General features: G+C 40.5%; 3 protein-coding genes and 1 long non-coding RNA gene across 5 annotated transcripts; 3 read left to right on the top strand and 1 right to left on the bottom strand.

The window, feature by feature from the left end:
• Nucleotides 1-29,223: 29,223 nt before the first annotated feature.
• Nucleotides 29,224-49,915, top strand: LOC124283661 (centrosomal protein kizuna-like). Its single transcript, XM_046719652.1, is given in 16 exon segments — nt 29,224-29,301; nt 30,093-30,155; nt 30,398-30,560; nt 30,862-30,939; nt 31,540-31,990; nt 31,992-32,204; nt 32,352-32,544; nt 33,043-33,192; nt 33,908-34,075; nt 34,664-34,814; nt 35,703-35,847; nt 37,186-37,287; nt 37,862-38,003; nt 45,566-45,697; nt 47,979-48,025; nt 48,370-49,915. Coding segments are annotated over 16 exon segments (2,376 nt in total). The 5' UTR covers nt 29,224-29,239; the 3' UTR covers nt 48,486-49,915.
• Nucleotides 49,916-55,702: 5,787 nt separating this feature from the next.
• On the bottom strand, nt 55,703-79,942 carry LOC124283734 (two pore calcium channel protein 1-like). The gene is given in 20 exon segments (XM_046719758.1): nt 55,703-56,493; nt 58,291-58,457; nt 59,500-59,616; nt 59,953-60,043; nt 60,726-60,951; nt 61,511-61,580; nt 62,089-62,111; nt 65,185-65,305; nt 65,536-65,700; nt 66,269-66,413; nt 67,084-67,285; nt 69,393-69,519; nt 70,439-70,543; nt 71,943-72,061; nt 73,201-73,326; nt 74,308-74,430; nt 75,260-75,380; nt 76,149-76,163; nt 76,165-76,232; nt 79,745-79,942. Coding segments are annotated over 20 exon segments (2,457 nt in total). The 3' UTR covers nt 55,703-56,365.
• A 387-nt stretch (nt 79,943-80,329) lies between these two features.
• On the top strand, nt 80,330-112,067 carry LOC124283662 (gephyrin-like). 2 transcript variants are annotated; one of them, XM_046719653.1, is made up of 18 exons: nt 80,341-80,607; nt 88,162-88,240; nt 88,749-88,806; nt 90,583-90,675; nt 91,954-92,048; nt 92,869-92,935; nt 93,550-93,684; nt 104,049-104,280; nt 104,744-104,875; nt 106,220-106,312; nt 107,125-107,180; nt 107,579-107,757; nt 107,980-108,133; nt 109,017-109,138; nt 109,779-109,866; nt 110,114-110,187; nt 110,440-110,608; nt 111,297-112,067. In XM_046719653.1, the coding sequence occupies exons 1-18, from the start codon at nt 80,544-80,546 to the stop codon at nt 111,525-111,527; spliced, it is 2,121 nt and encodes a 706-aa protein (XP_046575609.1). In that variant the 5' UTR covers nt 80,341-80,543; the 3' UTR covers nt 111,528-112,067. The 2 variants fall into 2 exon arrangements, with proteins under 2 accessions (XP_046575610.1, XP_046575609.1); XM_046719654.1 differs by lacking the exons at nt 104,049-104,280; nt 104,744-104,875; nt 106,220-106,312; ... (6 more) ...; nt 110,440-110,608; nt 111,297-112,067 and adding exons at nt 96,083-97,148; nt 97,803-99,176 and having other exon boundaries at nt 80,330-80,607.
• Nucleotides 112,068-113,963: 1,896 nt separating this feature from the next.
• Nucleotides 113,964-114,998, top strand: LOC124283663. The gene is made up of 2 exons (XR_006900378.1): nt 113,964-114,179; nt 114,232-114,998. It is a non-coding gene; the product is annotated as an uncharacterized LOC124283663 (long non-coding RNA).
• The last annotated feature ends 29,181 nt before the right edge of the window (nt 114,999-144,179 follow it).

The following is a 144,179-nucleotide window of genomic DNA, read 5'->3' on the forward strand; positions in this document are numbered from 1 at the left end:
TTAAGAACATAAACAATATTAATCCCCGATCATCAACGCCACCTATCATAAATTTATGGATCTATCCTGATAAATATAACTAGGTCAAAAGCAATTGACTTAGATCTCGTAAATGTCCGGAGACAGTTATATGACATGTTAAAGAAAATCAGCTTTTCGAATCGATTAATTTTAAACGCTTAAGCCGAAAATACGAAACGTCACATCACAGTTCTCGTAAATATTACATTAAATTCCATTCACAGAGTGTTCTCTCTGTTTCATGCAACCGGGATATGTAAGAATGCTGCGAGATAAGCATTTGACACGGGGAACCAGTTTACATATCTGGGCTTAGATGTTTCATCACCGTCCTAACCGAGAGACGCGTGTTTTTCTGTCCACACATACCAGGGTACTGGGTGTTGGTGGCCATGTGTCTATCACACAGTGGGAATATAAACAAAGGTAGACAGTGCAGTAATAGGTGCCAGAACACTACATAGGTCAATAGTCCTTTACTGATGGGTTTGTGTGTGTGTGTGTGTGTGTGAGAGAGAGAGAGAGAGAGAGAGTGAGTGGGCGATTGTCTGTCTCTGTGTGTGTATATATGCGTGAATGTGTGCGTATTTGAGTGTGAGTTAGTGTATGTTTTGTGTATGTATCTGTGTCTGTTTGTGTGTCTGTCTGTGAGCGCGATTGCCACTATGTCTGTCTGTCTCTCTCTCTCCCTCTCTCTCTCTCTGTGTATATGTGTGAAGGTGTGCGTGTCTGTTTGAGTGCCTCTGTTTAAGTGTGTCTCTGTGTCTGTTTCTGTATTTATGTGCGTGTGTGCGAGCATAGATAGTAAAGGTGAGTGAGTTTAGTTTTACGCCGCACTCAGCAATATCCCGGCTATATGGCGGCGGTCTGTAAATAATCGAGTCTGGACCAGACAATTCAGTGATCAACAGCATGAGCATCGATCTGCGCAAATGGGAACCGATGACATGTGTCAACCAAGCCAGCAAGCCTGACCACCCGATCCCGTTAGTCAAATAGTAAAGGAATAGAATATATAGGAAAGACGTTGGAAACGCAGAAAAACTGGTATCGTCATCTAAACAGAGATCATTACTGACAGTTAACAAGTAGACTATATAGGTATCGAATTTAATGCAAGTGACGCCTGTTATAGCGATACGATGTTTTTTAAACAGGGCACAGGCCTTGAGTCAATGTTTGATATTTTATTTTAATTCAAGAATGCTATCGAAACAATCGTGATACACATTTAAATAATTACCCCATTGCCAGGAGACCATGTAACGACAGGAATTAAGGTGACAGATCTTGATAGCTACCTGTGTCAACCCGTTGACAGGTGCAATGCACATGTGTCAATATCATGTCAACTCACCTGGTCAAACTCCACGCGGGGACGGCAGAAACACCACACGTGGAGATCACACCATATCACACCTGTTGCAAACGTTCAGCAACGGTGACCATTTATTATCCAGTAAAATGTAGATTTACAGCAGTGTCGATAAGATTACCGCCCTCCACATTACACGATGTTAGCTACAAGCTCTACAGCTAGGAAGGTTAAGGGGTTGAATTAATACTCGTATGTCAATTGTTATTGGTCAACGGGAGATATTTCCTGCTTTCGGTAGGTCAATCTTAACAATATTATTACGGTCTGTCTGAAATTCAAGTTGATTATGTTATGGTAGTCATCGGCGGATCCAGGAATTTTGAAAAGGGTTATGTTGGGGGATTCAGGGGTTCGAACCGCCTGAACCACCCATTGGTGTCCTGATCCCAAAGCATGAGATCACTCTTGAGGGTGGTTCTCAATGTGTGGTGGAACCACGCGTTTAAGATCATTCCCACCCTACAAAGTGGAGACTCATCGACTGTCTGAGAAAAGACAACGGTCTTGCGCGTACAGCCATCTACAGGTCCAAAAGGTCCCCTAAGAAAGAACCAGAACAACCACCAAACGTCTCCACGGCCTTGATGGTAGTGCAGCGAAGGGGTCGAGGACTTTCTTCGCGTGTTTGCGTTGTTGGTGTGGCAAGATGTTTAGTCATAGATATGTCTTAATTGTTTCCCATATTTATATATGTATTGATGCACAGTCGCCTAAAGTGTGCAATTGTCCATATTTATATATGCAAAAAATGTATATTTTGGTTTTTCAGACCAGAAGACTGACATGTCATTAGTTTTTTTGTTATGTGGAAATTGATTAATTTTGTCCTAGGTTGAGTGAGTTGGGCGCGGAAAACGCAGAAGTTTAATTGTTTCCCACAATCGTCTATATTTCCCAGTGGGAAGATATGATACACAGGGAGTGAGTTAGTAAGTAGTGAGTTAGTTTAGTTTTACGCCGCATTCAGCAATATTTCAGCTATATGGCGGCGATCTGTAAATAATCGAGTCTGGATCAGACAATCCTGTGATCAATAACATGCGCATCGATCCACTCAACTGGAATACGATGACGTATGCAGGGGCGGATACAGCTTTTTTGAGAAAGGGGGGTGCACACTATTGAGAAAAGAAGGGATTAACACTTCATTTTCACCCGAGTTTCAATGGTCATTTAACAAACTTTCAGCACAAAATAGGGGGTGCGCACCCCTGCACCCCCCTCTGGATCCGCCTATGATGTCAACCAAGTCAGCGAACTTGACCACCCGATCCCGTTAGTCACCTCTGACGACAAGCATGGGTTACTAAAGACCAACTGGTAACCCGGATCTTCACGGGTGTACAGATGAAGTGGTGCAGGCCAACTATTTGAACTTCAAATGCATATCTGTGTCAGTGTAATGTAGCCCGCCTCATGGAGTCATCGCGTGATCACATACTTATGATAACGGGATCATGGAGAGAGGGGGTATGGCGGGGAACACGATGGCTGAGTGCATGTTTGTATGGAAAGAGCACGCGCTCTCGATGTAATCACTGGATTGTCTGGTCCAGATCCGATCAATAACAGGATGCCGCCATGTGACTGAAATAGTGCGCTCTGTCTGTCTGTCTGTTTGTCTGTCAGTCAGACTCTCTCTGATGGAACGGAGGGGCGTGGTGTGGTTTGCTGCTGCCGGTGTGGTGCGGTGTGAACTGGTGTGTTATGGTGTGAACTGGTGTTGTGTGGTGTGAACCGATGCGGTGTGCTACAGTGCGGTGTGGTGCTCTTAGGCGCAGTATGGTTTGGTGTGGTGTGGTTTGGTGTGGTGTGGTGTGGTGTGGATTATTGCTTAAGTGTACAGTAATACAGCGTATTTAGTGTGAATACACAATGCCATTTAGAAAGTGATCACATGTAACATATATTATATTTGGGATTACACTTTCTCAGTGAAGTACAGATTCTAGTACTTTTGTTGTGTTAAGTCAACACCCACACAGAGTCCTAAGCCGCTCAGCCACGCTATATAGTGTGGTTTAGTCATTTAGCTCTGTGGTGGATATCAGTGGGTCAACAACCAGCCGTACTTGCCCCTCATTCTCTTATATGACCCTGACCCCGACCACGGGACCTCGAACCCTCTTCCCATAGTGAAACTCTCCTTCTTAACTGCCACTACCAGAACCGTTATCCCGGGCCATCACAACCGGAGCGCGTGGCTATACAGGTACACACACAGTACCCCGTCATAATCTGGTCGTTACTCCGCTCCATTCTCCAAACCAACATACCAGAGATACCCATCTATACTGCCTAATATTTGTTAAAGAAACTGTCTGGGCGGATCTATATAAGTTCTGAAAGAACATAGCTAGGGATAAAACAGAATGGAGAATTTTGACACTTCCGACAAGTTTGTCGAGTTTTTTAGTTTTGACTCGAAATGAGTAGTTTAGATGAAACTTGAGTTTTGGATAACCCGCGTAATGTTTTCACTATAAATATCGTTGCGTTGTGTCCCTGACTATCCCGATTTCATTTCACCAATCACGTTATTCCTCAGTGAACATCCGGCTTAGAGCTGGTCTTCGGCAACCCTTGTCGGAATAGCTATCTGGCGGGAACTGGTGGGTGGACTTCGACGCATGTCATCGTATTCCAATTCTATAGATCGATGCTCACGAGGATGATCACTGAATTGTCTGGTCGAGATTCAATTTCCAACACACCATCTTCATATAGCTAGAATATTGCTGAGTGCGACGTTTAACAACAAACAAACCTACATCTGAAGTCTCACAGCCTTGATCAGCTTAATTGACTGATATCAATATGGTGAGGTGAGGAATGAAATTGGGTTTAACGTCCAACTGAGAATATTTCACTCATATGACGACGTGCATGCGTGTGTATGCGTATGTGCGGTTGCTTATTACTAGACCAGAAAGCTGGTTTTATAGTGCTAGCCCACTGAGATACCATGCCCGCAGTGAAGCATGAATACCCACTTAGACACATTATACTGAATCCGAGCCGACCAGTCCTTGTTGTACCCATTAATGCCGAGCGCCAGGCGGGGACCAACAAGTACCATATTTTAACGTCTTTTGGTATGACGCGGTCGGGGATCGAACCCGCGACCTTCCGCTCTCCGGGCGGACGCTCTAACCACTACACCACGGAGGTGGTCGATATCAATATGGAGTTGGCGGGGAACAATATAGTATTCTTCCAGTGTAGACAAACACACATTTATCTACGTTTCCATATAAACACACTACCCAAAAGAATAACTCTATGACGTTCCTAAAAATTTCTTTCCTTATTCTGGGGACACTGACCCTTCATTGACCGCTGAGCATCCGAGAAAATGAAAACCGTTTCAGCAACATGTTCCAGGACACTCTTGACATATAATATGTCCTCTATACTGGTCTTCAGTGGACACTTAAGTTCTTAACATACAACCAAGTACATATCTCGCCTTTGTACTCGATCGATTTTCATGTACACGGTTGTTACATTATCAGCAGAATCGATGTTTGGAAGTTGAGGGGCATCTTAATAGGAAGCAAACTTGAGAGTAACAGAAGATAAACAAGCCCCTCACTAAACGTAGTAATAAGTTCAACACTCACATAATGCTACAACAACGAATTGTAATGTCTACATCTTAATAGCTGGCAATGACAGAGATGTTCAGAGTATAGAATAGAGTGAGATATTACCCAAAAGGATATACCGTTCTTGATGGACCTAATAACTTTCAGATATTTATTCATGTGCAGTTTAGCAAATATCAGTGATGATGATGATGATGATGATGATGATGATGATGATGATGATGACGACGACGACGATGATGCTACAACAACGAATTGTAATGCCTACATCATTAATATCTGGCAATGACAGAGATGTTCAGAGTATAGAATAGAGTGAGATATTACCCAAAAGGATATACCGTTCTTGATGGACCTAATAACTTTCAGATATTTATTCATGTGCAGTTTAGCAAATATCAGTGCTGATTGGTCAATTGAAGCCATATGATCTCGCAGCTCTCCGTTTTTGAGGAAACAAAATGTTATGATGAATGAGATGATGATGATGATGATGATGATGATGATGATGATGATGATGATGATGGCGATGATGATGATGATGGCGATGATGATGATGATGATGATGATGATGATGATGATGATGATGATGATGATGATGATGATGATGATGATGATGATGTTAATGTTCATGCATTTGCCTACACTGTGTGTCGTTGTTTACGTACATTCAGGCTCATGCCAACACTCCCTAGTTCCCCGGTATTTCCTACTCTGCTAAAGCAGTGATGAAATACTTCAGCTAACACAAATAACTGGCGGTCCGCCATAGCTCCTATTGTGGTAGGGTAGCGCACTAACATACCCCAGCTGTTGTGACCGAATTTCCGATCACTTATCTGTCAGTGTTTAAATTGGGTTTCACGCCGTTTTGAAATCCTCTGTCATATATAACGGTTTGGTGTGGGAAGGTAGACAGAAGTAGTGAAGATCCTAGAATCCTGAAGATTTACCACTTTGCTGACGCCAACACACACAGATATGATGCAATCATACCCACCTTCAACGACCGGACCACCTATACCTGTATTAATTATCAAACTGTCAACCCCTATCAAACTTGACTCAGCATTGAACAAGATGCACCGTATTGGAAAGCAGTCAGATACGTAATAAACACTGTATAGGAGGTCTTGCCGACCGAAAACGACAGAAAATCAATGAATGCTATTTTAGCTGTAACACATCAGTCTGTAAGTATCGACTTTGGTCCATACATCCGTGTATTAGAAAGAATCAAAAGCGATCCATACCATCGGTATATCATACCACGAAGCTCCGGGTCACTGGGTCTGAACATTCAATCCTCACTTTAAGTCAAGCATGGGAGATTGGAAGGACTTATACAGGGAACTGGATGAAAAGTTTGATTTGTTTGTAAGGCTTTTTACAACTTTACGGCGGCTCTCAGCACTTGTCTAGATATGTGTCAACCGCCATTAATAAATCGGATGTAAACCAGACAAACCAATGATTGAAATACTGAACAACAAAACAAGAAGCAGTTCTGCTTTTGCGACAATGATGATAAAGTAAATATATATAATGACTCGTAATGTTTTTGCATACGACGAGAACTCATGCTAAAAGTTTTGGATAAATAAGAATTTAACTGATTCTCATTGTTTTCCCCGATTATAAGGGTATTATATCTTAGTATATCAAATTATTATGATGAAATTATATTCCCTGGACATATTTGCCACAACAGCTTCTTTGGACCTCTATAATCACTTTCACTAACTCGTAGATCGATGCTCATGCTGTTGATCACTGGATTGTCTCGTCCAGACTCGATAATTTACAGATAGCTGGACTATTGATGAGTGCGGCGTAAAACTAAACTCGCTCACTTTCACTAACTTAACGGATTGGTCAACGGAAGCCATATGATTTAGTAGCTCTTTGTTTTTGAAAAAAATGCTAATTTGACGTCACTGACTTTATGACGTCACCAATTGCGTAGATTGCCTAGGTTGACATTTCATTCCTATTCGAACCTATGGCACCAACAACTTGGCACACAACTGTGAATCGGTTAAACATATCAGTAACAACGACACATCGTCCTTGTGGAAATCCTTCATTCTTAATTTATTGTTGGCAACCAAACTCACTTTTTTTGCAATCTACCTCAAAATATTAATTTTTGGAACAACTGTTCTTACAGGGACATTCTAGTGGCTATATTTTGTAATGAAAACGAAGATTTGTAACAGCCATCCAATCAGACTGAAGCGAAAAGGTATGTAAATATGCGCATGTTATGCACGTGAGAAGGCACGTGTATTAGAGAGATGATTATCAAGTGTCAGTCAGCTGACGCATACACTTCAAGACGTGAAACTGAGCTCACCGCAAACGTCAGGGGATTATACAAATGTAAAACTGACCCCGAAATAAACTTTACTGTCAACAAATCTACCCAACCGAGGATCATGGCCGCCGAAGATGCCGTCAGGAGATAGGGGAGTTACGACAGGAGACACAGGCAGTTTACCTTGAGAGATTACAAACGGCCTTGGTACAGTTACAGATGGTTGGGTTGAGGGTGCTGTGCTGTCTTTAGTTCCACAAGCATTTGCCATCGTCGCGAGGTTCGCCAGAGGTCAGAGGCCCACTTTACTCATGTTTAATAGACATATTGCTGACTTTGGACCTGTGTAATAGATAAAAGGCAGAAACCCCTCTACTTCGTGAGATGATATCTGCCCCACATATTTAACATTCAACAGAGTCCATTATGGGGTTCGGGTACTTGTCAGAATAATGTAACATCAGAACCTGTTAAACCCCAAAAAGGATGCACCTCACATTATACGAGGGGCGTTCAAAAGGTAGTCAGCCTAACTATATTCTTAATGTCCAATCTTTGAAAAGCTTCCATTTTATTTTGAAGGAATCATTAGCAAAGCCATATCCAAAATTTCACATATGTGGGTAATTAGGTTAACGGGATATCCATCACAACACATTGACGTATAATATTTCTTAACAATTGCAGAAAATGAAAAACGATCTGTCATTTGGTACCTCTTGGAAAATGGTATGCCCTCTGTTCAGGCTCATAACGCCGACCTTTCGACCAAACTGCACGGTTGAGTGGAAACAAAATATCGACGTCCTGAGACTAGTTTCATTTTCCAATTAATAAAGGATTACGAGGACAATGAAGGATCAACGAGTTGTTAGAAGAGATTAATCCGGATTATGCGGATGAGAGCACACCTAATGAGAAGACGACAACAGTTTATATTTTTATCAGTTTATTTCCATACTTGAAGCACTCATCAACAAACTCAGTTGACAGATTTTAACGGTTTTTTACAATGATTCACACAAGTAAATACGTGAAATTTTTAACAAATACATCGCATATCAGCAAACTGTCTCACGGACAGTGTCCCTTGTCTGAGCTGGTGACGGATGTCATCCAGTCGTGGCTCCAAGTCCCTGTATTTCTTCTTCTTGGACGGACGCTTCTGGCCAGCAGCGTACTGGACCAGCTTGTTGTTGTTGGTTCTTGGCCCATCTGAGTTGTGGTGGTTCCACTGCGTTCCACTGCGATATGTTCACCTAGTGCGACGAGTTCACCTTATTAAAACATCTAGAGTAGATTATCCGCAACCCTAATTACGCCTAATCAGAACCCTAACCTTCAAAGGAAACCGCAGGTCGGCGTCCTGAGACTAGTGGAAAATCGAAAGGTCGGCGTCCTGAGACGACACCATGCCCTCAGATAAGATTATATAAGATATTTTCAGTATGGTATTGGATGACTTCCCGTCATAATGAACATTCAAAGATTTGGATTGCCTGATTTATATTTAGAATTGGTCTGGGTTTTAAGGACACCTCCATTTTAATCTTTCAAAAACATTGTGTCCACGCATTCAATCTGGCACTGTTTACAATATATTGAGAGCTGACACGTGTGTGACCATTCAGTGTTTAGTTTGAACCCTTGGCATCATGTATGAATAAGTGAAACATTAGAATAAGTTATGTCCCTATGATCACGTCATCTGGGACGTGGGTAGTGTCTCCAAAACAAGCTCTATCAATAGCGATTGTAGATTCAAATTGATTTTATAAGTTTGATTCCAGCGGACTTCTGTCTATTTCAAACACACAAAATGTTTCTTGCATTTTGTTTCCTTAAGATTGTGATGCATGTATTACAGATTTATTTTGGTTTTGGTTTTGTTTACCGCCAGTAAGACCTACTTTATGGCTAGCAAAATCTACTGTACCGCCTGAGAGTCCAAACGTTACCGGTTGTACGGCCTACAACGTGACCAGAAAGAGCTATTCTACCGACACTATATAAGTCTGTATCCTCAATATGCCCAGTGTAATCACAGCACGTATATTAACCGGACTCACATTTATATCCATCAGTTTTTTCGTCTCTTTTTTCAAATACAACGTACGCTTATTTTATTATGCAAATGTTTATGATATAAAATCCTAAAGGTTTGAAAGGCGCCCAGTGTTTCATCACATCACAAGGAAATAAAGGGTCAAGCTTGACGTATAACCAGCTAGTATGTGTGTCGGTGATAGGCTTGTCATATCCTCATAGAGGCACTCTGTGCTCATGTTGTCGGCGTGATGATGGTATCACGTGGGATATACCGCTGTTTAGTTCCAGACCGAATGCTCATCACGATTTAGGGTGTTTCTCGGTGTTTTTAAATCATATTTAGATGGTCTTCTTTATGGGGACATTTTTATCATTAATGCATGTTTTATTCATCTCACGATGTATTTTGATTTATTTATTTTTCTGTAAGGCATTTGAGCGGTGTTTAGTAGTATATATAATGGGAAGTGTTGGACTTTTAAAAGAATGAAAAAGACGTTGATTTGAATGAGGCAGTCCTCAAGCTCCCTTTATATGCATGTTTTGTTAATTGTTTAACCCCGTATTCAGCAGTTTTAAAGCTATCTCACAACGGCCTGTAAATAATTCTGGGCTGGACTGGACAATCCAGTGATCTGTAACATATGTTATCTTTGGAATTTACCTTTCTCAGTAAATAAATGAAACAAATGTGTGAAAAAATAATTCAGAGCCAATTATTTCAGGGATGAAAAGTAATCAGAGTAGTTTAACCCATTTTTAGTTAAGTATACTAGATTGGTATGTCGGAGTCGGAATGCGAGAATGTCGGATTAATTTAGTTAACGAGAGCTAAGTATATCTGGAAAAACAGATCCAAGACTATTTATATGACTATAGACAGGTCCCACTACGGTACTGATCAGTTGAACGTTACAGACACTTAGTACATGTACACCCAAGACCCACAAACGCCGATTTCACTCAGAAATGTATGATTATATATTTATCACTATCTTAAAATAAGGAAGAGAGTTTTTATGGATGCCAACGTCTTTATTATGAGGAACTCAAAGTATATCCATACACATTCATCACGTGAGGAATGCTATACATCCCATAGAAATTCTCTCCCACGTGTGTATCACTTATAAATGTCATTCAAAAACCTATCCTGAAATAGTTTAGTTATAAGTTATTCAAAATAGTTTAGTCATTAGTGAATCAAATTAGTTTAGTTATCAGTACCCCAAACTAGAGTAATTATCAGTGGCCTAAAAGACTTAACCCATGTTCGTGCGACGGCTAATCAGTTGCCTCGCTTTCTACTATTGCTGCATCAACAAGAAAATGTTGACAACCACATGTTCCTTTCTCACCCAAAGAGTCGATACATGGCATACATACCCTATCGATTTGGTCTCAATCTGATTGACAGAAATAGGCAATGTTTATCTTCACTCTGTCGTGTAAATGCCATCGTACAATTGGGAGGTAGTAATTGGTACGTTGAACAAATACTGGAAACTTAACTAATGTAATCGTAGTGATTGGCTGGGTAACGACCAGCACCAACACGGCATGGCAATGTGCTGCTGCTGCTGCTACTACTACTACTACTACTACTACTACTACTACTACTACTACTACTACTACTACTACTACTACTACTACTACTACTGCCACTACTACTGCTGCTTCTGCTGCTGCTACTACTACTACCACCACCATCGCTACTACTACTACCACCACCACCACTACTACTACTACTACTACTACTACTACTACTACTACTACTGCCACTACTATTACTACTATTGAACTGAAATGAAATGAACTGTTGTTGCTATTATTCACATGATTGGACGCTGCCACAGATTGCCTGTCTGAAGTTGGATTCCAACTTACAACATACCCCAGCAATCTAGGCTGCTGTTTACGTGGTGACCAAATGGATCGAGCAGCCAAACTCGGTGACTTGGTCGATTGTCGTCGTGGGAGGTCTCTTGCAATATCAATCACTGGTGGTGTGGTTGGGTAGCCTAAAGGTTAAAGCGTTCGCTCGTCACGCGGAAGACCCGGGTTCCATTCCCCGCATGGGTACAATGTGTGAAGCCCATTTCTGGTGTCCCCCGCCGTAATATTGCTGGAATATTGCTAAAAGCGGCGTAAAACCATACTCACTCACTCAATCACTGGATTGTTGCCCATACTTGAGTATCAGTAGTAGTAATGGTAGTGGTAGGGGTAGCTGTTGTAGAAACACATAGCCATGTTGTATACACAACCGTAATAACTGTTAATTCCGTGGAGGGGATCATGTGGAAGAACGCAAATGTCTATCCCCCGTGCTCATGCATTTATGGACTTGACAACAACAACGAAATAGTTTGCTTTGTTTTCTGTCTTTTCTTAAAGTAGATTATATGTACAGACGTATGAGGTTCTAATGAACTACAAAAACATCTAGCTGAGTGTAACAAACTGTCCCTACATTTACAATACTGTAGTGTTATATGTTATCATGTTTCAAGTGATGAACATTTCGTCCTTAGGCACGGATGTATACGAATTATGTAACGAATCATTTTCCCCAGCTGTAAGAATGTTCGATAACAATGGTAGTTATCAAGGGAAGGGGTTCAACCGTTGCTTATGTAAGAAATCCACTCAGAATGTTTCATCAGACACGCCCTAATTCAAAGCGGGTCCGAGAAAGATGGAAACTAGCGACGCCATGCGAAGATCTTAGGGCATCCATGATCCATATTAATATTCAAGACGGTGTGTAAGTGACATTAAACAACCTCCTTGCGTTGTTGTAGACGCGGGATTAATGTTGTCATGTGCCTAGGGGGAGATGAACCCTGACACTCCATGATCTGTCTCGCCCAGCGTTCCTCTGACCTCTGACCCATCACTGGGCATCGCCTCTGGTCATCCTGCGGATGGAACAATGTCCACTGTTTGTTTGCTGACACATTAAGTCAATAAACATCCTCTTAAATTCATTGCATTACCACGTAAATCTCCCATGACACAAATGCTTTGTTTTGAAGATGTAAAAATGATTTTTTTACTGTCTCAGATCCATGATGAAAATATTAAGCATGTTTACATGTCAGGAATGAAACAATGGAGTAGGTGGTGCATTGTCTGGCAACCTCTGTCGTCTTCATACATATCACACATTTACAACAGCAAAGTGCCCGATGGTACAACATCCCACACTCCGATAAAATAATGAAACTTAGCGATCACTGGACGTATATTTGGAATATTAATGAATAAACAAAGGTCTCCACTGATTTTTTTCGCAATATAGGGTGTGTGTTTTTCTCAAGCAGCTGATTGGCTTCGGTCAGTTAAGACGAGTAAGGAGTATATCGTTTCACAACTTTGTAGTCAAAGGCGTGGTGCCCATACCTTTTTAGTGGATGCAGGGGTATTTGACTAAATTTGGATGCAGTAGAAACTACGTTAGGATGCAATAGCATTAGACCACGTTAGGATGCAGTAATATTAGACCACGTTAGGATGCAGGAGTATTAAACTATATTAGGATGCAGTAATATTAGACCACGTTAGGATGCAGTAATATTAGACCACGTTAGGATGCAGTAATATTAGACCACGTTTGGATGCAGTAATATTAGACCACGTTAGGATGCAGTAATATTAGACCACGTTAGGATGCAGAAGCATTAGACCACGTTAGGATGCAGTAATATTAGACCACGTTAGGATGCAGGAGTATTAAACTATATTAGGATGCAGTTGCATTAGACTTGGTAACGGCAGTAGTTGGAAGAGGAACATGACACAATCATCGAACTACTGGTGATATAAGGAATTCTGTTGTATTTATAACACAAACTGATGACAATGGTATCCTATGCGATTCCCTATTCAGACCTGTATCAAATGTTCTCGTGGTTTCCGGGAGCAAAGCTGACACGCCTTTGCATGTGTTTGTGTCTGGGGTAACCGGGTACACTCAGCTTTTAGCGAACACCAAGAATTATCACTCATTAATACATATTCAGAAACACATGCTTGTATACTAAACTCTGCTTGAATCAGCAGTAGCAGCAATTGCAGCTGTAGCTGCAACGTTGGTTGGGGATTCCAAGGAATAATTAGCATATCATCGATACATTTTTAAAATCACATGTAAGTCAGATGCATCAGCGTCAGCAACAGTAACTCTGGCGTCAAGTATCAAACCCATATACACATATCCCTTACGTCCAGAAATGTTACTAGAAGGACCGCAAATCTTATAAAGAGATACGTGTATTTTATTCACTGTATCATGAATGTTCAATATGACATCTTTGTTAATATTTTCAACCTAGGTCAAATCAATTGAACTACTGGTGGTGATAGATTGTTATAAGATTTAAGGTAAATTGTTCATAAATCTACAGGAAGAAATAGTTTTGCCTCAGGATTTAAACGAGATTATACCGTTCTCTGGACACGCTGGTGGAGCTACAAAGACTTTTCAGACTGTAGCCGAACAAATATTCAGTCTGTAACAACAAGCAATCTTTATGCTAAAATCGGCGAGAATGGAAACATCGAAAATTAAGTGCTTTACCATACGTGTGTACTGACTTTACCTATACAGGTCCTGGGAGATTCCGCTCAGGTCAACGACTTCACACAAAAAAGGCAACCTGAAAACCTCTTAAATCATTTCAGCCTCATAGTGTGAAATTATTATCCATATGACCACATCTGCCAAATTTTATAACGATTTCTAAAAGTTATGCTGATTACCTATATTATACAAGCCTTTTCCAGTCCTATATGTACATAGTATAATACAGGTATATAATTCAAGACGTGAATTATTCAACACTCTGTAACACATATCACTTCTTTACATTTTACAACCTTGAATTTATATTAAATAGTTATACCTGCGCACAGATGACTATGAAGAGGCATGGAGCTTAGCCGATATATCAGTTTCAGTAGTACATATCTATATACAGAAATCCACGAAACAATGACACAGTACGAATTTCCCTGTTTGTCTTCAAGGAGACAGTACAATTACCTGGTAGTCGTAGTACTAGTATTTATTACACCTGAAAAGCCGTTGAGCAGCGAAAGATCTTGTCTACATAAATGAATTTTACCAGCACAAATATCTAGATTTAACCAGGTTAAAATGAATGTATGTGCTTATGTATGTATGCAGGCACGCACACGCATGATGTCTGTATGTCTGTCTGTCTGTCTGTCTTGTATGTCTGTCTGTCTGTCTGTCTGTCTGTCTGTCTGTATGTATGTGTCTGTCTGTCTGTCTGTCTGTATGTATGTCTGTCTGTATGTATGTATGTATGTATGTATGTATGTATGTATGTATGTATGTATGTATGTATGTATGTATGTATGTGTATGTATGTATGTATGTATGTATGTATGTATGTATGTATGTATGTATGTATGTATGTATGTATGTATGTATGTATGTCTGTATGTATGTATGTATGTATGTATGTATGTATGTATGTATGTATGTATGTGTATGTATGTATGTATGTATGTATGTATGTATGTATGTATGTATGTATGTATGTATGTATGTATGTATGTATGTATCCATCCATCTTTATGTTCTGTCTGAAGCTACCTGTGTCTTCATGATTATGTTTTTGCAGGTGTAACATTTTCCAAAATTAACGGCATCAATATATCACATGTTAACGTTGCAGATGGGGCAGATTAATTGGGGGATAAACAATGCTGTACACAGTTATGGTAGTTTATACAGGACAAATATATCTGCTTTAAGCAATCCCCAGTCGGTGGTCATGTCAAGCACGCATTGTTCGGATGTAGGGTGACAAATGTGGGTGACCACATCTGGACATTTACTGGACACATGGACGTTATATATGATGACACTATGGGAACCATGTTGGGTTTTATGTGGCAAGATTGAAACAGCCGTTAAACATAGAACTAGGTTACTTGTATGTTTAACCTGTTTTAATTGAATTTGGCATCGGGTGCCGTTGTACAAAGCGATCTTAGCGCTAGGATGACCGTAACTCCCATACCTTAACATAGACTTAAGGTAGTGTTAGCGCCTAAGGTTGTATTGTACAACAGCAGACAGGTACATCTCTGTTTCCATGGATATGTCACACAGTATATGACTTTAATCCCAAACTTTATAGGTCAGTTCAAAGGTGATTATTTTCAAAGGACTATTTTCGATTTAAGATACAGGATGTAACCGGTTATGTCACCAAGGGTATCAAATTGGCATAACAGTATATATTTATTGGGCCTAGTAGCTCAGTCATTTTGATATATAAGAGCAATATTTATGAGCAGTCTGTTTTAATTTTTATTTTTAAAAACTTTTACGCAAACAAACCTATTTTAAAGGGGGTGGGGGTGGGAAGAGGGGCATGTGTGACTAAAAAATTCAAGGTACAACAACTTGCATTTCCCACGCGCGGCAGGATCCGCTGAATGCCTGGTTCGAATCTCATTCTCAACCCATTTCACTACAACTTTAATCTGACATATCTTGATATGGCTGAATCGTGTTCAATGGGCATGAAATCCAACTCACTCTTAAATCAACACATGATTTATGTGAATGTTCTTTTTTTTAATAATTATTTAGAAAAACAAACAACAAAGGCACCATTCAGCCTAGAACGCTGATAAGATCCCTCCGCCTGCCGGGGGAGTCAATGAGACCAGTACAACGTGTTATTTACTGCCGATTCCGGAAACCATTATATTCAAACGGGCCTCATCTGAGGTGGATTTTTATTAGATCGCCAGCGAGGAGCGTTATACTGTAAAGGTTATGCAATTTACACGCAGCAGTATTGCACTCTAGACGATCTACAGAGTGCAGCATCGTCACACGAGCCGTTGGTGCTGCCGAGAGACCTACTTAACGCAACGCAACCCGGAGTCTGGAACTAAGGCATAAACAAGCACCACCTTTCATCCTCGTCACATTAGCTGTATTTCTCCACAGAGTTTTTTCGTAATATGTTGCCTGGTAATCCAACGCTGCTCTGTAATGCTTGCGACAAGATTAATGGATATGAGGCTTAGCAATATTTTGAAAGTGGAAATGAGATGTAAGCCTCTTTGACAGGAATCTTAGGAGGGACAGTAAGTGGTTCTGTAGGTGTATGTGAATGGCGACGTGTATTTTAGAGTCTGCGGATCATCTTTTATTTTATCAGGGTTAGAAATCTTTATGGTAGGGGAATACCTGTGACTGATAGTGTGAGGACAATGAAATACCATTGTATGACGTCAGAGACGTCTAAAAGATGTTTTTCAGTAGACGCTTTTGAAATGTTCAGCCATTTTAACCACCCGATTCATATTCTTGCTGCAAACCCATGCAAAGGAAGGGAAATTGAGAGTGGCTGATTTAGTACGCGGCTTTGATCAGTTCGACCATGATGTGTTCGGTAAGCTTTAGTTTGATGCTGATCGAAACCAAGGGGCGCGAGTATGGTGCTCACAGAAGGCAACAATGTTACCGGTTTTGATAATCGGCATGGCAACCCCTCTAGAACACTAACGTTTTTCGTTTACCATTTGGAATCCTTTTTCAAGTCCTATGGAATACACTGCATTTAAAGTTAATTGGTTAAAGATGAGACTGCCATATAGATTTTCTTAACATTATATTAGCTATAGCCACTCGGATCGATGCCGTAGTGACATCTAGAGAAACCGATGTTAAACGAGAAATGTACGAGGGGGTGTGATGACCTCACTAGGCGCTGACAGACCAATTTTAAGACCACAATCGGGGCTCTGAGATTCGAATCCGTGTTGCTATAACTAAGGGACGTATTTGGGTAAGGTGGCCACCATGTCAGAAAGTATCGGGGAGTGATGAGATGGGTGCGTGGGTGCGTGGGTCCGTGGGTTCGTGGGTGCGTGGGTGCGTGGGTGCGTGGGTGCGTGGGTGCGTGGGTGGGTGCGTGGTGCGTGGGTGCGTGGGTGCGTGGTTTCGTGGGTGTGCACGTGCGTGGGTGCATGGGTTGGTGGGTTGGTGGGTTCGTGGGTGCGCGCCTGCGAGGGTTCGTGGGTTCGTGAGTGCGCGCGTGCGTGGGTTCGTGGGTGCGTGGGTTCATGGGTGCGTGGGTTCGTGGGTTCATGGGTTCGTGGGTGCGTGCGTGGGTACGTATGTGGGTGCATTTTATGTGTGTCCCCCGAGTGAATTGGATGAGTCCTTCACAACTGGTGGTGTCATTTTAGGATTGGATCGTGTGCTCTAGGAACAGGGTAACAAAATCGAATCAAGCGTCCTGTACAAATAACATACATTGTTATACCATGAGACATACCATATACAAGAGACATCCTTTATCCCCATCCTCGCTCATTCAGTTTGTACACATTCGTACATTCACTTACTTTGATTACAAGGGTTAAAATTTGAAATCATGACTTACGATGCCCTTAGTGCTAATTATGTAATGGATGCAATGTTGGCATGTGTTAGGATGTAGTTGCCTATTTTGAATTACGTCCCCGTGCGTTTCGAGGTAATGATTGACTTGCCTTGGCATGTGTTTGTGACAAGTATCATTGATGAGAAAAGATAGTCTCGCCTATTCGTGAACACCTTTTATCATCATCATCACCACCACCACCACCATCATCATCATCATCATCATCATCATCATCACCATCACCATAATCATCATCATCATAATGATTCTTAAACACGTGCTTATGATATAATTAGTATTATGAAAAAGGGACCGTGGCCCTCGAAGCCACAACTCATTGATGTCCATTACCGTAAAAATATGTTTACAAGCCCATAACCAACTTTACCGACCTACTGATAGATTGTAAATTCCCCGGAAGGAGAGGACTACGACTAGATGGCCATGCTTTATGTGTTTCTGTCAAACTCGAGTGGCAGATACGCATTTATGTGCTCCAGGCCTCTACGTGGACTTTAAACTGACATCGATTGTTTGTATAAAGACTGTATAGCGTGATCAGACGCTTGTTCGATTGACTCAGTACTGCCATACTGTTTGTGTTGTACGACAGCTTATATCTATCTCCGTGTAGATATTTTGATGCCTGGTAAACAACATTACTGTGAAATATAGCATGTAACGCATGAGGGTAAGATTTACGTTTTACACTGAGTGTAGTGAGTATGAGGCGGAGGACACCATTCACCGCTTTGAAAACTGTTTCAGTTAAATCACGACGTGTCAGCTTCTAGTGGAAGGAACCCTTAGTTAAGTTTCGCACGTGTGGTGGGGTAGCCTTGTGGTTAAAGCGTTCGCTCCTCACGCCGAAGACCCGGGTTCGATTCCCCACATGAGTACAATGTGTGAAGCCCATTTCTGGTGTCCCCCACTGTGATATTGCTGGAATATTGCTAAAACCGGCGTAAAACTAAACTCACTCACTCACTCTTACGCGTAAAGCGCTCTTAATTTACAATGATTGTAACTCTCATGCTGTAAGATAGACAGAAGATGGTCGTAGAGCGAAGATCGCTTTGTGCAAATGGCCCCCGTACAGTATCCCTTGCTATAAGGAAGCACATGTATATCGCGTTCTAAATAGTTTTTAATATGAACACAAAATATTATTTTTAATATGACACCTATATTGTATCTTTGATAATACAGTTTCAATGCACTCGGATCGATGCCGTAGTGACATCTAGAGAAACCGAAGTTAAACGAGAAATGTACGAGGGGATGTGATGACCTCACTAGGCGCTGACAGACCAATTTTAAGACCACAATCTGGACTCTGAGATTCGAATCCGTGTTACTATAACTAAGGGACGTACATGTATTTGGGTATGAAGGTGGCCACCATGTCAGAAAGTGTCGGGGAGTGATGAGATGGGTGTGCGTGGTGCGTGGGTGCGTGCGTGGGTGCACGTGCGTGGGTGCATGGGTTGGTTGGTGGGTTCGTGGGTGCGCGCGTGCGTGGGTTCGTGAGTGCGTGGGTTCGTGGGTGCGTGGGTTCATGGGTGCGTGGGGTGGGTTCGTGGGTGGGTACGCATGTGGGTGCATTTTATGTGTGTCCCCGAGTGAATTGGATGAGTCCTTCACAATTGGTGGTGTCATTTTAGGATTGGATATAGTGCTCTAGGAACAGGGTAACAAAATCGAATCAAGCGTCCTGTACAAATAACATACATTGTTATACCATGAGACATACCATATACAAGAGACATCCTTTATCCCCATCCTCGCTCATTCAGTTTGTACACATTCGTACATTCACTTACTTTGATTACAAGGGTTAAAATTTGAAATCATGACTTACGATGCCCTTAGTGCTAATTATGTAATGGATGCAATGTTGGCATGTGTTAGGATGTAGTTGCCTATTTTGAATTACGCCCCCGTGCGTTTCGAGGTAATGATTGACTTGCCTTGGCATGTGTTTGTGACAAGTATCATTGATGAGAAAAGATAGTCTCGCCTATTCGTGAACACCTTTTATCATCATCATCACCACCACCACCACCACCACCACCATCATCATCATCATCTTCATCATCATCATCATCACCATCACCATAATCATCATCATCATAATGATTCTTAAACACGTGCTTATGATATAATTGGTATTATGAAAAGGGACCGTGGCCCTCGAAGCCACAACTCATTGATGTCCATTACCGTAAAAATATGTTTACAAACCCTAACCAACTTTACCGACCTACTGATAGATTGTAAATTCCCTGGAAGGAGAGGACTACGACTAGATGGCCATGCTTTATGTGTTTCTGTCAAACTCGAGTGGCAGATACGCATTTATGTGCTCCAGGCCTCTACGTGGACTTTAAACTGACATCGATTGTTTGTATAAAGACTGTATAGCGTGATCAGACGCTTGTTCGATTGACTCAGTACTGCCATACTGTTTGTGTTGTACGACAGCTTATATCTATCTCCGTGTAGATATTTTGATGCCTGGTAAACAACATTAATACTGTGAAATATAGCATGTAACGCATGGGGGTAAGATTTACGTTTTACACTGAGTGTAGTGAGTATGAGGCGGAGGACACCATTCGTCACTTTGAAAACTGTTTCAGTTAAATCACGACGTGTCAGCTTCTAGTGGAAGGAACCCTTAGTTAAGTTTCGCACGTGTGGTGGGGTAGCCTTGTGGTTAAAGCGTTCGCTCCTCACGCCGAAGACCCGGGTTCGATTCCCCACATGAGTACAATGTGTGAAGCCCATTTCTGGTGTCCCCCACTGTGATATTGCTGGAATATTGCTAAAACCGGCGTAAAACTAAACTCACTCACTCACTCTTACGCGTAAAGCGCTCTTAATTTACAATGATTGTAACTCTCATGCTGTAAGATAGACAGAAGATGGTCGTAGAGCGAAGATCGCTTTGTGCAAGTGGCCCCCGTACAGTATCCCTTGCTATAAGGAAGCACATGTATATCGCGTTCTAAATAGTTTTTAATATGAACACAAAATATTATTTTTAATATGACACCTATATTGTATCTTTGATAATACAGTTTCAATGGTAAATAATGAAAATAATAACACTCTATTATACTGCTCAGGTTCAGTGTATCCTCGTACGGTCATAAACATTTACATTTGCTGTGGTTGTGTGAAGCGCAGAGTCTTTGGATGGGTGACCGTGTTGGCTCCTGACTCCTGAGAGTTTCTAGACCTTCGGTCCTGATCCCAAACGAAGCATATGTACCATATGTGGTATATCAGCTTAGGCAAATGACATTGTTCAAATCGCCTCGGTTCACCCAGCAGTGAATGGGTACCCGGTAGGATGAGATGACTGTTAACCTTCAAACTTCTCACAGGCAGCTTGTTCAAAATCGCCTCGGTTCACCCAGCAGTGAATGGGTACCCGGTAGGATGAGATGACTGTTAACCTTCAAACTTCTCACAGGCAGCACAAGGTCTTTATCATTAATCGTGTGTAGCAACAGGCGTACACACTGATCCATTGACAGGGGTCATAATGTTTGAGGATACATTTTGTGTAGCAAAGAAGCCCAAATGTAACACATTATTATTCCCAATTACCATGATACTACTCAGTGTCGATTACAAGTGGGTGAATATGGTTTTATGCCGCTTTTTGCAATATCAAAACTACATCAAAGATGCAGGTCCCCTACATCATTTACGCATGGATTTAATGTAGGCTGTAAAATGCGCCCAGGATTGGTTCCCCTTCTTGGCTACTAAACCTTATGTTTAGATATCTTAACGGTATTTGCCCTGATAAGTCTGCTAACAACAAAAATCTTGCGAATTAATTGATATTATATCTTAAAATACAATTATCTACATACAAACTGTATACACAGTGTAATTCTGGGGTGCAAGAAGAAAAGAGATGTTTTAAAAATCCGTTTCCGGAAATGACGGTACTCATCCAACTTTTTAAGCTGAAGGAAGCTCTGATCGATCTCCCCGTTATCTACGCCATCAAAATAGCCTGCAAACTAAAAACCATTCAGTGATTTGTCTTTGTATCGATTTGCTATAACCGGGCGTAGATTTGGTGGAGTGGGGTTTAATGAGTTCTTTCTACGGTGCCATTAACGATGTCTTTAGTAGGCTTTGAGTCCCAGGCAAACACCAATAATGGATGTACAACAACGTATCGTGATATACGAACGCACGCAGACTCCCAGCTCCCCTAACTACCGGCCATTACTACCGGTACATCGAGTTAGGTCTTCATTTAACAAGGTCTTTATCATTAATCGTGTGTAGCAAAAGGTAAATCGGTTTAGAAAACAATTTGGTTCCCGAAGAGGGAACAATTCAGATCTTCATTTATAACGTCTTTATCTAAATGATACGTGACCCTCTGGATATGAATATTTATCATAATTTGGGTCAAAGCTGGCATCTGTTATGAGTGAGTAAGTGAGTTTAGTTTCACGCCGCTTTTAGCAATATTCCAGCGATATCACGGCGGGGGACACCAGATATGTGCTTTATGTGGGGAATCGAACCCGGTTTTTCGACGTGACGAGCGAACGCTTTAGCCATTAGGTTACCTCGCCGCCCCTTGATCTGTTATAGTTCTAGGGGATTATAACTCGGGGATAGATGTGCAAATTGAGATAGACGGGGACACATAAGCTCTGACATGACATCTTATATTACATGCTGCATAAAAACCAAGAGCAAACTTCCTTCGCGGATCGGGGAATATACCGACTGTATATCAGTGACTGTAGCCTCAGTGATATATGTCTGTATGTGCCGTAAAACTACATCCTCTCACTATCTTTCTAAATCGACTCACTGGAACTAAATTGTTCAAACATTCTTCTGACTTCGAGATTAAGTGTTTAATGAATCACAGTACACAGTAAATATACATGAGTGTGTTTTAAATAAGCATGATGAAGTTTTTGAGACGCATCCAAGGATACCTGTGACTCTCGTCAGGGATACATATGACGACTCGTTAACTCGAAATCAATTAAGCCCTTCTAATAAATATACTCTTGAAAATGAATAAGGAAACACATGAAAGTAAAAGCGTTCCTTCATTCTTTTCGAGGTTTCTTCACAAGGTAGGTGTTGCACTGTGTGAAATTCCGGAAATAAATAAAGGAACACGTGTACTTTCATGTGTTCCCTTATTCGTTTCCATGAGTATATATCACCTGTCCCTTAGTTAGGGACACGTTTACCATAGTGATCGATCTTGAGAAAATGCCTTTACGACCTAAATCAGCTCTATACCTGCAAACTCTCATTTGGCTTAAGACTCAAGCTTCTATTAAAAATATCAAATCTCTAACAAATAGGTCTGAATACATCGTGTTCAGTTACTTTCCAGAGAAGGGAATTTCCAATTATGCGTTGGCTTCATGGGGGCTTCAGGACCCGGCCGGTGACTGTGGTCCTTGGACCTCGGCATCTCCGGCATTTGTCTGTCTTGGGGTTGGAAACTTGGCAGTTCTTTCATAAGAACTAGATCACTCAACTCGTGAGTGAGTGAATATTGTTTGCACCGTTTTAGCAACATTTCAAATATATCACGGCAGTGGAATTCACACATAAGTCCTTTGATGGGATTCGAACTCGGAGCTTTGGCGTCAGGAGCGAAAGCTATGACCACTAGACTACCCAACAGCCCCTGACCACCTTACTATGAAATATACAATCAGTCAGTCTTATACGTGTTAATAACAAAACATGAATATAGCTTCACTGAACAATGACCCATTGCACGAAGAGCCGCGTTTGGTGATGTGGGTATAGGTATGAGAGAACATATACGACATATACCCAGTTTTGGGTTTCTCAGCACTATGCTACGTGTGCAGCTTCGAGACCTTTTCCTAACGTCTCGCGTGACGTTGTGAAGTAACAGAAATGGCGTTGTTAAGCAGTCACGCGGTCTTTATAAAGGAAACAACAAACAATACATACTGAAGATTAATAATAGCACATGGAGACCATGGTCACAACAACCAGCCTCAAGACAACACATCGATGGACACGCTAGACGCTGTACGATATCATGGGAACGCTTCAATAATACAATCACTCATACCGCGTTTACAGTGTCTGGACAAAGGGTCAGCGATAACGAACATCATCATCATGGCCAGCATTGCATCACTGCTGCCCTACATCCACAGCCAAGACAATACAAACACGTTATCTACCTACCTAGACACTGTTCCCCAACTCCCTAGAACTGATAATTGATCATAATCAATAATCATCAAACGTTTCGAGTTATCTGAGTTCTCACCTGCCCTAACAATGTTCGGCATCATTGTATCTACTTCTGTAAGGTCACGGGTTGAGATTAAGGTCACGCAAGAGGATATAATTGGATCGTAGTCTGGTCAAAGTTCGTAGATGTCACAATCGTAGTAGCGTATTCATGATAACTGTGACTTGGCAAAATTTTACCTGTCATTTGTAAGTATTGTCATGTGTATGATAACGATGCTATGACGCCATGATGTGATCGTGAGTTTGCAGAATACAGTTGCTATCAGCTCGAGAACATGTGAGAGTTATGCAGATTGGGTGCTCACAGATTAGTTTTATAGATAAATCTGTGAGAATGATCAGCCTCTGTAACATGCACTGTCATTTAAATGATGAAATACGCGTGGTCACTGTCGACAGTGAACATGAAATTATTTCAGCAAAGTGGTAAGAATCAAGGGCCTGGATACTTCATGCTTTTCCCCCAACGAAACGCAACTAGCGTGACATCTCAAGAGTACTCTAAACCTTTGCTTAAAAGATAATACTCTCTATTCAAGTATCTCGCGTCCCTTCTCTTCGTAAGATTATGTACAATGCATGTTTGTATATACCTCAATACAGTCCCCATATGATGTCACTGGTGATAAACATCTCTCTCTCTCTCTCTCTCTCTCTGTCTCTCTGTCTCTCTGTGCCTCTGTGCCTCTCTCTCTCTATGTCCCTGTCTTTCTCTCTCTCTCTGTGCCTCTGTGTCCCTCTTTCACTCTCTGCTGTGCCTCTGTGGCCCCCTCTCCCTCTTTACCTCTCTCTGTCCCTATCTCTCTCTCTGTGTGTGCCTCACCTCTATCTCTCTCTCTCTCTTTCTCTCCCTCTATCTATGCCTGTCTCTCGCTCCCAACATTTGTATTTGACCAAGCATTATCCCACTCGAAGATGGCACACTAACCATGAAGCAATACTTCAGCAAATTATTACCCAGATTAACTGCTATTGATCGTAGCTGCTCCTAAGGACTCTCCAAACAAAGCCTGGGTATGAAGAAACTGATAACACAATGACAATCGATATCAAACTCGCGAAATGACAAAAACATAATTTCGACGTTGATTCATGTAATCCTCCCAACAGCTACAGGCAAACACCTTCCATCATGATACACATACGCAGGGCAAAGCGATTCATCTCACAAGCCCAGAACGAGTTTAATTGTATTAATTTTAATCGCAACCGGCTAATAATTGTAAGCATTTGTCAAACTCAGCAAAGTGTTTAGCCTTTTTTTATTAACAATTTAGAGCTCATAAAGCCGACAAAGTAGGGATTTATTTTTTAGATGATTGAGGCGTCAGATACTTCTTACAGATAACCCCTGGCCTCAAGAATTCGTACTTTAGCATTCAGGTAGAGTATCCCCGAGAGCTGATATAGCAAAACACGAGTGAAGACCGTGAGAGTGAAGCGAGCGATTCTGTCTATTCAGCGCATAACCAACTCGTCCTGAAACAAACAGAGCTTGCAGGCGGATTTACCTATGTGTACAATAAATAAGGCTAGCTGAGTGATTAACGACGGAACAATGTATCTAAACTATAGAACGACATATAAATATTCTCAGACTATAAGCAGTTCACATACAGCGTATTAGCCACTGTAGCAAATCAATCACATTGCCTAAAGTTTACGAGAATTCTGTAGATAATTTGGGTGCCTCTACTTAGGTAGGGTATGTTACGATTTGGTTGGTTGGGTTGTTGTTTATACCGGTTTACCGGTATTAACCGGTTCAGACATGAAAACGATACGTATTGCGATACGCTGATAGAAAACCGGTATTTTGACTTATATTCGGAAAACTTCGTAACACTCGGAAACCTTGATGATTGTGGCAATTGTGGTAATGGTGGTGGGAATGATCGTGGTGAAAATTACATTTAAATATTATCTATATTCTTATTTTGTCATGATTAAAAGTTTTTATTAAAGCTTAATGAAGCATAGTGATTTTGTTGTGTTTTTTGCTTTATAAATAAAGCGTTAACTTGATCATTAGTAGTTTATTGTTAAAAAAAAACCTTCTTGCAATATATTGCAATACATATCGCAATATAAGCTTTCGCATCGCAATATATCGCAATATGAAAATTCTCTGCAATACCCACCCATATTGTTTTACGCCGCACTCAGCAATATTCCAGCTATATGGCGGCGTTCTGTAAATAATCGAGTCTGGACCAGACAAACCAGTGATCAACAGCATGAACATCGATCTACGTACCTGGAATACGATGACATGTGTCAACCAGGTCAGCAAGCCTGACCACCCAATCCCCTTGGTCGCCTCTTACGACAAGCATGGGTTACTGAAGATTAATCCTAACCCGGATCTACACGGGTCGGTATGTTATGAGAACCGAATTAAAATAACAGAGTGTAACAGATATAGTAATTATTTCATGGAGTATTTTGGGGAATATTTATTCGGAGATGAATATTTGGATTATATCGCCATATACTTAACAGACATAAAATAATAAACCCAGACATGGCAGAGTCGATTTTGATAACATACATGTATACATTTCCCTTAAACACACAAGCACGTGTGCATCAGCGCCACCGCCGCCACCACCACGTACGACCACTACCACCCTCTCACTACCCTACCTCTTGAAACTAGAAGGAGTATCGCTTAGGGTGAATCATGTTTAGAGAGCATTCTTACATTGACTACTCTTACTAATTTAAGTAACAAATATGACATTTCCAGAACCTTGAAATAGTATTGATGCACGAGAGCATACTTTACACTTGACTTTTTAAACACACTACATCCTTCTACCTCACTTAACGTCGGAAAAACGACCCTGACGTACTGGTTACAGTAATCTTTCTGACACAGACCAGATAGTATAAGTTTGTTTTAACATGTTTAATATTTACATTGGCCACAAACGTCAAACTATCCGCAGTGTGATTACAAGCTGTAGACAAGGTAATGGAAGAGAACAAACACACTCCATGTTTATTTTCTGTGTAAAGTATAACGTTTTAACAGACAATGTTTGGTTTTCCTGTAATACATGCGGTAAGAAAAAAATCACTGTAGTACAAACATGGTGTGATGAACCAGTTTGTGTGAACCAGATTGAAAAACCCGTTTTCAACTAAAGGGAGGTAACTGTTGAAAGTGGATACAAATACATTTATAAGCCAGAGTGAGATATTTCAGGATCGAAGTGAGCAATGATTACTTGTGTTTTCGAAAATATTTTCATAAATGAGATTTTGATATATATTTTGATTTTTTATTAATTATAATTTACAAAGTAAAAACAAATGTAATCTGTTAATACAACATAGAATAGAACAAAACAGTTCTTGAACTGCATATATATGACGACGTATATGCATGGAAGTACGGTGTCCATATTCATGCCATTCTAAGACTCCTGATATAAAGGATGATTATGCATTGTACATTACCTAAGTTTAACCTGTTACACATTTGTAATTTTCCCTTTTGTTCCCCTGCCGTTATAACTTAGCGAACAATGACGGTGATAAATCAACGTTGCGACCATATGTATGGAAGAGTTGTCTCCCTTCGTTATTAACTTTTACATTTTGATCACTATTTTCGTTAGGATAAATCAAGTCCTTTTGCATATGATCTACATAAAACTCCACAAACCGATTTCTTACAAACCGATTTGAGGTGAATTCAACCGATTTAGCACTTTAATACTTATGCCCCTATCTCCATCTTTACCGACATGGTGAAGATGTTCCATTCTACATTCGTTTTGTTGACTGTTGATTTCAGTTGACTGAGGAAAAGTGTGTCAGCTTCAAAGCTGTCAGCATTGAAGCTTAACTTCAAACAGATCTAAATTATATGTAATGCTCTCGTCGTAACCTATCAACCCAACCCCACTACTGTCAGGTCCATGGTAGCGGGTTGCGTGATAAAGGCGTATTGGTCTTCAGCAACCCATGCTTGTCGTAAGAGGCAAATACCGGGGTCGGGTTCAATCACTTGATTGACACATGTCATCGTATCCGAACTTCGAAGATCGCTGCTCTTGATGTCCCGTGCGGAGTCGATTATTCGAGGACCGTTGACATACAAGAAGGATATTGCTGAGTGCGCTGTTAAAACCAAAGATAGCATAATCAAACATACAACTAAAATAGATTAAGCAAAAACGTATAAAAAACACGCCACCAAAAAAATCCCACGTAGAGACTTATAAACAAAAGTACACATACATTTTAGGAATATGTAATCCAAGCTTGATCGTATAAAACGTGCATCTACTTAACAGACATCGCTAAACTCGTATAAAACATATAAAACTACATCGTGAAAGGAGGTAAAACTTATAATTTTTATTTCTTGTTATTTCATTTTCTGTTACAATTTGTAATGAATTAATTAAAAATATCAGTGAACTTGGTACTAGAAAGCGGTTTGTATTGCAACTTTCTAATTTTCTGTATCATTTTCTTTATGAATTTACGGACAGTTTCGATCGGCTTCTTTTAGAAAACGAATCTACATTCCAGTTGTCCATGAAGACGGTATATATCACATGCATACTTTGACAAATCTGTGATTAAGTATATTTTCTGAAATTGAAACACGTTCCTTTTATCGTAATTAAATTATCACAATAATTAAATCACAATACCAGCTTCTAAATGCCAATTAAAGAATAAATAATTACTCAGTAAAGGTAAATACAGTGAGCGATGTACATGTATATGCGTGTGATATACACGCCTATATATTTTGGTTATTCATTGTGTCTTTATAGGCAGAATAATTTATCAATTGCATCTGTTAATGTTGAAATGGTATTTGTATCGAAAACGTAGATCTGGGTATGAATTAAGAGAGTTTGAAATACCTGTGTAACTATTTAGTGTCTTTAGTATAATATAGCATATTTCATCGTTATTGAAGAAGTAAAACCTTTAGTACACGCATGTATTTATATGTGATACAACTTTTAAATGTCTGTCAAAGACGTGATAATATTGCTTGTTCCTAATCCGTAAAAGAAAAAGTCCCAATAATCATATTAACCAAGGGCACTTAACTCCGTAGCAACAATTTTGTTTCAAAATGGCGTCTAATGTTGAATATTACGAAAAACAGAAAGAATTTCAAGATAAAATAAATAAGAGGTACACATTTCTTTATGAACTTTTCAGATTAAGAGTATTGACATATTCTGATCGTTATGCAAACATAATATAGCGTCGACATTCTTTAATGCATCTGGTGGGGAGTCGACAAGACCAGCGACATGCAGGTGCTTGCAAGTCCACGATCTGCCGACATTCGAATTGGGATGTCAAGGCAATAGATATCAGGATGTTTTCAGATCGGTTAATATTCAAGACCATTGTCACGCAAAATATCCTTAAGAAAAGTCCCAGATTTTGGTATAGAAGAATAAAAAATAGCAAATGAACGTTTTCTCAGCTCTGAACCCATGGGCATTTGTCTTCAGCGAATTCCTTGAGATGGGGAAATTGTTCTATACGACTTCCCGTCGATCAACTTGACAGCTTCAGTTTATAGGTTTATCGCATGTCCAAAATGATTATTTTGTCCTGAGTTTATCAGCCCTCAAAAAGTATTGGTGGACATTTGTGTCCCATGCAACACTTGCTTCAACATATTCAGTCAACATGCATGAAATGATAGATAGTAGATTATATCAGAGACCATATAATATATGGTCTCTGATTATATTGGTTGTTTTGTTTTTTCTGTAAGTGGTTGATTTTATGCATGTAACTGTGTGCCTTTCTGAGGGCACCATTAAGCAACAACAACCACATCTAAATAGATAATGACAGAAACATGATAGTCAACACAAAAGGTTCAACTGCAACAGCTCCTGCTGTACATGGCCCCTTGTGTTAACAGATTCCTAGCTGAATATTCTTAACTTCCATTTTCATTGCAGTGAGCAAGAGAGGCTTAGATTGGGCCAACAGTTGAAAGCATATTTTCAGTCAGACCAGAGATTGTGAGTACTGGCATGTATTAATATCTATAGCATAAGGATCATGACTTCAAGTTTCAGAATTTATTGGGTACCATGATATAGCTGGAATATTAATGAGCAAAGCAGCAATAAATGTATAAAAAGTAACAATGCTGCTGTCTTGAGGTTCTTTTGGTTCTACACATACTGACAATCGAACGCATATCTCAAAGAAAATGAGGTCAGCTTATGCCAGTAGTCATATCATGGTTGTGTTTCGATAGAGGCAAACTGAAGGCTGTACGTCTACATAACTATTGGAAGAAGATCTGTGAGGATGAACGTCGGAGCAAGCAGAGGAATGAACAGATCCGCCGAGAGTTTGAGAGGATTGATACACACATGGCCTCCCTTGGCTCCCGAACAGAGAAACTCAGAATATTAAAGGTTTGCTATTTTTTCAAGTCATATAGTGAATTCAGAAGGAATTGATAGCAATTATACATACTTCTGTAGGTTCAAATTTTGATTAAACCATTTTCATGTTATTGAACTTTACAATGTTTATCCATTTGTTTGATTTCTTGTTCTTCTTCTACCAGCCTTGTCTCTCTACCATTGTCTATGTGGGGGTTATTTAATATTTAATACTAAGAAATCAAAAGGGTAAAATATAAAATAATCTCCAATTCAGATTGAAGTATTGTTTACTACATCATTATTGTGAGATTCTGTGTTTCATTGACAGAAAGAATATGAGGAGTACATAGAGAGGACCTACCCCCAGTGGAGGGAGCTATGTCAGACCAAGATGGCTGGGTCTCAGGTACCAAGACAGAGAGCAGCTCTTGTGTGGTTGATTATTTTAGAAGAAAATATAACATCTGGTCTATTCTTTAGATATTCTTAACCATGTTAACTGTAGACCCCAAAATAAAGTGAAGAAATGCTATTATGTATGCCATTATCATGACTGGGTAGGCAATGTAACCAACTTAACAAATGTTTGGAGCTTATAACTTTTGAGAATGTTGATTATCATATTTTGCATGTTTTGAAACCTACAGTTTTGTTGGTTACATCATTTCAGCATCTGAGATCTAGAATGGAACTGCTACTGAAAATTATTTATGGCCACTGATGTAATTATTGTTTCAAAATAATGCTTGGAAAAGAAGAAAAAGAAACTTTCACAGAGAATTCAAATGGGTGTGTTGAACATAATTGATATTACAGTTAGTTGATTACCTTGATTTTAGACTCAGCATTTACATAAACAAAAGTTGAAAACTCTTGCATGAGCCCATTGGCCTAGTTTTACAAAGTGAAATTAGTGATGAGATGATTGTAACTCCAGTATGTAAACATTGTAGAACAGCATCATGTTTCTCGGTCTATAATTTACAGGTTTTTGTGTGTGTTTTAGCCTGCTGCCACAGATGCGTCTGATGGTCAAGCAGGCAGTCCTCGTGAGGAGACGGACCCAATAGCTGAGAAGGTGAAGCTACAGATGTCACAGATCATCAACAATAAATCCACAACTAAGCCATCCAACAATATCATGAACATTCGAGCCGTGGGAACACCTCAATCCGCTTCTACAAGTGCTGCTCCTGTGACAACCCACCAGACCTATACAGTCTCCCAACAGTCCTACATGGCTTCTGAGCAGCCTCCCCATGCCTCCCAGCAGACATACACAGGGTCACAAGTTGCATCATCAGTCCCTCAGCAGAGCTACCCAGGGACACAGCTTGCATCATTCACCCCCCAGCAGTCCTTACCATCAGCCCAGCCGGGCACAGATTCTCATCACACATATATGAACAGCTCAGCCATCTCAGAAGACACATATCCAGCCTCCAGAAGCTTTTGCTAATTCAAGTCGTGTTGCTGAAACATCTGTTGATCGGGACAGTGATTTGATGGGTAAAGTGCTTCAGTCTGAGACTCCCCGTGATGTTAGTAGGGTGTCCAATACTCTCTCAGACACACCTCGTGACAAGAGTGAAGATGGTGGACCATTGCCTGTACAGAACATTAGTATACAGAGAAAGGTGGCAAGCCCAGCACAGGCAACAGGTAACAAAGGTGATATGGAGATGGGAATTTTTGTTGAAAATAAGAATATTATGGTCCTGATGTTTGTTATTCCAAGCTCATTGAAGTAATTGATCTTTTTTGTAGGCTAAAAGAATTTTATGTTGTGTGTCATTTCTAAATTTTATTCCTTTTCAGTTTCAGCCATGCAGCCTGAAGTTGATGAAGAAGATGTTGACTTTGGCAGTGATGTTGACCTCCCACTGAGTGATGCACAGGGTCACGCTCCTGTACAACAAAGGGAGAGAACTGTGTCAGGTGGAGAAGATTCTGTCTCTGCATCAAAGCCTTTTGCTAGAGGATCCAGTTTTCACTCATCAAAACGATGGAGGTATTTAAGTATTTATGATTATGTCTGTGTTGTTTTGGAATCATGACTGATGTCTATCTGCTGTTTAATGAGTTTGGCTGTAAGTTATTTCATGATTTATATACACATATTGTATAAGTTGCGTGTGTGTATATTCATGATTGGTCTCCACCTGTTGTTTGGCAAGTATGGCTCTGTGTGTGTGTATTCATGATTGATCTCCACCTGCTGTTAGTGAGTATGGCTGTTTGTGTGTATTCATTATTGAACTCTCTCTGATGTTTAGCCAGCATGACTGTGAATGTACTTATTCTTGCTCTCTACCTGTTGTTAGCACGTATGGATGTGAATGTGGTTATGCTTTTTCCCTACCTGTTGTTAGTGAATTCTATCCATTGTAATGTGAGTACATGTATAGTGCTTTGTTTGTGTGTATTCATGATTGATCAATTGGTCTCTGTCTGTTCATTGTGAATGGCTCTGTATGTATATCATCATGATTTATGTGTATCTATTTAGCGAGTATGGCTGTGTGAAGCCGGAACTGACACTGGAGGGTTTGCTGTTCCTGCTTAAAGTTGTGCAGGAGGATTTCCCCCAAGCCTTTGCTTTAGATGGCTACTACAGATCCTACAGACCAGACTCATCTGCCAGACTGGAGATCATACAGTGAGTACACCAGCTCTCCTCTCTCCTTGTTCACATAGTACAGGATTGTCAGCTACACTTGATAGTAAAAGTATGCTTAATTACATCTGTGAAAGTTATTAAGGGTATATTGTTCAGAAGATTACTGTCACACTTGCACAATGATACTGCAATATCAGTCTGCGATTTAAGCCTGCTTCTAATCAAATTCTGTTCTGCCTACTTGTAGCTTCAGCTAATAGCATTCCATCAGTCTAAGTAAACTTAGGCTCAGTATTATTCATTACACTGCTTATACTGAGTCTTATACTTTCATTTGTTGAGAGATCAGTGACTGTGGGGAATTTTGTAAGTCCCACCGAACCCTAAATAGTAGCCGTTGTCAGATTGGTTAAATCCGTTCGGCCGTCTCGCATTTGATTGGACAGTCATAGGTCGCTCAAAGGTTAGCTGACGTGACCTTCTCAGACTCAGTATAGCAGTGCAATGAATAATACTGGGCCTAAGTTTACTTAGACTGAGCATTCCATATGATAACACGAAAATCTGATGAAAATGATGTAGAGTCATGTTGAAGACTGCTGCAGTAGTATCACAATAGTCATGATACTGTTTTTAGATATGGCAAACTATTGTTAAATGGGGTCACTATTAATATGATGCAGTCGTCTTTGTTCTAAAATATTGTGTTTACAAGAGATTCTGAAACCTCCTTAATGTTGTGTTTATGATTCAGAAAAGCCAACAGCAAGAGTGACCTGGAGACGTTTGACCTGAACCAAGTGAGCATGCTGGTGTTGGAGCAGATGATTCTGGTGGTGATGAGTCTGAAGGATGGCTACTTGTTGTCTGACAGTCTACTGGACCAGGCCGAGAACACCGCTCTCACACAGCATGCCATCAAGTTAGTACTAGTTCTATTTAGAGTGAGTGAGTGAGTTTAGTTTTATGACGCACTCAGCAGTATTCCAGCTATTTACGTGGCGGTCTGTAAATAATTGAGTTTGGACCAGACAATATAGTGATCAACAGGGTGAGCATCCATCTACACAATTGGGATATGATAACATTTGTCAACCAAGTCAGGGAGTCTGACCACCCGATCCTGTTAGTCGCCTCATATGACAAGCATGGGTTACTGAAGATCAGTTCTAACCTGGATCTTCACGGGTTGTTCTATTTAAACACACAACTTGTTACTGATCCTGTTACAGTCCTCAATGCTATGTATGTATTGTAAAAGATTCTAAATATGGTGATTAGGTTCATAGAATGCCCGCGGAATATGAGTAATACCTGGATGGCAACTGGATGAATGGTACCTCTGTCACCATGGTGACGATCGGGCAAAGTCTATGGCAGTGTCATAATACTCGCAATACCTTTAAACACCATTCACTTGCTCTCTGTACAGTTTTAATGTATGGGCAAATTATCTCAAGAGGTCTTGTCAGTCTATTTAGTTATTAAGTTGCCTTTGTACCCATTATAGGCAGCAGTTGTCTCCTGATGGGCAGACATTGTGGAACGGCTTGTTCAACCACTTCTCCCTGCTGCTGCAGTACAAGGTGATGGAGCCCAAGGAAATAGCCGCCATTTTTGTGCCCTGCATAGTAGAGGATGGATCACTCAAACAGAAAAAAGTGAGTGGCCTGTTGTACAAGATCGCCATTGATATATTGATATAATATATATAGTCCCTCATATTCACAAGCTATTTGTCACTTGGTCAAATCTCTGTTGCCCTTTGGTGGCAAATTGAATGCAAAATGATCTGTACTGAAATTGCATTCTGGGCACACTTTTCTAAAGATCAGATGTGAAGCATCATCATCACTACTACTGTTCAGTTAAGCGTGGGATTAATTTTGCTTTTAGCGCATAAAAGACAATAATCATATCAAATATTCATGTTGTCATGGCAAATACTTGGTAGGGACAAATTGCAATTTATAAACAACAAACACTACTTTATGATTTCTGTGTTTAATTATCATCAGTACTATAGTATACACTCTTTGCGTTCTGGCATATGGGACACTATGTCATGTTGACAAAGTATAATCACCTCTCTGTGATTGTTTTAGTAACACAATTCAATTGTCACTAGCTTTGATCATTGCATGTCTATCTGTTGTGATACCATCACTCAGGTGTTGCCTGGTAGCGCTAACAGTTTTTGTGAACTTTCCACGGAAATTGCACCCTTGAAAATATATACGATTACAGTATTTCATCTTTTGTCCTTGTTGCCTGGTCACAGCATATAGGTATTAGCTTCATCTGTGACAATGAAGTACAGCGTATAGGTATTAGATAGTGGGGCCACTTGGGTTCTGTTGCACAAAGCTATCTTAGCACTAAGGTGATTGTAACTCCCATACTTTAACATAGGCTTACAATAGTGGTAGTGCTAAGATTGATTTGTGCAACAGGGCTCTGGTCCACAGAATACAGTGTTATCAAATCAGTATGACCAAATGTTGGCTGGCAGAGCTGAATGGTAATGGATGAATATGTGTCTTCCACAGGCATACCAGTTGGTTACACGTCTACTGACAGTAATGAGTGGGGATGAGACTGATGATGCTTCTTCCCTGGCCTCCCCAGTGCGTCAACCCCCTCCACCGCACACACCCAAGGCTGAAGTCAACAGTGGCACATATGATGGAAAAGGTGAGTCACTTACTTAGTTAATGAGGGTTGTAGAGTCAGTCAGGGGGAGGATGGCTTTATGGTGCAGTTATCTGTGTTACTATGTTTACTGTGATTTCTTGTTTCAGGTAGACCTCGTGAGCTGGGCACAAACTTCAGTTCTGACTGTCTATTCATTATCGTTTCTATATGTAGTGGAGAAATCATGAGGATCTGTTGAATCTGGATAAAATCTGTATGAACCCTGGACGTGTTATGTGTAGTGTAGTCCACCCATTGTCACATAATGCTTTGTGATCCCCCGCCGCACGTTTAGCCCAAAAGCGGGGGATATAGTATTAAGCTCCGTCTGTCCGTCTGTAAGTACCGAACGTTTGTGTACATTAGGACATCACTTAAATCCCAGAGTAGACCACAAACACTTGGGAAATCTTTGTGTATTTGGTATCTTCCTTCTTTCAGTTTCCTTGACCTTCATTCTAAAGGTCACAAGGATTTAACATTTTACCTGCATGTTAATATATATATCTCACTTGGGAAATCTTTGTGTATTGGTATCTTCCTTCTTTCAGTTTCCTTTGACCTTCATTTCAAGGTCACAAGGGGATTTAACATTTTACCTGCATGTTAATATATATCTCAAGATCCGTTCACTGGATTTTCTTCATATTTGAAACCAAGCTTTATCTAGAGAAGGCGCGGGGCCCAGTCAAGTTTGGTGACCTTCACATAATTGTCAAGGTCACAGAGACACTTTGAAGATTGCAGCATATTAACCTACATGTTATGCTTGTCAGCGAGATACCTCAAGAACTATTCCCTGGAGTTTCTTCATATTTCACACCAAGCTTCATCTAGGGAAGGCCCAGGGCCCAGTGAATTTTTGTGACTTTCACATAATATTCAGGGTCACGATGACACTTTGAAGATTTCAGCATGTTAACCTGAATTGTCAGCAAGATATTTCAAGAACGGTTCACTGGATTTTCTTCATAGACTTTCAAGACTTCGCTTGAATGTTTTTCAATAAGCAATTTCTTTAGTACTATTTTTGCATAATTTCATACACTATGGCATTCATGTCAAGGTCAAAGTCAGTCTTGAAAATATGTGTGTGTTTGAATACCTAAAGAGCAAGATATCAAGAGAGGTTGACTGGTTATGTTTTTGTTGACATTTAACTTAAACTTTCATTACTTTATAAGTTTGATTTGATAATTTGCAGCGGGGGATTATGTCACCTTAGTGACAATGCTTGTTATTAATATGTATTGTCTGTGTACATTAGGACATCACGAAACCCAGAGTAGACACAAACACTTGTGAAATCTTTGTGTATTGGTATCTTCCTTCTTTCAGTTCCACCATTGAAGTTTGGCAGCCTGCTGGAAAAACCTCTCACCGATGATGAGTCAACCAGCTTTTTCAGTAGTGCTCCCAGGGATAAAATGCCACTAAACGGTAACTATGGAAGATTCCTTTGACAGATAACCACTGAAGTGTACTGGACATGTTGGAGAAAATATCAGATATAGAAAAACCCAATGCGGAGTCCCGTTTAGAATTGTTCCCCAGCAACCTGTGCTTGTCTTAATGGATAGACTTGTCCTAATGGGTTCAGGCCCAGTGACTTGGACAGTAGTGTATCATAGTAACCTGATGATGTGTGACATTGCTCATAATATCAATCATTGGCTTAGTCTGTGACATTAGCTGCTAGTCAGAAGTCTGAGTCTAGTAAGATTTTGTTGGTCTAGGAGACACAGAAATGTTAGCCAATACAACTCCAACATTTGACTGAAACTGATGTCAAGAACTAAGTTTAGGATAGTATCATTAAAATCTTTTGATGCTGATTGTCTGGTTGGATTGTTGGGTTCAGGCTGGCTTATTTACAGGCTGCAGTCATTCTAGAATAATTGCTGAGTGTATTGTTAGGATTTTGCATTAAACAGCAAACAAACAAAATGAGCATGTCCTCCTACTCAATGTGTGTGCATCTTTGAGCTGCTGATGGTTCATGTTGCTCTTCCAGAAACTGATGCCTACAAGAACATGCTGAGTGGAACAATGAACAGCCAGCCCAGCACACACATAGAGGAGGAAGAGGATACTGATGATGATGTTGAGAAACAGTTTGCCTCGGTGTTGTCTCCTCGTACCCCAGCAAGCAACAGGTACGAGGAGGATGGGGGAATAAAGAGGGGCAGAATAGTAGGGTGAAGGAGAGAGGGAAAGAGGGGGGGGGGAGAATGAGAGGAAGAGATTAGAGATTATGAAGAGGAGGCAGAGATGGGAGATTTGGAGTGTGAAGCAGAGAGGGAGGGGTTGAGGTGAGAGTGTACTACATGGTTGTCCATTGATGATGATTTTGATTAACACTATGCTTCTGTTTCCATGCTTTTGTTCCCCTGCACTTTAGATGGCAGAAGGTAGGAGGAGGAGGTTTGGTGATGATGATGGGAGGCATTGAGCCATGGCACTTGTGCTCACTGTTTCAAACAGTGTAATAAATGTCTGTTTCCTCATACTTGACTCGAGTTACATTGAAATTTGAGAGTAATTTGAAGAATGTCTTGCTTTGATTAACCAGGCAGATTTTGATACCATTGCAGATACTTGATGTTTCCAATAGTTCATCTGAAATCAACACCAATACACTTATGATACATTGTTGAGTTAGAAATTACACTTGTTTTGGTCTGTCTGAATTATCTACAGCTTGGTTTAACTCAGGTTAGTGTTTATTAATGTTGTTATAAAGTGAGTAGTGAAAGAAGTAGTATTTAGATCTCTTTTGTGGAAAACAGAAAATGTCTCATGAATGTACTGTAATGTGAGCTAATACTACAACTTGCTGTGCAGAGTTTATTCCCTTAATCATGCCAGGATCTGCTGATATTTTCCCCTGTATTTTGGACAGCAGAATACCTGTGGTTGTCAATTTGCATCCCTGCATCACTATGGGCTTCCACCCACATAAGCTGACAAGCTGTAATATATTTCCTCTAATGAGTGTTCTTTGAACAGATCACTTTCCAAATGGGAAATGACAGAAGCCTGGTGGTTAATAAAGACTTGGTGCTAATATTTCAACTATGGTGTTGCTACAGTTTCTAATCTCTTGACATACAAAAGAATGTAAAAGTTTGTGATACAGAATATCATTCAACATATTCAGGATAGAGAGTGAATAGACACATATTGAAATTGCAGCAAAAACACTTAGTACTGAGTGGTAACCAAAGAACATATATCATATGTGAAAAGAATCAAATATACACAGTGTTTTTAGATTGTTTTGTCCTTTGGTTTGCAAAAGTTGCCTACTTGAGCATGTATTAGAAGAAATATGACTTATACAAGTTGTTAGTCACTGATTCTTCTGTCTATGAATATGTCATGTTTAATTTTTTTAAACTTATCCTATCTCCGACTTGCACCTCTCTCTTGCTTCGACTTTTAGTGGAACGACTGTAAACTTTTTCCATAGGCCTCCTTGTCCATTCGCCTGTGCACTCCATGCTGCTCTCCTTAATTAGCTTCCTAGTTCCTAATAAAGCTTGCAGCATGCTCTACTAATTGCCCACGTGACTACCTTGAATGATCATTCTCTTTCTTGTCGCACGACTGTGTGGACGTGCTGTATATTAGGGACATTATTTCACCCTAACATCATGGGGAAAACTGATAATCAGTCAAGGAAAAGGAAAGTTTGTGCTCAATGCAAGACGAAATTATTCGTCCCTCGACCCTCACTCGTCTTGCAGTGACTGTATTGGACAATGTAACTGGAATAAACGATGTGGCAAGTGTAATTCACTAGAAGATGAGGGATTTTAAGGCCTACCTTCGTGTTTGCACCCAGAGAATCGCTGATAGGGACAGGAAATCAACAGAATCTGATCCCACTCCCGCCAAGTGTATCAAGTTACAGCGACAGAAAATCGTACCTTCACGCAAGAGAGCGACGCCTGTGGTTCAAGAGGATTCTATGGACGCTTCATCAGATCTGAGGATGTTCGGCACCTATTATGTAAGCATCAATCACCTTCTTCCATAGCGCCAGATCACACGCAGCGGGTGGTTGTGATCGATAATTCTTCGTTGCCTGTCCCATCTACACTATCAGGGGACCTTAGATCGACACTATCATCATCCAGATCATCGGTACATATCCCTCTACTGTCTCAGTTTGTTTGGAGCCTGGCCAACCTGCGTTCAACCAGCCAACTGTCTCCCCACAGTTCATTGAACTGGACTGAGCTGTCTACAACAGTGTCTCCAGGGGATGTTCATCATGAATCAACACTTCAGGTTTAGGTCACCTAATCGCCGATCAGAGCGCCACATCATTCTAGATCACCACAACGATCTAGATCACCTTCACGATCCAGATCACAATCACAAGCCCAGTCTAGATCACCCGTGCGATCAAGATCACCGGATCGATCCAGATCAGTCACGCGATCCAGAGCACAACACGATCCACATCACCTGATCAATCCAGATCACCTAACCGATCCAGATCACCAACGGGTCCAGATCACAACTTCAATCAGATCACCAGATAGATCCAGATCACCTAGTCGAACCAGATCACCGAACCGATCCAGATCACAACATCGAAGTAGATCATCGGACCGATCCAGATCACCTAATCGATCCAGATCACCGAATGGATCCAGATCACCGAATGGATCCAGATCACAACTTCGAATCAGATCACCGGACCGATCCAGATCACCGAATGGATCCAGATCACAACCTCAAATCAGATCACCGGACCGATCTAGGTACCTAACCGATCCAGATCACAACATCGGAAGTAGATCGCCAGACCGATCCAGATCACCGAACCGATCCAGATCACAACATCAAAGTAGATCACCTAACCGATCATGATCACCAAATCAAGCCAGAATGCAACTGCAAACCAGATCACCTTATAGATCCAGATCACCTTTTAGATCCAGATCACGCATCACAGTTTCCAGTTTGTGCATTGAATTGATCTAGATCACTTTACAAATCCAGATCATCTTACGAAACCCAGGTCACCTATACGATCTAGATCACCTTACAGAGCCATTGACCAATCGGGATCACAGTACAGATCCACATCTCATGGCCGATCCTATTCAGATGGTCGAACCAGAGCTCCAATCAGAACCAGATCACCAACTAGAACTACAGCGACCCAGACTAGTTCTTCATATCATACTGGATCACCTAGCCATACTAGAGAATCCAGATCACCGGCTTACCAACCTACTGCAGTACTTACCCGCGTCGAGAGATCTCGATACAGTTCCTCTGACCGACGTTCGGGTGATAATTGCTCTCGGATACCACTAATAGGCCTACAGTCTCTTATGATGTTCCGTCTACACGCTCTGAGAATCCTTCGACTCACTCTAGGATCATTGCTGAGTCATGGGAACCTGATAACAATCCCACTCCTACAGCGACTCCGGATCTAAATATGATGATCAGGGCCATAACCTCAGCCTGGAACCAAATACAGCCTTCTACTCCAGCCCATCCGGCCGGTAGCTCCTGGCTCTTCATCTGGTCCACCTCCTGAGATTGATCCAGTCCAAATAGCCATGCCTGCATCTCCCGCTCACTCTGAGTTATAAACCCCTGGGAGTAGCTTTGCAGCAGTTGAGACACCTCAGGTACTCCTTTGGATTGTTGAGAAGCTCCAACTTCCCTTGAGTACTTCAGCAGATGACCTGGATCACTCTTATACTCTTAGGAACCGGGATTGGTCTACCATCACCCTACCACCTCGACCTTGTATACTGAAATTATCCAGTACACTAAATGATGGTTTCAAGAGCCTGAAACGAATTAAGGATGGATTCTCTGCTCCCAGATATAATCCTTCTACCTCTCATGTCCAGGGCTCTAACAAAATCTCACGGCTCCAACAGTTGTTCAGTCAACATTTGATGAGGATACTGGAACCCTGTGTGGCCATCGAGCTGCTTAAGCCCTACCTTATTGAGGACCGAGAGTTGGCTCACATGGATTCAGCCATGAGAAAGACGTTGCCATCTATTAGTTGCATGATTGCAGCATTCGACGCTGTTAACACTGCTCTGGAGCATACTTACTCTGATCAAGACGCTTACATCCGAGGATGCATGACTTTAGCTCTGGACCAGTTCCAAATTATCCTGGATCAGTTGTCTAATTTTTCAGGGCTACACTCTTGATGTTAGCCGGCGTGGACCCCTTAACATCTCTTCATGGGAGGAGCGATTTAAAACAGAACTGTTTCACCAGCCTTGGTTTACTGACTCCGTCTTCAATGGTAGCATCCAAGAAGTATCTACTAAAGTTGATAAAGAAACCCACTTTCTCTTTGGAACTGTTAAAGAAACAGAAGTCACAGCTCCAGGACTCATTAAAACAGCGTCAAAACTGCACAGTTCACCCCTACCAACTGGATTTCATGCAATCTTTTCAGGTGGCACATCCACTCAAGGCCGTGGCAGAGGAAACAGATGTGGTGGTATCTCCCGTCAGGATGCTTATCTTCATGTTCCGATACATCCAGAACACCGAAGTACCTTGCTTCGTGTTCAACGGGAATCACTACCAATGGAAAGTCCTACCATTTGAATTTCCACCACCCCATGGCTTTTACCCGAATTACCAAGCCCATAATCGAGCTTCCTCCACTTTCAAGGGATCACCTTCGAAGCTTACATAGACGATTGCATCCAGGCTCAACAGGATCAGATCAGATTATTTCAGCGGGCTCAGCTACAGTTCACCACCATGCTGCTCAGACAGTTAGAGTGGCTGTTGAACATCGCTAAATCGGACCCGACTCAGAAACTTCAATTCATCGGAGAGCTGTTCGACACTCGTCAGGGATGATCTTCGTACCTCACGACAGGTGGATAAAGATTCAACAATGCATTCCTCCAGCACTGTCTCAGGCGAGAACCTTACGACAGTGGCAGGAGCTACTGGGCCTTCTGGACGCGTCAGCTCAAACCTTAACGTACAGAGGTCAGCTACAACCTCGGCTGATTTCTACACCCATACCTTCAGGCCGACAACACCAAGGAACTAATTTGCCTTCCAGAACCGCTTCGTCCAGTCCTTCAATGGTGGCTCGATGAACGGAATGTTTGCGCCGGAGTCTCTATGATGCCCTTTGCACCGACTCATCACCTATTAGGCCGATGCATCCCTCATGGGTTGGGAGCTCACTTCTCGACCACAAAGTGGCCGGGCTGTGGTCATCCATTTAACGGGTACTTCATATAAACGAGCTGGAATTCAAGGCGGTAATTCAAGCCGTCTCACATTGGGCAACAGAGCTTCAATCAACAAGTCTGTTGATCCAATCAGACAATTCAACAGTGGTTTGGAATATAAATCATCTAGGCTCAACAGGCTCGGCGAATCTGCTACAATGGGAGATCGGGTTCTTTGATCTCATCGACTCACTCAACATCGTGAGCCAGAGCCAGACACATTCCCGGGTAAAAATGTGATCGCTGATGCCTTGTCCTGATCCATCCGACCGTCCCCGACAGAGTGGAAGTTACTGCCCCAGATCTTTCAGTCGATGATCTACCCATTATCACGGCCTCAAATAGATCTGTTCGCCACAAGGTTCAACAACCAACTTCCAAAGTTCGTATCACCAATCCCAGACTCCTTGGCGTGGGACCTCGACGCGTTGGCAATATCATGGGAGGGTCTCAATGCCTACGCGTTCCCCCCTCCAGCTCTGCTACCAAAAGTAATACAGAAACTATTGGCCACCAGCAACATACTACTGCTTTTGGTCGCACCCTTCTGGCCAGCGAAGAAGTTGGTTCGGCCAACCTAAGAAGCCTGGCAGAGCCAAACCCAGTACCGCTTCCCAACCGGGACGACCTACTTCTTCACCCTCACTCGGAACTGCGCCACGGGTCACCTCAGACCCTCAATCTACACGTTTGGCGCATCTTCAGAGGTCTCTCATAGCTAAGGGCTACTCTCGCCGAGTAGCCACAGCTATCACTTCAGCGCATCGTACTTCGACCCGTTCCTTGTATGACAACAAGTGGAAGAAGTTTGAAGACTATTGCAAGCTTAGGGGAATTGCATCTCCCACTTCCACCTCGGCTCAGGTCGTTGCTGAGTTTCTCCAGCATCTCCGCACTACTAAGAAACTCAAGGGTACTACGTTAGCTACCTACTTAGCCGCCATTAACTCGGTTTTGGCTACCACCACGGGCACGAAGATTTCCACTGTTCCCGAGTTGCAGAGTCTACTCACGGCTCCTATAGACTTTCCTGGGTCTCCGCTGGGACTTCATTCGCGAAAAACCAACTGCCAGGGCAACCAGACCAGATGTTTACCATTCCCCGTTGTCCACCATTCTTGGGCCTGATGATAATGAAGATTTGACACTCTGCCCTGTTAGGGCTCTACACGTTACCTTGCTGCAGATTGCCCAACAAGCGCGCAGATGAGGGATGGTTCCGCATTCGTTACTACTTCCTTTGTATATACTGAATAAAAGTTGAAATGGATCTCAAAGAACTACTTCACTTGGCCTCCATACCAAGGCATCGGAATACGGCCACCTAGCGTGGCCCTACGGACCTGAGGCACAATCAGTATGACGATGCAGAGGTGTTCGACATTCACTCTTACTGACCTCTACTCCACGGAGCAATTACGTCAGTGAAGTGTGACACTCCCGAATTCCAGTGGATTTCGTTGCATTCTGCCTCCAAAGTTGCCGGGCACATCCTTTGACTAAGCTTAGGCAAAGGAGTGAGGGTCAATTTGATGCTGCCCGGAACTGAACGTTAAACCTTGGAGATGCCGAGTTGTGTTTCTCTTTCACCCGCCTCGGTCGGTGTCTGGGGGGCCTTCTTGAAGCAGGGGCTGGCCCGATTCTAGTCGCAAGACTTTAATTACAGGGGTACCTTGTAAATCGTGGCGAGGCGAGGCTTACTTGCCGAGTTGCGCCCCTTGTCGTGGTAATACAAGGTTGTGGCGAACACCACATAATTTCGGGAGCACCCACTACAAGCATAGGAGTTGCGTGCATGCGTAACAGGCCTCCCTTGTACATCGCTATCTACGGTTGTCATCAGTCCACACAGCTCCAAGACCAGCTGTTCACACTGTCCAGACAGAAGGGTAATCTGCGGCCCGCCGTCCAACCGTGGGATAAGTGCAAGTCGTGAGATAGGATAAGTTTAAAATTTGGAAATTTTAATATAAATTGTATATTTATATACTTATCCTATCTCACGCGATGGATGCCCGCCCGGCCTCCCCACTACTCAGATTACAACGTTGGCTCCAAGATGAGAATGATCATTCAAGGTAGTCACGTGGGCAATTAGTGGAGCATGCTGCAAGCTTTATTAGGAACTAGGAAGCTAATTAAGGAGAGCAGCATGGAGTGCACGGGCGAATGGACAAGGAGGCCTATGGAAAAAAGTTTACAGTCGTTCCACTAAAAGTTGAAGCAAGAGAGAGAGGTGCAAGTCCTGAGATAGGATAAGTATATAAATATACAATTTATATTAAAATTTCCAATTTTCCATGGCAGATGCTAGGTAAATATGAGTCTTTTTTCATCTTATTTCTACTGTCTGAGTAGAGAAGCTAGGCATTCTTTCATCTTTTGTCATACAAACTGTTGACACCAGGTAAGATATGCGATAGCGGTCAGATCGAGTCAAAACATCCTCAACCTTTCAGCATCCCAGAGGCAGTGGCTAACTTTGACACACAAAGTAAGCCACCCCAGATCGAAGATGACGAAGTGTCCGAGATGAGCAGCCCAACAGCGGCAAATAGTCCTGTGTATGTCCCAACAGCAATACAGATGAGGTACCCAACCGCTGTTGTCATGCTGCATGTCTGTACCGGTGTCGCAGAGCTGTTGTCTGTTTTGCTAATACTACCTACAGCTTTGGTCATAGCTGACAGTAATGCTCTGCTGTTGTTGACGATGCTGTTGTTTGTACTGATGAAACAAGTGACGTCAGTGCTGATCTATAGTTGCTGATGCTGTTGCTGTTGTTGTTGTTGACTACTACTATATGCATGCATATCCGACCTAACATGGCAGCATGTTTTATGTTGGCTTACTGCTAATGTTTTGTTGTTGTTGTTGACTACTACTATATGCATGCATATCCGACCTAACATGGCAGCATGTTTTATGTTGGCTTACTGCTAATGTTTTGTTGTTGACGACTACTACTATATGCCTGCATATCCGACCTAACATGGCAGCATGTTTTATGTTGGCTTACTGCTAATGTTTTGTTGTTGTTGTTGACTACTACTATATGCCTGCATATCCGACCTAACATGGCAGCATGTTTTATGTTGGCTTACTGCTAATGTTTTGTTGTTGTTGACTACTACTATATGCCTGCATATCCGACCTGACATGGCAGCATGTTTTATGTTGGCTTACTGCTAATGTTTTGTTGTTGTTGTTGACTACTACTATATGCCTGCATATCCGACCTAACATGGCAGCACATGGCACCTGCTAATGTTTTATGTTGGCTTACTGCTAATGTTTTGTTGGCTTACTGCTAATGTTTTGTTGTTGTTGACTACTACTATATGCCTGCATATCCGACCTAACATGGGCATGTTTTATGTTGGCTTACTGCTAATGTTTTTTGTTGTTGACTACTATACTATATGCCTGCGACTACTACTATATGCCTGCATATCCGACCTAACATGGCAGCATGTTTTATGTTGGCTTACTGCTAATGTTTTGTTGTTGACGACTACTACTATATGCCTGCATATCCGACCTAACATGGCAGCATGTTTTATGTTGGCTTACTGCTAATGTTTTGTTGTTGTTGTTGACTACTACTATATGCCTGCATATCAGACCTAACACCTAACATGGCAGCATGTTTTATGTTGGCTTACTGCTAATGTTTTGTTGTTGTTGACGACTACTACTATATGCCTGCATATCCGACCTAACATGGCAGCATGTTTTATGTTGGCTTACTGCTAATGTTTTGTTGTTGTTGTTGACTACTACTATATGCCTGCATATCCGACCTAACATGGCAGCATGTTTTATGTTGGCTTACTGCTAATGTTTTGTTGTTGTTGTTGACTACTACTATATGCCTGCATATCCGACCTAACATGGCAGCATGTTTTATGTTGGCTTACTGCTAATGTTTTGTTGTTGTTGTTGACTACTACTATATGCCTGCATATCCGACCTAACATGGCAGCATGTTTTATGTTGGCTTACTGCTAATGTTTTGTTTGTATTGTTTGTATTCTTAATCATATCAATCAGAATTTGCTCTATTCAAAGTTTACCTTGCATGTTTGTATGTGACTTAACATTTTACCTTATTGCACAATGTTTTTAAATGAAATAATCACCCAATACTTTCTTGTTCTGTTCATTTCTGTTGGTCATTATGCCAAGAGGTGGGAGGGCTAGCGAAAAAAAATGATTTAAGGATTGTGTTGAGGGTAATTTCCTGAGGAAGAATTTTATGTAATTTCAGCAAATTTCCTATACTATAACTTTTGCAAAATTTAAGTTAGACTCAGCAGTAAATATTGTAAATGAAGAATGAATTGGTCTGGTGATATTTGGAATGTTAAATGTACGCGTTTAAGACATCATAACCTGATATCATATTTATAGAAAACAAAATATATTTCATTATGTTTAATTTCTTATGCATGATACATAATATATTTGCTCTGCATGAAGCTTTGAGATATTTCTCTGCTTGAGTTTGTCAGCATACTAAATTATGTAAATACATCCCATTGTTTATAGAAGTAAAGGATTAAAACCAACTTGGAGAACTTCCCTGAGAACAATAGCCCAGGGAAGAAGGGAAATGGGATGAGTCAGGCCCTTTAAACAAAAGTAAACAAGTCAAGAAAAATATTTATAAACAATATTATGTTTCAGACATACTTTCCATGGACATTAAGAGAAAGATGTAGAAAGCTCTTGTTGTCGTACATGTATTTGATAAAAGAGATTTTTAAAAGTATTTTGGTTCACCTTTGCCCTTGTAGTCTTATGGTTCAGTACCTCCAGTATTTGGCATCATATATATTTGTCCCTTCATTATTGTTCCATCTGTTTCAGGTCAACAATGAACTCGACAGGTTCAAACCAGCCAGTCAAGAGAATAGGTACAGTAGCAAGTTTGGGGCGGACCCCAAGGGGATTCATGGTTAGAATAGAACAATAGCAACTGATGGCAAGTCTGGTGTAGATCCCAAGGGGATTCATGTTAAGATTGAGCTCATTAGCAGTTGATGGCAAGTCTGGGGTGAATCTCAAGGAAGTCTGGGTAGGACTTGGCACAGTAGCAACAGATGGGGAGTCTGGGGTAGATCCCAAGGGGATGCTCGCTTAGAATTGGGCCTCCAATGGATGTTTCAGTTTGTTAATGTATTTGTTTCCAGCCATGAGAAAGTGCTTGTATTTTAAACACTTATTACAAAAGCATGAACGTTTTGTAAATTTCTTTCAGCGGGAATAAAAATCAGCTCTGACCTTGACACAGATTCTGAGCTCGATGTTCTTGCAGCCAGCAAGAGGCGACAGGAATCGGAGGAACAGGAGGATGACTTCGACTTCTATGGCTGATCCTTGTAGATTTGCCAGGTCACCAGTGACCATATATATCAACATATCTCTGATCTAGTCTTCTTGATTAGTTGGTGCATTTAAGTCCATATGTATCCAGTACATTTATAAATATTTACTTCTCATCAACACTTATTGACCATGCTGACCTGAACATTCTGTAAGCACAGGATGCTTGGTGTAGTGGTTGACTCTCAGTCATTTCAGGATCTCCAGGCAGCCATTGAGCTTATTGCTAGTGATTTGTAGTTCCTAAACAATGGGTACATTTTCATGATATATATAGCACCAGTGCAAACAGTTAAAATCTTAACTGTCCAACTCTCTATGTGCTGATTTATAAACATGTTCCCAATGCTTTTCTCACCATCTGGGATTCCAGGTTAGAATAGGTCCCCAGCAACCTGGCTGCTGTCTTGGTGACTCAGTCAATTGTGCGGCATGGTATGCAAACTGTCCGTAGTTTCACACAGTTTCAGTAGTTTGTCTTTCTCGTCTTGATTATTGACAGGCTAGAATATGTATAAGTATGCTGCAGCCATGAGATAGTGGTGAAACATTCAGTCATTAACCACAGGCTACAGGTTGTGATACCTGTGTACTCCATACAGTAGTGGAAGAATACGCTCATGTGGGTGACAGGTGTGTGTCCACGCACCCAGCAGCTAACAGTCAACGCATGCATGAATCCTTTGACAAAACCCAAACTTCTATGCAGTCCTCATTTAGTGACAGTGTAGTGCAACTGATAAGTAACATGGTGGATGACATATATATTTGAAATCAGACCAATCAACTGATAAACTGGGCCTGGGCTATTGTTAAGATATCAAAGACAATTACCAATCCACATACCCTCAAACACAAAATGAACCAGACTTGTACAGTCAATGCAAAGACAAGAGGCAGCTGAACTGACAACTAAGTGCAACTTATACAGAACCGTAACCTAATTCGTGGATAACCTTGATTCGTGGATTGCGGTAATTATCATGCTATCTTGTAAATTAAGTCATGTATGACATCACAAAGCAGTACTTCGTGTACACACAGTGCCACGCCTTGCTGACAAAAATGTTCCGAATCTCTGCATTACATGTAAGTAAAGTAAATCTAATTGTCCAGCACTTTGATAAATGCCACCAATACCAGATTTTATTTTTTTACAAAATGTCAAGTAAAAAAGATACTGTTAGCACCAACCTTCTCACATCTCGTCGTCCTCTTTCCTATGTGTCAATAGTTACTGCAAAGGGCTGTCGTACATTGTGATATTTTGTAACCGACTATGTAATCCACAAAACTAGGTGATGTCATATCTTGTGTGTGCACGAAAGTGTGATGATTGCAAATGACTTCGGTAAACAAACGTTTCATTCACGAGTGGAAAATTAGGCATTTTCAATTTGCTGAATCAGTGAATAAAATAATCAGTGAGTATACAAAATGAAATTGTGTATTTAAAATATGATTGTCGCCGCACTTCCCTTATATCCATGAATCAAGGTTACGCAAGTGTACATAGCATATATATATATATATAAGAAGAAGTTTCTGAAATAATCACACGACACAGATTTATTTCAGTTATTTAAGAAACTTCTTCTTATATATGTACTACTGTACGCTAGGTATTCTCATCACTTTCTTTATATTTATATATGCTGTCATCATCTGCCGAATCACTAAAACCTGAAATAAGATTAAAATGATTAGTTATACATTTATGTACACAATATAAAATCCCTGATTTCATCCCTGTTACAAGTGCAGCTTTAAACAATCAATCAACCTCTTCACAGGCAGTTTTCTGTTTTGATGAGGATTAAAATCTATGACTAGGTGCACAGGATAACTGAGGGATTCTGCAGGGATGTTATTGGCAGAGTCATGCCAGTGATGCATTGTGTATGAGATAAAAATCTATGACTCGACACACAAGATAGGAGAACAGGGATTCTGCAGGGATGTTTTTTTGCCATGGTAGCATAGTCACACTGTGTAAAATTTGACTGGGAATAAAATGGCACAAATCTTTGCAGAAATTGTAACATAACCTGGCTGTTGTCTTCACATTCCAATGTTTACTAGCTTTTTCTGTGATATTCTTGGCACGGGTAGTGCTGGAAATGGCTCTTTTCTAGTAGAATCATGTTTTACATCTCAATGCGGAATTGTTTGAATGTATTTATATTGGTTTCCGTCCACTCCAGCAAGCAAAATGCTGGCACAATTCAATGTTTATCAAATCTGTGATGCATTGACTGTCATTCTGCATACTAAAATGGTTGAATAAAACTCTAAATTGTGTGGTTTTGTTTTTGTAAACTGGGACATTTAAAAGTTTACAAAGGACAGCCTTCTTCAGGAGAGAGAAAACACAGGACAACACAATTAGTGGAAGAAAATGGCAGGAAGACAGGAAATTTGGACATCAGGACACTTGATCAAGAGGCAAGATATAGTTGATAAATTGTCACAAACAGTTCTAACATTCTATCATGTGATATAGGGGTATACTTCGCTATACCTTGTCAACCCTTTTGGCTGCCATTGGTGTTGGGAATTGGTTAAAATGTCATAATTGATGATTGCTTCATTACAACTGATCAATCATCGAAAATAATTGTCATTTATGAAATTTTCCTGGTTATTTTTGTTAATGCACAAAAACATAAAGAAAAAACATGTAGTTCTTTGTTTTTTTGTGTGGCAAATTTCACATCTTAAAAGGATGACTAGTATGTTAGGACCATAAATTTCTTGGGGGTCTCTAAATTCAATCATCACTTGGAACGAGCTCATGAAATGTAACTGACAAAACCAACCTTGTGAAAAATATTGTTAATGCAAAAAGTGTTCCAGAATTGTTTGTGTTCGATTATGAGAAAACATGATCGATTGCTTTGTCGTTTAGTCACTGCAACCAATCTTCGATTATTTCAATTAATCGGACCACCACTAGCTGCCATTAGGGCATCATTACAAACAATTCAACTGTTATCCAAGTTTTGTGTCTTAATGTTCTTCCAGATTCTCAGAACCTCTCAAAGAATTGACAAGTCATAAAGCTAACTATGTGTTTATTCACATGTCAGCAGAAACAATAAAGCATGCTCTGATGAACAAATACTCTGAAAATATATATCCTTTGTTCACAAGAGTTGTCAACAAGCAATAACACAGGTCTATATATACTGATGCTTCACAATGAGTATTTTATTAATATACTGTGCATAAATGTCTTCACTCCTGGGAATATTTGAGCAATATAGTGATCCTGGCCAAAGGTATTATTCCCTTTGCTTATGGTGCAGAGCTACGAGGCAATACTGAAGCTGGTCTGTTCGCTCATGAACAGTCTCGCAAAAATGTTTCCAAAATGGCCGACTTGGTTTAAGTGGCCTTGTTATTGAAAGCACTGTGGATGAAACAGATTATCCGACAATGAATCATTATCATCTCATAAATACAGATAAAAAGCATGTCCTTTCAATCATTTCTTACATTTGTTGTTTCATCAACACAATGCATTATCACTGGTATGGTTATATAGTGAAGGCTTACCATGAAATGCATGGAGAAGAATGAAATATATGTAGGCTAGACTTTAGTTAGAACAATTACAGAATGTAGATAAACAACTACAGTGGTCTTCAGCAGCCTTCTCAATCTTTTGACGAAGTAGTTCCTTTGAAAGTTTGACAAAAGAAAGATAGGCACAGTCCCAAATGATCTCATTTGGCCTTGCAGTCTCACCTGCAAGGCGGTTCAGAGTATGAGACTGGTGTGTGAAGCCATGGTGTCCACAGATAATGACATAATGTCACAACAAAGCATCTGTTCCGTTGGACACTTTCGAAAGTAAGTAATGCAGGGCAGACGTATGTACAATAGGGGTGATACTGTGCTTTTAAAAAACTATGTATTCCAAAAATGAGTCTTGATGTAACGAAATCAATGGATTCATGGAACAATCTTATCCCTGAAGGTCTCACATGTTATATGAACTTAAGTACAGGAATACAATTTTCAATAATATTATAATACATGGTGGATGTGAATTTACAATGTAATTGATTATGGCATCTACAAAAAATGCATAAACTCCACTCTTTTTCATATCAAATGTTTTCACTATCTATAGTTCCTTGCACACAACTCTCTGGCAGCTGGTTGCACACAGCTCACTGACAGATGGCTGCACACACCAAACTTGCTGACAGCTGGTGGCCCACACTCTCTGGCAGCTGGTTGCACACAGCTCACTGACAGATGGTTGCATACACACAAAAAACTACTTGCTGGCAGAGGGTTGCACACAACTCAGACAGTTATACACAGCTCTGACAGATGGTTACACACAACTCTGACAGACCGTTATACACAGCTCTGACAGATGGTTGCTCACAACACTGGTAGATGATCATAGTCATAGAGTAATACATTATAAATACTGCATGTAGGTATTATAGGTAACATGTTGACATGATAGAATATATTTGTATATGGTGGGTTAGTTAGTTGGCATTAAATACCATTTTGAGTAATATTTCATGTCTAAAAACATCAGGTAAATATGAAGCAAAGTGACACAGGTTCTAGATGTTCACCAAGGAAGCTCACCATTGCTGACAAAGAATGGATTGTAATACTGGAGTGAAATATAGATTAGAACCCTTGAGCAGATACTGATAAACAAAGGGATGCAACTCTGTCCAGTACATTATAGTGCCTTGGGCTGCCTGCATTCTCATTGTAACATTCAAGATATGATTTAATTAAAAGCCAAAATGTATCTGCAAATTATTTAGCTCATTTCTTGAAACCATATCAGCTTTAACAGCCAAAATGGTGACACTAATTTCACACCACACAAAAAAGATCTTCACCATTTGTCCAAATGATCCATTTTTGAACAATAACAAACAAAAATAACAATATAGGTACTGCATCCATGCATTAAAAAAAATATAAACAGAATCATAAATCACACTGCACTTAATCCAAAATGAATAAATTATTAATTTAAAATCATCAACACTGAAACTGAAAGTTCAACAAAATCTCATACATATGAGCACATACAAACTCCCAACACTGATCTGGCCTTTAGAGACTTAGAGCATCACATATATGTATTCATGCATAACTGAATGAATGATAAAAATATATTGCACACTTCCTAAAGTGAAGCCTGAAGTATACATGGGTCCATTAAATACAGTGTCACTATCCCAATGGTGCATCGTGCTTGATTAAGCGATGTATTACATTTCTTCAATGATAAACCCCCTGCACACCACCATAGTTTTATTTTGGCAGTGGCATCAACTTGTTCATCTCCCCAACTTTGGGTTGAATTCAACTCGCTCATATGAGTTATTGGATTTGAAGAATCTTTGTTGCATTGTGTACACAAAATATGCTCAAAGCGAGGCTATTGTAGCAAATAGACCCAGGGTATTTATCATAATATTCTCTTAAAAAACAGTAGGGGAACCTGAACTTTCAATTTGGATAGGAAGTATAAGGGTTAATAAACTTTTCAAAGACAGACATCTCATGAACGCACCACCATTTTCTTTATCACCATCCCTAAACACAACGCATGTAATGCACGTACACAACGCAGTAGCCCCATACACGTGCATGGGGTGTCATTCTTGATTTTGACGGTTTTCAAGAAGGTCGATAAATCACTGAAGACCATTAATTTTAAACAATCATCTTGCACACACAGTTATTAGTGTTTGTTTCTAGCCGGGTTTTTTTTGGTTTGAAAATGAAAATCGTACACATGCAAATTTCACGTCATACACAAATCATCTTTCAATAGTGATTACTGTACAAACAACTATGGTCAAAACATTCATTATTATCAAATCAACATTGATTGACTCAAACATATCTCCAAATTTTTTCAACCGTAAATTATAAATATAGTTCCCCTACTTTTTTTTAAGAGTATAGAATAGACATACAATACCCTTGGTTATCAATGATGAGGCAGCATAATTACTTGAAATTCTGTTGCACACTATCAAGATTATCTTGTAACAATATATAATGTAGATCAATAATCAATTATTTTACTGTATTTTGAAATAGTGCAACAATCTGTACCAGCATGAACAGGTTTGCATCATGTCAACCTACATGACACAAACAACACATCAAAGGACATATTTAAACATCAAAGTACATCAGAGTAAGATGTTCGAAATACACATACAAAAGAAATGCCTTTCGCTAATAAATGGCTGTATCCCCAGACATGTGGACAACAGTGTTTTTGTTGTTGTTTTTATCCAACAGTGTGTGTAGACTAAGATAAGTCTTATACATGAAATATTTGTCAATACTTGGATCTTTATGCCAGACATATTATATTTCATGGCTTACCAAGATTGTTTCAATATAATTCTATAAAACAAAAAGACATCAGAAATATTTGCTATGTGTGCAAGTTTGGTTAGCATTCAACATATTGTAAGCAACACTGATGGAGGAATAATCAATTGGTCTAATGACAAAAAAGATACTTAATATTTGTTCCACTTTTCAAAATATGCCTCTATATTACATATTGGTTTCTCAAAATAACAATGATATGGTTCATCCTATATAACTAACAGAATTCACAGACAAGTGAAGACTGATAATGTAGAAAATTTCATCTCAGTCACAATCAAAACACGGAACTTACGACAGATGATGCCCATGTGTACTAAACATCTTTAAACACAATAAAATCATTCAAAATTATTAGTCTCCAATAATTCAAGACATATTTGACTGCCTAAACTGATAAGGAAGATCCAGATGATTGTAAGAGAGGACCAGGGACCAGTTGCACAAAGTGATCTTAGCGCTAAGACATCTTAGTCTATGTTAGGGTATGGGAATTATGATGATCTTTGTGCTAACAACACTTTGTGCATGTTGGTCCAGGGCTAACTAACCACACCACTACTATCTGATACTGTTTGCTTGTAATAAGTCATTTATTTGGCTAACCAACACTTTTTTCAGCATTTATGTCTATAAAGCAGAAAATAAGATAGACTGTCTACCTGCTTAACTATTTCCTGAATGGTTGACAACAGAGTAAGTGGGGTTTGTGTTGCATTATTGTGCTGAATGATTGAATATGATTAAATGTCAATCATTTCATATTGTGTCTACACTTTCACTGTTTATAATTAAATAAGTAGTATGTTCAGTTACTATTTATAATATATATCACAATGATTTGTTCATATCACAACAAAATACATACTGATGCCATTTCTTAAATAAGTGTTATTATAAGATATATACAATTCAACCCCATTAATCCAGATGGTAAATTGTCAGCTGAAATCATCAGGACTTAAACAAATTCCAAATTAACCAATTATGAATGCATGTATACATTTTGAAAAGTTGTTTCCTAAACTATGGAAAGGGCTGTTGGGTAACCCAGTGGTTAAAGCATTCTCTTGTCACACCGAAGGCCCGGGTTCGATTCCCTACATGGGTACAATGTGTGAAGCCCATTTCTGGTGTTCCCCGTCGTGATATTGCTGGAATATTGCTTAAAGCTGCATAAAACCCAACTCTATCACTCACTAACTTGATCAATGGGGTCTGACATGATCAACTTTATGATCAAAATATGTTAGGTGCCGTTATACATTTTAATAGTATTTAAATTATCAGAGTTTAATGCCACTTTGAATAATAGTTGATGGGCAGACCAATGAGGGTGTGTAGCTGAAGGGACTCAAAAAGCAAGATGTCTGACATGAAGTGACCACATGAAGGTCACTAGTGCATCCTGGGAATGCTGGAGTGTGAGATGGGTAAGGTATATTCGATGCGTGATGTCAGGCCTTTCATGTGATTGATTCTAGAGTTGGTCTGCGTGTAGCGTAGTACTCCTCATTGAGCTCTGGACCCTCGTCATCATCTTCAATCTCTCCTTCGAACATCTGCATCAGCAACACCTCCACCTTCTTGCGACCTGGCAATAACAGATTTGGATTACAAAGAATACCTTAAACAGACCTTCCTCAGTTACTATATCATCATATTCAGTGAAAGAATTACTCTGCTGTGTACAGTTTACTGTAAGATTTTACCTAAAGACATCCTGCTGGAGTGAAAGGAAGAAACCAAATCAGTTGAAGTTAACCCGTTGACTGCCTATCACGAGTATACTCGTAGTATCAGTGTCTGGCCCAATTTGCCACTACGAGTTATCTCGTAGCTATATCAGTGGTATTTTAAAACAAGTTTCACATGTTGGCAAAACAGGCACAAGAAGCAATAGTTTCCTGCCAGTAACAAAGAATGCCAGGAGACGTTTGTTTCTTGTCCCTATTTTGCCAAAATGTGAAACTTGTTTTAATACCACTGATGTAGCTACGAGATAACACGTAATGGCAAATTTGGCCAGACACTGGTACTACGAGTATACTCGTGATAGGCAGTCAACGTGTTAAGCAACGTTGGTCATGGAGAGTCCTCAGATTGGTGACTGCGTATGGCAGCATGACTCCTGAGAGTTTCTAGGACTAAAGTCCTTCTCCACAACAAAGCACACATGTGGTCTCACCCCGGGCAAGTTTGTTCAAACTTGCCTCTCAGTTCACCCAGCAGTGAAAGGGTACCCGATGGGATAAGTCATATGACTGTGTAAAAATGTCTTAGTGCTTTGAGCATGCACAAGTGCATGAATACAGGTGCTTTATAAATGTCCATTATCATTATTATGTTTTACAGATTAAGATGAAAATGCAGAAAAGAAGGTTTTTATTAGTGAGTGAGTGAGTTTAGTTTTACGCCGCACTCAGCAATATTCCAGCTATATGGCGGCGGTCTGTAAATAATCGAGTCTGGACCAGACAATCCAGTGATCAACAGCATGAGCATCGATCTGTGCAATTGGGAGGGTTATTATTACTGGTACTATCTTTTGGAAAGATAGCTTCAGTCAACTTCTCTGTATGCATGATCCCATTGTAATATAATGCATCTAAATAGTTTTGTCATGATTAAAATACAACAATTCCCTCTTGTACTTTTGTACATAATTTGTAACAGGATAATAATGGGCCTGGGTGCCATTGTACACAGCGATCATAGCACTAACATAGACCAGGGTATGAAACTCCCAAAAATTTCAGCCAGACCATAGGGCTGGTTAGATGTAAAACTTACCAGCCCTGACCAGAACTTACCTGCCCGCAAATAATTTAGGTTTGACAAGCCACGTAGTTTATCATCCAATTGGGATTCATCATTTATTTTTACGAGTGAATTAATAATGATTTATTATCCTGAAATAAGATGAATATCATCATATACATGTCTAAATTCTAACCCGACCATTGGGCAAGTGAATTTGAGAATCTGGCTGTCCGTGTTGAAAATAACCTGCCCCGGGCGGTCGTGCAGGCAGGTATTTCGAATGCTGCATAGACTTAAGGTAGTCTCAGTGCTAAGGTTGTTTTGTACAATGGCACCCAGGTATCCATGAATATGGATTATAATCTGGGCCAAGCCTCGGTTTGAATCTGTGAGCATTTCATCATGGAGGCCAAGGCTGCAATTCTGTTTAAACAAAAATTCTTAACAAGAACAAACATGGAAAATATAAAATTTCGTTGTATGTTATTCCCCATTCAATATCAGATGATAAAAAACAAATAAATCATTATCCACTTCCATATCATCATTTATATTATAGAACAAACAAAAGTAAAACAAAATATGGCAATACTAAGCTATTAACAACAAGACAATAGAATGTGCATACTTTTCTTCTTGAGATGAAACTTCAGTCCTATTTCCTGTGAGAGGTCTGGGATGCTGTCCGTGTCAGAGTCGTCTCCCTTGTCATCCTCTCTTCTGTCTGGGGGTACTTCATTATCCACAAGTTCTATGGAATCTGTTGATGACGAAATCTTAGGGTTTGGCTTCTTGCTGGAAAAGCATTTAGAACACATGTTAACACTGAATAAATAGAAATAACAGCAATCATGGCATCAAAGTACAGGAAGTGAGTGAGTGAGTGAGCTTAGTTTTACGCCTCAATCAACAATATTGCAGCTATATGGCGACGGTCTGTAAAAATCAGAAAATCCAGTGATCAACAGCATAAGCATTGATCTACACAATCCGGATACGGATGACATGTGTGAACCAAGTCAGAGAGCTTGACCACCCTATCCCTTTAGTCGCCTCTTACGACAAGCATGGGTTACTGAAGATCAATTCTAACCCCGATCTTCACGGGTAAGGTACAGAAAGCCTGACGAGACTACATCAGTATTGATACTTAGATGAAGCATTAGAAAACATATCAGGTTTTAATGTCTTTTTTATTCTTTATTGCTCACTTGAAATATTAAATAATGTTTACAAATTCAGTTAAATAATGATACTAATGAATGAAAACAAACAAATATCACCATGCAAGATACTGAAAGACAATTGATTGTTGTTCTTTCATACAATAAAGTGAGTGAGTGAGTTTAGTTTTATGCCACTTTTAGCAATATTCCCACAATATCACGGTGGGGGAAATGGGCCTCACACATTGTACCCATGTGGAGAATCGACACCGGGTCTTCAGCGTGATGAGGGAACACTCCAGCCACTAGGCTACCCCACCAGCCCTCTTACAGTAAAGTTTTGTAAACAAATTATTTACCACTTCTTAAGAAAAGCAGTGATAGTGGGTTATGTTTTCGTTTCACCTAACTGTGTAACATTCAGGCAAAGTATTATGGTTCAGGCCATTTAATTTTTTTTTCCTGATTTAATTTTTGTTGTTGGTCAGTCTCAGAAAACAACTAATTTTTTATAAAAACAACTAATTTCTATTTTAAAATCAACATAACAGTTATGGACCATTTCTTCATACAGATCATGATAAATTAATGATTTAATGCCACTGATTAGCAGATTGCAAATACCACAAGCTGCTAGTTATCGTCTCCAGGTAACACCTATACACACACACCTGCCAATGCCGAGGCCCATTTCCTTGATCTTGGCTTCAACTTGCGACTCTAGTTTGGGAACCTTCTGCAGAGAATACTCCAGGATGAACGCTTCTAGGATGAACGCTGTGAAAATACTGCAACACAGAACATGTCACGTGGAAGCTGAGGTTTTTCAACTGTCTACAACCACAACATAAGGCCCTCAAACTGTACAAGGAGCAAAGTTAGAAACTGCAATAAAATATTTTTTCTATATTGACTGGTTAATGGCTGTACTTGCACTGCAAACATTTCACGATAATGTTAGGATACATTCCATTTTCAAACAACAATGGATCTATTTTTAGCCAGTAACCCTGTTGAGAATCCCCTGGTGTACCTGTATTTGTGATATGTTTTCTAATTTTAACAAATGATGCACAAAAGAAATATTTGAATATGGCGACCTCGTACTTATAAAGTTAACTTACTTGAGCACCAGCACAACACATGTGAGATGGAAGAGAAAGAAATATATCCTGGCAGCCTTGTAGGTTACCAACACGAACCCTGAGGTGAGCAGTGAGAAAGAGTTAAGGTCATAAATGCAGGACTTATCCATCACTTTTTCATTACACATTACATTAATGTTTCTCAAAACCTAGGGTGGCGGGTGAAAATACCATACTTGGACCCTTCAGGTAGATTGGTGAATGAGTGAGTGAGAGGATGGGTTTGGTTTGGTTGGTTGGTTGGTTAAAGCCCACACTCAGCAATATTCCAGCTATATGATGGCGGTCTGTAAATCATCAAATCTGGACCAGACAATCCAGTGATCAACAGCATGAGCATCAATGGGGATATGATGATCTGTGTCAACCAAGTCAGCGAAGCCTGACCCCATCCCGTTTCTTGCCTCTGACGACAACTGACTGAGTTTGGTTTTACGCCGCTTTTAGCAATATTCCAGCAACATCACGGCGGGGGACACCAGAAATGGGCTTCACACATTGTACCCATGTGGGGATTCGAACCCGTGTCTTCGGTGTGACGAGCCAACGCTTTAACCACTAGGCTACCCCACCGCCCGCCTCTGACGACAAGCATGGGTTACTGAAGACCAATTCTAACCCAGATCTTCATGGGTTGGGTCAGGTCGGAGTGAGTGAGTGAGTAAATGAGTGAGAGGGTGTAACTTATGTAAATGATACACAATTATTATTGAGATGATGTCTGTTTGTCATTGATTGATCAAAAAGGATATCATGCCATTGATTGACTACTGTCAACTCAAACAGCAACACAATTGACTTGAGCAGATCATTGAAGTTGTTACTGCAGTAATGGGACTTGTAGAATGTGGAGTCCTTTATCGCTGGGTTGCCACAGTATCTCTGAGTTTCCAGTAACGTTGACTCATTGTAGCCGAAGTATTGTATCTTATTGTTGAAGATTTCCATCCCAATAATAGCATAGAAGTAGTAGAATACCTGAAAACAGTCGCCATTCTTGTTTATAAGGAAGTTTCTTCATCAACGACTTTGGAAGAAGTAAATCGACTGCACTCAAATAAACATTCAAACCATGTGCATTTGATTGTAAATTAATGTGATTAGTATGATTAAATCTCTTAACTTGATGTGGAAAACACTGTAATAATGTATATCTATTTATGGATTACTGGTATTAGAGTTCATGTCAGTTCCACCTGTAGCCAAAACCAATTTCACAGTTAGGCAGAGCAAACAGTCAGGTATAAGATTGTCCAGGGCTGTGTTCCTGAATGCGTTTGTAGCGCTAAGGTGATCGTAACTCCCATACTTTAACAAACAACTTATGACTGTTGTAGCGCTACGATCGCTTTGAGGAACAGGACCCAGTTCAGCAAGGGGCACATTAAATAGTCAAACAATAAAAAGACCAGACTAATTTTCAATTCAACATTATGATAACTAAAAAAGATGGCAAGAAATATTGCAATATATTTAAACACTATTATCTCTACCAATACTCAGCAGTTTAACACATTCTTCTTTTCCCAGTACTAACCATTATGACGCCGCCATAAGTCAGAATGGAAGGTCCAATGTTGACGATGGTCATAATGATGATTTTAAATCTGTGAATGAGATGTCAGAATTCCAGTACCATATGATAGAAGATAATACACACAAGAATCTTTATGGAACCGTGATGATATCCAGACAAGGTACATTTTTAACAGATTGAATAAAGCATGGTAGGGACATTATCAAGGAATTATCACCAATATTCCACCTATAACAGCAGCCTGTAGATAACTGGCTCTGGTCAGACAAACCAGTGGTTGATTGCATGAGCACAAATCCAAGCCAATAGGAAACACCAACCATTTCATTCCACACAGTGATCTTGGCACTATGACAATCAAGCAGCTGTGTTAAGGTATGGGAGTGATGATCATCTGAGCAGTGTCTGGATCAGATCACAGACTATAACCTGCCTAATGAGTCACCTCTAGAACAACGATGGGGTGTGTTCCAAGATTCCTATTGTTTGTCCACATATGCTTTGTTTCTCTATGTGGGTTATGGACTCTATAGCTATGCTGTTTGGCATGATAAGACTTGTTGACAAGCACCACCTACCTCTGTATGCTGCCAAACAGTTTGATTAATCAGTGTCATTACACTGGAGCACAGGAGAAGCATAGGCTTTGTTTCTCTATGTGGGTTATGGACTCTATAGCTAGCATGATAAGACTTGTTGGAACTCGTATGCTGATGCTGAAACAAACAAAGTGATAACAGTTTTATGATAAGATGGATAGAGAACCAAGCTCTTTGCCGACTGATTCCCCATAAAAAAACAGAACCAACTTCAAAAGGTTTTCAAGATCAGTACCACTGGGGTACTATACCATGTTACTATAATAATTCCTAAAGGAGGCAGGGTAAGATGGAGAAAATGTTTGTCACAAAAGTGATAATGGATCTAGAGACAAGATGGCTGAAACATCAGCCATCAAAAAAAGGCCAACTATCACATCCAACTCATTCTGTCTGTTGGTGTTCTTCTAACTAGGTGTCATCTGTAGTGAATGCTCTAGAAGGTGTGAAGACATGACAGGTGTCAAAGTTGGTGGCAAAGGCATCAAAGTCACCCTACCCATGAGGTGACATGACACAGATTGTGCCTGGTGAGGCCTATCTGAAGGTGCTTGTTCTGATGGGAACAACCCCAAAATATTGATGTACAAAGGACAGTGCACACAGTGTTTGGGGATTATTTTCGCTAAGTCAACATAAATATTTTGTTTTAAAGAGTGTTTTTATTGTAACTTACAGTCACAAACATTGCGTATCTGTGCCAAAGCACCACAGATAAACATACACTGTCATGTGTAGGATATCATGAAAATCATGATGTTGATGATTCGCACGTGCATGCTATATCAGCGTTTAAAATTCCCCGCCTGCCCGACCGTCCGGAACGGTCTATTTTCATCTTTCAAAATTCAAAAGTAGCCAGTCCGGGGGTCTGGTAGATATTTTACCCCTAACAGTAAATATTTCATAATATCAGACAGGTTCTCTTGTCGTCAGTTTGGGGTGTTTATGGTATTATGCATTCTCTTCCCACAGAGGTTACTTGTCATTTCTTCCTACGAACCTCTGTTCTAATACGGCCTTTTCATGGTGCGAGTGTTCAGGATTCGTGATTGGTTGCAATCAGATTTAGTTGTGCAATCAGCGACGTTTCAAAAGTGATTATTCGCAAGGCCTCGGTTACTTCCGTATGCTTCGGGAAAACTATAACCTCTTTCCCTACACGATGCGCAAACGTTTCTTATAGACAAAACTCAGTCATGTAAATGGCGGATCAATGGCGTCTCCATCGCCCTCGTTGACAACGGACAAGCTAGCCATTAAATCTCTTGTGTGTCACATCAACACACGTTCCTGGCAGAGGAGGGATATTGGTGGCCCAACATTTGCTTGTATTAGTCAAGTTGATGTAACACGTGTTCTGATTGGACAGAAAGAAGGGAGATAATTTGTGTTGCGATTTTATGCCGCTAGGGGATTTTACGAGTACCGGGAAATATGACCGTATTAGAACAGAGTTTCTATATGACAAGTAACCTCTGTGGGAAGAGAATGGGTATTATGATGATTATGTTAAACTACTTACGATTGGACAGTTACGAGAACCAATCACAACACGTGTACTTTCAGTTTACCTAAACTCGGGGCATTGCCTGTTAGTGCTATGTACTGTAGTTCATTGTGATGCCTACAAACAGTAACCTGACTAACCTGATTTTGTTTGATTTTTATTGTTGAAAAGTTACCAGTCTGGCTGTCTAGCTTGGAATTTTGGGAGTTTTAAACACTGGCTATATGCCAACAGTATAAAATACTGTCGTATCAACAGTGCTGGTTTACCATATTGGCAGAAACATCATAAGACCACTGCGTGCTGTGGGCATCTGGGCCTATCGACCATTTCAGGAAATGTATTGAACCCGTCAACATCAACAGAATTGTCTATGTTGGACAAGGAAAGTGAGACGCTGGTAATATTGACATGCAAGTGACACATCAGTTTAGTTACTGAGACAGTAAGGTGGTTACAGCAACATAGCTGTAGAAGGTGGGTGGTTACAGCAACATAGCTGTAGAAGGTGGGTGGTTACAGCAACATAGCTGTAGAAGGTGGGTGGTTACAGCAACATAGCTGTAGAAGGTGGGTGGTTACAGCAACATAGCTGTAGAAGGTGCTAAGGAGTTATAGGCAATGACTGCACTAGACATTCAAAAGGGGCCAAGAGTGTTTGTAGCGTTGACTCAGAGGCTCTAGAAGGGTTTGGACAAGCTGACAAGCTTTTAGGAATTCCATTCCCTATCTTGTCTTCAAGCAAATATCCACCTCATCATTAAAAATTCACATTCCTGATATTGCAGTTGTTGAGAAAAATGTTTTCTCTTATGACTGAGTTGCATGAGGATCTGATTTAGACTTCTTGTGGTGACACACAGTTAATGCAAGATGGCAGACACTACATGGGAAGGTCCTTATCTACTGCAGGTGCTCCAAGAGATGACCAGCTCAAAGATTCAGATGCTGTAGTATGCACACTACATATTCCAACATACAGCTTATACAAAACGCAACAAAATACAAAACAGAGTAAATAAAGTAAACACACAAAGATCTATGACAGAAACAAACCCTCTCTAAATGAATACAAATACATCCCAAGGAATAGAAAAAAAAGTACATAACACCACAAACAAAAACAGACTTTAAGTTCAGAATCACAGAATATAAACCTTTTCACAACTACTTGTGCCACCATAGTGTTGAGAAGGAAAGCACGGGATAAATAAATAAAATAAAATGAGGGATCAAAGGGAGGTAACTTTAATCAGTAGCCTGATGGAGAACATGACCCAGTATTGAGCCTTGGTTGGGATTCTGTCACATGAGGATAAGAACTGCAAAATAAAATGGTATCCAGAGGAGGTTTCTTATATGTTTTCAAAAGCATTCTCAAACATATTTGCATGAGATTAATAAAGAAGAGATAAAAGACTTAAACTTATCTACAATATTTTTAAATTAATTGTAAAAATAAGTACAACATAAAACATGTTCACAACAAAAAACATTACCTACTTTACCCACAAGAACAAATGGGGCCGGCTACACAAACTTCAAATCTGATTATTACACTATCAAATCACAAAGCAGCCGTTTCTTAAATTTAAAAATATATATTTTAAAGCCCACTTACAAGCTCCAATAATAAGCTCCACAGCAGAGGCTACCACGCAGGCAGCTATCACAAAAAAATCAAATCTGAAAAAATATTGAAATCAGTTACTCATTAATTGTATGTTCATACCATCATTACCTAACATTTTATTATATATAATACATTGAATTTGGACATATGTTTTTTGTTATCGTCTAAAAGCCCTTTATTTAATCATGACAAGTTGATACAGTTCTTTTAAAAGTACAAAATGGCATCAAAATGACAAATATTGAATCATTCAATGGACTGTGAAATTGTATTCTTTTCTTACATATTCCAGAATCTCATGAAAAACTCTTTGGCACCATATGTATAGAGTTTCAGAAATATTTCCAACATGAACATGGAGAGGAAGAACCAGTCTGCATCGTCAATATCAAAGGCGATGAAGAAGGCATTGATGAAGATGAGGAAGTCAAAGGAATAACGGAAAAATCTGAAAAGAAAAATAGAAATCAAACACTGACTCAAGAAGTTCTTAGTCTAAATGAATATCAGGTGTTAGCAATATAACATAAACAAATCAAGCCTTCACATCTCCAAGAATATTATCACAGATTGTTTTTTGAAACCTTATAAAAATAAACGATTTAATCAACATTACTAATATGGACAAATAGGTCTTCATTTTAATGGGCACGAACTTTTTATTAATGATTTATGGTTCTTTTCTTGATTAAGTTTTCAGAGGTCAGGTGTTTTTAGTGAGAGAAAAAATACTTTCTCTGTACTGCTCAGTGATAGGAAACAAACAAAATAAATTGATTCTTAAGATGACAATGTGAACATTTTTAAACTTGCTGGATTTTTCTAGGACCCCAGGATTAAGAAACTTTGATCGCTTGCGAAGTGTGTATGTTGAGGTGAAATATGGTAGTATGTAAAATATACATGTTTAACTTTTCAGTACTATTGAAATAGGCATGAAACCTAATGTAACATTAAAATTGTATTCAACAATGGTTTGGGGATAACCAGTTAGACAAAACTGCCATATACTGTACTTGTGTCGGACGACGATCTTCAGCAACACGCTGGCATAGGAGTTATATACTTTAGGGAAATATTTCTCTATCAAAGTCTGTCTATCCTTGACTTCGCTGAGCTCCACCTGAAGGAGATCGGCCAGTCCCATGAATTGCTTCTTACCTGAAAATAGGATGTAGCAATCAAACTAAATTTCAAACATTTTGAATTTCTTTTCTTTCATATATTATTTGGACCTTCATTCATTTTTATTGGTTAATTTGTGTTTCCACATTCAAATTCAAAATATTTGGTGCATTCACAAAATTTTCTTCTTAAACGAGTGCATTTTTATCGTAACACAATCAACAAAGGTGTTTCATTGTGAAATCTTTGTGATATAGAAATTGATCCCTTCCACAAGGTTTTCAGTTGCGTTTGCTTTGCATCACATTTACCCATGAAGATCCGGGTTAGAACAGATCTACAGTAACCCATGCTTGTCGTAAGAGGCGACTAACGGGATCGGGTGGTCAGACTCGCTGACTTGGTTGACACGTCATTGTATCCCAATGTGTAGATTGATGCTCATGCTGTTGATCAATGGATTGTCTGGCCCAGACTCGATTATTTCCATACTGCCGCCATATAGCTGGAATAGTGCTGAGTGCGGCATAAAACAAACTCACTCACTCATTACATCACATTTATGATGTGTCTAAACATACTCTTGTCACGATATCCTGAGATAATATATAGTTTGAGTTGACAAATATATTAGATTTCTCCATTAGATTTAAAAGGTACCTATCTAACTATCTATACAATCCAGAAACCCTGAGGAAGGACTCACGTATACATTCGTTGCCCCCGATATCAAGCACCTTCATCATGACCTCGAGGTGTGCATTGCTCTTGGTGGGAAGCACAATCCCCATCAACTTGATCCAGCTTGACTTGGTAATTGCATACTCTCCGCTCCGACGCACTTTGAGTAGCTCAAATGCTTTGGCTAACCGACGCCGCTTGCCGTACACTGACATGCGGACCTCGTTCTGAAATATGTTTTGTGATCACAGGAAAGAAATGTAATCTAAACTATATGTGTAGCATCTTGTATCTATCATACAATATTTGAAATATCCAAGTATAATTCAAGGGGCCTTGGGGTGTTGGACGGTGCTATTCAGACCTGTACCCAATATATAGAATCTGTGTATACATAATAATAATAATAGTAATTATTGGACACTTATATATCCACGACGCAGGGACATGGTCTCACCGCATATAACATGGCGGACATTATTACCCTGGATAACCCAAGCTGCCTTTGAAGTGCGAGAAGGTTAACAGTCATATAACTTATACCACCGGGTACCCATTTTCTGCCGGGTGAACAGAGGCAATTTTGAACAAACTCATTTGCCTAAGGACAGAAATACTAGAAACTCTCAATAGTCAAACTGCCAAACATGGTCACCCATCCAAGGACTTTCCGCGATCAACGTTGCTTAACTTCACCTGATTTGTGCTCCATGGACAAAACCACACACCACCACTGTGTACCTATCACCACTGTGTGCTACCATCCTTTTGTGTAAAACTCCAAGGCATATAGAATCCCAGTAACTTAAACTAGCATGAAAATGGACTTAGAGAATCAAGAGGCAGAAAGGTTCCCTTGACTTTTGCTTCATTGTTGTTAAAGGCACCTAAAATGGTACTGGATTGTTAAAGCGACCCTTTGCTGATTGCCTATCAATAGATCAAGAAGGCTTACATTAGAACATGAAGGCATACATTAGACCATGATGGCATACAGTAGACCATGATGGCATACATTAGACCATGATGGCTTACATTAGACCATGAAGGCTTACATTAGACCATAATGGCATACATTAGACCATGATGGCATACATTAGACCATGATGGATTATATTAGACCATGGTGGCTTACATTAGACCATGATGGCTTACATTAGACCATGAAGGCTTATATTAGACCATGATGGCATACATTAGACCATGATGGCATACATAGGACCATGATGGATAATATTAGACCATGATGGTTTACATTAGACCATGAAGGCTTACATTAGACCATAATGGCTTACATTAGACCATGATGGCTTACATTAGACCATGATGGATTATATTAGACCATGATGGCTTACATTAGACCATGATGGCTTACATTAGACCATGAAGGCTTATATTAGACCATGATGGATTATATTAGACCATGATGGCATATATAGGACCATAATGGCTTACATTAGATTATAAAGGCTTACATTAGACCATGAAGGCATACATTAGACCATGATGGCATACATAGGACCATAATGGCTTACATTAGACCATAAAGGCATACATTAGACCATGATGGCATACATTAGACCATGAAGGCATACATTAGACCATGAAGGCATACATTAGACCATGATGGCATACAGTAGACCATGATGGCATACAGTAGACCATAAAGGCTTACATTAGACCATGATGGCATACATTAGACCATGATGGCTTACATAGGACCATGATGGCATACATTAGACCATGAAGGCTTACATTAGACCATGATGGCATACATTAGATCATGATGGCATACATAGGACCATGATGGATTATATTAGACCATGGTGGCTTACATTAGACCATGATGGCTTACATTAGACCATGAAGGCTTACATTAGACCATGATGGCATACATTAGACCATGATGGATTATATTAGACCATGATGGCATACATAGGACCATAATGGCTTACATTAGATTATAAAGGCTTACATTAGACCATGAAGGCATACATTAGACCATGATGGCATACATAGGACCATAATGGCTTACATTAGACCATAAAGGCTTACATTAGACCATGATGGCTTACATTAGACCATGAAGGCATACATTAGACCATGAAGGCATACAGTAGACCATGAAGGCTTACATTAGACCATGATGTCATACATTAGATCATGAAGGCTTACATTAGATCATGATGGCATACATTAGACATGTTGCTTGTGCTATCAAAAACTGGTTAATGATTGCAAGACTTGATTATTTAAGGGAGTGAACATAAATGCGTATTTGTTATATTGTCAAATGATGCAACGTTGACTGCTTGGTGACTGAACAGTGCCCACCTTGAGGTTCTTCTTGTAGTTGTTGTAGATGGCGGCCAGGACGATGCTCATGAAGATGTACAGGCAGATGATGAGGTAGATGATGAAGAAGATGGCAAAAAAGTTGTTGAAGTCATAGGCTGGCATCCTGCACATACACAACAGACTAAATTGAGTGGAGTCCTTAAAGGTACAGTTTCACTTAAATTAGAGTAAGTGAAGGTCTTAGGCCATCTGTGGGCCAGCAGATATTCCAGCAACGTTGTACATCACATGTGTGAAATTGAATGCTGTGACAACAGCCCTACTTTAAACTCTAAGTTTGATACCCAGTTCTGCCACAATCTGACAAATCCTTAGTTGAAGGTCATGCTGGTGAACATTCTACTTGGCCAGACAGTTTGTAAATTCTCTAAACTTTACAAATGTAAACTAGCAGTTCTGAATGCTGAAAACTAATGACTGAAAGATATTGTGGATGTTGATTAAGTCTCTGAAATTTGTTTTTGTCCTCCATCGAAAATTAGTAATACTTCATATAAAGATATAAAAAGCTGCCCAAAGATGAAGCTGATTCATTTTAGAAAACGGATTGAGTTGAAACTAATTTATCTGATGTCACCATCTTTGGAAAGATATGGCCCGTCAATTCTGAATGGAGTATAAGATCTTGTTCAAGATCAAAGTTAATAGACTCCTAATTGTGATTAGACAGCAAGTAGAATTTGTCTTTCAGTCATGAAGATGTTGCTGCAGAAAGATAACCATCACTAAGGCTTCATTGTACATTGTTTTTGTAATGAGCTGAATTTACTAGTCTGGCTTTGTGTCTAATTCGTAGCCACATTTCTACCCTACTCAGATACAATATACTAAACTCTGAGCTGACCAATCTTTCTTGTATCTTCTTTCTTTCTAATACCAGGCATTATAACAACAAGAAAACCTCCAAAGGTTGTTTGGTATGACCCCGCATGACATGGTATGACGGGGCTGAACCACAGACCTTCCCCTCTCTGCGCAGGTCCCTGGGTAAGTGATTGAGAGTGCAACTAACAAGTACTCACATGACATCAGGGTTGTTGGCGGTTGTGACAAGCACATACAGATCCCACACACAGTCCAGGTAGTTCTTGAAGTAAGGGTCTCCATTAGGATAAACCAAGTTCTTTCTGAAAGTATTACATGCACGTCGTGTATATGGTGTATCTATATGGTCCAAGACAAGTGCTTCATAAATCCATACAAAGAGAACACTAGCGATGATGATGTACATGATGTCATTGATGACGTCACAGAGACACTGTTACTATATTTTATGTGTGCAGTTCACATTCGTCTTACAAAACCATAGCTCTGTAGTGTGGGGAGGGCATTATCCAGGCTTTAATGGATTTTGATATTTTTTCTGATTACTGTGTGCATGTCACACACGAAAACACCATGTGAACAAATGTATGGCTTTATCATGTAATTACACTGTCTGGTTATAAAAAGTGTTCATTGTATATCTGGACATACATTATATAACCTCTGTTATTTGATTCAAAATGTCATTCAATTTTGACTATTTATTGTTTGAAATTATCAATTTGTGTCAAAATTGCAAAATGTCAAACACATTTCCTTTAAAAGTACTTCAGAAATTCAAACAGCAACCAATTTCTTTATTATAATGATATACACATTAGATATGGAATATGGGGTATAATTTTCTGTTCAAGATTATTGCACTATGATTGCTGCTATGATTACCGCAATTTAACATGGATACCCCAACATACACCAAGTGTTCAGGCACTGAGACGAACAGACAGTATTTTATCCTTTTAATGCTGATCTCCAGACAAGGTAACAAAAAGTGCCATCTTTTATGTTGGCCAGGGATGGAACCACCAGACTTCTGCTCTCTACCCACTAGACTATGGAGCTATAGTCTAATGTCACACCGATGTGATTGGACTCTATTTTTCAGTGTTATTTTACATTTTTCCTTGTACAGACAAGTGAGTTTAGTTTATGCCGATTTTAGCAATATTTCAGCAATATCATGGCAGGGAATACCAGAAACGGCCATCACACATGGTACCCATGTGGGGAATCAAACCAGAGTTTTCGTCATGATGAGCGAACACTTTAACCACTAGGCTACCCTATTGCCCCGTACAAACAAGAGATATATAATTATCATTCACTGGAGAGGAGGAAAACATTAACTGATAAATAGCTTGGGGAGGAAATACAGGTTTTCCAAGCCCAAGTAAGACGATGGTTCTGAAGAATTTCATATGGTGTAATCAGGGTTACGCTGACCTTTACACCATCATGAAAGTGTCATGCTATTTTTGTTGCACTGTATTCTGTACCAGAAATTCAATGGCTATTCTGAATGGTCATTTGAAGAAGCAAAACGTATGCAACTCTTGGTCATGATGTCAAATTACATATAAGAAATTATATATCAACCATAACTAGGTTTAATTTATAGATATCCAACAAATGGCATCTTTACAGGTGTAGAATCAAGAGATTCTCATGACGTCTCTTTCAAAGAATCCATCCTGGTCTTACCTCTTGTAGAACAGCTTGAGAGCCAACAGGGCAAAGAGAAACACACTTAGGATGAACAGGATGAGCACATTGAGGATGTCTGGCACAGTTCGCCGGATGTTGCGAAAAGCTCGACGAATCTGTTGAAATTAGAGTGAGTGAGTTTGGTGCAACATACAACAATGAGTAAGTGAGTACATACACCTGTGAGTTTGGTGTTATGTGAGTGAGTGAATGAGTGAGTGAGTGAGTGAGTGAGTGAGTGAGTGAGTGAGTGAGTGAGTGAGTGAGTGAGTGAGTGAGTGAGTGAGTGAGTGAGTGAGTGAGTGAGTCAGAGTGATTTGGGTTTAATGTCTCTTTGCATATTATTCCAGTCACATCACATCATACCACCTGGAGGTAGGATGTAAGCCTAAAGTGATGTAAGTGTAGGGAATCAAACTCGGGTCTTTGGCACGATGAGCGAACACTTAACCACAGGGATACCCCACCAACCCAACTGAAAAGTGGGATGATAGGGTAACCTTGTGGTTAGAGTATTTGCCTGTCACACCAAAGGCCCTGGTTCGATACCCCACATGGTTACAATGTGTGAAGCCAATTTCTGGTGTCCATTGCTGTGATATTGCTGGAATATTGCTCAAGGTGGCATTAAAACCATACTCACTCACCCACTGAATTGAGAAGTTAATAAGTTTGATTAATATTGATCAGAACATGAATTAAATTATTTTCTTCTTAGCATTTTGCTCACAATAAGGTTCAGGTGCCACAGAACAACATGACGTCATCCATGACCTAATAACATTCCGTCCAAGTAAAGTCATGTCTGTCTCACAGCTGTGCGAGTTCAGACAGGAGACAATTACTGATATTTTTGTCTCTCATAGTGAGTAAGTTTAGTTTTTGCTGCTTTAAGCAATATTCCAGCGAGGGACACCAGAAATGGCTTCACACATTGTACCCATGTGGAGAATCGAACCCGGGTCTTTGGCATTGATGAGCGAACGCTTTAACAACTAATCTATCCCACCGACCCTTTCATAATATCAGTAGCATTATGCTTGTTTTTCATAAAATCAAAACCATTATGTTTGTCTTTAATAACATTAATAACAGTATGTGTCTTCAGATTTCAGGAGGTTATTCAGAATATAGTGATAGAATTCTAGGTACCAAATAATCCGTAAATTACCGAATTATTGCATGTTCTATCATATTATGAATTACATTGGCATCGTTTTAGTCCTGGATATGTGATTAGAAGATTCCATCTTACCTGTTTCCCATCTGAGAAGTTCACAATGAAGAATGGTCTAAGTGACCTTGACCATCGAATGGCACGGGTAGGTGGGGTGACCAGGTTTTGCCACACAATAAAACAGATGATATCTAGCATGGTTAGCTGGAAAAACAAAGAACATGTTCATAAAGTTAATATTTAGAACTTTTGGTTGTGGGTGATGATGATTTTTGTGGAGAAGCATGTATAATGTGAATGACCCCCCTAAAATTTATGTACAAAATAAGCGACCAAGCATAATTTTAAACAAAATTTTATGTACAAAATTGCTGACACCCCCTAGTACGTGTGTACAAAATTGATGACCCCCCTAGCTCCCCAGAACAAAATGGGTGGAGACCCCCATCCTCCCTCTTAAAATCATCATCACCCCCCTAGCCATAAATTATGAACGGTCCCTAAGCTGACAAAAACTTAGAGGCTACAAATATTGCAACACAAGTTAGAACACACAAGGAAAACTCACCACAATACAAGGGAAAGTCACCACAATGCTAGGCAAACTCACCACAATACAGGGGAAACTCATCACTTGACAAAAGGAAACCCATCACACACCACAAAGGAAACTCACCATGATGCAAAAAAACCATGACTCCATATGACAAATTCACTACTATTCAGGAGAAACTCACCATTGTACAGAAGATATTCACAATAACTCACCAATATGCAAAGGAAACTAATTACACAAGAGAACCTCACCACAATACAGGAGAAACTCACCATTGTACAGAAGATATTCACAGTAACTCACCAATATGCAAAGGAAACTAATTACACAAGAGAACCTCACCACAATACAGGAGAAACTCACCATTGTACAGAAGATATTCACAATAACTCACCAATATGCAAAGGAAACTAATAACACAAGAGAACCTCACCACAATACAGGAGAAACTCACAAATACACAAGTAAACCTCACCACAGTACAGGAGAAACTCACCAATACACAAGTAAAACTTACCACAATACAGGAGACAAGTCAAACTAACCACAATACAGGAGAAATTCACCAATACACAAGTAAACCTCACCACAATACAGGAGAATCTCACCAATACACAAGTCAAACTCACCACAATACAACCGATGACCATGATGTTCTTGGTGTCCTTCCAGAACTTGGTTGTGACATAGGCACAATGGCAGATACGAAAAGTGAAGTACGCCATACATATGCCCTCAACAATCATCGTAGCCTGCAAAAACAACAAGGTCAGTGCCATATTTGGACAATTTATTATGATCTGTTCGTTATGTATATAATACATAAAGTATACATCTGAAAAACACATTGGGTATCTTTTTTTGTAAAGTATGATTAAAATTAGGCCAGGCAAACTCTTTGTTTTAAATAGCATCAGCAATGCTCAATCAGGGCATGATAAGATACGGTCAACCAGGTCAGGAAAAGTAAACAGAATCCTCATTCTAGTCAGCTCTTTCAACAAGCGAGGTTCTGAAGACATGTGTTTGTTCCTTTAGACATAATATCCTCTATGTCACCTGAATTTGCAGTTAGGTAAACCTTGCCTAGCCCCTGAACTTTTCCAAAGGTTTTTGCGATTGCGATTCCTGACCTTGATTTTCGTTATCATGTCAACAAATGTCAACATAAAGGAAAAACTCCTACCACCTGCCAACCAAGCCATCGCCAGTTTAAATGGACATGATGACAGCCTTTCCATCATAAATAGTTTTGAGTGGTTTCTTTAGCATGTTAGTCCATTTTTCAATGTTGAATTTCTTACAAACTCCATCATAATCAATGGCCATGTTGGTGATATTGGTAACCCAACATTGAAGCTGGTTTGTAACTTGGATTCTGACTGGTACATTAGACTTAGTAATACAGACAATGATCAGAAACAAGAATAGTTCCAGGGATGTTTGCTGAAATTCTAGTCTCGTAGGATGTGGACATACTGGTACATGACCTTGTTAGCTTGTTTCAGTGATCCTGTAGGTTTCAACATGAGATGGACCTATTGGTCAGTTGATGACTTTATAAGGTCATGTAACTCTCACCCAGTATGGCGCCAGCCAGCCAGGAACGGCAGGGTGCTCCACCAGGGCAAGGGCAAGGTCAATGATGATGAAGAAGTACAACAGCCATCGCAAGTAGAACTTGTGGTATAATATATAGGCTCTGAAATGTAAAAGGGAAAATTTTATCATCAATCATTTTATATTTACACTTAAGTTAGAAAGGTTATGCATACATTATTATCCTTTATGAACAGCTTACTTGCTATTTGTAAACATAGAGAATTTTCTGAGTTTCATCTTCATTTTATTGTAACTATGTGTAACTTTAGCAAAATTTGTTTGTTTGTTGCTCATAATAACACCGCACTCAGCAATATTCCAACTAGATGACTGCAGCCTGTAAATAATCATGACTGGGCCAGACAATCCAGTGACTGACATCATGAGCATTCATCTACACATGCATCAACCAAGTCAGTGGCCTTTTACAACTTCAGCAAAATGTTGAATGGCATCTGAATACAGTCTAAGCTAAAAACTAAAATAAATACTTTCCAAAACTTATACACAATATTTCATAGACATTAAGTAAATGTCACTAGCGTCATGTATATGTGATATCATTGCCAGTCAGGCAACACTCATATACTTTCACTTATCCAATCTTGCGTATGCCTATTATTGGATCATGGGTGAGTGAGTTGGGCTTCAAGCCACTTTGACCAGTACTAAAATAATGTTAACTATAATTCATGAACTACAAGTTTCAAGGAGCTTGAAAACTGGATTAGCGTTTAAATGAGTGAGTTCATGCGATGATCTGATTGGTCAAATAAACAGCCTTGTTGATGTGATGCTATGATTGGTCAAATAAATGGCCCTTTGGAATTGTTCTCCAATCCTTCAGCGGCAATAACATATAGCTTACTTCACATGATCATGGTCCGTTTTTGAATTCCATGTTCCGACCCCGTTTTGCGTCTAACACCAGAGTTGCTGCAAGCAACAATTTCTGAAAACAAAATGACAAGTTGTTCACAATCGTATTTATATAAACCATGTCCTCTAAACATTTTCTAAAAACACTTTTACTATTTTCTAGAAAACACAATTACTATTCATGGGTGGATCCAGGAATTTGAAAGGGGGTGGGGGGTGTTTTGAACCCCCTGAACCCCCCAATTGGCTTCGCCAACGCAAATAAAATCTTCAATGTGGTCTTAATTTGTTTTCAAGGGGCGGGGGGTCGAACCCCCTGAACCCCCCTCTGTATCCGCCAATGCTATTCTTGAACATGAAAATAATGATTTCTTCATTGTTTATGTACCGGTAACTGTATTCTGGTGAAAAGAATATTGTTTGTTCAGTTTACGTTCAGATACGTAAGCCTGGTTGAGTTATGTGCCATCACAAGGATCTGTAATCCTGATATAGCCAAGTTTCTGTATTAACCTCCAACACCCTTCTTTATATACTGATATTATTGAAATGTACACCATTTTAACTTTCAAATCCATTACATATACTGAAAAGAACAATGAAATTGTATACCCTTTTCACTAACAAACACCCCTCTCCATTTTGGATTAATACAGTGAAATATTATTGCCTATTTCACTTAAAAGACAGTGTTCTCTACATATAGAATAAAATGATGAAATTGTATACCAGTGCCTTATTCTCTGTCAGACACCCCTGTCTTACACATACTGATTAAAACAATGAAATACGAGTAAGTAAATGAGTGAGTTGGGTTTTACACTGCTTTAGCAATTTTCAAGCAATATCATAGTGGAGGACACCAGAAATGGGCTTCACACAATGTACATGATGTACCCATGTGGGGAATAGAACCTGGTCTTTGGCGCGACGCACAAATACTTTAACCACTGGGCCACCCCACCGCCCCCAATGAAATATGAAGAGATTATTTTTTTAAGTCAGAAATTTTCATTCCTTTGGTACAAAATAACATACAAAGCATTAGACATTTGATGATCTCAAATTACTCATGTCTGCATGTAAAGAGCATTATGGCCAGGTGGAATTAGACCACATCCTATACACCTACTATCTCATTCATTGATCCTGTCTAGTGTCCATTTCAAGTCAAGACACTATGATGTATGAGAGGTGTGAATATATGTCACTACTTTTAAATATCCACATGATTGCATTACATCATAATATCAGAGCTATTAGACAATCGAAATGTGTATTGAATGACTATTAGACAATCGAAATGTGTATTGAATGACCTCCCTGAAACTTTCAGGGACATATGGCCAAAGATGAGTCCTATGTTATTACTAATGATATTCAAGGCGGATTATTGTAGTTACCTATGATTCTCCCACACACTAAATACTAACAATAATAATAAGTCATCTTCTATTATAAGCGTACAGTCTGCTTGCGGCGCTTAATCAGAATCTGATTATTATTATCCCGGATAACCCAAGCTGCCTGTTAGGTGCTAGAAGGTTATAGTCACATGACTTTATCCAACCGGGTAGCCATTTTCTGCTGGGTGAACAAACTCACTTGCCTAAGGTGAGACCACATGTATGATACATGTGCTTCGTTGTGGGGCAGGACTGAAGTCCCAGAATCTCTCAGGAATCAAGCTGCCAAACACGGTCACCCATCCAAGGACTGTCTGAGCTTGAGAATGCTTAACTTCAACTGATTTGTGACCTGAGCTCTATGCACAGGACCACACACCACTAAACTGAGCTATTATCGTTTCATATACTAAAATATACCTGCTGACTAGAATATATATTTCCGGTAAGCATATGTATCTGATCCTTACATTGAACCCTCACAAAAACAACTGAATATTATGAATATCTGACATGTGTCCCTTTTATGAAGCAAAGAGGTTTGTAATTTGTTCAGCTTTCCCTTTTGTTCAGTTTAAAGTTCCCACAGCAGAAATCTAGACCAGTTTCAATAATATGGATGGGGGTTGTGGTTAAAGTGTTCGCTCGTCACGCCGAAGACCCGGGTTCAATTCCCCACATGGGTACAATGTGTAAAGTCCATTTCTGGTGTCTCCTGCCGTGATATTGCTGGAATATTGCTAAAAGCAGCATAACATACTCACTCACTCAATAATACTGACATCAACAAAACCGACCTACTTGCATAAAATATTCATACGACTTTTAAAACTCACATAGTTGAGAAGTGATTGAGAGATTCATTAAAATTTTTGAAAAACTGTTTTTCAGGGAGCAGTTTCTTTTGCCAGTCAGTTAGATCATTCATAAAAGAATTATTTATATTTTCAACAATTATTCCAATAAAAAAATTGGGGGAATTTTTTTTACTGAAATATATTTTTATCTTAAATTTCACATCTGCATGTCCTATTGGTTCCTTAGGAACAATCCATAATAACTTCCCCAATGACCCATGGTGAAATCTTTATGGCAGGTGTAGAATAAGGGAGACAACTCATCTCTGCTGATATTAACTGTGGGTGTCAGAGGCATTCATAATCTTGACCTACAAGTTTCAATGACCTGGTGGTATATTAGTCATTCCAGTACATCAAATATGCAGCATCTTCACATAATTATTTCCACATTATTCATTGTACTTACAGATAATATATTCTAACATTATATAAGTTCTGAAACCTCAGATATCATGCAACTGTTTATTTGTAATATTGATAAGTAACTTCAATGAATGAGAGCCACAGTCCAGCTAAATCTTCAAGTTTTGGATAGAAAAACCAGTGGTTGACATAACAAGCGATAATTCATGTCATCAGGATACAACAAGTTGTAGATACAACACACATTGTGACGACTCCACATTATCTGCCAAGCATGAGACTCTGGGGTAAGGGTTGCTTTAAGGTATGAGGTGCTGTGGCAGGGGGCTTTAAGGCATTGGATCCTTGGGTATTGGGTGCTTGGGAAGAAAGGGTGCATTGGCCTGGGATGCTGGGGTGAATTCTCAGTGAAAATCGGAACAGAGCAGGACAGAGAAAGAACTACTGACACTATTGTTGCAGACACTAACAGTTCAGTAATGATTAAAAGATGCAGTTCTTGTAGGCTGAAATTAACTTTCCTTTCATAGAACTGGTCGAGCAATACTATATCCATCTGTGTGTTAATGTTAAATGTTTTTATAATGTAAATTGTTGTGACTGACATGCTTATTGAGACAAAAATATATATCATTGCACACATATTTCATAAAGGAAAATAAATACATTATTAGTCTCGTCAAGCAATATTATTTTCACAATTTTCATTACTGAGGTGTCTTTTATCAGTGATGTAAATTTAATGTTAGATCTGATTCAAACACAAAAAATGGAACTGATTATAATAGATTTATCTCTAATCTGCTGTCATGTGTAATTCTGAGCTGATAACATATACTGTGTGAATGATGCTGAGATCTTTAAAAATATATAAAACAATACAACTTACTTATCTGTGTACACATAAACATGAGTCAATGCAGAACATTAAATAGGATAAGCAGTTTGAGAGTTACCTCCTCGTTCACATTTGCATCGGATTCTTGTGTCGGTTTCTGTGCATATATATCACCATCAAAGTGAACTTTCTTGGATGGGCTATCAACAGTGTCCCCTTCGCTGCTGGTATCATTCTTTCCGTTTTCTATACCAGAATCTGCCTCTGTTGTACTTTCGCCGACGTTGACGTCTATCATCACATCGTGATCGGCCATTGTGTACTCCCCGAACGCGTATGTTAATCTAGATAAGACGATGGACCCGTGTCATTTACAGTCCACTTCCACAACATGACACCGGTGATGAGAGGTCTTGAAACAAGGTTCAGTTAGCCCTGGGCAGAAAAGGACACTTTTGTAAATAAAAGTCTCCGATAAAACAGCTGTGGGCAGATTGTTCGCTTACACGCGTCAGAAAAAAATCTGGACTTTACTGTGTTCTCTCTCAACAACCATCAGCTGTTATTTGACACTTTGCACTTCCATCAAGGGGGCGTGGCGCATGTCGCAACTCCCGCGTCGTTACGTCAGTAGGCTATACTCTCAAACCGGCATGTAGTCTTTTGACTGGGCTCCTGTCTACCTAAACTGGTAAAATATATGAGCGCTAACCTTGCATCTCGTACAACGGTAGAACCAGTGTATGCATTTGTATCCCATTGGAAACATTGATATTGTATCACATTAATCTTCTACAGAGAAATATGTCACATGAAGGAACGTAATAAGGAAACAAATCCCACGGTAAAATATCTATTGTCAATCTTTTCAATTACACACTGGATCCAGAGTAAAAGGAACACAGTTCGGCGGAAAGATGGCGGAGAGTTCGGGAGATTCGGAGCGGGAAGGAAAGGCGATTCGAGTTGGCATCTTAACAGGTACGTCGTCATTTGATGTTTTGGATATCGGTTAAGAAAATCTGTCACTGATATTGACTTTGTTTTTTCAATTAACAGAGACAGGATCTAGCGCATTGGCATAAATAGAGGCGTGACATGAACTGTTAATCGTTTTTTGTTGTTATGTATGTGGAACATGTAGGCCTACTGCAGAGAGTAGATATTTGAGCTAATGCCAATATAAGCATGACCAGAAAATAACACACGTCCACGGTTGCAGCAAGCCTGTGGCATTTGTTGGGAAACGTTACAATCGCTTGACATGAATCCTCAATCAACCAATATCGACGATAATCGGGACTCTATTTACCTTTTGCGTGTCTTGTAGTTGTACACGGCTCCAGGTGTCGTTTTAGATACTGAGTGTTTACTCACATGTGTTATCGATCGCTTACCTAGACATGTGTTATCGAAAATAGGATGTGACTCCTCTGTCCACAGTTTCATATTCATCTGCGAATGCACCACTGAATTCCTCATACATTTTAGAGTCTTTGTCACTTTGTCGAATGGTCTTTGTCACCAATACCAAGTGTCTAGATGAAATGAGACGAAAGATATTGTTTGTGAAAATTTATGCTGTGTTCAAAAGACAGCGCTTATTTCCAATGAAAAAAAAAGAAAAATTCAGACTGTGTAGCATTTTCTCAAGTTTTCAGACACCCATTAATTCGTCTATTTGCAGCATGCATAGGCTCAATACTTTAACATTTAGAATATGCATGGAAAGATTATGGTAGCAAGAAATATGAAATTAGAAATATATACAATACAGTAATGTGATATGTTTATTCCAAATTGTCAAAGTTTCTGTGCAGCGTGACACCATGACTGACACAAAATCACACAGAACAGCGTTAATTATTGGCATTTCTAGCTTCTTCGCTTACTTAATTACAATGAAAATGATAAAAACACAATAAAACACGATTTTCATCATGTTCATTTCCTGCGCAATAATCGCACACATGGAAATTTACCAATGAGAGCTGTTTTCTGTTTCCAAGTCATTCAGAGATTTACAGAAACTTTTGAGGTTTACCGAAGAGAGGCCAGATGTTTGTTCAAAGCAGAGGGTAGTGCTAACAGACATGGGTTCAATATATTAATACTGTGCTAATGTGAGGGTCAGTGGTCAAATATGAAATGCAGTTGGACAAATTGAATACGATGAGCAGAAAGGTAAAAGAATGACCTACAAACTCAACACAATGTTTTGTGAAAAACGTAAGGTTTGATTGAACCGCACATTGAAATAGTCGGGCTGTCCGGTTTTCGAGTTATTGTCCAAACAGTGATTTGAACCCCTGTGGATTGTAAGATTGTAATCTTGGGAACCAGTAAAAACAAATATATATAAAGGGAAGTGTCCTCGCAAAATCCTGTGTGCCCATGTCAGCAAAGCCGCCATTTTGTAATAAATCAGTCCTCGGTAGTGATGTCATATGTCAACATTGTTGTACATATTTGGCAATTTCTTTGAGGTGAAGGTCAGTTGAATAAGAGTGAATACATCATATCCCATTGATACACTTCAGTATTATAATGTATATTTTGCGTATCAGTCAGATACTTTTCTTGAAACTAATTTCATTACCTATATGATATTTTACGTGGATATAGGGTATACGTTTTTTTATTCTTTGAAAGTTTTTGTTTGTTTGAATAATATTTACATAAGAAAAGGACACATTTAGTGAAGTACACCTTATTTTAAACCTTTACACAAGTGAATATTAGTAGATTAAACGTAGGCGTAACTAACATGTACTTTAGTTCCTATGCTGTGCAATATTCGATACTGGGGACCAATATTACAGTTTCATATGAACAGGTTAATGAAGAGTGAATTAATTTAACATTATAAGTATTACTTGTTAATGAAACAGTGTTGATGAAAATGATTAATATATTTCATTAAATGTATTTGCTCACATATAAATAGGAATTATCTTGTTCATTGAATTTGTTTATTTTGTTTTTTTACTAAAGAGTGACGTATACTGATTCGCCAGGTGTGCGTTTGTCACAAACGTTTTATGATTCACTATCATTGCTTTCGATGATACATTATAATCAATTCCTATTCGGAAAAAAATATTGTGTTACTTTGTTGTGACAGGATACCAAATTGTAGCTATGTTTCTACGAAAAGTCACATTATCATAAACAAAGAAAAGTCTTATCCTTAAAAATATGTTTGTGTGCTTTGTAGTAATCATTTTCATTTACATTAAATTGATGTCAAACAGGTGCACTTGTTGTTCACATTAAGATACACAGTCAAACCATCTAATTGTTGATCTATTGAGGACGTTATTTAAATGGTAAAATCAGTCATTTTATGTTCTGTCGAAATTTTGACAGAGTAGCCAAGACCTTTTATACAATTAATGGGAATTAGGTGAGATATATACTAATTAACATACCATTTATCTTTCTCCGACATCACAAAATACATAAAACAAGCTTTAAGCCATGATATCAACTAAAGTGTTGTAACATTTTCAGTAATTTCATTACACTTAAAGTTAAACATATGGCAAATTTAGTCAAAACACATCATAATAAACACTAGAATGTAGGAATCTAAGTACTAATTTACATGTTGGATAGGGCCATCCAATTTGCTGTTAAATGCTTTCTAATGTAACATGGTCTAATCATTTCTTATAAATTGTGATATTACCAAAACGTATCTGGTTACAGTGTGGATCTTTGGATTGGAATAATTTGGTTCATCGTGAACTAAACATCATGAAAATATAGTGTCCATATCCACAGCAAATTCTCTCCAAGTAACCTCAGTTACAAGTACCTAGTAGTATTAAGCATAGCAGAGTTATGCCCCCTTATCTTTATACGTGTATGACATCTAGGACTGGGACAATTCACTGATATCGGGATGCATTTAAGTTTGATACAGCTATTGTACCGTGGACTGGTATATTGATACAAACGATACTTTTTTTCAAAACAGTATTATCTTAAACATGTTACAGTACTTGTTTAGAGAAAAATACGCAAGTATGATGGACGGAGTTACTTGTTTGTTTATTACAATAGTGTTTTTGTTAAAGTAAATAAGTTGAAGTAAATCATTTTAAATCTTGATACCATGTCATTCTTTCAAGTTGTATGTATCGTGATACGTATCGTATTGCAGGTAAAAAAACGCGATATGTAAAGTATCATGGCATAGTGTATCGTCCAAGCCCAAATGACGTCTCTGTTGTGGTTTGATGTCATACTCATAGAGGAAAGTCAATTTTGACATTTATTGCAAATCATTTTTTTAGATTGAGTGTATACATAAGCACACAAAGCAATTTCATATATACTTCGTTCAGATATTGGGCACTATTTTGTTTGCTCACACTTTCCGTAAAGATGCCAAATTATAAAAATTGTTGCCTATTGCTTTTATCGGTGCTTGATAAAAAGCAGAGAAATTTACTGTATTTTAATGCATTACAAAATTTATGACAATATTTGGCAGTGTCTAATTTTCAAACTGCTAAAGTATTTGCAATTAAGTTTACACCATCAGATAGGAAATTTGATATTCTACATTTGTGTGTGATTTCATAGCTGTAGGTAGACCCAGTGCCAGGCAAACGAAATTGTTCACGCAACATTCACTTTCCAGATCTTATCAAAATGTGCATCAGAAAAAGAACTCGGCATTCAGGGGGTTAAGCTAGATATGATTAGCATGATTATTGTTTTATTATTGTCCCCTGCCGCAACGCGGAACGGGGGACTATGTATTCAGCGGCGTACGTACATCCCGATTCTTGTTAACGCGATATCTGATGAACTTTTGTACCAAATGTCTTCAAATTTGGTGACAGCCTACATTTGGAAATTACGCAGACACCAGTGTATTTGGGTGACCTTGACCTTATTTTCAAGGTCACCTGGACACTTTGACCACTTTTCAAACTCTTGTTAACGCGATATCTCATGAAATGTTGTACCCAATGTCTTCAAATTTGGTGACAGCCTACATTGGGGGATTACGCAGACACCAGTTTATTTGGGTGACCTTGACCTTATTTTCAAGGTCACCACGACACTTTGACCACTTTTTAAACTCTTGTTAGTGTGATATCTCATGAACTTTGACCACGTTTTAAACTCTTGTTAACGCGATATCTCATGAAATGTTGTACGCAATGTCTTCAAATTTTGGTGACAGCCTACATTGGGGGATTATGCAGACACCGGTTTATTTTGGTGACCTTGGCCTTATTTTCAAGGTCACCACGACACTTTGACCACTTTTCAAACTCTTCTTAGCGTGATATCTCATGAACTGTTGTACCCAATGTCTTCAATTTCTATAGTATGCATCGCCATGACTTCAGGTAAAACTGACAGTCTACCAAACCACGAGGAGGAAAAACAGCCTACATTGGGGGATTATGCAGACACCAGTCGATTAGAGTGACCTTGAACTTATTTTCAAGGTCACCATGACACTTTGCACACTTTTAACTCTTGTTAACGCGATATTTCATGGACTGTTGTACCCAATGTCTTCAAATTTGGCGACTGCCTACATTGGGGGATTTCACAGACACCAGTTATTTAGGTGACCTTGGCCTTATTTTCAAGGTCACCATGACACTTTGAACACTTTTCCAACTCTTCTTAACACGGCATCTCATGGACTGTTGTACCCAATGTCTTCAAATTTGGTGACAGCATACATTGGGGGATTACGCAGACACCAGTTGATTTTGGGTGACCGTGACCTTATCTTCAAGGTCACGACTAACACGACACTTTGAACACTTTTCCAACTCTTCTTAACACGGCATCTCATGGACTGTTGTACCCAATGTCTCCAAATTTGGTGACAGTTTACATTGGGGTATTACAAAGACACCAGTTGATTTGGGTGACCTTGACCTTATCTTCAAGGTCACCATGATACTTTGACCGCTTTTTAAAGGAGATATCTCATAAAACATTCCACCCAATGTTTTCAAGTATGTTGACAGCCTACATTGGGTGATTATGCAGACACCAGTCATTTCAGGCATCTTGTATGTGACCCAAAAATAGAAAGTAGTAAATATAGATATTCCATTCTTTAGCGGCTGGGGACATTGCCATATCAGTGGCAAACACTTGTTTATTATTAGAGCTGACTGTAAGGTTGACCCTCACAAAGTATTACTGTAAGTGAAGGAGAAGACTTGTATCATGTTAGAATGACCTCAGAATGTTTAAGGGCCTACCACTTGATTCTGATGATGATGGAAATGATTTTTAATAAAATTGAAATTAGTTTTATCTAGAAAATGCTGGAAGAAAATATTTTGGCCTCTGAAAATCAGGTCACTTTGACCTGCTGGACAGGCTGGGTGTGTTACCTTCCTAACATATTTAATGCCTTGAAGCAATGGCTAATGAAATAAGTTGCCAAGAAAAATTCCATGGCACCTCCACAGTTGAACACAAAATTGATTTTATTTTTGCCTGCCAATGGATTATCAATTATTTCAGATTACTTACGATTTGTCAATGTAACTGAAACAACTGCTTCCACAATATTGGTGTAGAAATAACATTACCATGATGACAGTGTGACAGGAAGATTGTAACCATGGCTACCACTTGGTGCATTACTGTCATGGTAGTATGATCTGGCAGGGAGAGTATGCATCAGTGTTGTCATAGTTGATCAATGTGTACATACCTGAAGCATGGATGTTTAAATAGGAATCACACAAGTGTCATAAACAGGATACATATAGCACCAGATTGTGACATATTGTGCATGTGCTTTCCAAATGAAAAGGGATAATAAAAATAATATTTTATTGTGCGTTTATGTTTACTTTTTTGGTCAACTACACTGATAAATATTTACTGATGGTTGTCAAAAATCAGGTCGCTTATCATCTCAGGAATTTTCATGTATATCAACATCTATCCTAGGGAATGTGTACACGATCCAGCAATCATATGATAATTAGACATTCATCAACTACCTTTAACATGTTTCAAATGTACATTTGCAAAATTGTTAAAGGATGCATGGCAGAGATAGCACTGATGTTGTCATGTTTGTGTACATGCATTTTAATTTCCGAAATGACAATACTGGTTCAGTTTATGGTATATTATTTACACAAAAGAAATCACTTTAATATGTTAAAGAAACTGAAGCTTTATTAGTGAGAAAATATGTAACTGCCCCTTGTAGCTAACAGTAGTGTCTGCGTGTGTTCATTCTGGCTCAGAGGTGGTGGGGTATTCTTGTGGTTAAAGTGTTCGCTCATCACGCCAAAGACCCGGGTTCTATTCCCCACATGGAAACAATGTGTGAAGCCCATTTCTGGTGTCCCCCGACCCTGATCTTGCTGGAATATTGCTGAAAGTGGCGTAAAACCAAACTCACTCACTCATTCTGGCTCAAAGATGTCATTTCTCTTCGGGGGTAGAGGGCCATGAATATCAACAGATCGCATAGAGTTTAGTGTAAGATTTACCAAAGACTCTTTTATGTAATTGTCACATATATTTATTCATTGACATCTGATATATGAGAAGTATTTCGTGAAATCTGGGTTAGAATTGGTCTTCAGAAACTTGCTAAATGTGTTTATAATGAAAATTATATGGCATGTTATTGTCCCCTGCCGCAACGCGGAACGGGAGACTATGTATTCATCGGCGTCCGTCTGTACGTCCTAATTCTTGTTAACGTGATATCTCATGAACTGTTGTACCCAATGTCTTTAAATTTGGTGACAGCCTACATTGGGGGATTACACAGACAACAGTTGATTTGGGTGACCTTGACCTTATCTTCATAGTCACCAAGACACTTTGAACACTTTTCAAACTCGTTAACGTGATATTCACATGTACTGTTGTATCCAATCTCTTCAAATTTGGTGACAGCCTACATTGGGGGATTACGCAGACACCAGTTGATTTGGGTGACCTTGACATTATCTTCAAGGTCACCACGACACTTTGACTGCTTTTCAAACTTATTTAAATGCAATATCTCATAAAACATTGCCCCCAATGTTTTCAATTATGTTGACAGCCAACATTGGGAGATTATGCAGACACCAGTCATTTCAGGCATCTTGTATGTGACCAAAAAATAAAAAGTAGTAAATATAGTTATTCCATTCTTTAGTGGCGGGGGACATTGCCATATCAGTGGCAAACACTTGTTGACATTTCTTTCAGTGTTTTTTTTTTCAGTTCAGATTTTTAAGTTAGGAAGGATGTTTTTTTAACATTTAAAAAAAAAGTAAAGTACAAACTAATAACACATTTATCAATGTGTAATATTTTTTTTAATCAAGCTTGCCGCCATCATGTTGACTTTTGCTATCAGAATGACCGATGTCCGTCAGGGTAAAACAATAGTATTTGAACGCTTATTTTATTTATACTGCTTAAAAAAATAGGGTCGGCACCAGAATTCAAGGGTCGGTTGGGTAATCGGAACCACAACATTTTTTTTAGGCCTCATATATTTAGTTGGTCTTGTTTCAGTGAGTGACAGCTGTTTCTCAGGCCAGGTGGAGGATAAGAGTGGACAAAACTTGAAATCCCTGATAGAGGAGAAGAAATTGTAAGTGTAACTGGATTACCAGGGTTCAAGTTAACATATCCCAGCTGGGATTAAGGAGGGGATAAGATGACCCCAGCAACCTATGCTGGTCTGAAGAGGCGACTTACATTGCATAGATCAGTGCTCATCATATTATTCCCTACATTGCCTAATCCAGATTGATTATTTGCAATCTGCTGTAATAAAGCTAGAATATTCTGTGAGTTCTGCATGAAACAACAAACAACAAAATGAAATTGACATAAGTTGGTAAACCAGTAAATATAGTAAAATACAGAATATATGAACATGGTCAGAAAGAGCTCCTTTTTGTTATATTTTATTAATTTAATTTATGAACCGTTTATTTTTCTGTAAAATATCTCCATTTCAGTGACGAGGTGTGAGTCTTAACTAACTTCTACATTAACGGTTGTGTTTTGGGGCCAGTAAACAACATGTAGTAACAGTATGCTTGGGATCTGGAGTGGCTCTGTTCCCTCCTGTATGTTCCTCTGTCTTGTTTCAGAATTAATGGAGAAGTTTGTGTGAAGGAAATTGTACCAGATGAAGTTCAAAGGATAAAGGTAGGAAGGATTTATGCCATTATCATGCTGATGTTATATTTGATAACCAACCTTCTGAGAAATAATCAGATTTGTAATTCAGGGTTTTACATAGCTCTTCGAACCTAGGAGCCCTGGGGACTCAGGGCATATTTTTTTGAGAGTCCATTTCCAAAATTGGGAGTCAATCAATTTGCATGAAATCAATGATAATGGATGCTTCCCATTTGATAATGATTACGTTATGATATGTGTTACTTTCAATGTCATTAGAATAATGACTGTAAATAAAATGTTTACACATTAATATAGGATGTCTTTACAAACTCAGAAAGTTCTTTCCCAGAAAAAAATTATACTACGTCAACAAGGACTCACAGGATTTTAGTTTGGGGGTACTTCACCGAATTTCTGCGTCCAATACGCAGGAATCTTGCGTCCCCTAACCCTGGTAATTTGGATAGGAGACAAAGGAATCAACAGATCATAGTGAATTAGTAACAATCTGAGCTTGGTGACTGTTGCGGGCATGTTGCCTCACAGAACTAACCATGCTGAAAGCATTTAGTTAAAAACACTTTCACTATTGTAACCTTGTTACAATCAGATTTTGGTGTTTGGTACTGCTGCACAAAGCTCTGAGGACATAACGTTACTGAGATGAGATGGTGGTGTGGGGTCGTGTGTCTGGAGCCCAGGTCACAAATTAGTTAAGCAATTTTGGTCACAGAGAGTCCTTGGATGGCTGACCGTATTTGGCAGCTTGACTCATTAGAGTTTCTAGGATTTCTGTCCTGCCCCACAACAGAGCACATATGGTGTGGTTGGGTGAATGTTTATTCCGATATGATCTGAAATGGGATGTATTGCAAGCAAGAGGATCTAATCATAAGGAGGTTCATGACAATTGTTGCAATTTTTGTACCATATTTGTGCTTGTATGTTGAATGACTTTTAACCTATGTATGTGTTTCATTATGACATCCAATTATACTCTGTCTTCTAGTTCTTCGTGTTCATGATGAAACAGCATTTTTTATCCCCCGGGGGGTATTAAAATGGAATCTGTCCGTGCGTCCGTCCGTCCGTGCACATTTGTCTTTTCCGGAGCAGAACTCTAAAACCGTTCTCTATTTCTTCACCAAACTTGGCACATAGATAGATCTAGTGGTGTACTGGTGCCTTTTGGTAGTTTTGGAATTCTGAATAAAACATTTTTGGTGTTTCCATGGCAACAAGTTCGACTTAACCTGAAATTGGTGGTAGTGCTTTTTTCCGGAGCTGAACTCTAAAACCGTTCACTATTTCTTCACCAAACTTGGCACATAGATAGATCTGGTGGTGTACTGGTGCCTTTTTGGTAGTTTTGGATTTCTGAATAAAATATTTTTGGCATTTCCGTGGCAACAAGTTTGACATAGACTGAAATTGGTGATAGTGCTCCTTTCTGGAGCAGAACTTTAAAAACCTTTCAATACTCTCCTTCCACTTTTCTATATACACACCTAAATATTTGACATAATCATAACTCGTAGACATAATCATGAAGAGTATTTTGCCATTGCGGGGGATATTGATGACTTTGTCTTCTTGTTGTTTGTTCTGTTTATGTAATGTTCTTAATGGAAATACCTATCAACATATTGATAATAGTTTTGACTTTTGATTGATCAATTGATGATTTAATGTATTGCCTGCATGATACCAGGTTGCTGGCTGTTTCATGATGCTGATGCTCTGCATCAACCTGTTGTTGTACTTCAAGGAGTATAACTAGCTGTCTGTTTCTTGAATCAGGATCTCCTCATAGACTGGACAGACAACCTCAAGCTGGACCTGATCCTGTCCACAGGGGGAACTGGCTTCACTGCACGTGATGTCACGCCAGAGGTAATTTTCATTTGTCAGAAACACAAGTTAACATTCTGTGGAGTTTAGATTATTATCCCCACCACGAGTTCTAAAGCTTCAAACAGAGTTACAATTTGTTTCAGAGTTATGGCCCTTGTCATGCATTTCTTGACTTAGTTCATGGTATCCCCAATGGGGACAGATTTCCTAAGAAACCGTTCTAGTTTGGGAAATCAAATTTGATATGTGTTTTAAGGACATGAATGCCTTGATTGAGTTTGAAAATGGAAACTGTGTTACAATTTGTTACAGAGGTATGGCCCTTGTCATGCATTTCTTGACTTTGTGCACGGTATCCCCAATGGGGACAGATTTTCTCAGTAACCGTTACAGATAGGGAAACCAAAATGGTTATGTGTTTTCAGGACATGAATGCCTTGATGGATTTCGAAAACGGAAACCTTGTTATAATTTGTTACAGAGTTAAGGATCTTGTCATGTATTTCTTGCACGGTTTCCCCAGTGGGGACAGATTTTCTCAAAAACTGTATAGATAGGGAAACTAGATTTATGATGTGTTTTCAGGACATGAATGCTTTGATGGAGTTCGAAAATGGAAACTGTATTACAATTTGTTCCAGAGTTATGGCCCTTGTCATGCGTTTCTTGATGTAGTGCATGGTATCCCCACTGGTAACAGAATTTCTCAGTAACCATTCTAGATAGGGAAGCCAAATATGGTGTGTGTTTTCAGGACATGAATGTCGTGGTGGATTTTAAAAAAAGGAACCAAATAGGAACAGAACCCTGTGGCAGGGTATATTGATTACCATGTCTTCTTGGGATTGTGTTAACCGAATATATTCCTAGTACCTTTTTCCTCTTTAGAATTCTAGGACAGACCAGGTTCCCAGAACCCAATACTTTCCTCTCCCGTGTGAAAGCATACAGTGTACCAATGTAATCATGGTAATAGTTTGTGAATTGATTCCAACTATAAATGTCTGTTTGACAAATTTGCCTTTGCAGGAATTGAGTTGAAGGGTCCTGAACAACTACACTGCTTCTGTTGATTCTGTGTTCTAAACACAACTGGTCTGCAATTCACTGTGCAGAGTTACATCCCTTACACCAACTTCACCCGGTCTTTAGATTTGTCTGCAACAAGCCATCCTGGTGAATTTAAACAAGGTGGTAAATGTCTTTGTCCCTTCAGGCTTTCCACCCCGTCTGGCTAAGACACCCTGGAATACTGTTCAAAAGCAGCTGTAGACATTACTTACTCAGTTGTAAATCTTGTGATGTGTTTCTCTACAGGCTACTAAGGCAGTGCTGGACAGAGATGCTCTGGGAATCACCGTGGCCATGTTAACCGGCTCTCTCAACATCACACCATTGGCGATGCTGTCAAGGTGAAGGAACATTTTCTGTAATAACATGTATCGTATCTAGTGTTCACATTAGAATATGTATCCAGCAATCTGTTCTGGATGTTAGAGGTGACTCAGTGGATCTGATGTTGAGGTTCAGTGACTCGGTTCATGTCCTTGTTCCCTAATGGTGCAGATGGCTGCTTACAATATCGACCACTGGGTTGTCTGCCATACGGCAGGAATACTGTGTGACATAAAGGAACAACCAACCAACAGTAAACCTGAATCATGTCTTACTAAGCTCATACATGTTGCGACCGCCTCTGTGGTGTAGTGGTTAGAGCATCCGCCCGGAGAACGGAAGGTCGCGGGTTCGATCCCCGATCGCGTCATACCAAAAGACGTTAAAAATATGGTACTTGTTGGTCCCTGCCTGGCGCTCGGCATTAATGGGTACAACAAGGACTGGTTGGCTCGGAGTCAGTATAATGTGTCTGAGTGGGGTATTCATACTTCACTGCGGCATGGTATCTCAGTGGGCTAGCACTATAAAAACAGCTTCAGTCTGGGCTAGTACAAGCAGCTGCACATACACACGCATGCACGTCATCATATGAGCGAAATATTCTCAAGTACGACGTTAAACCCAATTTCACCTCACCTCACCTCATACATGTTGCAGATTTCACTAAAGTTATGATGGATTTTCTCAGGTATCAAGTCAGTTTGCCGAGATGACAATGTTCTAGTGTTTGAAGGGACTTTTATCCCAGCTTGGATACCCACTCTCACACTCATTATTTATTGTTGTAACCATTGTAACTGTTTCCTTTTCTTAATTACATGAGATATGTTTCAGGTTGACCTGTGGCATCAGGAAGAGTACTCTCATCATCAACCTGCCTGGCAGCACCAAAGGGTCAGAGGTGAGTACGTCTTGTAACTCCATGTGACCTATTTAAATCTATGTAACACGATGTGACCAATGTAACATGTTCATGGTGAATGGAGTGTCATCGTACGTTGATGGTTGATAGGATTTCATCATGCCCTGTTGATGTGGATCATTGCTCATACTTGATTGTCTTGTATAGATTTGATTATTTACAGGACGTTGCCTTGTGGCCAACATATTGCTGATTGTGTCATTGAACAATAGAGGTGTGACGATACAGAAATTTCACGATACGATACGTATTGCGATATCTTGGAACGATACGATTCGATTCGATGCATCTCACGATATGCTATCTTTAGTTATTTTCTTTCAAAATGTATATTTTGGTAGCAAGTAACAGTGTAAATTTTGACATAACCACCAATTTCTGGTGAAAATTAATAATAACGATACATATCACGATATGAAAAAAAGTATCGATATATTTATTGTCGGATAAAGTATCACGATTATTGATACTACGATATATCGTCGCAGCTCTATTGAACAACAAATACAAACACACAGTGACATACCTCCATTCAGTTTCCTTGATTGCCCCACTTCATGCAGTTTTAGTTGTAATATTTGTTTTCCACCCAGGAATGTTTCCGGTTTGCTGCAGTGGGTGTATCCCATGCTGTAGACCAGCTGCAGGGATCGCGAGAGAGTGTGAGGTCAACACATGCAGACCTTCAGGAGGAGGGCATCCGCTCCACCGAACCAGGACAGATTCAGGTATGTTACGCATGAACATGTCTCTTAGTCAACCTCAGTGTATCCTGGATGGTCCAGGGTCATGTGTGTCAAAGATTGAAACGCTACGATTATCGTAACTCCTATAAATTAACACAGAGTTATGGTAGTCATGTTGTTAGGAGTGCTTCATGAAATGGGACCCAGTGCCTCATGTTTGTGAAAGTTCACTTAATGTTTGGTAAATACTTCTGAGGGTTGTATACTCTATACTCTGCCTGCCGTGATATTGCTGGAATATGGATGAAAGCGGCGTAAAACTTACCTCGCTCACTCCATTTCCCATGAATACATAAGGCGTCAATGTCGGGTAGTTACTGTTTCCGAAACAAGGAATCAATTCCAGGAGTAGGAAGTCAGCGAGTACAAGACGATCAGTTCACAGAGTACCGTTGATGTCAATACTTCTCTCTAGACGTAATGGGCTACGTCCCTGTATCTATCTCTTCTACATATTGCTTTTATATAAAGCAATGGCAGTTATTACACAGGGTTCATGCACAGAAAAGGTTTCATTTGACCTCATTTCATTGTCTTTCTGAAAAAAACACATGCATCTTTAACATCCAAAACTGACTTCACTTGGGTGAGATAAATGATATCTTCTAGGAGATATTATAGCAGCAAGATTCTCTATATAGGAGCTGTATGTATTCAGGGGTGATGTATATTCAACCCATGCAGTGCTTCAGCCAGGCAAGCGCCATTGCGCCATTCACACTAAAATATATGCAATGGCACTCTTTTTCAATGCTAGAGCCCCATTGGCGCAACTTATATTATAATCCACAGGTCTTCTATACCATGGTTACCATGAATGGCAAAAGTCTCAACTGCATTGGCACACATTTTAGTAGTTAAGGTGCCAATTGGCAACACTCAAAACAATTCTGGCTGAAGCACTGCCCATGGTGTTTGGACAATGACTGGAATGGGGATGTGATGGTTTATTGTCTTCTGTCTCATCTTTCCTAGAGACATTGATTATAGTTCATATTCCACCTGATATGCTTCAGTGGTGTAGGTTTAATATTGCTCACTGTGACATAAACAACATTCACTCACTGCAACAATGTTGCCAAATACTAGATGATTTTATAACATAACTGGCAGTCTGAAAATATCAAAGTTTGACACATTTTGTGTATGAAATGAATGCCAGCTGGTACTTATAAAAAAATGGACGAGTTTGTCTTTGTGTCTATTGCCTTCTGAAAAGTTGAGTAGAAGTTATCCCATGAACTAAGCATTTCCAAAAAGTGATTATGCCACAAAACACCTGCAGTCTCTTACTGTTGGCATGACTAGGTGTCAGACTTATCAAGCAGTGGTCTCCATGGATCGTCTTGGATTCCAGACTAAATGCCCTTGACAAGTTTATTCAGGTCAAATTATTATTTGTGTTAATTATTCAAAATTGGATTTGTCTGAAGTCCCTGTTTCTTACGTTCCGAGGTTGTTTAACATTTTAAATTGACACTACATTCAATAATGCAACACTAAATATTCTAGCTCTCCCTCTTGGTTTGACCTGACTTTGGTTACTCCTTGAAGCTATCACATTAGATAGGAGATTGGGAACATTATATTTCCAATCAGACAACATGTAATGACATTTGCTGCAAACTTGGGGCCTCATACTGTCCTGTAAGCAGGTGTAGATAAATCCCTGATCAGTCACAGAAAGAATGTTTGTATATTGAATTGTATTAGTATGAACAACCTGAGTAGCTACTTCACAGTTTTCTTCAACAATCTGACTTGTGTTGAAAGTCTGATGCCAAAATACTGATTTGTCACTTTATCAATAAGACTAAGTTCATATCTGTTTAGGAGACCTTGTGTCCTTACCAAATCTTTGAAATCATGGCTGTCTACTTGGTTTGATAGAATGTTTTAAAGCAGAAAATACATTTGTGGCCATTTTAGCCAGTTTGCTATATTTACATGATGGTCATCCATTGTCCATTAACATCCAGGAGGAAACTACAGTCCTCACCTGCTTCAGCCTCTGTATTTCATTGTATGATAAATATATCTCATATGATTCAGTTTTTGTTGTCTTTGTTTTTGATGCATCCTTTCCCTGTGTCCCTGCATGGCATTCGTTTTGCTGTTCTTTACCAATATCTTCTCGAGTGACCTTGGCCAAATTAACTGATCCCAAACTTTGCATGAGAGATAGTCTGATGTGGAGAGGGCTGGTAAATAATTTAAGAGAAAAATGTTAAAAGTGGACCAATAGTAATGTCATGATGATGGAACCATGATGTCAAATTTTGCAAGCGTGGTACCCATTTTAAACATTTTCTGACTACTCCTTGCCCATCATGTGCCAGTGTATAACTGTTTGTACATAAAACCCATTTCCTGTGTTTAGCACACCTCGGATGAAAGTATGGACAATTCAGTTGAGAGTCTTAACCAGGCACCAGATATTTCGGATCCTGTCATGGATGCTGAATTTCCTGGAACGGTTTCATTTGATGCCCTCGACACGCATCCATTGTCCAACTCCACTCCAATCATACCGGACTCCAACATAGCAGCACCAATGTCTCCTGGTTCTAACTGTCAAACACAAAACATCACTGAAGTACCCCATCATTCCGAGACACTGAATAAGGGAAATAACTCCCAACCAGAAGAGTTCACCCAGCTTTGTTTTCAAACTGATCAGCCCAACTCGAACCTTACTGAGGAACCGCTGACAATCATTGCTATGGTGCCCAATCAGAGTCACATCACTCAGCAGTCGTTTGACAAACAGACCAAAGACATCACTGAGCTGTTTCAGCTCCAAGGCAGCTTTGTTGATTCCAGTGAAGCAGTTCTTGCTTGTAAAACACCAGAGTTGCGACCTGAGATCCAGTGTTCTGATGTACCTGAGATGTTAACAATGCCTGAGTTGAGGACTCAGCCAGAAAACAGGCTGGACAGACATGGTGTTGGGATTTGTGATACACATGGGGATGTGTATGAGTTTAATGAAGAGGCTGATCGCGTTCGACCAGCTGCAGGCAATGTTCAGTCAAACACGTCTAATTCAGAGGAGCCGATCCTTCGTGCCAAGCTTCACAAGAGTGCAGATGATGGGGAGGTAACTCATGTGGAAGTGGGGTCTGCAGTAAAAACCTTTTTACGAACTCATCCAGCAATCCGAGGCATATACTTGAACAAAGGCAAGCGTGATGTGAAACGCAACCTGGTGCAGATGAGGAGAGAGACATTGGCAGTGGATGTGGGAAGCTGGCAGCGAGGAACTCACATACATGACAGAAATCGCCTTGACGACCACTTCGATCTAACAGAGGCAGGGGTGGAGAAGAAGAAGAGAGTGGAGAAGCGTCTGTCCCGGGATGAGTACGTGGTCAACTGGTACATGTGGTGCCCCGGACACGGCAACTGTCGCCGCAACTGTGGCGGATATGGCAAGTGTGTTAATGGTAAGTTGTAATTATTGTTTTGAAGTTACTTTGTGATGTGCCAGTTGGGGATTCTAGGTTAGCAACTTGTGCTGGTTGTAAGAGGCGACTGAATTGATATGGTGGCCAGGATTGTTGACTTGAATAGTGTGTCCCAGACAATATGGGTTGTTATTGCAAATCAATCACCTGAATTGATTATTAACAGTTCATCGTCATATAGCTGGAATATTGCTGTCATATGACAACAAACGAAGATAAATGTATGAACATTTTTGAATATTGTTGCAAGATTTGGAATATGATTGCATTTTCTTGACTCTTAAGTAAAGTAATTATTTTGAACTTACCTTAAAAACTTTTAATCTGAATTAAAATCTCACCTCTACATTACCTTCATTATGTTGTTAATACACAATGTTTGCTTGTATCAGAGTACAGGGATCTTTTTCGTCATTATTTGTTTGAATATATGGATAATTAGACTGAGTTCAATGCTATTTATGTATTGTATTAGGACCTCTAGTTGTTAATAATGATACATATAATAAAAAATTGTTCCCACATTATAAATTGAAAAGGTTTAATGTACAAAAAAATTAGATTAATTTTCTGTGCACCATTACATTTTGTGTTTGTGTCTGTTGAGGAATGTTTTGGTTTCCTCTGTTGCAGGCTGTAAAGGAAAGACCCACAAGCAGGACCGCCATAACTGCCGGCTGCTTGTAAACCTGAAGATGTTCCTCAGTGATACCGCCAAATGGCGGGTTCACATCAGCGGCAGTCACGTCCCACTTGAGTACAACATCTTATGGGAACCGCCTAAACAGAACCAGCAGCGAATCAACGAAGACACGCGGGATGTCATCCTGGCAACTGTAGCCACGAAGAAGACGAGTTCCTCCCAAATACAGGAAGTGCTGTCAAAGAAACCTGCAGCCGTCGACTTGCCTGTAGTCCCGTCAAAGAGAAAGATTTGCCGCTTTGTGTCCAGTATGAAGAAGCGACGGAAAAAAGAGGAATTACAACTGTCGTGATAACAGTTTAGATGGTTTTGAATCTGTTAAAGATGATGGTGAAGATGGGTCTGATGGGGAAGGGGCTGAGGGTGGTGACATTGAGGGAGGAGAGATTGAAGGGGATCAAGATTCGGAGGAAGTGATCAATGTTGATGAAGATGATGAAGAAAAGGATAATGTAACGACTAGTTCCATGCCATGTGTTCCGACATTCAAAGGATTCCAAGCAGTGTCGGATGCTGTGGGCTTGGATGAGTCCAACATAGTTCCCTCAGTGACATGTTTCAAAATGACGGACCCAGCTGGTAATGTTTACTTTTCCTACACTAGAAATGTGCCAGCCAATGAGAACACATCGTCTGCAATATTGACCAATCAGAGTGTTTCAGGTAACCCATCTGTAGCCCACAATGACATGGTGCTACAGATATCCTCAGGTGGTGCACAGACTGGGTTTTTATACACTCCCACGGGAGAAGGGGTGGACATGTCAGGGCCAGACCAGAGCAGCTCCGACCAAGATGTGGCAGGCTGTAGTGATCTTGGAGCATTGTTTCTGGCAACATTCAAACCTCAATAAGTAGGCCAGACTGACACATTTTGGTGGAGTGTCTGAAATTAAGAGTAAATGTTCAGGAGTCCTTATTAATCCGGGGAGTCCTTATTACTAAGGATTACAGTTTAACAGAGTCCTTTGATCAAAATGCTGTTGCATCAAACCAGATTGAAACGGAGACTCCTGATAGATTCCAACAGTTTGGGTATGGCCATAGTGTTGAGGACCAGGAGGTTCTGTTTAAGGAAGCTGCATTGTGTTTTTCTGTTATTTTAGTTTATGATTGGTTGTTGTTTAATGCTGCACTCAGCAATATTCCTGTTTATGAGCTGCAATACCCAAAGACCCTTCATAATTTCCAAACCCATCGAATTTGAAGATCCGGGTTAGAATTGATCTTCAGCAAACCAAGCGAATGATGGGATCGAGTGGTACAGGCTCTTTGACTTGGTTGACACATGCCATCACATCACAATTGCGTAGATCGATGCACATGCTGTTGATCACTTGATTATTTGGTCCAGATTCGATTATTTACAGACTGCCACCTTCAGGGGTGGAAATAAGGCTAAAAAAATAAATGTTGTGGTTCCGATTTCCTACATTTCAGAACTAGGGTAGGTAGGTAGGGGTTGTTGTTTTTTTGCAAAATATTTTTACATTACTCATGTGTCAGAAAATAAATTTAATTTATTATGTGGTGAGTAAAATTGTTAGGCTCGGCGGGAATATTTAGGGTCGGACGGGAAATCGGAACCACAAGCTTTTTTTTTTAGGCCTAACTTTAAAATTGCTAGTGTACTCTGGTACAGTGGCATATGTAAAATCACTTGCCCTGATAATTCTTCCACTATACCGGCCGATTTTCTTGTTGATTTTTTAAATAAACAACATTATTAACATTGGCAAGTCAACTGGAAACCGGTACAGCGTGACATACAAATTTGCTAGCCTGACAGAAAATACACTGGACTGGGGCGTCGGGCAATGGGTTATTTCCACCCCTTCACCATATGTCTGGAATATTACGTGGCGTAAAACTAAACTCGCTCACTCACTCATAATTTCATAAGAGGTCAAGGACGTGCTATTATCTGGGGAATCGATATTAGGTTACGGTACTGTTTTTGTTAACATTGATGTGTTTCCTCACAGTTTACAATATTGCCCAGTAACTTTTTGACCACATCAGTGTTCTTTGAATGATATTAACATAGGCAATCAGAGAATTTGTTCCTCTGTACCGTATACAAGATAATGTCTTTAACTGAAGAATGCCATCTGGCCTTTTGTGTACAATGGTGTATGGATTGTACACAACATTGTTCAGGGATGTCTCTATTTTTTGTTTTGTTTTTTTTAATTTAAATACCACACGAAGAAAGGGGTGGGGGAACTCCACTATTGTATTCTTTCATGTGGTTCTCAAGCAGCCCAATGTTGCAATAAGAGGCTCTTACAGCAAATACCCACGGGTAAAAACAGAAGGATATTTGCAAATGTCCAAACTTGCCATGCCTATTATCTTGGCCAGCTAGGGGCGGTGGGGTAGCCTTGTGGTGAAAGCGTTTGCTAATCACACCAAAAAGCTGGGTTTGATTCCACACAAGGGTATAATATGTGAAGCCCATTTCTGGTGTTCCCTTCCCCCCTTCCCCCACTCGTGATGTTGCTGCAAAATTGCAGAAAAACAGCGTGAAACTAAACTCTCTCACTCACTTCACCAGCTGTGTATGATGAGCCCACAAGCTCCTCACAGTGACAGCCTGTAATTATGCTCTCTATACTTTCACTGCCATAGGTGAATTTCAAGAAATTCTCTCTGGGAAATATCTTAAGTGATTCCCAATTCACTACAATTGTATCCCTAAAGACATTCATAAAAACAAAAATGTCACTTCATTTTTCCAATTTTAAATCTGATGGAATTATTTTTTGTTATATCTAATTTCAAACAAATTATCCTCCTTCTCCCAAGAATGAAATGTTCAGTCCCTCAACTCTTCAATGTTGTTGAAAGATGAGAATCTCTAACTCTGTGATTTGGACATGCAGGAGAGTGTTTGTATTGTGATGTGATCACCCCTGAATAAATCATTGCTCACCTTATTAACCACTGGTTTGCCTGCACCAGGTCCTATATGTTGTCATTACACTCACTTATACAATTAACCACTGGTTTGCCTGTACCAGCTCCTGTGTTGCTGTTAGTCACTCATACCATTAACCACTGGTTTGCCTGTACCAGCCCCTGTGTTGCTGTTAGTCACTCATACCATTAACCACTGGTTTGCCTGTACCAGCCCCTGTGTTGCTGTTAGTCACTCATACCATTAACCACTGGTTTGCCTGTACCAGCCCCTGTGTTGCTGTTAGTCACTCATACCATTAACCACTGGTTTGCCTGTACCAGCCCCTGTGTTGCTGTTAGTCACTCATACCATTAACCACTGGTTTGCCTGTACCAGCTCCTGTGTTGCTGTTAGTCACTCATACCATTAACCACTGGTTTGCCTGTACCAGCCCCTGTGTTGCTGTTAGTCACTCATACCATTAACCACTGGTTTGCCTGTACCAGCCCCTGTGTTGCTGTTAGTCACTCATACCATTAACCACTGGTTTGCCTGTACCAGGCCCCTATGTGTTGTCGTTACAGTCACTCATACAATTAACCACTGGTTTGCCTGTACCAGTACCCCTCCTGTGTTGTACCAGCCCTGTGTTGTCGTTACAGTCACTCATACAATTAACCACTGGTTTGCCTGTAGTCACTCACTCATACAATTAACCACTGGTTTGCCTGTACCAGCCCCTGTGTTGCTGTTAGTCACTCATACCATTAACCACTTTTGCTCATGCTTTCAATCAATCGTTCTATGTACTAGATAGCTATGACTATACACTTTATGATATGTTTGGCTTTGCATTCATCTTGCCAAAATGATGAGTGCTTGTGGTGTTTATGTTCATTGGTTAATTTATCTTTAAGTGAAGCCTAGTGAGACAGGACTACTTCAGAACACTCTGTTTGGACTAAGATAAAGAAAAGTAAAATAATGTTATTGCATATCTCAATTACCTGGAGCGATGAGTAGCCCAGTAGTTAAAGCGTTTGCTCATCACACTGAAGACCCGGGTTTGATTCCCCACATGGGTTCAACGTGTGAAGCCAATTTCTCCCACGTCGTGATATTGCTGGAACATTGCTAAAAGTGGGTAAAACTAAACTCTCCCACATTCATTTACCCCGGTACTGTTATTAATTATCATCAGATAACTGAAGTATGTCAAAGGTGACACTAGTTGTGACTCATCAGTATTTCATGTCATGATTAAGCTACCTGGATAGCCAATAGATCAATGGTTGTTTGCCTTGTGATATAAACTCTGGCTACTGTTCATGCTTTCCTACAGTCCAGCTGCAGTCTGTCATCCAATGTTCACTGCAGGGGCTGTTTGTGTCCCCACAGGTCCACCAGTTTCTGTCTCACCGGTCTGAAAAGCCTGAAATGCTTCCAAAAGTTCAACCACATTTTAAATTGTTGACTCTACCAATGAGTTCCTAAACTCTGTATGTTAAAGTTTATTGGCTGTTCCATTGTAAAGCCACTGTTTTCACTTGATGTGTCAGATATTAAATATTGTCTTTACAATTCGTCATGTGTTCGACTTTTATATGTTTAGTTCAGAATGGAAGGTGTGAATCATATAATTTTGAATGTGACATTTAACATTCATTTGCATTGTTGTGACATCAAAATTGAATGCTGATGTCATCTTCAGTTCATCCCTTGCAAGTGTGCTTATGTCTTGGGTCTTCTTGCCATATTCTACACATATATCAGTCCATCGGCATTCATGTTACTTTCAACATGGATGTCAGACTCTCATTGGCTGAGACCCATTCTAGCATTTTCAGTGTACTTTGCTAATGTCATCTCATTTGATGAGATGTGGGAAGGTTGGTGCTAACGGTATCTTTTGTACTTGACATTATGTAAAAATATAATATGGTAATAGTGGCATTAGTGATCTTGGGCTATTATCTCAGAGCTGGACAATTAGATTTGTGTATTTACGTGTAATGCAGAGATTCGGAACATTTTTGTCAGCGAGGCATGGCATTGTATGAACATGAAATGTACCGCTTCGTGACGTCATACAAGACTTAATTTAACAGATAGCATGATAATTACTGCGATCCATGAATCAAGGTTATCCATGAATTTAGTCTACAGCTCTTTAATACAGAAAAACATTACACAAATCTCAGCATCTGTTCAAATTTATATAATATGAATAACTAAGTATCAAAAGGTATGGAAGCTTTCAGAGAAATGATAATTGTCATTGAAAATTCATGGTTTTATGGCCATGTTTTGTTAATTTTAAGCCTCATTAGCTGGTTTATTGCATAGTCACCACTTATTATCACCATAAAATGGAAAGCCCTTATAACTTTGGTTCAACAAAAGGTAGAAAGCCCAACCAGGTGTGAAGCAGTCCTGTGGTTGGGCTGTGAACTCATCTGGAGGTAAACATTGCAACCAGCATGGACAGATGCTTTGACAGTGAATGCAGAGTTGTGTCCCTTAGTCACAAGGGCCATCTGGTCTTGGGTTCAAATCCAAGATGAATTGCAATCAGTGGTTTGTCAGCACCATACTGCTGCTTTCTATTTGAGCAATTATGGGAATTTGTCACACATATGCTGACATGCTTTGATATGACATACCGCTCAACAAACTTAAGACAATGAACAAGAATGGCCAGGGCTGTGTATTGAAAACACTGTATTGCTGTATATTGTGATACACATATTTGTATTGCAATATGTGCAGTGTGATGAGAGCTAAAGTGTTTGACAGTGAGAGTACAAGCAGATCCTATTTACTTTTAAGACTGATTAAGATGCGTATCCCTAATGGTCTGTTGCCACCATTTTGTTGTCATGGATACAATGAAGATAATGCGAGAGAAAAATTGCAATCAATTTTGAGGGCAAATATCATTTGTGAAAGAATTCATGTACAGGTTTTAGTTGAAATGATACAAATAATAATGGAATTTGTCGAATGTATTTTTTTAACCATTATGCCACAATATGTCAATATACCCAAAATGCATTCCAGTCCTATGAATAGCACAGCATCAGGTGCATCATGCATTTCATTTGTAAAGGGTTATCTTAGCAGGTATCTGATATGGAGGATAATGTGGTGCCTGTAGAGTTCATGCTGTATATATATTTGTCAGTACACTTCATTGCCTGCCCTTCGAGAAAACATTCCAAACGTGATATTAAGTTGGTAACGCTGAGGAAGTAACCCGTATTTCTCCATATAGATGGGGACTGATGAGCATTCCAGTCATCATCACCATGGTAATCACCATCAAGAGAAACATCACCATGGACATCACCACCATCACCATGGGCACGATCACCATGGCAACCATGGACACCATCATCACCATGGCAACCATGGACACAATCATCACCATGGAAACAATGGACATGATCATCACCATCATCACAACCATGATGGCCATGGAGATGGACACCATCACAATCTCAAAAGTAGGTTTGAGTTGAGTTTAAGGAGATGAATAAACTATAACTACATATTCTTCTCTATGTAAACTAAGTTTAAAAGCAAAAGCACATATGGGCCTATAACTCACAGCTGTCTATACACACATTGAGTAAATACATGCTTTATGACCTGTTGAGGACTGATGTCTAAAAACATGGAAAAATGTTTTTTTGAAATAGGCTATTAGGAAGACTTTTTAGTGAGAAAAGAACTGTGGAGCAAAACCTTGTCTGAAAACACAAAAACATTGAAGACAAGTAAGTCTTCATTTATGTTTTGGGGGTCATGAATGACCCAGTCATCTAAGGTGCTACAGTTTACTGTGGAGAGCAGAATCCCTTTAGAATGCCAGAAGCTTTTGGTTGTGGTTCCCAATCTTGGTGATGCAGTTTTATTGTGTCATCTTTTGAATGATTTTGAATTTCTTGTTCTGTACGTCTGAATTAGGCCAGGTGGATGCTAACCGTGTTGCATACCGCCCCCGTGAGTCCCCATATCCCATCGTGGAGGTGGATGTAGCTGTCAACACTGTGTTGGACAAGGCCCCGGTGTTGGCAGCAGAGACCATCAGTTTCAGAGGTAAGACACTGACCATGACATCTGAAATGAATATAGAACATGGACATTTAGGCTGTAAGCATGATTAGTATCAGATACTGGAGTCCATGGAAAACCTTTGACATGACTTAGCTGACAAAGTTAATACAGAAGTTGTTGAGCTGCTGTACTAATCTATACTACCCATCAAAAGTTTAGACTCACTAGTGTAAATGTAGCGACTTTCTTCAGTCAACTGTTCTAAACTAGATTGTACAAAATATTCCACACTGTTTAAGGGTACTGTTTACACATGAACTGATGTATTGTAAAACAAATTCGTAACGTTGGAAAGATTATTGTCATGGGTTCAATAAATGATGAAACTCAGTGAAAATTGGTGAATTCTTAACAAAACTTTAGACCAAAACGCAGCTGTTCACATTCACGATATTTGCACATGCTTTTCAGCAATTTGATGATTGATAATTGTGCAAGTCATCTGCATAAGGTTTGCAGTTGGTTCCCTCAAGTTAGTGGAGAAATTCTTCGATGTAACTTCATATATATATATGCATAACATATAGTGAGAGCTTTAAGTGAGTCTAAACTTTTGATGGGTAGTATACTTTTGATTGGGATGTATGTGTCCACGTGTGGGACTGAATGCAACTTATTGCTTCAAATTGTCATGATACTGGGGTGTATTCAGCATTGTAAGAAGTACACAGTTTCATATTGTGTCTTTAGTGGAAGTGTCTCAGTCAAAATTTAGGCAGTATGTTTTGTTCTTAAGTTCATGGCAGTATGAAATATCTCAATCAAAATTTGAGTGGTATGTTCTTTTCTTAGTGACAGTAGGAAATATCTCCTGAAGACTTTGTGTAGTATATTTTTTTTTAGTTTCATAACAGTATAACGTATCTAAATCAAGGTTTGAGTAGTACATCACAGGTTTAAACTCAGGATTTTGCTATAGAATTTCTTGTTAACATTCTTTCATTCTTATGTACAAGTGGTGTAAGCTCTAAAACTGTTTAAACATTGTGAGTCCTGGTCAGATTTGTTTCGCAACAACATTGCCTTGTCATTAGAGGCAACTTGATGGATCAGATGGTGCAGCTCCGTGACTTGATTGCCACTGGTTACACATCCTCATACCCAGAGAATGTGGGTCACGTCACACAGTATCCAGGATAGTGTAGTCCACACTTGATTATATACAGACCACTGTCACATGGCTGGAATAGTCCTGAGTGTATTGGGTAACAAAAACCAAAACATGCAACCTACATGGAAAACAGATCCTTCCTGTTAAACAGTTCAGTCATCTGTTTCCTGGTGAGATGTAGCAAATTTATGTCCGAGGTTATGTTCATGTTTCAGAGTGTTTAGGACGACATCTAGCGGAGGATGTTTTCGCCAGAGATCCTCTTCCTCCGTTCCCGGCCTCCATCAAAGATGGCTATGCAGTCATAGGTACACTACTCTGCATATATTCACTGCCTGATAGAGGAAACCTGTGAAGATCCGGGTTAGAATTGGTCTTCAGTAACCCATGTTTGTCGTAAGACGTGACTAATGGGATTGGGTGGTCAGGCTCGCTGACTTGGTTGACACATGTCGTCATATCCAAATTGCGTAGATTGATGCTCATGCTCTTGATCACTGGATTACCTGGTACAGATTTGATTATTTACAGACCGCCGCCATATGGCTGGAATATTGCTGAGTGTGGGACCCCGTAAGACCCCTATGCTATACTTGCCGTCAGATGAGACTAAATGGATTGGGTGGTTAGGTCTGTTGAAACAGTGGATTCAATGTCATAGTGCCCAAGTGCTTTGAAATTTGGCTCATAATATCAGCCACTGGCTTATCTGGTCCGGACCAAAATATTTACATGCTAACTAGAATGTTGATGAATGTGGAATTAGACAGGATTAGGGCACAATCCCTTTGCGTATCCATGCATCAAAGGGATTTTCATCACAGATGTGGAGAATTGTCATCATGTGCCTTGGTGCTGCGTAGTTTGATGTTACTCAGATATGTAAAACCTGTCACCTATGTATGCATAATGATGTCTGGAAATATGAATGCTAATGAATGCACACTGTCCCTTATTTAACATAATATTTTCAAGTTCATAATTTGCTGATGTGTATGGTTTGTGTTTCAGTCTGAGATTTTCCTTACATAAGTTAGTAATGTAAGATTAGAAAATGTATGGCTTTGTGTTTGTAGTTCAAATGGGAAGCTATGTTTCACTGTTAGTTCCCATGTTCCAGCGTCCGACGGGGATGGGCTGCGGCAGGTCATAGGGGACTCCACAGCAGGAGATGTGGTCAGTTATAATTCTATCCCCCTCACTTACTCTTGAAAGAATGGATGGACAATGCATGAAATATTTCTGACATCAATAACTTGTTTTCTGTTGAGATAGAGGAGGTCATCCAACAGCGTGACGGGGGTAAAATCTGTGACATAAGTACAGAGTTGTTTTTTATGACAGTGGCACAAAATAATGTTATTTTCTTGGAGATGCTGCTTTGATCAATCAGTGTCAGTACTACCTAATTTTGGTTTTTGAAGACTGTTCATAACTAGAAAAGAGCCCTGTCTGACCTAACTGTACTTCCTAATCAAAATTGACGGCATTCAAATATTTTGCATTGTCAAGGACTGAAAATATACGTTCAGCTTGTTAACCCCATCCATTGAGGTTATGATGTGATGTTTCAGCCAACAAGGGAGGTAACTCCGGGTTTCTGTATGCGTATCAACACAGGTGCCCCCCTGCCACCAGGTGCTGATGCTGTGATACAGGTGGAAGACACCGTCCTTACCAAACACTCAGAGGACGGACAGGAAGAACTTGAGATTAAACTGATGACGGTTCCAAAGAAAGCCCAGGATATCAGGTACGATCAAAACACATTGGTGATAGAGGTATTGGTAATGTAGAGATACAGGATATCAGTTACTGATATAAACACTTTAGTTATACAGGCCTCAGGCGATGTGGAGGTCTGTTATTGTCGTGTCGTCATTTGATCTTTAAATCTTATTTAGGAGTTCAATGAAAAGGAAGGACATAAAGTAAGTTCTTTCTATTTCTGACTGTTGTGATGTTCGGTTTTCAGACAAGTTGGTTCTGACATTAAGAAAGGTCAAAAGGTGTTAAGTCAAGGTCATAAGCTGGGTCCCTCGGAGTTAGGGCTACTGGCAACGGTTGGGGTGACGTCGGTCAGCTGCTACAGGATGCCTCTTGTCGGGGTCATGTCCACAGGAAATGAGGTCAGTTTTCACTCACACTTGAAGACTCTTGGACAGTCCATAGTACAGTTTACTTGTTAGCATAATGAAAAGAAATTTAATCTTCTACATGAACAATAAGAATGATGCAGGTATTAGTGTGGTCCATATGATATGATATGCGCAAGATGTGTAACTGGCACGATTTCATGGAAAGTCACAAATCGGAGGTGTGTTTTTATGAAAAACTACCTGCTTGAATCTAAATTAGGGTAGAAGAAATACCCATGTACCCATATATAGGAACTGAGGATGAAGGCTGCAGGATGTGACCTGTCTGAAAGCGTTCCAGGTTCATGGCAGCCATAATTCCCCACTACACTACAAACCAATTGTTGAATTATTGACGTCAGACATCATTCACTCCCTGCAGAGCTTAAATATGTCCTCAGGAACCTATGCTGGTCATCAGATGCAACCAAATGGATCAGGTGGTCAGGCTTTGTGACTTGACCCATTAAGATCTAGGTTAGAATTGGTCTTCTGTAACACATGCTTGATGTAAGAGGCGACTAACGGGACTGGGTAGTGAGGCTTGCTGACTTGGTTGGCACATGTCATCATATCCCAGTTGTGTAGATCGATGCTCCTGATGCTGGATCACTGGATTGTCTGGTCCAGACTCGATTATCTATAGACAGCCACCATATAGCTGGAATATTGCGGTGTTAAACAACAAACCAACCAACATGGTGACTTGGTTCATTGCGTATCATTGGCATGGTCCCTATCCTTGCAAAAGCAATCACTAGAATGTCTGGCCAGGCTTTATAATTACAGGTTACTCTTGTGTAGTTGGAATATTGAGGAGTGCACATAAACATGAAATACTCAACCAGCAGTATGTTGTATGTTCCGTGTACAGCTGCTGGAGCCGGAGGACCCTGTGGAGGAGGGGAAGATCCGTGACTGCAACCGTACCACCCTGCTGTCTCAACTAAAGGACTATGGGGTCCCTACAGTGGATCTCGGGGTAGCAAGGGACAGGTAGGTTCATGTGTGTGTTATGGATGAGCTGTCTGAATAGGCATTGGCTAGATTGGGCTTACATTAACTAATGCTTGTCCCAGGAGTGAGTGAGATCAGTTTTACGCCACACTCAGCAATATTCCAGCTATATGGTGGCGGTCTGTAAATAATTCAGTCTCGACCAGATAATCAAGTGATCAAGAGCATGAGCATCGATCTACGCAATTGGGATGCGATGACATGTGTCAACCAAGTCAGCGAGCCTGACCACCCGATTCCGTTAGTCACCTCTTACGACAAGCGTGGGTTACTGAAGATTAATTCTAACCCAGATCTTCACAGGTAGCTTGTCCTAGGAGGTGACTAAGGCTTGGTGTATTGTGTTCAACATAACCTAATGGCATGGGCTGTTGATAATATCAACCACACTGGTTGTGATGTAAGTGGAATAATTATGACTGTATTGTTGTAAAACAGCTGTGAAAGTGACCCACTATAATTAAAGTAGCTTTCATTTCTGATGCCCACTACAAACTCTTAAAGAGTCATTGATGGGACTCTCCATTGATGTGGTATGAACTGAACTCTTTAGTTGACAAGTTACATTATTGCTGACAATTTCACTTAAACATTCATTTCTTGTTTCTGTCATCTCCAGTCCAGATGAACTGATGAAGGCTTTACGAAGGGCAATTGACAGTGCTGATGTGATTGTGACAACAGGGGGCGTGTCCATGGGAGAGAGGGTATGTAGAAGTAGACAACAGATAGTGGGACTGACTGCTGGGGCTGGGGCTGGGGCTGGGGCTGGGGCTGGGGCTGCTTCTGTTTTGGGGTATCCTGGAATGGGAATGTTTAACATCACAGATAAAAATAATATGTCTTAAATTCATAATGAATTCAAAGCTTCATGTTAATGGAGTCAGTACTCATTGGACTCTACAAGTTTCAAATTGAAACTACACATTAGTGTCTTTACTGTTTTGTGTGCAGGACTACCTGAAGCAGGTTCTGAAAAAGGACTTTGGTGCTGACATCCACTTTGCCAGGGTCTTCATGAAGCCAGGGTAGGCCTTTATACATGCTTGCTTGGTTCAAATCCTGGTTGTGTCATGCAAAATAATGTTAAAAATGGTACTTGTTGTTAACCTGCCTGGTGCTGTATAACTGAAATAATAATGAACAAAATTCTAAACCTCATTTCTCTACTATTATTATACAAAACAAAAATTCAAAAATAACATCTAAATATGGCACACCTTTCGAGACATTGTGAAAATCTTCCATCACTCAACACTCTGCTCTATCTTTGCTTCTAGGAAGCCGACAACATTTGCGACATTAGAGCACAATGGAAAGAGGAAGCTGTTTTTCGGTCTGCCTGGCAACCCTGTGTCAGCTATAGTTACATGTAACCTGTATGTCATCCCTGTCGTGGCCAAGATGTCAGGCAGCCCTCAACCCAAGAGAACTGTGCTGCAGGCAAAGGTGGGTGTCTGGGGTTGTTGATGAAATCCTGGGATAGAATGCACAGATAAGTGCGTGGTGTTTCTGTCCCGTTTTGGTCTAGTGGGTAGAGTTATATCACTTACATTCCAGGATTATTTGGTCTTGGGTTGTAATCCCACTGGTCCTGTTTATCATGTTTATGATCTTTGCTTTTGTTTCGCCATACCTTTTCTCCATGAGTCTGAAGAATGTGGACATACATTGTATATCATTCCCACCATATTACACCTACACAATGAAACTCTTGCTGAGGACTGTTGAGAGGCTATGTTCAGGTTCCCACTCGTCACAGTGAAGACTCGGGTTCGATTCCTTACATGGGTACAATGTGTGAAGCCCATTTATGTGTTCCCCGCTGTGATATTGCTGGAATATTGATAAAAGCAGATCAAATCCATACTCACTCACTCTCTGAGGATTGTTGAACTTGACTTACTTACTCCGACAGATGATACTGTCATCAGGTAATACCACTACAATAACAGGTGTGTTACTCCCATGACCTGTTACAGATACATAACCAGCTGATTATTTGAAAAGCAGTATTTCACAAATTACTTTATAATTGATTCAGTGTCCTCGCCCTACCATGACATGGCTTCACCACTGCAGAGGGTGTTGTAAAACCTTGGCCATTCACTTAATCTCTCTCTTATCTTCATCACAGATATCCCAAGATCTGCGTCTGGACCCAAGACCCGAGTTCCATCGTGCAGTCGTAACATGGACTCCGGGAGAAGCTATCCCAGAAGCCACCAGTACAGGAAACCAGATCAGTAGCCGTCTGCTCAGTATGAGCACTGCCAATGCCTTATTGATGTTGCCTCCAAAGTCAGAGAGCAAGACTGCCTTGAAGAAGGGAGATATCGTCAGTGCCATGGTGATTGGCAGACTCTAGTCAAGAATTCCAACACACATATCCATGGCAACCTTCCAATAGGCCACAACGAATCAATTTATTATGTGTCCAAACTGAATGAACCCAACCAGCTGGAAGTGATAAAACATGAGATTTACAGTTATTTTTTTTTTATTATTATTATTCCAGTTTGTCATAGCCCTTATTATATGTTTTACTGTAATATCAATCTTTTACAAGTATTACTTCTTGAAAATTTGTCTTGGTTCTGTTCATCCATAGAAGTACACATTAAGGATGCCATATAAACAGCTGTCTTTTCTCTGTTAAGCATCTTTAGTACATATTTACACTTGAAACAGCTAATCACAATCATAAACAAACCTTGGAGATTAGGTAGAATTGGTTTTCAGCTACCTTTGCTTGTCATAAGAGGCAACTAACAGGATTGGATGGTCAGGCTCGCTGACTTCGTTGATGCATGTCATTGTATCCCAACTGCCTAGATTGATGCTCATGATGTCAATCACTGGATTGTTGGTCCAGATACCATTATTTACAGTCCACTGTCATATAGCTCCATAATTGTGACAAATTGTGATAAACGACAAACACAATTATAAACAATGTGGGTGTCACTACTTCTACCAATTACAACCAATTTCAAAATCAAAATTCTCCAAATTATATCAATTTATCTTTCGATAGGGAATATGTTCCTTATCATCCTTCTGAAATTATGTATAACACTGATATTATGTAATCATTGCCTTCCAATGTAAGCACAGGTGGACTTGTGAGATATGCTGTCATTACTCATAGCTAAGAGTTGTCTCCCTTATCTATACCAGGATAGTGGTTGTGGTTTAGTATTCTCCATGTCCCTGTCAGCACCACTTGAGTGCTCTTGGGTTAAGTGCTGAATGTCTACAATTAAATGCTGATTATATACATTGGGTAAATTAAGCATTACAGCAAAAGACTAAAGTCAAAGTTTCATATTTTGAAGGATTTCTTTTTTATATCGCAGCAAGTGTCCAAAACCTCAGGACCCACTGTTAATTTCAAACAGTGAGTTTAGCTCACTCACTGAACAGAAGAGTCCAGTCAACGAGATACTATGGTATTTAAAAGGGATTACAGTGCAACCCATCCCTTACCATCTCTCGTTGATATGTTGAGCGGCAGAATATGTTGCCAAAGATACTTGAATGCATTCTAGCTTTTTTACACCTTCATGTTTATATTATTTATTGATGGGCCTAAGATTGGAAAGTTTATTTAGAAATGTGTGGGTATGGGCCAGTTTTAGTGTCGTGCATGTTAGTGAGTGTAATTTATGAATGGTGACAAGTGCTATATAATTTAGATTCCATTTTGTTTGTGAAGGTGATATGGTGGTTGGACAGTTCAGGTGAATGTTTGTGTGTTAACTAGGTTTGGTTGGCATGCTTTAGGTGGGAGATTAAGAAGTATATTATTTTGGTGGGTGGTAAACTTCCCTTTAACACACCCAAGGCCCAGTTGCCTAAACAATCTTAGCACTGTTTCCAGCCTATAACAGGATGGAAACTCTTCAGGCTAAGAATCTGATGATTGCCTGTGTTCCAGATGGTCTTGTAAGTCTGGAGAGCTAAGGGCAGAACATACCTGTACGTAATTATTGTCATACTTCTCCATGAGGATTTTGGTTAGAAGAGTTTCCCTGGTGGTAAGAGACATCTTAATTGATAGGTTGTGACAATGTCATTGTAACCTGACAGCACTTGTTGCTCATTATACCAATCACTGGGGTGTCTGACCCAGACCCTGCATAGCTGAGTGAGTGCTACTAACAAATCTCATCGTCAATGGGGACTAGTAGTTTGCAGTGTTATCTTACTGTGAGTCATACTCCTACTCTGATAAGTTTGGCTTTGGCTCATTTCATGGCGGCTTTGTCTGACTGGTTCAGTCACAGGTTGCCTTGGAGTTGCTGGAATATCACTGAGGCATAAAACAACATATCACTCACACACACACACACACACACACACACACACACACACACACACACACACACACACACACACACACACACACACACACACACACACACACACACACACACACACACACACACACACACACACACACACACACACACACACACGGCACCATTGGTTGTCAAGGTACCGTGATGGTGTTGACTGGAGCTCACACTCGGCACCATTGGTTGTCAAGGTACTGTGATGGTGTTGACTGGAGCTCACACTCGGCATCATTGGTTGTCAAGGTACCGTGATGGTGTTGACTGGAGCTCACACTCGGCACCATTGGTTGTCAAGGTACCGTGATGGTGTTGACTGGAGCTCACACTCGGCACCATTGGTTGTCAAGGTACCGTGATGGTGTTGACTGGAGCTCACACTCGGCACCATTGGTTGTCAAGGTACGTGATGGTGTTGATTGAGCTCACACTTTCGGCACCATTGGTTGTCAAGGTACCGTGATGGTGTTGACTGGAGCTCACACTCGGCACCATTGGTTGTCAAGGTACCGTGATGGTGTTGACTGGAGCTCACACTCGGCACCATTGGTTGTCAAGGTACCGTGATGGTGTTGACTGGAGCTCACACTCGGCACCATTGGTTGTCAAGGTACCGTGATGGTGTTGACTGGAGCTCACACTCGGCACCATTGGTTGTCAAGGTACCGTGATGGTGTTGATTGGAGCTCACACTCGGCACCATTGGTTGTCAAGGTACCGTGATGGTGTTGACTGGAGCTCACGCTTTCAGGGACGGTTTTGCAGGTACATGAGTATTTGCAATCTGCTGTGAGCTGGCAGGAATGGTGTTCACAATGGCATAATCAAAATGACCCTTTTTAGTTGTGTGTGTAACTCAGCATGAGCTGAGAAAAGGGGATGTTTTGTGTGTATGTTTTCTTTGATTTCTCCATTGTCAATATATGAGTTATTTAAAGACTGTTGGTTGGTATTGCACAAGGCAACTATTTTCAGAACAGTTTGCATGTATTTAAACTGTTTGCACATCAGTGGTATAGTTTTGCATGTATAACATTCTCAGTGCTTAAATACTTTGTTTTGTTTGTTAATGTGGGATAAGACTCAGTTCTTTGAACATACAATATTAATATTATTATTATTAAGCCTTTTTTATGGTGTTTTCTGTTTGCATTTTTCTCACATAAATTACTGGAGTTTACTTCAGAATACTGAGCTTTGTAGTGTATACAGATCATATTTGGTAATATACAGAATTAAAGGAAACTGGAAATAATCAGAATTCTTTAGCATATTATAATAACTTCCCTTTGCGTGTGTGAATTGTCAGTGTTTTAGTGCAGTTTTAAGCAGTAGAGTGGTAGTAGTTAGGGCTGGCTAAAAAGATTGATAATTGGAAATATCGTCAATTGGAAAAATTATCGATGTGATAATTGTGTCATCATTAATATTGTACATAAATTTTGTGATGAAATAAAGTTTTAATTTTGTCCCACAATACATAAAATAAGGCCTTTATTCATAGCTGCTTCTAAATTATGTTCAGGACCCTGTCTTGTCTGTAGTCTGTACATAAATATGACACCACTCACCAGTGATGTGAAATATATTGATTTCTTTAAGCTTTTTTGGCATTTTTGTTCAAAGTAACTTTCCCAATATTCATCGAAATTCAGTCGATATTTAGTCAATGGTTATCGATCTCAATGATCGATATCGATAGCCAGTCCTAGTCGTGTGATATTATATGCGTTATGTTAGTATTACTTCACTATGTGAAGCATACTCTGTACCTCATAGGCGTATACTAGGGCTGGTATGATTCACTTGTGTATTTGCTGAATTGAACCATATCCATCATGAACTCTATTCGTCATTCACAATCACTGGAATGGAACACTTATAAATTTTTCAAAATACTCCCTAGAACTTCGCCAGACGTTAAAATATGGTACTTGTTGGTCCCTGCCTTGTAATGGGTACAACAAGGACTGGTCGGCTCGGAGTCAGTATAATGTGTCTGAGTGGGGTATTCATGCTTAACTGTGGCATGGTATCTCAGTGAGCTAGCACTATAAAACCAGCTTAAGTCTGGGCTAGTACAAGCATCCACACATACACAGGCATGCCTGTCGTCATATAAGCGAAATAGTCTTAAGTATGACGTTAAACCATATTTCACCCACTTCACCCTTGAATTTCGTTGTTATTTATTTAAGTGAGATATGCAAAATGGAATATATCCAAGTTACGCAGGATAACAGACAACACTCTGATATCTTTAATTTGAACGTTATGTGGTAGTCAGGCTCGCTGACTTGGTTGACACATATCGTATCCCATTTGCATAGATTGATGCTCTTGATATTGATCACTTCTTTGTCGCAGCCTGCCACCATATAGCTGGAATATTGCCAACTGCAGTGTAAAACTGAACTCACTCACTCACCCCACTGCTGACTTGTTAATGTACATGTTACCCAATATTCATGATGTGAATCATATTCGACTCATAGTGGATTCATTGCAGCCCTAGTGTATACTCAACATTCCTGGCCAGTAGTGAATATATATAACTGCTTCCCTGTGTAAAATGGTATGTCGGATAATCGTCAACTAGGCATATCAACAATAGGCATGTCAACTTGTTGATGTCAAATGAACCTACTCCTTGAATGAACTTGAGTAAACCCTAGTTTGGCAGATATTGATGTTGTGTAAGTCACATGTTGCCTGAGAATATTGCAGCTTATGCAGCACAATCTGATCACTATTGGTCTGTCTGGATTTCCTGTTGATGAAACCAGGCCGTGTTTTGTTTGGTTGATTTAAGTGGTGTCAACACAGCAAATAAGTTGTATGTATTCAAGGGTCATGGAAGAATGTATGGATAGCAAACCTGTGAAGTTGAAGCTGAACATCCCATGTGTTTACAGCATGTATAAATATACCAGATTCTTTTTACATTTTTTTTATAAAACGAAAGAAGTTTGTGAGGCTTTATTTGACTCCATATTTTTCATGAACAAACGTAATTCTAATCTGCCCCATGGCAGGGGATAGTGACAATGTTATTTTTGTTGTTTATTTTGGCTGACTAACAAATTCAATAAAACCTTCTACACAAGTTGTCCCAATGGTTTTTGTCCCCTGCCGCAACGCGGAACGGGGGACTATGTATTCAGCGGTGTCCGTCCGTCCGTATACGTACGTCCCGATTCTTGTTAACGCCATATCTCATGAACTGTTGTACCCAAAGTCTTCAAATTTAGTGACAGCCTACATTGGGGGATTACGCAGACACCAGTTGATTTGGGTGACCTTGACCCTATCTTCATGGTCACCAGGACACTTTGACCACTTTTCAAACTGTTGATAACGTGATATCTCATAAAACATTGCACCCAATGTTTTCAAGTATGTTGACAGCCTACATTGGGTGATTATTCAGACACCAGTCATTTCAGGCATCTTGTATGTGACCAAAAAATAAAAAATAGTAAAAATAGATATTCCATTCTTTAGCGGCGGGGGACATTTCCATATCAGTGGCAAACACTTGTATTTATTTATGATTATGTCAGTGTCACAAGTTAGTTCCTGCAATTGAGCTGGTGTTGCTTGGTGATTGGTCCGGCTGAAAATACTTTGAATTCATCCACCATGGATAAAATATTTGAAATCCATTTCACTGAGGCTGAATTTTACTCAAACCAAAGGGGCGGTGGGGTAGCTCAGTGGTTGAAGCGTTCGCTCATCATGGCTTCACATTGTGTGAAGGCCATTTCTGGTGTACACTGCTGTGATATTGCTGGACTATTGCTAAAGGCTACGTAAACCCCATCTCACTCTCTCAAACCAAAACTCTCCGAGTCCTGTATCAGGCAACTCATACATGTGGGCTTTCCCTAAAAGCATAACACGACTAGATGATTCACTGTGGTATTACATCTGGTATGCTACCACTGCCAAAAATAGTGTCAGTAATCTGTGTCTGGACTGGTCGGATCAGGCTTAATCTGCTGTGTCTGGACTAGACATATTTAATGTCACTGAATCCAGTATTGAGGAGCTCATAAAATGTTTCTAGCCTGGTTGTCTTGGAGTCAGTATGATGTGTCTGGCCTGGTTGGCTCAAGAGTCAGTATCCTGTGTGTAGAGCTCGGACCTCGCGGAGTCGGTATGCTGTGTCTGGACTGGTTGGCTAGAAGTCAGTATGCTGTCTCTGGATTGGTCAGCTTGGAGTCAGTAGTGCTATGTCTGGCCTGGCTGGCTCGGGATCAGTATGCTGTGTCTGGATTGGTCAGCTCGGAGTCAGTATGCTATGCGTGGCCTGGCTGGCTCGGGATCAGTATGCTGTGTCTGGATTGGTCAGCTCGGAGTCAGTATGCTATGCGTTGCCTGGCTGGCTCTGGATCAGTATGCTGTGTCTGGATTGGTCAGCTCGGAGTCAGTATGCTATGCGTGGCCTGGTGGACTCGAGTCAAGTTCAACTGCGGTCTTTCTGAGGTATCTCTCATCATTCTGCAGGCTTGCACGTATTATAAAACAGACATTTGTCAGGACATATACACATACGTGCATGCAGGTTACTGGATTAGTGCAATAATCTTGCACTAATTGTAAATCATTTTTCATTTCCTCACATGTGCCTGACTTACTATCACGCTGCAATGATTTACTTATAGCATTGTTAACTATATCATTCACAAACTTTCCTACATTCAACACAATGTTGATTAAGTTCTCTTTGTGGTTCTTAGAGCTTGTAGGAAGTCTCCATTTTTGTGAAGGTAACATACGAGCGTACCCCACATGTCTCTCGTATGTATTAAAAAGGACAGTACATCGACCGTTCTGAAGTTTTTTACCTGACATCCCAGCACTGACTCGGCTTGTCGCCGCCTTTACGAGGTATAGAGTAAAACCGGTGTTTACACTGTACATCCACGTCAACAGCACTAACCTGGTGGACTGCTAATTCAACACAACAAAGTAGCAAGAAGACAAAGTCGTCAATATTCGCCGCAATGGTAAAATACTCAAGATTCATGAATATGTCAACTAGTTATGACTATGTCAAATGTTACATTGTTTTTCACATTGATCTAACGAAAACATACATATGTAAACTACTCATATACTAGCATGCTTGTATCAACAATAGACTGCCTGGGTGCTTCCACGGTTTGATGTACCTCAGTAATGCTGTTGATTTATGTCATTAAGTTCTTGAAATCCCAAGAAGGGGACTATTGAAAGGTTTTAAAGTTCTGCTCCGGAAAGGAGCACTACCGCCAATTTCAGTCGAAGTCAAATTTGTTGCCATGGAAACGCAAACTATATATGGAAATTTTGGATTTTCCAGCAGGAACATCGTTCAAAGCATTCACAGGCCTGGTTTCGGACCCAAAATATGACATTATTAGATTGGCCAAGCTACAGCCCTGACCTAAATCCAATAGCAAATGTTTGGGGACTTATGAAGGAAAGTGTCAATAAGAAAAATCTGACAAATATTGCTGAAATGAAAGAAGAGGTGGTCCGATATTGGGACAGCATGGACCACGACTTTCCAACTTCTTTGATCAGTAGTATGCCCCGCCGCATTGAAGCCTGCATTGCTGCCCATGGTGACTTGACAAAATACTAACTGTTCACCTGTCTTTGAATCTGGAGTTACGTCCTGCTAATATTCACATTTAATACGTGAGTAATGAGTGAAAAAAAATAAAAAATTACAATCTTTAAATTCTCAATAATTTCTGGTTGTACTGTATGTGCGAAGTTTGGTGAAGAAATATTGAACGGTTTCTATGTTCTGCTGCGGAAAAGACGAATTTGCACGGACGGAGTCCTAAATAATACAGTATACTTACTCTAAGCTGGCCACTGCAGACACAACATTTGGCCAATCGAATGCCACGGAATCACTAGTACTGTGATTCAGACACTGGCATATATGTATTCTTATGTGACCAACATTTCCTGGATACCACACTGGAAGTAAGAGGAACTAAAATGGATCGACTGGCCGATAAGGCTCTTTAAATTAGTGGATTGTGACTCTTCGAACCCATCATTGCATAGGCGTGACCCATATATCAACCACGTGTTTGTCAGAACCAGAGTTTATTATATATTTACACAGGGCTTTCAACTAAAGGGACGTAACTCTTGGCGGTTTCTTGCATAAACCTACCATCCACAGTACAGTATCCCTCGTGACTGGTTGGTTAAGCATCATAATGGCAGAATCAAGTTGGTATGTTTTGTCAACGCCGTAAAACGATGCATTCTTAGAAATTATGTTTTATCATGACGAAATTATCATGGGTATACAAAAATCAGTATAATTATCTTAAAGAATGACATGGATTTATACTTCATTATATTGATCATGAAGCAATACACGTATCTGTACTCGGTATATTAAGTATACAATAAGCTTTATACGCTTTTGTTGATCTTGAAGCAATGATATATAATACCCTGTTGTATATAAATCTTTATCAAGACGTGTATGTGTTAGTAAACGTCATTGCTCTCATATATTAATCTTGAAGTATTTAATCTTTAATATATCGATCTTGAAGCAAGGCAAGTATGACGAATACTTCAGTTGATCTTTATGCAAGACCAGTATCTATACTTCGTGAAGCCAAACTCGCGTACACATACTTTAGTTGATCGTTAGGCGAGGTATATACAAGAACATACATTTCATTATATTGGTCTTGAAGCAGAGCAAGTATGCATACTTTTGTTGAAGAAAGACAACTTCGGATACTTTAGTTGACCTGGAAGCAAGTTGAGTATATATGTTCCAGTACATTGATGACGAAGTGAGATGAGTATATATGTTCCAGTACATTGATGACGAAGTGAGATGAGTATATATGTTCCAGTACATTGATGACGAAGTGAGATGAGTATATATGTTCCAGTATATTGATGACGAAGTGAGATGAGTATATATGTTCCAGTACATTGATGACGAAGTGAGATGAGTATATATGTTCCAGTACATTGATGACGAAGTGAGATGAGTATATATGTTCCAGTATATTGATGACGAAGTGAGATGAGTATATATGTTCCAGTACATTGATGACGAAGTGAGATGAGTATATATGTTCCAGTACATTGATGACGAAGTGAGATGAGTATATATGTTCCAGTACATTGATGACGAAGTGAGATGAGTATATATGTTCCAGTACATTGATGACGAAGTGAGATGTGTATATATGTTCCAGTACATTGATGACGAAGTGAGTTGAGTATATATGTTCCAGTACATTGATGACGAAGTGAGATGAGTATATATGTTCCAGTACATTGATGACGAAGTGAGATGAGTATATATGTTCCAGTACATTGATGACGAAGTGAGATGAGTATATATGTTCCAGTACATTGATGACGAAGTGAGATGAGTATATATGTTCCAGTACATTGATGACGAAGTGAGATGAGTATATATGTTCCAGTACATTGATGACGAAGTGAGATGAGTATATATGTTCCAGTACATTGATGACGAAGTGAGATGAGTATATACAGTCACTTCAGTATATTTGTCTTGAAGCGTGAAGGGCATATACATGTATAATGATAATGAAGTTAGTTGAGTATATATACTTCAGTAAATTGATAACGAAGAGGGATGAATATATATACTTCGGTATATTTATAACAAAGGGAGATTAGTATATATACTTCAGTTAATTGATAACGAGTGAGTGAGTGAGTTTGGTTTTACGCCGCTTTTAGAAATATTCCAGCAATATTACGACAGGGGACACCAGAAATGGGCTTCACATATAGTAAAGAATGAGGACTATTTTTATGGATATACAACTTCTTTATTCTATATAGGCGACGTTTCGACATAATTTCTAATGTCGTTGTCAAGCAATCTATGTAAATAGCCCTCATTCTTCATTTACCCAACTTCTAGAATGCCAATCAAAAAATTCACACATGGTACCCATGTGGGAAATTGATAACGAAGGGAGATGAGTATATTTACTTTAGCATATTGATAATGAAAGGAGATTATCATATATATTTTAGTACATGTATACTGATAACGAATGAAGATAAGCATATATACTTCAATATATCGATAATGAAGGGAGGTGAGTATATATACTATCAGCTGTTCCTACTTACGTAACATACCTGGCTATACTAATTGTTACGCAAGACAAGTATTCTATTTACTTTGGTTGATATTGAAACAAAACAAGTGTACATACTTAAGTAAAAAGATGTAGGAGCCAGAAAAGTATGTATTTCAGTGCATTGGTCTTGAAGCGAGACGACCATATTATATGTTTTAGTATATTGTTCCTGAAGCGAGACACGTATACTTCAGTGTAGGCGATGGTTGGTTCCAGGAAGAACAGGTCCCCATCAATCTATGCGAGCATCATCGTGGGCATCATGGGATAGAACAGGTCCCCATCAATCTATGCTAGCATCATCGTGGCCATCCTGGGTAGAACAGGTCCCCATCAATCTATGCTGGCATCATCGTGGGCATTCAGGGATCGAACAGGTCCCCATCAATCTATGCTAGCATCATCGTGTGCATTCAGGGATCGAACAGGTCCCCATCAATCTATGCTAGCATCATCGTGGGCATTCAGGGATCGAACAGGTCCCCATCAATCTATGCTAGCATCATCGTGGCCACCATGGGTAGAACAGGTCCCCATCAATCTATGCTAGCATCATCGTGGGCATTCAGGGATCGAACAGGTCCCCATCAATCTATGCCAGTATCATCGTGGGCATTCAGGGATAGAACAGGTCCCCATCAATCTATGCTAGCATCATCGTGGGCATTCAGGCATCGAACAGGTCCCCATCAATCTATGCTAGCATCATCGTGGCCATCCTGGGGTAGAACAGACCCTTATCAATCTATGCCAGTATCATTGTGGGGATTCAGGGATAGAACAGGTCCCCATCAATCTATGCTAGCATCATCGTGGCCATCCTGGGTAGAACAGGTCCCCTTTAATCTATACTAGCATCATCGTGGCCATCCTAGGATAGAACAGGTCCCCATCAATCTATGCTAGCATCATCGTGACCATCCAGGGATAGAACAGGTCCCCATCAATCTATGCTAGCATCATCGTGGCCATCCTAGGATAGAGCAGGTCCCCATCAATCTATGCTAGCATCATCGTGGCCATCCTGGGATAAAACAGGTCCCCATCAATCTATGCTAGCATCATCGTGACAATCCTGGGATAGAACAGGTCCCCATCAATCTATGCTAGCATCGTCGTTGACATCCAGGGGTAGAACAGGTCCCCATCCATCTATGCCAGTATCCTCATTGGCATCCAGGGGTAGACCAGGTCCCTATCAATCTATGCCAGCATCCCTATTGGCATCCAGGGATAGAACAGGTCCCCATCAATCTATGCTAGCATCCTCGTTGGCATCCAGGGTTAGAACAGGTCCCCATCAATCTATGCCAGTATCCCCATTGGCATCCAGGGATAGAACAGGTCCCCATCAATCTTTGCTAGCATCCTCATTGGCATCCAGGGGTAGAACAGGTCCTCATCAATCTATGCCAGTATCCTCATTGGTATCAAGCGGTAGAGCAGGTCCTCATCAATCTATGCCAGCATCCTCATTGGCATCCAGGGTTAGAACAGGTTCCCATCCATCTATGCTAGCATCCTCATTGGCATCAAGGGTTAGAACAGGTCCCCATCAATCTATGCCAGTATCCTCGTGACCATCCTGGGATAAAACAGGTCCCCATCAATCTATGACAGATCCCCGTGGCCATTCCGGGTTGGAATAAGTCCCCATCAATTCCCACGTGGCAATCCCAGGTGGGAACAGGTCCCTCATCAATCTATGCTAGCATCCCCTTTGGCATCCAGGGGTAGAACAGGTCCCCATTAATCTATGCGAGCATCCTCATTGGCATCCAGGGTTAGAACAGGTCTCCATCAATCTATGCCAGTATCCTCGTTGGCATCCAGGGGTAGAACAGGTCCCAATCAATCTATGCCAGTATCCTCGTTGGCATCCAGGGGTAGAACAGGTCCCCATCAATTTATGCCAGTATCCTCGTTGGCATCCAGGGGTAGAACAGGTCCCCATCAATCTATGCCAGCATCCTCATTGGCATCCAGGGTTAGAACAGGTCCTCATCAATCTATGCCAGTATCCTCGTTGGCATCCAGGGGTAGAACAGGTCCCAATCAATCTATGCCAGTATCCTCGTTGGCATCCAGGGGTAGAACAGGTCCCCATCAATCTATGCCAGTATCCTCGTTGGCATCAAGGGTTAGAACAGGTTCCCATCCATCTATGCCAGATCCTCGTGGCCATTCCGGGTTGGAATAAGTCCCCATCAATCCCCATGTGGCAATTCCAGGTAGGAACAGGCCTCCCATTAATCCATGCCAGCATCCTCATTGGCATCCAGGGTTAGAACAGGTTCCCATCCATCTATGCTAGCATCCTCATTGGCATCAAGGGTTAGAACAGGTCCCCATCAATCTATGCCAGCATCCTCATTGACCATCCTGGGTTAGAACAGGTCCCCATCAATCTATGCCAGCATCCCCACGTGGCATCCAGGGTTGGAACAGGTCCCATCAATTCCTATGCCAGCATCCTCATTGGCATCCAGGGTAGAACAGGTCCCCATCAATCTATGCCAGCATCCTCATTGGCATCCAGGGTTAGAACAGGTCCCCATCAATCTATGCCAGCATCCTCATTGGCATCCAGGGTTAGAACAGGTCCCCATCAATCTATGCCAGCATCCTCGTTGGCATCCAGGGTTAGAACAGGTCCCCATCAATCTATGCCAGTATCCTCATTGGCATCCAGGGGTAGAACAGGTCCCCATCAATCTATGCCAGCATCCTCATTGGCATCCAGGGTTAGAACAGGTCCCCATCAATCTATGCCAGCATCCTCATTGGCATCCAGGGTTAGAACAGGTCCCCATCAATCTATGCCAGCATCCTCATTGGCATCCAGGGTTAGAACAGGTCCCCATCAATCTATGCCAGTATCCTCGTTGGCATCCAGGGGTAGAACAGGTCCCCATCAATCTATGCCAGTATCCTCGTTGGCATCCAGGGTTAGAACAGGTTCCCATCCATCTATGCCAGCATCCTCGTGGCCATTCAGGGTTGGAATAAGTCCCCATCAATCCCTATGTGGAACATCTCATATGCCATCGGCATCCAGGGGTAGGAACAGGTGGAACAGGTCTCCCATTAATCCATGCCAGCATCCTCGTTGGCATCCAGGGTTAGAACAGGTCCCCCATCAATCTATCCCAGTATCCTCATTGGCATCAAGCGGTAGAGCAGGTCCTCATCAATCTATGCCGGCATCCTCATTGGCATCCAGGGTTAGAACAGGTCCCCATCCATCTATGCCAGATCCTCGTGGCCATTCTGGGTTGGAATAAGTCCCCATCAATTCCCACGTGGCAATCCCAGGTTGGAACAGGTCCTCATCAATCTATGCCAGCATCCCCATTGGCATCCAGGGTTAGAACAGGTCCCTATCAATCTATGTCAACATTCCCATTGGCATCCAGGGGTAGAACAGGTCCTCATCAATCTATGCCAGCATCCTCATTGGCATCCAGGGTTAGAACAGGTCCCTATCAATCTATGTCAACATTCCCATTGGCATCCAGGGGTAGAACAGGTCCTCATCAATCTATGCCAGCATCCTCATTGGCATCCAGGGTTAGAACAGGTCCACATCCATCTATGCCAGATCCTCGAGGCCATTCCGGGTTGGAATCAGTCCCCATCAATTCCCACGTGGCAATCCCAGGTTGGAACAGGTCCTCATCAATCTATGCCAGCATCCTCATTGGCATCCAGGGTTAGAACAGGTCCCCGTCCATCCATACCAGATCCTCGAGGCCATTCCGGGTTGGAATAAGTCCCCATCAATTCCCACGTGGCAATCCCAGGTTGGAACAGGTCCCCCATCAATCTATGCCAGCATCCTCATTGGCATCCAGGGGTAGAACAGGCCCTCATCAATCTATGCCAGCATCCTCATTGGCACCCAGGGGTAGAACAGGTCCCCATCCACCTATGCCAGATCCTCATTGGCATCCAGGGGTAGAACAGGTCCTCATCAATCTATGCCAGCATCCTCATTGGCACCAAGGGGTAGAACAGGTCCCCATCCATCTATGCCAGATCCTCATTGGCATCCAGGGGTAGAACAGGTCCCTATCAATCTATGCCAGTATCCCCATTGGCATCCAGGGGTAGAACAGGTCCTCATCAACCTATGCTAGCATTATCGTGGCCATCCTGGGTAGAACAGGTCCCCATCAATCTATGCTAGCATCATTGTGGGCATTCAGGGATCGAACAGGTCCCCATCAATCTATGCCAGTATCATCGTGGGCATGCAGGGATAGAACAGGTCCCCATCAATCTATGCTAGCATCATCGTGGGCATTCAGGGATCGAACAGGTCCCCGTGAATCTATGCTAGCATTATCGTGGCCATCCTGGAATAGAACAGGTCCCCTTTAATCTATGCTAGCATCATCGTGGCCATCCTAGGATAGAACAGGTCCCCATCAATCTATGCTAGCATCATCGTGACCATCCAGGGATAGAACAGGTCCCCTTCAATCTATGCTAGCATCATCGTGGCCATCCTAGGATAGAACAGGTCCCCATCAATCTATGCTAGCATCATCGTGGCCATCCTGGGATAAAACAGGTCCCCATCAATCTATGCTAGCATCATCGTGACAATCCTGGGATAGAACAGGTCCCCATCAATCTATGCTAGCATCGTCGTTGACATCCAGGGGTAGAACAGGTCCCAATCAATTTATGCCAGTATCCTCATTGGCATCCAGGGGTAGAACAGGTCCTCATCAATCTATGCCAGTATCCTCATTGGCATCCAGGGATAGAACAGGTCCCTATCAATCTATGCCAGCATCCCTATTGGCATTCAGGGATAGAACAGGCCCTCATCAATCTATGCCAGCATCCTCATTGGCACCCAGGGGTAGAACAGGTCCTCATCAATCTATGCCAGCATCCTCATTGGCACCCAGGGTTAGAACAGGTCCTCATCAAACTATGCCAGCATCTTCATTGGCATCCAGGGTTAGAACAGGTCCCCATCCATCTATACCAGATCCTCGAGGCCATTCCGGGTTGGAATCAGTCCCCATCAATTCCCACGTGGCAATCCCAGGTTGGAACAGGTCCCCCATCAATCTATGCCAGCATCCTCATTGGCATCAAGGGTTAGAACAGGTCCCCATCCATCTATGCCAGATCCTCGAGGCCATTCCGGGTTGGAATAAGTCCCCATCAATTCCCACGTGGCAATCCCAGGTTGGAACAGGTCCTCATCAATCTATGCCAGCATCCCCATTGGCATCCAGGGTAGGAACAGGTCCTCATCAAACTATGCCAGCATCTTCATTGGCATCCAGGGTTAGAACAGGTCCCCATCCATCTATACCAGATCCTCGAGGCCATTCCGGGTTGGAATCAGTCCCCATCAATTCCCACGTGGCAATCCCAGGTTGGAACAGGTCCCCCATCAATCTATGCCAGCATCCTCATTGGCATCAAGGGTTAGAACAGGTCCCCATCCATCTATGCCAGATCCTCGTGGCCATTCCGGGTTGGAATAAGTCCCCATCAATCCCCATGTGGCAATCCCAGGTAGGAACAGGCCCCCCATTAATCCATGCCAGCATCCTCGTTGGCATCCAGGGTTAGAACAGGTCCCCATCAATCTATGCCAGCATCCTCATTGGCATCCAGTGTTAGAACAGGTCCCAATCCATCTATGCCAGATCCTCGTGGCCATTCTGGGTTGGAATAAGTCCCCATCAATTCCCACGTGGCAATCCCAGGTTGGAACAGGTCCTCATCAATCTATGCCAGCATCCCCATTGGCATCCAGGGTTAGAACAGGTCCCTATCAATCTATGTCAACATTCCCATTGGCATCCAGGGGTAGAACAGGTCCTCATCAATCTATGCCAGCATCCTCATTGGCATCCAGGGTTAGAACAGGTCCACATCCATCTATGCCAGATCCTCGAGGCCATTCCGGGTTGGAATTAGTCCCCATCAATTCCGACGTGGCAATCCCAGGTTGGAACAGGTCCTCATCAATCTATGCCAGCATCCTCATTGGCATCCAGGGTTAGAACAGGTCCCCATCCATCTATACCAGATCCTCGAGGCCATTCCGGGTTGGAATCAGTCCCCATCAATTCCCACGTGGCAATCCCAGGTTGGAACAGGTCCCCCATCAATCTATGCCAGCATCCTCATTGGCATCAAGGGTTAGAACAGGTCCCCATCCATCTATGCCAGATCCTCGAGGCCATTCTGGGTTGGAATAAGTCCCCATCAATTCCCACGTGGCAATCCCAGGTTGGAACAGGTCCTCATCAATCTATGCCAGATCCCCATTGGCATCCAGGGTAGGAACAGGTCCTCATCAAACTATGCCAGCATCTTCATTGGCATCCAGGGTTAGAACAGGTCCCCATCCATCTATACCAGATCCTCGAGGCCATTCCGGGTTGGAATCAGTCCCCATCAATTCCCACGTGGCAATCCCAGGTTGGAACAGGTCCCCCATCAATCTATGCCAGCATCCTCATTGGCATCAAGGGTAAGAACAGGTCCCCATCCATCTATGCCAGATCCTCGTGGCCATTCCGGGTTGGAATAAGTCCCCATCAATCCCCATGTGGCAATCCCAGGTTGGAACAGGCCCCCCATTAATCCATGCCAGCATCCTCGTTGGCATCCAGGGTTAGAACAGGTCCCCATCAATCTATGCCAGCATCCTCATTGGCATCCAGTGTTAGAACAGGTCCCAATCCATCTATGCCAGATCCTCGTGGCCATTCTGGGTTGGAATAAGTCCCCATCAATTCCCACGTGGCAATCCCAGGTTGGAACAGGTCCTCATCAATCTATGCCAGCATCCCCATTGGCATCCAGGGTTAGAACAGGTCCCTATCAATCTATGTCAACATTCCCATTGGCATCCAGGGGTAGAACAGGTCCTCATCAATCTATGCCAGCATCCTCATTGGCATCCAGGGTTAGAACAGGTCCACATCCATCTATGCCAGATCCTCGAGGCCATTCCGGGTTGGAATTAGTCCCCATCAATTCCGACGTGGCAATCCCAGGTTGGAACAGGTCCTCATCAATCTATGCCAGCATCCTCATTGGCATCCAGGGTTAGAACAGGTCCCCGTCCATCCATACCAGATCCTCGAGGCCATTCCGGGTTGGAATAAGTCCCCATCAATTCCCACGTGGCAATCCCAGGTTGGAACAGGTCCCCCATCAAATTATGCCAGCATCCTCATTGGCATCCAGGGGTAGAACAGACCCTCATCAATCTATGCCAGCATCCTCATTGGCACCCAGGGGTAGAACAGGTCCCCATCCACCTATGCCAGATCCTCATTGGCATCCAGGGGTAGAACAGGTCCTCATCAATCTATGCCAGCATCCTCATTGGCACCAAGGGGTAGAACAGGTCCCCATCCATCTATGCCAGATCCTCATTGGCATCCAGGGGTAGAACAGGTCCCTATCAATCTATGCCAGTATCCCCATTGGCATCCAGGGGTAGAACAGGTCCTCATCAACCTATGCTAGCATTATCGTGGCCATCCTGGGTAGAACAGGTCCCCATCAATCTATGCTAGCATCATTGTGGGCATTCAGGGATCGAACAGGTCCCCATCAATCTATGCCAGTATCATCGTGGGCATGCAGGGATAGAACAGGTCCCCATCAATCTATGCTAGCATCATCGTGGGCATTCAGGGATCGAACAGGTCCCCGTCAATCTATGCTAGCATTATCGTGGCCATCCTGGAATAGAACAGGTCCCCTTTAATCTATGCTAGCATCATCGTGGCCATCCTAGGATAGAACAGGTCCCCATCAATCTATGCTAGCATCATCGTGACCATCCAGGGATAGAACAGGTCCCCTTCAATCTATGCTAGCATCATCGTGGCCATCCTAGGATAGAACAGGTCCCCATCAATCTATGCTAGCATCATCGTGGCCATCCTGGGATAAAACAGGTCCCCATCAATCTATGCTAGCATCATCGTGACAATCCTGGGATAGAACAGGTCCCCATCAATCTATGCTAGCATCGTCGTTGACATCCAGGGGTAGAACAGGTCCCAATCAATTTATGCCAGTATCCTCATTGGCATCCAGGGGTAGAACAGGTCCTCATCAATCTATGCCAGTATCCTCATTGGCATCCAGGGATAGAACAGGTCCTCATCAATCTATGCCAGCATCTCTATTGGCATTCAGGGATAGAACAGGCCCTCATCAATCTATGCCAGCATCCTCATTGGCACCCAGGGGTAGAACAGGTCCTCATCAATCTATGCCAGCATCCTCATTGGCACCCAGGGTTAGAACAGGTCCTCATCAAACTATGCCAGCATCTTCATTGGCATCCAGGGTTAGAACAGGTCCCCATCCATCTATACCAGATCCTCGAGGCCATTCCGGGTTGGAATCAGTCCCCATCAATTCCCACGTGGCAATCCCAGGTTGGAACAGGTCCCCCATCAATCTATGCCAGCATCCTCATTGGCATCCAGGGTTAGAACAGGTCCCCATCCATCTATGCCAGATCCCCGTGGCCATTCTGGGTTGGAATAAGTCCCCATCAATTCCCACGTGGCAATCCCAGGTTGGAACAGGTCCTCATCAATCTATGCCAGCATCCCCATTGGCATCCAGGGTTAGAACAGGTCCTCATCAAACTATGCCAGCATCTTCATTGGCATCCAGGGTTAGAACAGGTCCCCATCCATCTATACCAGATCCTCGAGGCCATTCCGGGTTGGAATCAGTCCCCATCAATTCCCACGTGGCAATCCCAGGTTGGAACAGGTCCCCCATCAATCTATGCCAGCATCCTCATTGGCATCAAGGGTTAGAACAGGTCCCCATCCATCTATGCCAGATCCTCGTGGCCATTCCTGGTTGGAATAAGTCCCCATCAATCCCCATGTGGCAATCCCAGGTAGGAACAGGCCCCCCATTAATCCATGCCAGCATCCTCGTTGGCATCCAGGGTTAGAACAGGTCCCCATCAATCTATGCCAGCATCCTCATTGGCATCCAGTGTTAGAACAGGTCCCAATCTATGCCAGCATCCTCATTGGCATCCAGTGTTAGAACAGGTCCCAATCCATCTATGCCAGATCCTCGTGGCCATTCTGGGTTGGAATAAGTCCCCATCAATTCCCACGTGGCAATCCCAGGTTGGAACAGGTCCTCATCAATCTATGCCAGCATCCCCATTGGCATCCAGGGTTAGAACAGGTCCCTATCAATCTATGTCAACATTCCCATTGGCATCCAGGGGTAGAACAGGTCCTCATCAATCTATGCCAGCATCCTCATTGGCATCCAGGGTTAGAACAGGTCCACATCCATCTATGCCAGATCCTCGAGGCCATTCCGGGTTGGAATTAGTCCCCATCAATTCCGACGTGGCAATCCCAGGTTGGAACAGGTCCTCATCAATCTATGCCAGCATCCTCATTGGCATCCAGGGTTAGAACAGGTCCCCGTCCATCCATACCAGATCCTCGAGGCCATTCCGGGTTGGAATAAGTCCCCATCAATTCCCACGTGGCAATCCCAGGTTGGAACAGGTCCCCCATCAAATTATGCCAGCATCCTCATTGGCATCCAGGGGTAGAACAGGCCCTCATCAATCTATGCCAGCATCCTCATTGGCACCCAGGGGTAGAACAGGTCCCCATCCACCTATGCCAGATCCTCATTGGCATCCAGGGGTAGAACAGGTCCTCATTAACATTAACATGTTTATTTGATAACGCTTGCTGGTAACACTTTTTTCACACATTAACATGTTTATAAGGATGTTTATAAATGTAAAGTGTTAATAATTTAACACATTTGTAAAGTAACAAAGAAATGTGATCCACAAATTACTTCGTTGAGAAAGTTGGGCTGAAATGTATATCCAAGTATTAACTTTCATGAATGGTTAACTCTAGAATAATTCCTGTTGTCTTCAGATATTGCCGCCGGCAAGCATGGGTGCATACATACTTTTGTCCGTCAGTATATATCACAGAAGCTTGGGTGGTTGAGGACTCATGAGGAATCGTCCTTAAGCCCCGTCACATATCACTTTACTAAACATCTCTTTGATGAAAGACGACGTTGAAACCCACCTCACCTCACCTCACCTCACCTCACCTCACCTCCGTATCCATTTAGTTTCCTGTACAGAATCCTACTGCCACGATGGTGATGAGAACGTACCACAACAAATCCGGAAATACTACCTGTTTTTCAACAGGAAGCATCGACAGTCGGAATACTCTCTTGCATGACTTGCCAACGATTCTTAGAAAGAAACTTGTGGCTTGACTAGCGTTCCTTGTGATCCATATCGCACATTTGGAAGAACTGTCGTGACCTTGTATCGTTACTCGAAGTAAAATGTCCATACTACATGGCTCAAGTTGTCATGTGCTGACAAGCCAGGAATCGAAATCTTCGTAAATTCGGGATTGGAACCCAGGTCTGTGGGATACCTAGTGGACGAAGCTAAGCATTATAATTACCGCGACATTGGGATTCGAACCCAAGAAGGCCAAGGTGGTCCTCTACCATATATAGCAACATGGTAGAAATGAAATTCCAAAGGCTAATTGATAATCCAGTTCATAAATACTAACTGTGCTCTGTTTCTCTTTTTCTTTGTTTGCTTATGATGGACCCATCAACATGAGTACATGACATTTATGTGCCTGATAAACTATGATTTGCTACTTGCCCCGGAGCATGCATTTCATAAACCGAGTCGCCAAAGTCTACGATGCACTTGTCAAAGCCACAGGGAACGTAATACACGTGCACCACGCAGGGGCGATTCACACAATGTTCTCACATTTGAGCATTTAAATACCAGTATCACAACAGCTTTTTTAACATTAAAGATGTTCTTTGAATGAAGCCTCAGTTTTTATAAGTTAGAGTACTTAACACCAGCATTCCGTTGTACAAAGCGAACTTGACGTTTAGATGATCGAAACTCAATACTTTAGTGAGCGAGTGAGTTTAGTTTTACGCCGCTTTTAGCAATATTCCAGCAATATCACTGCGAGGTACAGCAGAAATGGGCTTCACACTTTGTACCCATGTGGGGTATCGAACCCGGGTCTTCGGCTTGGCGAGCGAACGCTTTAACCGCTAGGCTACCCCACCGCCCTTCCATACTTAAACAGAGGCTTACGTACGATCATTGTAGCGTTACGAATGCTTCGTGGAACGGGGCACAGGATGCCAGTGTACAAAACAACCTTAGTAGAATGTCGGAAGTCTATGTTACGGTATTGGGATTACGTCCTACTCAGTGTCAAGCTATCTGCTTTGTAGAAGGGCACCCAGACCATCGTGCTCTAACCAAGACTGATTTCATTTTATTAATCAAAATGTCTTTACTGCTGGGGTCGTGGAGTAAGTGAGTGAATAAGGTTTCACGCCGCTTTTAACAATATTCCAGCAATATCACGGCGGGGGACACCTGAAACGGGCTTCACAGATTGTTCCCATGTGGGGAACCGAACCCGGGTCTTCGGCGTGGCGCGAACCCACTAGGCTACCCCACCGACCCTGGGGTTGTGGAACAGGGAAAACATAGGCTTCATCCTTACATTGTTATGTTTGTACATCAATCATATCCAAATGGCTTCGTATTATGTTGTTATGTTTGTACATCAATCCTATCATGGCTTCGTCCTTACATTGTTATGTTTGTACATCAATCATATCATGGCTTCATCCTTACATTGTTAGGTTTGTACATCAATCATATCATGGCTTCGTATTATGTTGTTATGTTTTTACATCAATCCTATCATGGCTTCATCCTTACATTGTTAGGTTTGTACATCAATCATATCATGGCTTCGTATTATGTTGTTATGTTTTTACATCAATCATATCATGGCTTCATGCTTACATTGTTATGTTTGTACATCAATCATATCCAAATGGTTCATCCTTACATTGTTATGTTCGTACATCAATCATACCATGGCTTCATGCTTACATTGTTATGTTTGTACATCAATCATATCCAAATGGTTCATCCTTATATTGTTAAGTTTGTACATTTATCCTATCCAAATGGCTCCATCCTTACATTGTTATGTTTGTACATTAATCCTATCAAAATGGCTTCGTATTATGTTATGTTTGTACATTAATCAAATCAAAATGGCTTCGTATTATGTTATGTTTGTACATTAATCCTATCTAAATGGCTTCTTATTATGCTATGTGAGTACATTAATCCTATCTAAATGGCTTCGTATTATGCTATGTTTGTACATTAATCATATCTAAATGGCTTCGCATTATGTTATTTTTGTACATTGATCCTATCCAAATGGCTTCGTATTATGTTGTTATGTTTGTAGATCAATCAAATCCAAATGGCTTCGTATTATATTGTTATGTTTGTACATTAATCATATCTAAATGGCTTCGTATTATGTTATGTTTGTACATCAATCCTATCTAAATGGCTTCGTATTATGTTATGTTTGTACATTAATCCTATCTAAATGGCTTCGTATTATGTTGTTATGTTTGTAGATCAATCAAATCCAAATGGCTTCGTATTATGTTATGTTTGTACATTAATCCTATCTAAATGGCTTCGTATTATGTTATGTTTGTACATTAATCCTATCTAAATGGCTTCGTATTATGCTATGTTAGTACATTAATCCTATCTAAATGGCTTCGTATTATGTTATGTTTGTACATTGATCCTGTCCAAATGGCTTCGTATTATGTTATGTTTGTTCATTAATCATATCCAAATGGCTTCGTATTATGTTGTTATGTTTGTAGATCAATCAAATCCAAATGGCTTCGTATTATGTTGTTATTTTTGTACATTAATCATATCGAAATGGCTTCGTATATGTTATGTTTGTACATTAATCCTATCTAAATGGCTTCGTATTATGCTATGTTAGTACATTAATCCTATCTAAATGGCTTCGTATTATGCTATGTTAGTACATTAATCCTATCTAAATGGCTTCGTATTATGTTATGTTTGTACATTGATGCTATCCAAATGGCTTCGTATTATGTTATGTTTGTACATTAATCATATCCAAATGGCTTCGTATTATGTTATGTTTGTACATTAATCATATCCAAATGGCTTCGTATTATGTTATGTTTGTACATTAATCATATCCAAATGGCTTCGTATTATGTTATGTTTGTACATTAATCATATCCAAATGGCTTCGTATTATGTTATGTTTGTACAGTAATCAAATCCATATGGCTTCGTATTATGTTATGTTTGTACATTAATCAAATCCAAATGGCTTCGTATTATGTTGTTATGTTTGTACGTTAACCCACCCACCCTACCCCCAATCTTAATCCAAACACCCATTTTAAAATCTCCATCGCTGCTATATCAGTCTGTGAATGATGCCCTGATAAAACAAAATGTCTCAGTGTCTTAATATCTCTCGAGTGGGTGTGGGTGTGGTTTTACGCCGCTTTTATCAAAATGTATCAATATTCACGGCAAGACACCAGGAATGAGCTTCACACATGAAGGGATTCGAATCGGTCCGCCGGCAAGACAAGTGAACGCTTTAACCAGTAGCTAGCTACCACCCTATCTAACACACTGTTACAAAGTAGGCCACCCGTGGAGATCCGGGTTAGAATTGATCTTCAGTAACCAATGTTTGTTGTAAGAGGCGACTAACGGGGTCGGGTGGTCAGGCTCGCTGACTTGGTTGACACATGTCATCGTATCCCAGTTGCGTAGATCGATGCTTTTGCTGTTGGTCACTTGATTGTCGAGTCCAGACTCGATTATTTACTGACCGACGCCATATAGCTGGAATATTGCTGAGTGCGGCGTAAAACTAAACTCATCCACTCACTATGTTAGTACAACGTAGGCACAGATGGCCATGGGACTATGGAGGATGGTATGTAAAAAATACCTATCAAACACATTCCAGTTTCCTCACTTTGAAGCGTCAACACAGTTTTATAACACTTGTAGATTAGTAAAATATTCTCACAGAACTAACGAAATGCACATATATGTATTTTTTTTAAAAAGCCTGCTTAGACAACGACATGTCCATGTAATGACATTTGAATCTGTATAAAACATCCTTCTTTTATGTTTGGAAATGTCTTGATATGAACTTCCATTTCCATGAAACATCACAGGCACCGCATACTGGTGACAGGTTAACCAATGTGTCAGCCCCCACGAAACACATTTTTTCAGACTAAAGGAAATCTCGCTTTAGTGACCTAAGACCAACTGTAACCTTAACGGTAAAGACAGTACGGCTATATGAGTCATATTCTCCTTACACCTTCCCCCAACTAAACCTTTCTCTCAGAGAAGGGCAGGAGAATTACATACGCCGTTGGGAGTTCGGAGGCACCTGTGCAATGACATATTGATATTTGGATGGGATTTAGAATGTTACAGTAGTGTCCACGGGGATCCCGCTTTCAGTGCTTAGTAAAATTATCTGGCTTAACCTTTCAAAGTTTAAAGCGAAAGAATAAGAACAGTGACAAAGTTATTACGAAAAAAGCAAGGTTGTCGTTCTTCTGACGTTCGAGCATTCAGCATTTAAAACGCCCACGGTCTAATTAATGTTTCAGCGGAGATGGGTTAAATAACTTTGGAAGTTGACAATTCAAAGCTGATTTGATTGAGGAATGGTGAAGTTAAATGTCTTTAACTTACATTAGTTTAAGCTATTATTCAGTAGCAATAACTGAAACTCATCGGACAGGGTTTTTTTTCAACAGATTGGGGCCACTCATCCGAGATTAGGATGCTTATGATAGAGCTTGACATTGTCCGGGATCGGACATAATTGCTCGGTGTCGATCACTGAGATTAATGAATGCGTCTTGAGATTGGACTGCGAGTTGAGACTGGTGGACACGTGTTGAGATGGATGGATGCGTATTGCGACAGATGTATGCGTATTGAGACAGATGTATAGATGTGAATTGAGACAGATGTATGCGTATTGAGACAGATGTATAGATGTGAACTGAGATAGATGGATGCATGTTGAGAATGTACTGTGGTTTGAGATGGATGTGAAGTGACATTGCACTGTGGTTGTGATGTATGGGTGTGAAATGAGACAGATGGATGCATGCTGAGATGGATGCATGTGAATTGATATAGATGGATGCATGATGATATTGTACTGTGGGCTTAGATGGATGGATGTGCCGTGAGATGGATGAAAATGTTAATGCCATCAAATTGATGTTGGATGTAAATAGATAACATTGAATAGATGCTGAATGGGATTCTAAAACTTGAAGATAAGCAGCTTGAGATGGGTGAGTGAGTGAGTTTAGTTCACGCCGCTTTTAGCGATAGGGTTGATACAGGTACAGATACATGGGTAGTAGAAGTGTGAGACAATATTTTTAGATTCATTTGATTTTGAATTTTGTCACTATGATCACAAATGTCCATTGCTATGCATCAATGATCATAATGATCATTATACATAGGACACCTACCGGATTCATGAACATTACACTACGACCAACAGATCATATGCTGGACAGCGCTAAAACAGCTGAGACGGTGTGTTATCAGTTTGGAACACTGTAGGAACGGTGGTACCATTGTGCTTCTTTCGTGGAAAAGGGGCGGTGAGGTTGCCTCATGGTTAAAGCGTTCACTCGTCAAGCCAATGACTCGGGTTCGAGTCCCCACATGGGTACAATGTGTGAAGCCTTTTTCTGGTGTTCCGCTGTGATATTGCTGGAATATTGCTAAAAGCGGCGTAAAACCGTACTCACTCACTCTTCATTTTGAGGCATGTCAACACAGTTTTATACTAAACTCACTCACTCTTTTGTGGAAAATACGTAGTACTACTAAAACCTGAACGTTATGATTATCAAGGCGGTGAATGGCGCGTAGGTGTAAGTTATGAATATTTAGCAGTTGTAAAAATCGATACATCTGAGTAGATCGACCCGCTTTTTCATAACATGCAATATGAACCGTATACCATAAAAAAGAGTGTGTGCAAATCTATTCTGTCAACTACAACACTTTTATAGTTGAATTTATTACTTTATTATTATCAATATTTTAGAAACAATCAATGATTCACAGGCAACGGTATCCTGTAGGAAGCACATTTGGTCTTGACAGGATGAAAAAAATTAAAGATAAATAGCATTGGTTATCAGGAACCCAGGGACTAGTTTCCCATGTTTCCAAACCCGGTTTGCTCAACAAATGAATAATTTAACCACTGGGCCACCCTACAGTCCTTATATACCGTAGGGGCGGTGGGGTAGCCTAGTGGTTAAAGCGTTCGCTCGTCACGACGAAGACCCGGGTTCGATTCCCCACATGGGTACAATGTGTGAAGCCCATTTCTGGTGTCCCCCGCCGTGATATTGATGGAATTGCCTAAAAGCGGCGTAAAACTAAACTCACTCACTCACTATATACCGCAATATACGGAAAATGTGGTCTATTCGAGCAAAACATCCTTGTCCGGTGAGAACAATATGGAACATATATACTCATGAGTGAAATAAAGCAGTGTAAAGAATATAATGGCGAAATAATACGCCACAACAACATTATCCAGGTCAGTGGCGTAAATATCGCCTGTAAGACATACTGACCCACAAACAGGACCATGTATAAGCGATATAGAAAATATGACATCGTTCAGCACCAGATGGTTCATGGTTGGTGTTGACCATGAGGTGATATGTCACGTGTAACGTAAGACACGTGGCCGTCAAAACAACATGGCGGCCTCAGCGGTAATCTTTTACATCCATGTTTGATAATGAAAGTCACAAGTCTCAACCTTCGTTCATGGTGTTTCTTATGTTGAGCGGCTTCGTTGTTTACGTACGATGGAAAAAATATCACAGCGATATCCATGTCGGTGTATTGAATAGTTACAGCGTGTCGTCCCCAGTCGGCCCTCTGCTCTACACTATACATTTCATACTTACAACCAACATACAAACAAGCGATATTACATATTTTTCTGATATTACACCTTTAAAGTACTGACCTTTCGCGGACAGCTAATGTAATGGTTATTTGATAATCCTTTATGAACACATGCTTATAATATAGTCGGAATCATACAATGGACCGTGCTTGTAGTGGATTTCGTATCGCCAAAGGTGGTACAGATACGCTCGCCTTTTCGCAAACACCTGTTATTATCAATATTTGATAGTGATAAACACATAAGCACATGCTCATGATATAGTCGAAATCGTACAATCGACTCTTCTCTTGGTAGAGATTTCTTGTGCATGTGGGAAGGATTTTGTCTCTATTATTTACCATTATGGAAATGCTTCCCATAGTATTTATATATGGAATTTAAGTCTGTATGCCAACAAGTATCATTGTGTTTTCAATGATTCAAATCATAAGTCTGATAATCCTTTCTTATGTGTCATTCTTCTCTGCAAAATGTACTTAGGTTTTTCGACTAAGTCAGCTTCGTGTTTAGTAAACTGACATCTCGTGCTTTGAGACTGTTTTCGATAACTTCTTTGACTGGCATTTTAGAAGCTGGGAAGTACAAAATTGACAAACTGCTTATGATGCACTCCTCCACCAAGCCCAATGAGCTGTATAAACATATCTCCCCCTTTCATTTGTACATCTCTGGCTTCTATGCCCTCCCCGCCCCCCTTTTGTCAACCCACTGGCTTCATCACCTCAATACCCACCCTATTTGTTAAGTATCTTGTTGTCTGTCTTGTTTTCTTTGTTACAATCTGCCACCACTGCATGTTACATTCATGCTTGACAACGGTACAAGAATCTGTATCGAAACGTCGCACTCCCTTAATAAGGAAGTTGTTATCCATAAAGATGGTCAATATTGTTTTCGATGTTAATCAATATCAATGTTAATTATTTAATACGTGTTGTGACTGTGACATACAAGTTAAAAACGTGTTAACAAAACACTACAGATTTCCTTAACAGTGTTGTATGTAGGACAATCATGATTTTGATTTACACGGTGTTTGTGACTTGCTAATCACAATCAAAACACTTTTAAACATACAATGTATTTACGTTGTTCTGTGGAAAGTACATGTGATAATAAAACAGCAGGTGAGTACTTTCTTTTGTACGTCGGTATAGCTAGTACATGAAAGGGACTATATGTTATGTTCATCCTAGAATTGTTTTCGGGGACAACTTTCATAAGGCATTTTATTTTACAGAAATCAGTAAATATTTACAGTCATATATAATGTTATGGCTCAAAGGCTATACACAAATATACTATTTTTGGCATAAGTGTTAATTGGTATCGACGCCAAAATATACATCAATGAAAACCAAACGGTTCTTAACCCAGTATTATTGCTATATGGATTGGTGTTTGACTTTGGTTTGTTCTAGAAGATTGATCGATCTGTGATTTTATCGACCTTCACCGCTACCTGAACAATGGACCGTGGTTACAGAAGCAACTGTCTGGCCATGTCATCGTTTTGTGTGATTGGCCGTTGTACCAGATATTCCTGGGTAGGAGAACGCCTAAATATACACTACATTGTTATAGGACCCTAAACTGTATGTTCTGTCGTAATCCAGGAGAACGTCAATTGTTGTAGTACCGCTTAACAGTCTCTGTAAAACAACCCCATCCAACCCCCAAAAATAAATTTAAAAAAGATTGTGACACTGTAAATTTCGATAGTACCACAGAAACATTGCGGTAGCACCACAGATACAAATTGGCAGACCTTTGGTAATTCCATGCTGGTTTCTTTGAATTTGAATAAAAGGCCATTGCGATGTCGCGTAGCTGTGAGGGTGCTGGTTTCGACGTAAAACAACATTCAGTCACAATAAATTCATCACCAACTCGCCACCCCATCAGCTTACCCACCCACCCACCCACCCATACACACACACACACACACACACACACAATCGCTCTAGTCTAGATGATGAATCCACCACTCGCTGACTCACCCACCCGCCCGCCCCCCCTCACCCACCCACCCACCCCCACCCTCACTCACTCACTCACTCACTCACTCACTCACTCACTCACTCACTCACCTCACTCACTCACTCACCACTCACTCACTCACTCACCTCACCTCACTCACTCACTCACTCACTCACCTCACTCACTCACTCACTCACTCACTCACTCACTCACTCACTCACTCACTCACTCACTCACTCACTCACTCACTCACTCACTCACTCACTCACTCACTCACTCACTCACTCACTCACTCACTCACTCACTCACTCACTCACTCACTCACTCACTCACTCACTCACTCACCATCACTCACTCACTCACTCACTCACTCACTGTTGTTTGCGCCAAACATACTCTACTTGCTGGGAACCCATCTGGCTTTTGCTGGCGAGAACACATTTCCCTGCCTCCATCCCATAGCTTACATCCATCGCAATAACATAGTTTCCTGACCAGGGTTGAGAATCATCAATACTTTGTATGTCACACATTTCTAATCCCAGATATGTGTCGGGTAAAGGTCGTGTGTAGGCACGGTAGAGTACTTCTTTGGCAGGGAATCAGTTTAATTACGTAACTGCCGTTCCACCACCGTGACGTGCACAGCGAGATGAAAAATTAAAAATCCGTTGCAAATATGGTTGTGCTATCTATCGCAATCAGATACTTAAAAAAAACAGTCATTAAATATCTTGCATTTCAAGCTATGTTTTTTCAGCTAAAAGAAACAGGCAGAAGAATGTACACCGACTGAACGATAGGCGATATTTCAGAATGTGTCTCTTGTTGTTCGTGAACATTCGTTAAAGGGGTACTCTCCACAATGGTTGCCTAAACCAAAATATATGCTGAGTGGGCAATGGACTGGGCATTTGACTACCCTCCTATCTTAAACATAGCAAGCTACACATACCAAAACTGGAACGCAAGAGCGACGATACACTGAACTTGTGTCTATCGATACTTGCAATATGAAGCACCTATTTAAAAATGACAATATTTGTTAAACACCCGAGTCAAAGAACATCGTACCTCCGTTACCAATCCCGACAGCAAATCAGCCATCTCTGACCATATCAAAGATAACCCCAATCACCAAATAGAGTGGTCTGACATCACCATTCTTGCCAACAACCAAACGGACTTCACTAAACGCAAGCTCAAGGAAGCCATTCATACCAAGCAACAAAAGCCTACCATCAACCGTGACCAGGATACTTCATCCCATCCGCTGTTGATGCACTCCTCCACCAAGCCCACTCTACTGTGGTAAGCCCTATCTATTGTATAAACATCCTCGTCTCTTGTAACTGCTCCTTCATTTGTACATCTCTGGCTTCCACTCCCTTCCCTTTGTCTACTCACCGGCTTCATCAGCTCATTGCCGATCCAATTATGTTAATTATGTTGTTTTCTCTTTGTTACATTCAGTATATATGCATCTCCTCATCATGAATCATTCCTGCTTAACAACGGTACAAGAATCTGAATCGAAACGTCACACTCACGAAATAAAGGAGTCGTTTTCCATAACGTTTGTTCAATATTGTACGTCCCAACTTCTAAAATGCCACTCAAACAAGATATTGCACAATTAGCTTTTCCTAGGACATATGGGTAATGCATTACCTAATCCTTCCGACTGAAAAACATTTTAACCAAAGATTTTTGTCAGTGAGAATGAATGTAATTTTACATCAAAGTCTGTTGTTTTAAAGCTATAACGGCAGTGTTTTAACAATCTAAATGTGGACAGGACGGGTTGCTACCCACGCCATACATACGAGTATGATGATATACAATCACACAGATCACCACTTGTTATTTTACTCAATCGGTTGTTTTTGAGACTTTGACAGAATGTGTAGGAGATAGGGATCTGTTCTACTCCCACAACGTCTCATAGGACATTAATTCCCTCATGGCCGTCTGATGCATGTTTCATCCATTTTGGTTTTAGTTCAACGCTGACAAACACCGAAAAGTAATTTTATGTCTGCCCATGCTAGCCTCTTTCTAGGTACCCGTGAAGGTCCGGGTTAGAATATTGATCTTCAGTAACCCATGCTTGTCGTAAGAGGCGAATAACGGGATCGGGTGGTCAGGCTCGCTGACTTGGTTGACACGTCATCGCATCACAATTGCTTAGATCGATGCTTCTCCTGTTGATCACTGACATGTCTGGTCCAGACTCGAATATTTACAGTCCGCCGCCATATAGCTGGAATATTGCCGAGTGCGGCGTAAAACTAAACTCACTCACTCACTTTCTAGGTTCGAATCCTGGCCGCGTCATACAAGTTACATATGACATTAATTCTCTCATGGCCGTCTGATGCATTTGTCATCCATTATGGTGTTAGTTGACAAACACCGAAACGTAACTTTATGTCTGCCCATACTAGCCTCTTTCTAGGTCCGATTCCTCATACAAGACATGGTTCTGTTGTATCAATAACTTGCGCTCGGTATTAAGAAGATAAAGCAAGACATAGTATCCCGGCATTTGTAAGAACTAGTTCAAGCGCGCGCGCACGCACGCACGCACGCACACGCACACATACACACACACGATCTCAAGCACAAGTTCAAGCACACACACGCACGCACGCACACACGCGCGCGCACTCACACACAAACACAAACCACTCAAGCATGCATGTTGCTAGTTTGACGATATCTTTAACTTACGATTCTTCAAATGTCTGTACATGTGTACGCCAAACATATATAATATATTGGTAACATATTCATTCTGATGCTGCGAATTATTTTAAATGTAGATTACGGTTTCACAAAATATCAGCCCATATAATCTGGATATCGAATTAAATGGGTGGTGTCATCACTGGATATAATGTTTTCGCCGACAGTACTCAAGAAAACACATTTTGCCGACTGCTATTTTCTTTTCTTTCAATCACTTTCACCATCTACAGCAGCTTTACCAACTATATCAATCCAATCATAAAATGAATTCTCATAAGACCTTTATATACCCAAACGGGCCAACCTGAGGATAAGCGTCCCCGACCCAAAGAGCATGTTTAGTTTCCAAAACCTCCATTCCTTATATTAACGAATTTACCTAAAAGCTGGACAGAACTGTTTAGATAACAGCATCAAGAAAATAAAAATGTATCTCACTATAAGACATGCAGGTAAATGTCATGAACAATTACGTTTACTTTTTTACGCTCGGAGCATAGTCGTGTCTCGCACAAGCTCATTTCCAAATAGCTTTTTTTTTCACCCAAAGACTTGGAGTCGTCGATAAGCTGGTATTTAATTTGACGAAGACATGGTTGTGACGTAACCGGCAACATTGTAAGGAATTTCACTTATTTCGCGCTTTTTCAAATCGTGGACAAATTAACCCTTGTTTTGGTGTTATCTTCCCCCACACTCCGTGTCTGTTTTCAGCCAGTGTTTTCTCGGAGTCGTGTTTTACTGCAACCTTTTGTACGTGGATCTGGCTGTGGCA

This window comes from Haliotis rubra, unplaced genomic scaffold, assembly GCF_003918875.1.
Source record: "Haliotis rubra isolate DU_JTF1 unplaced genomic scaffold, ASM391887v1 Scf32, whole genome shotgun sequence".
In the NCBI taxonomy this organism is placed as follows: domain Eukaryota; kingdom Metazoa; phylum Mollusca; class Gastropoda; order Lepetellida; family Haliotidae; genus Haliotis; species Haliotis rubra.

What these genes read in the sequence shown, in the direction of transcription:
- LOC124283662 (XM_046719653.1), top strand. Translation starts at nt 80,544, where the DNA reads ATGGCGGAGAGTTCGGGAGATTCGGAGCGGGAAGGAAAGGCGATTCGA. An exon ending in GCAGCACCAAAGGGTCAGAG is followed by an intron (nt 92,936 to 93,549) that starts GTGAGTACGTCT and finishes TTTTCCACCCAG; the next exon opens with GAATGTTTCCGGTTTGCTGC. An exon ending in CTCGGGGTAGCAAGGGACAG is followed by an intron (nt 109,139 to 109,778) that starts GTAGGTTCATGT and finishes TGTCATCTCCAG; the next exon opens with TCCAGATGAACTGATGAAGG.